The sequence below is a fragment of the Cryptomeria japonica genome, chromosome 5 (assembly GCF_030272615.1).
Source record: "Cryptomeria japonica chromosome 5, Sugi_1.0, whole genome shotgun sequence".
NCBI lineage: Eukaryota > Viridiplantae > Streptophyta > Pinopsida > Cupressales > Cupressaceae > Cryptomeria > Cryptomeria japonica.
The window spans coordinates 460,814,311-460,958,489 of record NC_081409.1 but is presented as its reverse complement, the minus strand read 5'-3'; the positions used below and the strand labels follow the sequence as shown (position 1 = coordinate 460,958,489).

Sequence of the window (144,179 nt, the reverse complement as noted above, 5' to 3'; positions counted from 1 at the left end):
TTACAGGTGCTTTGCTGTTGACTTTTAATGGGATCATCGGAAAGGATGGAAGGGATATCTTGATCTTTCTCAAGAAGTGGAATGTCAATGGGATTTGAAAGGACATTATGTTCATGAAATGGAAGGGGATCGTTTGGGATTGGATGGACTGGGATATCTTGATCTTGCCCGGGGAATGGAGTGTCAATAGGACTTTGGATAGGATGGACAAGAATAGGGGAATCATCATGAGTTTTTGGGAAGATGAGATCCTGGTCAACAATTGGATGGGATGATAAGGTTTCAGGATCTTGATCTTGATCTATTTTAACACGCGTTTCTTCATGCTCTAAATTATCCTCTTGACATGGGGTTGGACTTTGGATATGCATGGAGGATTCTGACAAGGAATCAATGTTTTGGCATGAAGGAAATGCACTTTGAACATTTGTGATGGATTCTGGCAAGGAATCAATGCTTGAACATGAGGAAGAGGGACTTCGAATGGGGTCCTCTAAAACAGGTAATGACAATAAAGTGCATGGTGGCATTGGGTCTTGTATTTTTGAAACATGACAAGGATGTGCATCATGAATTGGATTATCTTGGCAATCAATTATGGATAGCTCTTGGATAATTGCATCCTTGGGTGTATTGTTTGATGAGGACAATATGGAAGGTTCTTGTGAAACTTCTAAAGGTGTAGGGATAGATGCCACTGGAGAGTCAATTTTCTTGCAGGGGGATGAGGCATTGCTAGACATAAGTGTATTATCTTGATCTTCCTCAATAAACTCACTTGGTAATTTCCTTAAGAGCATTGCAATAAAGCCACCTTTCTTTCGAGGTTTTGACATAGTTGTAGCTGGAATTTGAACTTGTTTGGCAAGAATTTGGTCTTGATCTAATGTCATATTTTGATATTGGACTTGGTTCAATTGTTCTGACATGTTTGAAACTTGGGTTGGTGTGTGCTGCAACCTTTGTTTTTGAATGTTTGGTTGTTGTTGTTGATACTGAGTTGTCCATTGAGTTTGTTGTTGATACTTGATAGTTGGTTGGACATATTGTTGAAATTGGACCATTGGTTGTATTGGTTGCAAGTCTGATTGATAGTAAACACCTTCTTGTTCTTGTTGTGGAGGCACATAATTTTGAAATTGATGTTGTCTCTTTTCTTGAAATTGTTTCATCATCTCTATTTGGGAGAGGAGAGCTGGTATGTCTGATCGTTCAAGAAGAGATCTTACATCAATTGGCTCAATCTTTGGATTTCAACCTGGAAATTTTTGAAACATTTTGGACATTTGTGATCTATTCTTCTCAATGTTTTTCACTCTTTGTTCCAATATCTCATTTTCTTGAGCTAGTTTCTCCTCTAGTTTTTGTATTTGGAGACTTGTTTCATCATAAAAAGTTTGATCGATATTGCCTTGTTGTTGGGTTGGATATAATTGTGATTGCATTGTCAGTTGATATGTCAAACTTTGTTGCATAATTGGTGCTTGGAACCTTGTTTCAATAGACATGTCACTATGCAATGTTTTTGGGATTTTTGATTTTAAAAGGATGATGTATGATATGCAACTAAATGCAAACTAAATAGATGAAAATGCAATCTATGGCAAGAATGCAACCTATGTTTTTGTTGTTTTTGAAGATTTTGACAAACTTTTTGGAATGCAAATCTAAGAGAGGGACCCTTGGGAAATTGGAATGATGTCTAGACCTCAAAGGACAAAAGGACTAAGTGACAAAGGACAAGATGACAATGTCTCCCCTATATGCTTGGATACTAAGCTAGGTTTGACCAAATGACATTGATGACAAAAAGACAAAGGTTTGATAAGGTCTAGACTTCCTAACAATGACTTAGGGTTTATCAAAGATCTGGATCACTCAAGTATGACAAAACCTGGTTTTGACACTATATGCAAAGGGACAATTACTATGCAAATGACTCTAATATGATATGATAATGACCTAAGCTTAATGAAGAGACCTAGGGTATGCAAATGCAAATGTATGACAATGTCAACCTAAGTTTGAATTATGAAATGCAAAAGGACACATGCAAATGGATGCAAAGGAGTATGACCTATGTGAAACTTAACCTTGGTAATTGACAATGAATTTGCAAAATGCAAACCTAAGATGAACCTAAATCTAAGTGACATGCATGTTGAGACAAGATTTTGAACAATGTTTGACAACCATGTTTGAAGATGTGTTTTAAACTTTGTTGGATGAAATACTCTTGTGTTTAACCTTGTTTTTGAATCAATTTGCCTTGTTTTTGAAATGAGATGCAATTTAACTTTTGACAAGCAAAGAAGACAAGATATTTCAACTTAGACTCAAGACAATCATGCTCATTGACACATTTCTTATGGTAGGCAAGGACATTAGGTACTTGAGAGGTAGACTTGTTATGGGATTCAAGGAGAATACATAGATGCTTGACCCCACGGGCTCCCCTCCACGGCACTCACTTCTCAGGGCAGCCAAGCATCAGTCCCCATGGAAATCTCCCCATGGCGAACTTAGTATCTCTTCCAAGTATCTGAACTTGTCCTTCTCAAGCAACTAGAAGGGTTTTTGGCCTCTAAAAACAAGGTATGTAGTAAGGATTTCTGTTAAGCGTTACTCCTTGATGTCACGCAAGCGTGATTGAGACATTAAGCCCATCAAGATACCAAACAAATGTAGTCGCGCAAGCACGATTTAGACCAAGAGGCCCTACTTAGATGTTGATATGAGAAAGAGTTCAAGGGTCATCACTTCCCAAGTAACTGCAATTCCCACGTAACACTTCCTTCAAAGCTTTCGCTCATCGGGTATTTTTTTATAGTGAGTTAGAATGCCAAGGAATTCTAGCCGTACTCACTTTGGGTCGTTCCCTTCTCATGATTATCACTTGCTTACAAAAGCAAAGTGGTCGGGAAGGCAGGCCCTCTAAAGGAGACACACAATCAAAGACGAAAGCATGGTATCAAAGATCTGGATTTCTGATCACCCTAAGAAGGATGAGAGCATACTCTCCTACTCCAATGTCACACTCAACAATCAAAGCAAAAACATGCATTCATTCCATCCTATTTAGAAATCACTAGGTGCTTAAATATTAATTGCAAACACAAAGTTTAGTTGTAGTCCAAGGCAACCTGCAAAACCACCAAGTTAGAAGTTTGATATGTTTGGTCTTTGACTAGCGAACCTGCAAACAATTCATTAGTAGTTTGTGAAATAATTCTTTGTCAAGCGTTTTGCCACAAAGCTACCAATAATGTTAGAGAATCAAGAAAAATGAATCACCATCAAAATTAATCCATAAAAGTTGTGATTCTTTGTCCTCTTAGATTAATCTATGTGAAATTTATCAAATTTACCACCCTAGATTAATCTAGATAAAATTTGCATGAATGCATGATTAATTTGCCAAGCTAAATTAATCTAGATGAAGGTTGCATGATTTTGTTTTTTGAAAATTTTGACCATTTACAGCAGCATAATTAAAAATGTCATAACTTTCTCAATATTTATCCAAATCACAAATCGTAAGATGATCTGGAAAGGTAAAAACATGATCTAATATACCCAGAAATCGTTTATTTTAATTCTGCATGAATTTTTTTACGTGATCAATTGATTATAGCTATTTTTTTTTTAGAAGAAAAATCTGCAACTTCTCCACAAAAAAAATCTGCAACTTCACAAAACATTCAAAAAAAAATATTAGATCCAAGAATGTTCACGTCGGGTTCACCAATTAATGTAGCTTAGGAATCTGGAAATCATCAAAGCAAGTAAACATTAACCATGGCTCAATCACGAAAGCTCAAATGCAATGATCTATCCTAAACAACACTCAATAGAGACATGAAATAAAAACATTCAAAACTAGAAATTAAGCAAACCAAAGGTATGATTTGAATGCTCCTTCATGCGGCTCCATTGTTCTTCTTTCCTCTTCAAATGGTTTGGTTGTGGATCTCACCTACAAGTGCACACACATAATTGAAAGCAAGTAGACAAGATTATTGATCAAGAGTACTAGAAAATGTGATTGACTAGAAATTCGATAGTCTGATTACCAATTTTGAATCAAGGGCCTTTGATTGAAGAAATTCATCCAATTTATAGAGGAATTGGAGAGATGACAAGATTAGCATGATTCAATTCAAATGAAAATTGCAAATCAATTATGTCAATTATGACAAATTATGCACCTTCTATGCAAAATTTGTTGATTGATAATTTATGACAAATTATGACAACTTCTATGTCAAAATTGATTGATTGTCAATTATGACAAATTTATGACAAATTGACATGTCATTTCCATGAATTTAGGAGAGAAATAGGAGGAATTTGAAATTAGGAATTTAGAAAATTAGGAAATTAGAGAATTAAGAATTTAGGAATTAAGAAATTGATAGAAATTAGAAATTAGGTAAATTAATTAATAATTTGTCATTTATTAATTAATTCACAAAGAGGAATAATTAGCCAATTAAATGAACATTTAATTGCGATGAGAAGACTTAGGATAAATAAATAAATTATTTAACCTAGAGGGAAAATGGAGAGAAAATGACAAACAAGGTTAAATGAATAAATCATGAAACCCTAGAAGATAAATTAGAAATGCAAGGATGACAATTAGGTCTTGACAAAGGATAGTTGATATCGATTTGATCATGATTTTGAATTGATAAATGACCAGTGTTGATAAATGATTTGATTGAGATTGGTTGACAAAAATCAATGACAAATTGACCAAATTGACATGATTGAAAAGGACAAGGATCGATGACGAATCGATCGCAATATGACAAGATTGACAAGGACAAAGATCGACCAAAATCATGACTGAAGATTGTTGTCGACAAGACCAAATTCGAAAGTGAAACAGATGAAGAATGCAGAAGAAAGACTCGATGCTCGCAAATGATAAAGACCAAGTGCGTGACATAGGAGAAATGTTAATGCGACGCAAAAACCTAAAATGAGGCAATGCACAAATGTTAAAGTATGATCCCGCAAGCGTTGACCATTTTTAGGTGTCTACAATCATTAATAGAAAGAAATGAAGAGGGTGGATAGAAAGATATGAATAAAAGACATATTTGATTCCTATCATTATTCAGTTTTCATTGCTATTATAAACCTAATTTATATATCATCATAGTTGTTTAATGAATACTTGTTAATTTAATCATTCTCAAGCTCTTCCTTAAGAACATGTGTTGTTGGTTTTTTCTTAAATAATTATCAAATTTGTTCAAGAAAGCAAGCTTGTTTGTTGCATTCCATATTCTCTAGAGAAACCAATTTTTTGTCTTAGAAAAAATAAACAAAAACAATAAAATATTTCTTTTAGTCAATTTAATAGTATCTTTGATTAATGGCATTTTGATTTTGTGTGTGATTACACAATTATTCCTTGATAGGATGATTTTAGGGAGAAGACTAAAAATAGTTGCAGCTTCATTCAAATTATACTAACACTTCATATTTTGCACACAAAACATGGATTCCAAGCCTCTTCCTCTATCATCCAATGCCCAAGAATTTTAGGTTGGTAGCATTGTTTTTATTATTTTCTATCTTTCAATTCATTTCATAATATGGCTACTTTTTAATTTTGTTGTCTATACCATGCTTTAATTTTGTTTTTTATTAGATAAACACATAAAGAACTCATACCATGCTTTAATTTTTTTAATATCCATTTGAATGTGAATTTGTTTTCACAGCTCCTAGAGCCATTAACAAGTAAAGTCTAGAAGTTGGATGATTTTCAAGGCCACCATGCACTTCTGGTATTGTGTTTATCTCTATTGAGAATTATCTTTTCATCTTTTGTTTAATTAAAATGAGAGAGTGAATGGTTTGTGATGAGTCTAAATAATTTCAAGTTATGTTTATCTGTAACCACTATCCATTTGTCATACACTTGAAGAAAGAGATTGTCAAACTTACAAACGACTACATGCTTGTAAGTAATTTTGGCTTCAGAGCAAGGGCATTTTTTTACATGTGTTACACCATTATGATGGTGTTTTCTTATTCTTCAATGAAATCATTGGTCATGTGAGAGATGTGAAATGGTATAGAAGGGGCTCGATGTTGTGGCAATATCTTCTAATTGTACTGTCACTCACCCTCAAGTATGTTGGTATTTGCACTTTTCTTTTTGAGTCTAGATAAATCGACCAAACCATATTTTTTCAATTAGAGTTTGAAATCAGAAGAGGAAGGAAATTGAAAGAGATTAGTTGTTGGTGAATTAATCTGTGTATTGTTACATTTCAATGGAATTTGCCTGCGTATGACAAGATAGTACAGATTTTATGGTTGAAGATGCCAAGAAATTCAGCTTGTAGTTACCATATCTTTTTGATGAGGTGAGTACATGAAAATCCTTTGTACAATAAGATTACACAATTACTATGTTGATATTTTTTCTCTCATTGTCTCTCTCTCATCTTGATGATGGATCATGGAGTGTGATCTGAAATGTTGATGCAAATAAAATATGCATAATTGAATCCAGAAGCTTAGCATAATATTCATCATGAACTGTGGAAATTTAATATCTCTGGATATTTTATCTCCCATACTTAAGCTAAACATTATAACATTGTGCCCACATACACTAAGGTTACACATGAGGAATATTTCTCTCCATTTCTTTGATGCTTGAACTTCTTTCTTTGACTCCTTTTTAACTCTTCTTATCATTAAACTTATTGATATGCTCTCTCCTTTGGTTGTAGCATAGCCATTTCTTTGAAACATGCCTTCATTGAAGGATTTCATAGCCATGAAGTTGTCTTTGTGGCTGCAAATAAACCTCTACATTCATATTGGTATCCATCGTTTCTTTATTCTTGTCATGATGATGAATGCTATAAAACCCTTCATTACTGTTTTTGCTCAATAGTCCCAATAAATGTGGCTTGAGGCATCTAACCCTAACTATTTAAACCTTCTTGTAATCTCCAAACTTCTCCATAAACACAGTGACTCATGTTGTTTGTTAATGATATTGGTATTTTTCTACGAGATGATTGTCACAATCTCCTTTGATCTTTATATATGGAATATTGTGATTATTTGCTAATGGCAGTGCCTTTATGTTTTATTTTTAGTGTCCATGACTATGATGATCTGGTTTTATTTTACTATCATCGTTGTTACAGACTTGGGACTGGGGTTGTCATTACTATATCCTTTGTTAATGACATGATACCTATTTTGATTGTGTTTCATTTTTGTCACTTTCAATACATTGTCATTGTTCTTACAAACTTGCTCACAACAAACTTTGATGGAAGGGACTTCTGCTAGAAACATGGGGAATTTGGTAAAGACAGACCTTTTGTTTATATTTCAAACTCCTTAGCTCTTTCTTTGTGCCTACTTTTAACAATCATAAAAATGTTCTTGAACCTTAGATAGTTCTGGTACCTTTCTTGTGCAGCTGCTCTCATATAATATTAAGGCTCATATAAAATGTAAGATTGTTAGTGTCCTTGTTCAATTGCAACCCTTGACTAATATTTCCTCATGATCTTTTAGTTTCATACTCAAGGGTTTCTATTATTATTGTCTTGTATTACCTAGCTATTGATATGAACCCTTATAATAAAGACTCTTTTCATTGCCTTGTTTTTCTAGTTGTCATCATGCTTTCGAACCCCCACTATACTATTGTAATTAGCCTCTATTATGTGGCTTATTTGTTACTAGATCTAGGCTTATGACAATGATCTTTCCTATCATAACATGATTTTAGGATTGAAAAAGGAAAAACCCATACGATGCATCCAAAGGGATCTATTTTGTTGTGAATAAGAACAAGAGGATATGAATAAGCCTGGTTGTTGGAAGCCTACAATTCTTTGAAAGTGTATCCAAGGTTTAAATAGTGCATGAGAGAATTAGAGAGTTATTTTAGTAGTGTATGGCTTGTATGAGGTGTTTAAAGACCCATTCCCTTCTAAAATAGTGTCACGAGTTCTTGCCTTATTGGTTGTAATTTTTTGTCTTTTCCACTATTTTGTGGCATCTATCTTCTTGAGAATATTTTCAAACCATTAAGATAGTGGTCCTTTGGATAATCATTATGTCACTGAATCCTTACTGTCATGTGACTATGAATGTCATTTCATGCCTTTGAGGTTTTCTCATGCAAAGTTAGCTTAATGTGCCCTTTATGCTCATAATCAAATCATGACATCTTCAAAATCATAGACTGCCCTATATACTTAAAGGATTGTCATATGTATCCCTTCTTTCTTCTACAAATGTCTCAAATCTTGATTCTTTAACAACACTCTTGAATATATTATCTTATGTCTCGTGTTATATATTTTTTATTTATTGGTGAGAAAATTTATAATGAGCACCATTTTGCATCATGTGATCAACAGTTTCTATGGACCCAACAATAGATTAATTAAATCCTCCTAAACCTTCCATAGGTTATGTTTTTTGCTTTAATATTTTTCTTTTGCCTCATAAAATCCTTCATTTCACAAGAATGGTGTTGCAACATATCGTGCACATTAAATTAGTATCAAGATAATCTATCCACATTAAAAGAAGTATGAAGACATATTGTTCTTCTTGGATTTTCCATAATATCACAAAACTTTTTCTCGCTAGTGCATTTTCATATTCAATCTATGCTTGACTTCATTTTTTATGATGTACCATTAAAATATTTATAGTATTCACCACTATCAATTTATTTAATATATGTTTTATATATTTGTTTAAATGATGATCATTTTGAGGATCCATGCATATTCCTAATTATCATATATTGTGGCCATTGGAATATTATTAATCACCACTGTCAATTTAGTTTATATATGTATTATATATTTATTTTAAATGATGTAAGTTTCACATTCTCTCTTACATTTCTTGAGTGATCATTTTGGGGATCCATGCATATTTTGAACGATCATACCGGGAATTGATTTTTTCCTTGCATCTTGAAGTTATCATCACAAAATAAAACAACTACATCTTATACTCTGCATGATTCTTCAAGATCACTAGCCAAAATCCTAGTTAAAAGTGAAGATTCTAGTTAGCATTTGGAAAGATGGAAACTTAATTCTTTTTCTAGAAGCATTCATTGGATCACATTTTTTCTCCAATACCAAGCATATTCTTACACTTATTTTCTATCTTTCAGGCTACAGGAGAAACATGAATAATATGACATGCTTCTTGTTCAATTGAATCTTTTCTATCTTATAGGCTATAGGAGAAACATAAAGAATATGGGATGCTTCCTTTTCAGTTGAAAAACATTTATGGGCAATTGCATCTACAAGTGGTCATTCTAGATATGGCATGTTGAAAACACTATAGCTCCAACATGTTCAAAATTAAATATTTCCTTTTGGGTTTCTTCATAAAAATATGTATTTAAATCAAGGAGCTTTTGTGCTACACCATTAAAATTAGTGGACATGTATAGTGTGGGCCAGTTTAAGTACTTAACTATGAGGTTGTAGTGTTTGGGAAATTTGTGTCAATATTCAATAATGGTTATGTCGTATCCATGGTACATTTTTCTGATTGTGGAGAAACTCCCATGTCATTTTGTAAGATACAAAACATTGGAAATAATTACAATTAATATGGTATTTCTTGTCAAGTTAGTTTGTTATGCTACTTTGTTGAGTATTTTGTAAGAAATAAATATTGGGAATAATTAAATGTGACTAAATATATGACCAGTTTATGACAAAATAATGATTAAAGTGATTAAATATACTCTCAATGGATGGACATTAGTTAATACAAATGACTAAATATACTACCAATGGACAAAAATCAATGAATAAAAATGACTAAATATACTACTAATTGACGACAATTAAAGATTACAATGATTAAATAAATGACTACCATGACTAAATAAATGACCAATAATAATCAATGACTAAATTAATGACTAAATATACTACCAAAATGATCAAACAAAACAACCAATAAATAACTAAAAATGGTTTAGTCATAAATTTGGTCATGTTATAAATGATCAGCAATAAACTACTAATGGTCATGTGACCAAGATTAGTCATCTAAATGCAATTTCTAGTAGTTTTTTAAGTCATTTATTGTTGTTTTTATAATAGTGATGCGGTGATCATATTTTGGCCTAAATTAAGGGTTAGAGTATAGCGACCTACCCCTTAAAAGGTATTTGTGGATATTCGGCAGTGTGTGGAATGAATAGATCTCTTGCAATTGATGAATCTAGTAGTATACACGATTTTGTATGTTCCACATTTGTGGAATCGATTATTTTTGGTCTAGTGGCAATTCACATGTTACATTTCTTTCTAGCTGACTTCACAATGTATGTATTTGTTTTGAATGGTATAAAGATGTCTAAATTTCTTTGTAATAGGGTGTACAATGATGTGGTGATAAGAAAGATAAATAGTGCAAAAGTGGTGTGAATCATAAGCAAATTAGATATTCAAAGATTTATTAGAAGAGTCAGATGAGTGCTTAAACTATGAACTTCTATCATCTTTTGATAGGTGTTGTTTTCATTACAGTTCAAATTATATTTCATATTGTATCTAGACAATTATTTTGTACCTTGCCCTGAAGAAGTGCTCTTTAGTTCAACAAGTACCCTTTTGTATCATGCCTAAGGTTGTGTGCATTGGTTAGCAAGTCAGGAGTAGTAGGTTCTTCGTTTGGTAGCCATATTTATTGTAAACAATTTATATACATATTGTGAGTTTGATCCTCACCATGGTTTTTCCCAATCTAGGTTTTCCACGTAAAAATCCAGTGTTCTTGTGTGGATACATCTACTATTTTTTATATTTACTTTGTAGCATAATTAGTGTGAATGAATAATGTGTTTTGGTAGCTTTAATTGGTAATGTTTTAAGTTCATTTTGATTCACCCCCCTCTCAACATCTGGCAGTGTACAACAATTGGTATCAAAGCATTGGTTCCTAAAGAAACAACTTAACTGCTAAGGTAGATCTGAGAATTAAACACTTGTTGATATGGATACTAAGAATCATCATATAACTAGGAAATTGAAGTTGTTGATAGATATGGAAGGGGAATTGAGATCCGCCTTGAATCTCAATAAGAGAAGATTCATGTTCAAAAAGGTTGAAGACAAAATTGCCTATTTAGGAAAGCTCTTTGATGAAGGAACAAAAGTAATGGATGATCTTGATACAAAACTAAATAGCAAAATAGGGGAATGTTCTAGACTTAAAAAGGAAGTGAATAAACTAAGGAAGGAATTCAAGGAGGCAAATGAACAAATTGACAAAGGTTTAAAGCTAAAAGGAGGAAGTAAAATACTTGATGCTATGCTCAATGCTCAGAAGCAGAATAACAACAAGGATGGACTTGGCTATGAGAAAGGCAAAAATTCTAAAGGAAAATAGAAGGTTGAGGATACTAATTTTATTCTAGACTAGAAGAACATCTAAAAGATAAATAGGAAGAATGATAGAAGATTCTTTCAAGCTAGAACTAGGTATTCTTTTAATGGCAATTGCTTTTCATGCAATAGATTTGGACATAGAGCTAGTGAATATATAAGTCAAATTAGATATCAATCAATTAGCATAAGATGTTACTCTTGTAATAAGGTTGGGCATAGGGTTGTTGAATGTAGTAGGATAATAAGGAAAGGATACAGAAATTTGAATCATGAGCACTCCTTTAATGGAGTGTGTTATAGTTGCATGCGAATGGACACAAAGCTATTGAATGTAGGTCAAGCAGAAGGTTTGGAAATAACTAAATGAATAATGGAAAGTCTGAGAGAGGTCGAGTGTGCTATAAATATAACAAGATGGGTCACATTGCTAAACATTGCAAAATCAAAGCATAGAAGTCAAATGGTATGACAAAGAAAAGTGATATCAATCAGGAAAAAGAGAAAATGAAGATGATTTGGGTGAAGAAATCTAATGATAAGACTACAGAAATAAATGAAGATGGATTTTCTCCTATTGAAGGTGTTGAGCCCTCTTCCAAAAAATAATCAGACAACAAGGTCTAAGGGGGAGATTTGAAGAAATATCATACAAACCCCCATGTAGTTTGATGCTAAAGAATATTTTTCAGCATTTCAGTGCATGAAGAGGAATTTTTGGATATCTTGTTGAGTCTGTAGTTGGAACAGAGTATTTATCAATTTTTTAGATTTTGGTGCATTTAAGACTGATAGTATATTGAAAAGTGAATATATTAGTTTTTCAAGCTTAATTTTTATCTTACAATTTAATAATTTGAGAGCTCTCGTGCGAAGAAGTGATAGTGTGTATCCTATGATAGAAGACGAAAACCCCAATTACAAACATGATGTCAATTTTAATTATCATCGTTAATGATCTCAAGCCGCAACCAATGTTGAAGCCATATTTGTTTGTTGCAGATGTAAAGGATAAGGAAGGTGCATTTTCTAGTGTACCAATTCATTATTTATAAACAAAGGATGTTCGAACCTATATTCATGCAAACATTAGGTAAGTGAGTCATGGAAGCTTCAACGACCTCTAGGAGAAAATGTTCAAAAGTGATGGAACTACTCTCAAGAGTGAGTACAAGAATATCACTAAGTTAGGGTTAGGCATTTCAAGGGTTTTTCCCAATTTTTCTTATGATCCCGACTAGACAAGGGTTATTTTTGTTGGGATAATGGTGTCTCAAACTTGAATTTACATGAGCTTACTATTTATAGTAAGTTTTCATTTGAGCACAAAATGGTGCGAAATTCTCCCCAAAGCTTCAATTTGACCAAATAAGCATGCTGCAAATTTTTTATCGCAATATCATAGCTAGTTTTGAAAATATTAAAGTTTATGTTTTGGAAGGTGTGATGAAAGGTTTAAAATTAATTTTGAGGATTTTACACCCTCCAAAATGTCTTGAAAAGTGGGTGTAAGTGGCATAGCAGTTACGAGGTGATAGAGAACTTCACAAGCTTTCCCAGGCGCATCAAACAATTCGTCAATCGGACACCCTGGTTCACAAGTTATGGCCTCCGAAAGTTTGGACTCTTGAAACAGGAAATATAAAATGCATTAGACACATAAATGAGTTGTAAAAGAGAGGAACACATGTTGATGTGTCTTTTGACACATCACAAGGCATATAGATTGGAGATAAGGTTGGCTCTACTTTATTGGGTGGTGTTAGCCCATAGTTTTTGTTGATGCCTAAAATTGCTTTCAAGACAACAACCTTATGGGAAGTTCATTAAGCAGGGGACCTATTGCACCTTAATGAACGAACTTCAAGATTTTCAAAGCTGGCTCCTCATTATATGAAAGGGAAAATGGGGGAGAAAACTAAACTAAACTAAGCGATGCACCAGAATTCAAAACTCAACCTCAGAAGCACAATAAATTATACATCAAATGCATAATTCAAAGGCCAAACTATCCTTCATTACCATAACATTCATTATAGATTCACTTCTAGCATAGTATATTCTAAACACTACTGAAACTAAAATGAAAGAGTTTAAAATACAATTCATTCATATATTCGGAATCATAAAAGCTCAAACAGAGGCAATATATATGTCTTCTTTCCAATTGACATAAAGCATAAAGAGTTTTATGGAGAGGCTGAAATCTGGCACAGTCTAAAGTATCAAAACACAGAAATAAAATGCTAAAGTTTGAAAACATCAAAATTTTCTCTCCATTGTGAACCCTCTAAATGACCAACCAAACTTTAATTTAAAGCCCCCCTGAAAATGGATGCAGATCTCAAGGTAACTACCCTCCTTGCTCAATCATGTGACTACTATCACTTTTTATTTTTCCTTTTTATCCTGATGACATGTCATGATGGCTTTGTAACTACCTCAACCAGTGAATGGCTTCCCAACTAGTCTCTATCTTCATCCATTCTCTGCATCCTTTGGCAACTTTCTTCAAAATATATTTCATTGTCGTATGGCAACCAAACGTTGTATGCTACTTCCCATTATTTTGCTCCTTCAAAAGGTCTGTGAGCCCAACACGTGGCACTTAGGTGGATCTCTAGACTCTGCCTTTTATTTTCATGAAAGAACACCCGTGGGCATGACTTGTGGCAACCCCAATCGATAATGAGTGGACCCACTAAAAATGAAACTAGAATATCGATGAAAGACGTGGTAGCAAAATGGGGCCTGATGAATACAAGAAGAAAACGCCTCCTTAAAACCTTGCTCGAGTGATGCGTGGCAGTATAGGAGAAATGATACGAGCATAACAAAAGGGGCTCGATAAAACAAAAGGACCCATGGGAAACAAGGAACTTATGTACATTTTTGGTGACTCCTCAGGGCGATCTGCCTGCAGATTTAGAACTCCATAACTTTGGCTCCATAGATCAGCTCCTAAACCATAGAGAAATTCAAAGTTGAGAAAGATCTTTTTTCCCACTCCTCTGCCAATGGATGTACTTGAGCATGCAAAAATGTAAAGGCATGATCCAACTGAAACATTTTCCTAAAGGGAATATTTCCCCACAATCCAAATGCCTACTCTAGAGAGAAATTTAGTTGTGCTAAAGGATGAACAACATTTTCAATATATGCATCATTAGGTACATCTCCCAGTGTATGAAGATACACTTGATCTAATTGAACTTTCTCCAAGAGATACATCATTTATTCTTCTATTGTAATTGACTCATCTACAAAAAATAGAGCTGGCAAACCAATTTGCACAAAATACTCAAATTGTCTTTTAAGCTAGGAGGCAACAGTTGTTAATACACCCAAGAAGTCTCTAGTATGAGTGACCGCCCTATTACAATTTATGAATTCATAAGCTTTTTGAGCTGCAATCCTACGGTCTACCACACTTGTTGCAACAAGCATGTCATCAAATGCAGTGTACAATTTCTCAAGTAGTGATTCAAACTCAAGTACACTGGACGTAATGTCTTGCAGGGTTTGTTCAACCACAACTTCTACTTCTGAGCTCAAACGTTGTGCATCCACCACAAACTTCAAAGCCGGCCAGAGGGAAGTAACAATAGGTTTAATCTTCTCCCAATATGAGAAGTGTAATTGTTGGACAATGGGAATTAGATCGGCTCTGGAAGTAGGTGTCATGCTTGATGCTTAGAGCATGCTAATCTGAGTATCCTTTGATTATGCCTTAATGATTAGGCTCTCAATTCTTCCTTCAAGATTTAGCTTTTGTTGCTACAGCTCAGAAATTATCCTCTGAAGAGCTTTCTTTGCTGCTACCTTGGCCTCCTGCTCTTTTTCATATGCCATTTGGGCCTCATGAAGTTCTTTATCGAACTATGACTATTTATAGATCAAGTCTTACTACAACTAAAGTTGCACAACTGAGGAGGCAGAATGTTCTTGATGAACTCAAGAAAGTTTGACCATCCGATCACGTAGCTAGTCATCTAATATCTATTTGGCTTGTTTTTCTTCTACCAACCATACTTGATGCTTGTTCAGTTTGGCCTTGAACAATTTTCTCTTGAACACGACATTGTTAAGTTAATTTTGTACGCAAGTTACATTTACGAGATTAGCTTTCAACAAGGCATTTTCTTGATCTTTTCTTTGCAATTCTTTGGTTAAATTTTCTTTCTCTTTCTAATTATACCTGAGCTGAACTACTAGGCTATTGAGCTGCTCTTGTAATTTGGCTCTTTCATCTTGACTCTATTGAGATAAATCCAAAGTCTTCTCTTGCAACTCTTTTGTTAACCTAGTAATATCTTTAGATAACCAAGCAATTTCTAAGTCTTTTGCCTTTTCCTTTGTTCTTAGAAGCTATGTTCTTTAATTTTGCCTCTCTCTTCTCAAGACGACGAGAAGCCTTTAGGAAATTTGTCATCACTATCTTTTGTGCTTCTTCTACAAACTCCACCTTGTCTTGGGCACGAGCTTGGCTCAGATTAATGCCCACAATGTGAACTGCATAATTTTCAGGTTGCATCTAGCCTTCCAACTTGATCACATTGGGAATTTTTACAGCAAACATGATGGATTGATGGGTTTCATCATAGATTGTCTCAAAATGCGGCTCTATAGGTCTAACAACATCCTTATCTCTCCTCTTATGCATGCCTTTACTCAGGCCATTCTAGTCGCATCTACCTAATTCCTAAAATCAACCAGAGATAAAATATATTGTGTGACAATGGGATATCTGGGAAGCAAGGCAAAATGGATTGGTACAAACAAGGACCCTGATTGAGCTTGTCCCAACAAGTTCAACACTAATGGCGAAAAAAGGAGGGATACTTTGCATTTGTCCAACAAACGTGGCTAGTGGTGCGAGGATTTCCTGAGGCATTAAGAGTGTCAAGCTAGACTATATGGTCTGAACATGTACAACAAAGATATTTGCATCCGTAGAGGTGGGTGAGGAAATTGGGAGGACAAAAGAAGAGATTGTCCTAGGAGTTGTGAAAGATATACTTGTGGTTGGGGATGTTGTAGGGTTCTAGGTCGTGGCTATCATGGCAATAGGACCTTGAATAGGGGCAGTACAATGCATCGCAGGAGCATTTTCTACTTGGCAAATAGCAAGGGTTGGTATTGGGGATCTAACTAAAGACTGAAAAGAGAGGAGAGGGGGAGTGAAACATACCTGAGCTTCCACTATAGTCGGAGCCGGACTAGAGTCCATAGTTTTTTCTGAAATCACATCTTGTGGATCACTTGTCGGCTACCTCTTGTTTGGTGTCGGGTTACCAGTCCAGAAGTCACTTGAGAAGGTTGTGTATCTTGGGACTTCCTTTTTGGAGCTAGAGTACATGGTTTTTGGACCGCAGGAAACTCTCCCTCAAAGTCGGGGGTAACTCCATGTTCTACTACAAAAAAAATTCCTTTCACCTCCCGGAGCTCACAAGTTAGTTGTTCCTCTTCTTCCTCATCTCCTTCAGTATCACTATGTTCATAATTCCAGATGTCATCAAAAGTATCAACTAGAGGATTGGACTAGAATTCAGGAGTAAGATCCTTTGTCTCTTATCGAAAGGTCCAAAAATCTGCAATTTTATTTTCCCACCAACTATTCTACTCTAGCTTCTTTCTAAGGGTTGCATTAATCTTCTTTGTAGGGTTCATTAATCTTCTTTGTAGGGTTCATTAATCTCGTTATATCATAGAAATATAGTCACTCACGCCTTTCAAGGTGGGACATGGTGATATTGGTGGGATCTATATGAATGTCTAGGTAATCTACCAACGAACTGTGATGTTCTTCCTAATAGGGATGGGAAATAGGAGTGACCTTGGTCTTTTGATCTGATAGATAGTCATCTGGATCATAATGCCATTCATCTTGAATTAAGACTATAAAGTGGAAAATTGGAGAACCTTAGCCAAATTCACCACTTGGGAGAAAAGGTAGGAACTTAACTAAGGTTCAATTTTCACTTGAGGAGGACTTTACATTCAAAAGAGGGGGATGAATCTACTAGATCCAATCCTAACTAATACAATGATTGAATACTAAGTAGACTGGGATGGATTAAAATGCAATTGAACCTCTTTTGTAAGTTGATTGATTGAACTAAGATAAAGTACTAAAAATGAAAACAAAGTATGCAAAAACAATGAGCTACAGATTCAGGATTTAGCCATGCACCTGGATCTAAGAAGTTTGAGATGATTTAGAGCTGCTCTACAAAATCCAGCAAAAGTTGTAGGGGCTGTGTGTTTGGACAGGAGTGCCCTCCTATCGGTCCTCCGAACTTTCTGTGTGTCGAAAATAGTTTTTTCGTCTCTGCGAATAAAGCTTAATTCCAAAAGTATAGTTGCACACATGTTTCCTGCACACAAAAAGAAAGGGAAATGTGTTGGGAATAGGGGTTTGTCTTCATATCAAATCCCAATTTTGGAATTAACCAAGTGGTTGAAATAATGTAAATGAAATGACTGAAAGTAGAAATCCTCCTCGTTGAGGGGATGTTGAATTTAATGAAATTGAAATGCTTATACCTCCCTATGAAGTTTTGCTTGCCTCCACATGGAATTAGGGTTTCATGAAGTATAATGTTGATCTCCTCTTCAATGCTTGAAATCTTGTCTCTATTGTTACTCCAAAGCTTGAAGGAAGACTGAAAATGCTCAATTGCTCTTGAATTCTTGAATTCTTGATCTCTTGAATGATTGAATGCTTGATTGAATTTTCATCATCTATCAAATGAGAGGGGAAATCCCTCATATATACTTGTTAGTAGGTTTAATTGACTACTTCTCTGACTTGAGTTGACATAGGAGGGAATTCCTGCTTCAAATTTGAGTTAGGTCCGAAGGGAGAGGATCAAGGGAGGTCCCAAATAGGGGATCCCAAGGTGCCACGCCCTATTTTGGGGTAAGATCAAGGTGTGGGCATAGCACAAGGTTGATTTGCAGTGATTTTTTGATGTGCATGAGCATATTCAGGTCTTCGATTAGGCCGAGGGGTGCAAACACTAAGGTGAAGACCCAAATTTAGTCAAAAATTGCGAGGGGTGCAATTTTACGACATTACATTTAGACCCCACTTTAGTGGGAGTATGAACATATGCAAATACTATCAGTAAAGTATAAGGAATTCATATTGAAAGACTTTCACCACATCAAGAAGGCAAGATTCACCAAGCCCCAAGTGGACTTTAGGATCTTACGACTTCAATGACAAGGCAAAAGGGAAGACCATGAAAGAGAGAGAACCATGACTACAACTAGTAAGGTTCTCTTATTGTGAGTCATCAAAAGAATACCAAAAATTACAAAGCAAAGACAAAACTCACTAAATAACTTCAAGTATCAAAAGAGAAAATCATGAGCAGAGTGTATGCCCCCACGTTAAAGCGATTGCGTACACCTTATCGGGAGCAGTTTCTAGGATGCACCTAACGAAGACAAGCACCTTTTAGCCCCCAAGAGAGGACAAATCAAATGATAATGAACACAAACACAAAACACGAGGTGTTTTCACCTAACTTTGGAGTCAGTGTTCTTTTTATGATAACTCATGTATATCATGCATATATATGCATAGAATCGACCTCATCCCCCAAGAGAAGAAACCACCATGGAAGAAGGGAACACATGTGTCTTTTGAGTCAACATGGGAGAGACCAAAAGAGATCTCAATACTTTGCATCATCCTCAATTAGACAACACTAGGGATAACAAATAGAAGAATAAGAAGAACAAATAGAAGAATGTCACAAACAAGCAAGAGAGGGGAGAGAGAGAGAGAGAGAGAGCTAGTGAAGTTAATCAAGAACGTCTTCCTCCCCCCAATCTTGCTTATCATTATTTCAGGAAGGTGGACAACACGCAAGAGGAGCCACATCGAGCACAATAGATGGAGCTATCACAAGTTCCAAACAAGGACCATGCTCTAATGATAAGTCACTTTGTTCATTACTTGGAGCTAGGATTAATGCTTTTGAAAATTTTGTAGATAAGTCATTGTCAACGTCAACATATTTATATTCATCATAAAAAATATTAGGATTAGCATTTTCATTATTAAGAACAATTTCACCTATTTCTTCATCAAGATTAATAAGAATAGGAGCTCTAATACGAATAGAACTTGAACCATCATTTGTCTTAAGCATTTTGTGTCTTGGAGAATTAGGTTTAACATCTTGTTTAGTAGAAAATGGAAGCATGTCAATAGTTGGTTTTTTGGGAGAAAAAATGGTTTGGGAAGCAGCCTCATGAGCTCTAGCATGATGTCTTCGTCAACGTTCTCTCACACAACATTTTCGTCTAGTCTTGGTTGAAGGTTGATGAGGGTTAGTTTCATTAGGTATAGGCTTTGTCTCTTCTTTTAGTGAAGGATGAATGGGTTGAGGTGTTTTAGGTTGGACAATGGGAGAGGTCGGTCACTTCTCTCTATAAGATGGAGAAGGAACCACACCATATAAAGGAGGAATGGGAGGTGTAGGAAGGAGACCAGGTCCATCATGAGGAGGAGGAATAGGTCTAACCTTAGGAGGGATAGTTTGTTTTTAAGGAGGAATATTTTCTCTACCTTTGGGAAAAAGAGGAGACTCGTCCATAGGAGAAGGAATAGGCTCTTTGTTAGGAAGAGGGATATCTCTTTTCTTGGTTGAAAGGATACTCTTCTCTTTAGGAGAAGGAATAGATGCTTGTTTGGGAAGAAGATTATTTCTTTCCTTAGGAGGAAGAAAAATCTTATCCTCAAGAAGGGGTATGATCATCAAGAGGAGTGCTAAGTATCGTATTTCTAGGTTTACTCAAGGATAAAATCATTTCATTTTTCCAATTTTGATATGATCTAAAGAGAGCATCACTTCTAGGTTCTAGAGGCTTGAATTGTTTGAACCAAAAATAATCAAGACAAACATCTCCACGCCTCATTGCAAGTTGAAATAGGCTATGATTAATAGCTATGATTTTATCATTATGAGGAAATTTCAGACACTTGTGAATAGTAGAAGTGACCACCTTCATGCAAGAGAGCCAAGGATGTCCCAACTTCACACAAAATTGATCAGATGTAGGAATGGTAGAAAATTTAACATCTAAGCATTTAGTGCCAATGTTAATAGGAAGTGTTATTGAACCAATAGAAGGACAAGAGAAACCATAAAAAACATTAACTACCATATCACTATCATCATTTATCACTTTATGCAATTGCAAAGTATAAATAAATTCTTCAGTTATCACATTAACCATGCAAGCAAGATCAATAAGGACTCCTCTAGCGGGTATACCTTTGATTTTTGCACTTAAGTATAATGGGTCATTGGGTAACTTAATGGTCTAACAAGGATCAAATGTTATGCACAAATATTTAGGAGGATCTTGTTGATCTACAAGGTTCACCATGTAATTGGTTTCACTGGTCATGTCATTGGGAGAGAAAGCAATATGTTGAGTCTCAATTACATTAATGGAATGGGATGGTAAAAGATCAGTAAAAAATTGAAGGTTCTGATTAGGAGGAGCTATAGATTTGTTTCCTTTATCATTCACACCTGCCACAAATATAGTATTGTTATCAATCAATTCTTGAATCTTACTTCTCAATGAAAAATACTTTTCAATATCATGATTAGGCTAACGATGATATTGACAAAAAGATTTAGCATCAAAGTAAGGGGAAGTTATTTTAGAAGGATGAATTGGTTTGATTTGGGAAAGTTTCAACACATTCCTTTGTATTAATTGAGACATAATACTATGCAAAGATTCATTCAAAGGAGTAAACTCTTTTTCTCTTTTAAAGAATTTAGACAAAGGAGGCACACTTATAGCACCTACGAATTGACTATTGTTGTCATTAAATTTGTTGAATCCTTTGTTTGGTTTGAACTTTGCAAATGGTTTTTGAGCACTATCACCCTTATCACTCGGAGCCATGGAAGGAGATGATTGTTCCAACTGACTCACAATCAAATGATAATTGTGAAGTACTGCGCACAACTGCGAAAAGGAAGTAAACTCGGTTAAAAGAAGTTTATCCCTAATGTCTTTTTGTAAATTAGCAATGAAAATATTTTGAATATCTTGATCAGGCACAGGAAAAGAAATCTGAGAATAAAAATGCTTATATCTACCAATAAAATCAATCACTTTTTCTTTAACACCTTGTTTACAATGAATTAAATCAGTCAAAGTAACTTTAGGACTAATGTTATTTTGAAATTGTTGAATAAAAGCATTAGCCAGTTGTTAAAAAGAAGTAATAGAATAAGGAGGCAAAGAACAATACCATTGCAAAGCTCTATCCCTTAATGTTCTAGTAAACAATTTTTCTAACAACCTTTGATCATGAGCAAAGTCACTACACAAAGTTTGGAATGTTTTAACCTGAGTTAAAGGATCACCTTTTCCATTATAAAGTTCCAATTGTGGGACTTCTACATGTTAGGAGGGACGACTCTAACATTGTCATGAGATAATGGGCTTGCTACATCAAATGTGGGCACATTATACTTGGATTGATTCATAGAAGCTATTTATTGTTGCAAGGAAGATACAGTTTGGGAAAGGCTATTGATTGTAGCTTCGGTAGAAGGATTGAAATTAGACATTGTCGATTGCAAGGGAGGGGTAGCATTGTTGAATGAAGGAAGAGATAAGGAGGTGGAATACTATGATAAGTGGGTAATGGAGAAGATTGGGTAGCACATGGAAGACTCATGGGAGGAATGAAGGAATTGTGATTAAAGGAGTTTCCCCCTTGACTAACATTTATAGGTAGTGAATGTGATTGGGTAACAAGGGAAACACTCATGGTAGGAGGAATGAAAGAAGAGGTATTTCCCCCATGACTAACATTTGTAGGTATGACATCTTGGGTAGAAGTAGAAATGATGTTTGATGTGAAGGTAGGAACACTAGTCATGGAAGTTGTCAAAGGAATAGAATGATTAACTTGACTAGAAGGTTGTGTATAACCTAGGTTTTCAACACAACACTTCATAGGCATTATATTAAAATCAACAATATGAGCAATACCACACAAGATATCAACACCATATTTATCACTTTGAATCATTATTTTTAATCCTTCAATCAATGGGAGAGCTTCACTTTCAGGATATTATTGACTCATCCATTGTTAAAGATTGTCAAATTGATTGTCCATCTTCACCAATTGGTCAACAAATACTCTAGTTAGTGATTCCTCCTCATTGTGAGAATTATAAAGAGGATAAACAAGAATATCTAAAGGATGAGAAGAAGAAACAATATCCTCATTGAAAAAGCTAGCCAAATTAGGCTCCATTTCCTTGGTAATTAAACCTTGGGCAGCCTTAATTCTACAACTTCTCCTAATGGTGATACTATAGGTAGGACTAATAGTAGTAAAATTCATGCACTAAGGAAGAGAAATTGGAAAGAATAATACAATCTCCAAGGAATTTGAATTATTAAAATTAGGGCTTTGCTTAAATGACCTCTTAATTTTAAAATGTTGAAAGGAGGGAAGATCAAAATTAAAATTAGGGTTGTCCATATTTAACCTCTTAATTAATTTTTGAGATTTTGGAATGTTGAAATATTGAAGGAATTTAAGAAATTAGGGTATGTGTAGTGAAGCACTTAATTTTAAAATTTAAATTGACAATGGAAATGTTGAAATTCAGATTTGTTTTCGACCTTAGGGTGACCTAAAATCAATAAAATTTCACAAATCTCTGGAATTGTGCAGTAAAATTCAGTCAAAACAAGCTCCCAAAATTTGAGCAGAAAAAGTCGGGACTAAGTAGGTAGCGACTTGGTCTGAACACATGGTCTGACCAACATTTTTCCAAATTTTCAGGGAAGCAAGATTTTATGATTTTAATGTGAATTCCAGAAGGATATGCAAATTGGAGATGTCGAGATATGCAAAATTAAGCCTTCAAGGTCGAAATATGATACATTTAGAATGTTTGATAAAAGGATTAATTGAAAGGACAACAAAAAGGGCACACCTAAGGACCAACTTTTATGATGTCTAGAGGGACAAAAAGATATTTTAGATTTAATTGATCTAATTAAATTCTTAAAGAAAGATTTGAAAATAGACAAGATTAATTTAAGTTTAAAAATTAGGGTTTGTTGCATAAACCACTTAATTTTAAAAATTTAAATTTTAAATTTGCATGTTGAAAGGAGGGAAAACAAATCTTTGAAATTGAAGCAAAGACCAAATCTAAAAACTAATTCAAGATTTACACAATCCACAATGTGAATTTGAAAATTAAAAATTAGGGTTTTGTGATTTAAACACTTGATTTAAAAAATAAATAAATTTGGAAGTGTAAATGAAGACTTGAATTGAAAAATTGAAAATTTTTCAGATCTGAAACAATGAATCCAATTTAGACAAATGACAAGCTCAATTTTGAATCTAAAAATTATGGTTTTTGTGAATTTAACCTCTAAATTTTTTAAATTTGCAAAGAAATTAACTTGTAATTGAAATTTTGAATTTTAAATTGCATGCACTTAGATTTGAAAACAAAAATCAGAATTAAGGGTGTAAGATGATGGGTTCACCAAAATGTAAAGTGGAAAATTGGAGGACCTTAGCCAAATTCGCCAATTGGGAGAAAAGGTGGGAACTTAACCAAGGTTCAATTTTCACTTGAGGGGGACTTTACATTCAAAAGGGGAGGATGAATCTACTAGATCCAATCCTAACTAATGCAAGGATTGAATACTAAGTAGATTGGGATGGATTAAAATGCAACTGGCCCTCTTTTGTAAGTTGATTGATTGACTAAGACAAAAAAATGAAAATGAAGACAAAGTATGCAAAAATAGTGAGCTACAAATTCAGGATTCAACCATGCACCTGGATCTGATAAGTTTGAGATGATTTGGAGCTGCTCTGTGAAATCTGACAAAATTTGCAGAGACCGTGTGTCCGAACAGGGATGCCCTCCTATCGGTCCTCTGAACTTTTTGCGTGTCGAAAAGGGTTTTTCCATCTCTGCGAATAAAGCCTAATTCCAGAAGTACAACTGCACACAAAAAGAAAGGGAATTGTGTTGGGAATAGGGGTTTGTCTTCAGATGAAACCCCAGTTTTGGAATTAACCAAGTGGTTGAAATAATGTAAATGAAATGACTGAAAGTAGAAATCCTCCTGATTGAAGGGATGTTGAATTGAATGAAATTGAAATGCTTATACCTCCTTGTGAAGTTTTGCTTGTCTCCACATGGAATTAGGGTTTCATGAAGTAGAATGTTGATCCCCTCTTCAATGCTTGAAATATTGTCTCTATTGTTGTTCCAAAGCTTGAAGGAAGACTAAAAATGCTCAATTTCTCTTGAATGCTTGAATGCTTGATCTCTTGAATGCTTGAATGCTTGATCTCTTGAATACTCAGATGCTTAATTGAATTTTCATCATCCGTCAAATGAGAGGGGAAATCCCTCTTATATACTTGCCAGTAGGTTTAATTGACTTATTTTCTAACTTGATCTAACATAGGAGGGAATTCCCGCTTCAAATTTGAGTTAGGTCCAAAGGGAGAGGATCAAGGGAGGTCCCAAATAGGGGATCCCAGTGCGCCACGCCCTGGTCCTACCCTATTTTGGGGTAGGATCAAGGTGTGGGCATAGCACAAGGTTGATTTGCAATGATTTTTTGATGTGCATGAGCATATTCAGGTCTGGGCGCAAACACTAAGGCAAAGACCCAAATGTAGTCAAAAATTGTGAGGGGTGCAATTTTAGGACATTACAAAGACTAAACCCAAATGTACCAACTTAGCGGTCAAAATATATTTAGCATTATCATTCCGCCTTTGAGAGAAATAGTGCCTAAAGACTTAGGGACATCATACAAAATAGTTTGATGTTTACCTGACCCGTATGCCTTATCGGCAATCGAGAGTTCTCTAAATAATTCTATGGCAAGAACTCTAATAGTTGGATTGGTTGGAAGTTGAAAAGGTTGGTCATCAAAACGATGCACTCTTATTAATGAAAAGTCTGCTCCCCAAAACTAGTGATAAGGGGTTTTTGACTTGGACATCCATTCCACTTGCTTAGGGGAAAAATGGATATAGGGTTTTTGTGCATCAAATCTTTTAGAATGAGAGTAAAAAATGTTCACATAAGGTATAATAGTCATAAGTAGAGGATAAATGTGAGTCTAGGCTGACACTAGTTTTCTTCGCCTTTTCTCATCAACCACAGACAATTGCATATGCCGGCTAAATAAATTTGGGTTCTGATATAGGAACACATGGGCTAGAAAAGAGAGGTACCATAATTTGCTTGAGACTCATAATCCCTAAGTTGTCTAAGCATTCCCTTTTGTATGATTCCCGCAAAATTGAAACAGAAGGGAAAAAACTATTTTCTTAACTTAAATGCTAGGGCCATTTGAAATTCTTGCACAAACAGGTTCGTATCAAGACCAAACACAAAAGCTAACATAGAGAAAACATCTTGCACATCTTGATGGAAAGCTTTAATGTTCAAAGGAAAATTAGGCAACTCCTTTACTGATGTTTGCAACTCACTATTGCAAATCTTGAGATTGTCATTCCTTGAACCCCAATACTCCTCCATCTTCCTTTTCTTGAATCGCTCTACATCTGCACCTTGAGTTAGGATATAAAGTATCTTCTTTATGCTAGCAACATTGATGACAACTTGTAGGGTCTTTCCTTGAATCACTCCAGTATCTGCATGAAAATTCATAATACTAGCATGCAACAATTATGGACAGCAATGGATAAACGACACCATATTGTGGGAGATCACAAAACCATAATCGATACCCCAAAGTTGTCAAATATTTCTTCTTCACTTTGTCTTGCATTCTTGCACAGGCACCTTCGCGAAATGACTTTGGATTTTCTTGCAATTTTGGGTCATGAACAATATCAGACTCATCATTTATGAGGGTTGTGTTTTTTATGATCCACCTTTGAAGCTGACTTGGTATGTGGGTATGTTTGTTCCTGTGGTATTCTTGCATAGGCATAAGAAAAAGACTTGAATACATCTACAATAGTTGTGGGAGTGGAAGGTCCTTCTCCTCTGGCTGAAGCTCCTTCTAATGCCATAATACTCTCTTTGTAAATTGTTTGAAAAAAATTCTTCACTTTGCTCCTGCAACAATTAAACCTTGCTTGCAATGCTATGCCAGCTTCAAACACTTAACTTATTTTCCAACAAATCTTCTTTTACCCCAGGGGTAACCCTAAATTAACCACATGGTAAAGCATCATCTCCAAAGCATGCTGATATTTAGGATTTTCATACAAAATTAATTCATGGCTGATACAAGAATACCACCTCACCGTAGTACTTGATTACTTTCTGTTCTCGGAAGGCTAATTTTTAGAAGTGAGAGCCGCAAGTGGAGAGTACGACATTCATCACAAACCTTTCATTTATTTTTGGATAGTTGAGATTGATTAAAATCATTTATTACCCAATTTATCAAAGATTTAAAACTTTATGGCAGGATACGTGGCTCATGCTCATACAACTTATGTTTTCCAAGGATGTCGTCACTAGCTCATGATATTTTCGCCACCTTGGCTTCACGCGCGGCCCCTCAACCTAAGTTGGATTTTTGAGGATTTTGTTTTGACATGATCCTTGTACCATTTCCATTTGGAATTTTAGGCTTGGCCTATAAATCAATTATGCATTTTAACCGAAAAAATAACCAAGGCTAGCTTTCAGGTAAAGTACTTAGTCAATTATCATCTTTTGCTAGCTTTATTCCTCTATAGGAAAAACACTGCTAGATATGCCCATTAGGTTGGTTAGCTCTAGGCCACAGTTGGCCTTTTTAAGAGAGATTACAGACAATAGGATAATACACGTGACCAAATTGAAACATGCCTTAGGAATAGAAGCCATTAAGTGGGTCTTGGGTGATGACTTTATCACTAGGGATGACAAGTATAAGGTAAATATTGAGACTGATTCCCAATTTGTGGCCTCTTTATTAGACCTGGGGGAACGGAAAGGTAAGATAATCTTGCTAATTAGGGAAGTATTCCCAAAGCATTTTCTTGGTGGCTTAGAGGAGATTATTCATTCATCGGTTATAGGTCTTGGACTTCCTACAACCATGGATTTGAGGATCTACAACCACCTTGGAGAGGTGGTTTCTTAGCTCCCATTTCTTGGAGGTTTATGCACGACCAACATAGAACAACATCGAGAGAAATCTACTTGTGCCTGCCATTTTTTGATGCGGTACATGGGTGTAGAGCCTAACTTTGGTTTAGACTGGTATATGGATTTTCAAAATCTCATCGCCCCACATGTTCTTGCTACCACTCGTGTTGAATTTCCACCGCTCATTCCAATTCCTCCTATTGTTGTTGTGTCTTCCTCCAACAAAGAAGATGAAGAAGAAATAGATTATGTTGTTTTTCTTTACTCTTATACCATAATACTTATGCTCGCATGCCTAAGAGCCATTTTGGATTGTAATATGTAAATATTACCATACTGATAAATACAAATACTCTTTTGTCTTGCATTTTGTTTTGTTGCATAAAAAATGGGGCTTAATTTTACTGCTAATTCAAACCTAAGCACCATAACTATACATAAATCTACACTTTACACGTTATTTACAAGATTAATCAACTCATTTCTCTAATAAAATGGTTTGAGATTAATCCCATTCACTAGGATTCCTAATGGTTCACCTCCAATGTTTTCAATTCGAATGCATTTGATTGCTTACATAGATTAATGATGTATGGGCCCTCCCACAAAGAGTCAATTTTTTTATGATGTCCTAGCTTGGCAGCACATTCATTGTACTTTAGCACCAGATCCACATATTTAAAACCTGGGTCAGAATATTTCTTGTCAAACCATCTTTCAAGCACTTGTTGCCTAACCTCAATTGCTTCTGGGGTAGTTTCCCTATGTTCTTGTAGTTCAAGTAATTTTTCCAATCAAACTTCCATTGCTCCACTCTCTTCAACCTCCATAGCTTTAAGCAACAACATCACTGGAATTTCTATAGAAATGGGAAGCACAGATTGCTTCCTGTAAACTAACTCATAGGGAGAAGTTTTTAGGATTTACTTGGGAGTGATCTGGTTGGCCCAAAGTGCATTTGTCAGATGCTTATGCCACTCTTTCTTATGCTCAGAGCCTATCCTTTTGATTGACCTTGTCAATTTTTTGTTTGTTGATTTCATAAGACCATTTCCCTGAGGGCAATATTTGGATGACATCTTAAGGAATATCCTGTTATTCAGTGCAAATTGACAAATTTTAGAGCCTAAAAAGGCTCGAGCATTATCAGAGATAAGGGTTTTTTGGGGAGATGAACCTTGCAAATAGTTCCTTTAAGAATCTTAGGATTTCTTCTTCGGTAGCATGTTTTAAGGGGACCTCCTCTGATCATCTAGTGAAATAATCTATTGTCATTAATATCCACTTATGCCCAACATTGGATGAGGGGTTAATCGCGCCTATGAAATCTAATCCCCATTGTCCAAAAAGGCCCGTCCACCACGATAAGGCTAAGAGAGATAGTAGATTTTTTTCTTTTGCCCACAAAATATTGACACTCCTTACAAGTTCTAACCAGCGAGTGAGCCTGGTTAAACATGTCAAGACAAAAATAACCAGCAAACATAATTTTTGTAACTGTGGTCTTTGCAAAAAAATGTCCACCCATCGGGCCTTGGTGGAACTTGCAAAGAATCTTTTCATATTGCTCCCATCTTCAACACCTTAAGAGGACTCCATTGAAGTTTTTCTTAAAAAACACACCTTCCACCAGCACATAGCTGACATTTTGTAGTCTGTAGAATCCCTTTTTGTAAAGGGGAAGATTTGGTAGGTACCTGCCAATTTGCATGAACATAATCCTATCCTAGACCCAACAATTTCCTGATTATACTTCATTAATCAGAACGTGTTCAGACTGCTCCTCCTCTTCTCCAGATGTGAGTTCTTGAGCCATATATTCACACAGTCCTCTTCCTCAAATTAACTTAGTGGGCTTGACTTCAATATCATATTCTAAAATTTTGGTAATCCAGTTAGCTCTTTTCTCTGTTATCTTACCCTCCATGATATATTCGTGCACATTGGGGTGTGCGACATACTATAGTTTTGTTATAAGCGATCAAATGCTTGAATTTATTTAGCCCTTTGACAATGGAAAAGGCTTGTCTCTCCATGAAATTATACTTAACTTCGTAACTCTTTAGTGTTTGAGAATGAAAAGATATTGGATGTTTGCCTTTTCCTTCATCGTATTTTTGAGCTAAGAGCATGGCTATGCTGAACTCACTACTGTAAATATACATAATGAAAATTTTAGAGAGATCCGGGTTGATTAATACCAGGGTGGAGGATATGGCTTCCTTTACTTTCTTGAAGGCCTGTCTTGCTTGATCATTCCATTTAAAAGGTTGATCTTTCTTTAGCATGAGGGTAATTGGTTTGATCATCTCAACAAATTCAAGGATAAATATACTGACAAAGTTTATCTTTCTTAGGAAATATTGAACACCTTTCTTGTTTATGGGCAAGGGTAATCCTCTAATGGCTTCTACACGGTCAGGATCAATTGAAACTCCTTCCTTGGACACTACATGCCCTAGTAGTTTTCCTTGCAGAACTCTAAATATACACTTCTTGGGATTTAGGGAGACACCAAACTCCAAACATTTCTGGAAGACCAACTCTAGATGGTCAAAATGATCCTCTTTATTTTTAGAGAATACAGTTAAATCATCTAAATAAATAAGAATAATCTTATTTATTAGTTCTCAGAAGGCTATGTCCATGGCTCTTTGAAAGGTAGCTCCTACATTGAACAATCTAAAAGGTATTTTAGCATACACAAATTTTCCCCACTTAGTGGTGAACGTGGTTTTGTGTTGATCTTCTTCTTTAACAAGCACTTGATTATACCCAGAGAAACCATCAAGCATTGAGAATATATCAGACCCAACTACTGTTTGCATGATCTTCTCCATGGATGGGAATAGATAGTGGTCCTTTAAGGATGTTCTATTCAGGTCCCTAAAATCTACACAAAGGTAGATATCTTCATTCTTCTTGTGAATCGGAACCAAGTTAGAGACCCGGGTACTATGTTTAATTAGGTACACTATTTGAGAGTCGACTATCTTCCTCAATTCTTGAGCCATAAGGGATTCAATTTTGGGATTAACCGGCCTCTGCTTTTGTCTAACGGGTTTAGTTCTTTTTGTTAGCTCAATTGTATGCTAGATTACAGAGGGGTTATATCCCTCGAGATCATCATGTGACCATGCAATGACTCCTCTATATTTATCACAAAAATGTGTTAGTCTGTCTTTGTCGCGTTGGGGAACATTCTTCCCCATTTTTAGTTTCTTACCTTCAGCTACTTGCAGCTCGATATAATATCCCTTGTTTGCCATAAACTTTCTTTTGTCATTTCGGGCATCATTGCAGTCGAACAAGTTCTCTAAAGTGATCAACCCCCTTGGGAGTTTATTAGTCCTGAGTTGAATAATCTGATCTTCATATGCCTCAAACACTTTGGGCTGCAATTGTTCAACAAATTCACATAATTGTTGGATAAACATGGCTATCTGCTCGTCATTTTTGAACACTTGCCAATTTTGGTCATTGACTGAAATCACTAGTCTAATTATCAATTGAACAAAATATTTATTTTCTAGCAACTCAAAAGATGGATCAAATTGGGACCCTACTGTAGCCATCTGGTTAGCAATCACATTTTGTCACCTAAGAATTAACATAGTATTAAAAGCTTAAAAGTTTTCTATGAGATCACATACTCTATGTCGGTATGAGCACATTCATACATGTTTTATTGTAGATAGACCTTAGAATTTTTTTACTACAAGCTCAAAATCTCTGAGGACTCAGTTATTTAACACCTATTTGTTCGGTGAGGCTCAACTTGTGCACCAATCCTTCATACTCTACTTCATTATTGGAGCAGGGAAACTGAAAAATGGAAAGATCTCAGGGTTTTCTCTTCAAACGGAGAGGTTAGAAAAATGTCGATTCTGGATCCTACTTCACATCTCGCTCCATCAAAATATAGGGTCCAAAGCTTAGAATCCAAGACCTCTTCTTCTTTCTTTTCATCCTGCAAATATTTGGAGATGTTAGGGATAACTTGATCCTCGTCAAAGATCACATATGTTCCAATGCCAGTGGCATGATAATTGCCAAAAGGATTTGAGTCAATGAACTCATTCAGGACAACTTCTTATTTAGGTGTCTGGTCACCAGTTACTTCTTCATCTTCCAACAATTCAACACAACCATTTCATCTCTAGTAATGGAAGTGTGGGTCACCTCAAATTTCATCCAGGCCTCATCAACTACGTGCTTAGAATGTAATGGCTCAGACACAATCTTTAACTTGGCTCCATGCTTAGTTCTCAATATGAGATGCGACCAGTCTAGAGAAAAATATCTGCCTATCTTGGTCGTGAAATCCCTTGACAAGCAGAGACAAAAGACTGGAGGAATATCAATTATCACAACTTCCTTGGGAATTGTAATGCTAGGGCAGGCATACAAGGTCAGCGAAATTTTCCTAATTATGCCTATAGCTTGTAATTTATTCCCATCTAGCTGCATAACACCTCTATCTAAAGGTTTATATTCTAGTTTCAAAACTTCTGCTATTTGTTTTGGCATCACTATGGTGCTAGCCCAAAAATCAATCATAGAATTGTGGAGCAATTTATCTCCAACATTCAGAATTAACAAGAAAGGAGTTAGCTTTGGCTTATCTACTTTTCCATTCGTAGATGCCTCTCCTTGGTTTGTGAGCATCACAACTGAACGTGTTTGATTCCCGGAATCAGACCTTTTGTCTTTTGTTGATGCTGACCTAGTCACAAGTTTTGCCACTCTTCTCTGTTTCACCCAACACTTCTCGCAAGAAAGATTTATGTTCCAAAATAGTGAGGATATCCCATAAGGATACACTCATGGGAGCCTTTTTCAGTTGCTACATGACATTAAGGGTCATGGGAATAAACACCTTTTGCTCCTTAGGTTTGTAAGGTGTGATTTCCTTAGGTCTCTGATAAGGAGAAATTGTGGTAGGTTGTTCTTGAACTTTGTCTGGAGCTACCTTAGGTTATTGCACCACCGGCTCGCCTGGAAATCTGTGTTTCGAGCAAAGGTTATAGTCAGATTGCACCAAAGGAGCATTTGAATTGGAAGTGGTAGCATCATTAATAAACACTACTTCCTCACCTTCCATCCATGAGAAAAGCATGTGGTCTAGGGCAATTTTAGACTCTTGTTGTAAAGACATGTCTTGCATTTATGCAATGAGCAGACCATTATCCATCCCCGGGGACACATAGACCCCAACATTAAGATTAATTCCTTGGCTTTGTTGCTCTGCCACTCCTTGTTGCAAATTTTTCAGGGAGGAATTCCTCAGCATGCGACCTTCATGATAGGGGAAGCACCGAGAATTAGTATCATCTGCCAAGTTATATTGTCCTACGACCAACTCCTTGCTTTGACTTGGCAGTATAGCTTGTAAAGGAGTCGAAACTAGAAAAAAATAGTTATTTGGTTGTAATTGATTAGCTTTTAGTACCTCCATTTACTGATTTTATTGATATGGAGGCCTCCCAACTTGATAATTTTGGAACAGGGGCATTGCGGGAGTTGTTTGTTGTCTAGAATCAAGATTTTTGTGTTGCACAAGAGGCAAGTGTATCCCAAATTTAAGGGAACATTTACATGAGGGAGGTGTGTCTCATTGCAACATTTGTTGTTCTTTCTCTTTAAATAGGTATCTAGGCTTTCCAAGCAATGGAGAGTCTATAATTTTCACATCTAAGCTGAAAATTATTATAGTCCTGTAAGACGAGTAAACAAGTTGTTCAATAATCTACACATTGTACAAATGAGCATTCAAATATTAAAAGACAAATTGGCAGAAGATATACAATAGCCTACCTTGAGTCCCAAATTTTTCTACAAGCATAACCGGTCAACAGTAATATAGAACCTTCATTCTATAGTTCACTTTAATAGTGCATTCACAAATTAATAGTGCTTTTTTGTGAATGCACTATTAAAGTGAACTATAGAATGAAGGGCATCATTAATATTTAAAATTTATAGAATGAACTATTAACCATCATATAACATTTTATTATTTGCATTTTATTTTATAATTTGATTGAAAATTAATTAATCAATTTTCACTGCCATAATATGCTGAGGATTTCAAAGCTTTGGAATCGATTTCAAGATGCATATTTTTTTAACAGTAACTGTTTTGTAGGAAGAAGTATTCAAAGTACATATCTGAACTAGATCACATTGACATGATATCAACATTATTTAAAACTCATAATGAAAAATTTAAGATCATTCCCTATTTTACAAGTTCCTATCAATTTATAATACAATTACTAACTATTAATCCACGTGTTTCTATCACGTCACATATACAATTAGAGAAATTAAAAAAGAGCATAGATGCAAAAATTTCTAGTTTGTGTGCAATGTGTTGTGGGTTTTCAATATTCCTTGATTGGGTGCACAAGGGTTTTAAGACAAAACGCCTATTTCATTTGGACCTTAGACTTGCGATCGGCTTGCTTGAAGGTTCCTCATCATGTTAGTAGTGGATTTTTTCAAAGTTGGAAAAAAAAAAGTTCGACGCAACATGGCACAATTTCTTGCTGCATATTTTTTAAAATAAATTTATCTTAGACTATATGAATAAGAATGGGTCTGCATTGTCTTCGAACATGTAGTGTCGTAGTTAAAATACTTCGTTGGTGAAGTGGCCACCAAGGTTCAAACCCCTGTTGGGCCATTGTGCTCGCAGGCCTTGTGTCTTCGCTAGGCCGTTGTGCTCGCGGGTTTGAAAAAGTGAAGTGTGGGGATGAGGTCTCCCGGTTGTGGCCTCACCTGTTCATAGCTCTGGGTCAAAAACGTTTCACGTGGAGATGGAGGGCGTGTCATGCCAGCGTCGCCGATCATGTTAAAAAGTTTACTAGGCATTAAAAAAAAAAGAAAAAAAGAATGGGTCTGCATTATTAAACAAATGAATAAAATAGTAGGCTCAACAAATATGTTTGACTAACAATTAAAGTAACCTCTCAAGAAAGAAACATGTATACAATATGATGGGATGCAAAATGTAAAGAGGCCATTACTGCTTTCTCAACTCAAAGCTTTTAAAACTTTGAAATTTTCTATCAACCTTGATGTTTGGCTTCCTGGATACTTATTACTTTCACAAGAACAGGCACATCCTTTGTTCTACAAAAGTGGTAATGAGTCTCATAGTTGCCTAAACTGCTAGGAAGACTCTAAGTTATTGCATTAGCTCTACTCTAATTTGGTTTTGTTATGCATATGCATATTATAGATAGGTTCAAAGTGGATATAATGTGTCTATTTTGGCCAAGTTATCAGAATGAATTTATACACACATGCACATGCATTTTTCTTTTTTCTTTTTTCTTTTTTAAATATCTCGCAAACATTAAAAAACAAACATAAATGATGACCTTAGAAATTCAAACTTCTATCAATTGTGTGCAATCACAACATTGATTCAAGTATAAATACAAATGCATGTTTCTTATTTTTAAATGTCTCGCAAACCATAAAAAAATGTCTTAATGATGACCTTAGAAATTCAAATTTCTATCACAACATTGATTTAAGTATAAACATAAAAGAGCATCAATGCAAACATAGGACCATAATCCTTGTCAAACCCCAGAAAAGAATAAAGCTCAGCAAAGACATTTGATTTACAAAGAAATACCCTTTTTAGAAAGCAAAATTTATACAATGATGGAACACAAAATGAGAAGACACCATTATTGCTTTCGCAACATCAAATCTTCAAAAGTCTTAATTTATTAATATTTCTCATCAAATCTTGTAAATACTATGTCCTATAGAAGAAGTAATAAGTCCCTTAGTTACTTTGATTTGCTAGAAAGATGATGCCAAGGTATTGTGGATCTACCCTGACCAATTTTTGCTACTGATATGTATGCTAAAGATTGACTGAAAGTGGATGTGTTTTGTCTCTATTTTTGGACAAGTAATTAGAAAGAATGTTTGTATATCTATATATTTATAGATATATACACGTGTGCCTTGTTGTGTTACCCTGTCTCAGAAACATTGCAAAGGTATAATTGATGACCCCAATTTCTTTTTAAAGAATTAATAGAAAAACAAAATAAAGAATAAAAATTAATCTAATCCTAAAAAGAACCACCTCAACTACATCTCATCTCTTTCAGTTGTGTACTAGTGAAATAATCAAACATGTATACTCTATAGGTTTTGTATTTAAAAAAATTCCCCAAATTATCAGGATTAAATCATCTTTTGTAGACAAAAACAAAATACTGAGCAAAACCCTCAACAAATTGTAGGCATAGTTAAAGTATCTTTGTGTACATGATCTATTTACAGAGACGCAACCTTCTCAATTAACAAGTGAAACACTCAAACTTGTATACTCTTGTAATGTTGAAAAAGGGGTGAATGAATGATGGGGATCTAAAGGAAATATTTTCTTCCATCCAAGGAGAGATGAAAGTTTCACTTCGTATTTCCCTTCAAACACTTTTCATGCATTACAATAGAAGAGGGGGGAAAATGCACTATATTCAACCTCCAGAGAAAGAGATTGAATTCTGAGTGATGGTAAGTGAATCCCCTCTTCTGAGATTAAGATTTGAATTGATTGAATTGTGTACTTATGACCAAGTGAAAAAGTGACAAAGATATGATTATAACTCAAGATAGAAGCATAGGATGAAGCTGTGCACCTGGATTTGGAAATAATATGTTGAGACGAAGCCGCCTTGCAAATTTGGGAAAAAGTTGCCCAAACCATGGCGGGAGTGTACACGATCCTCTGAAAAATCCACGAAACAAAAAGGGTTTTTCCGCCTTTGCAAATGGAGTCTGAATCCGAAAGTAGAGGTGCGCACCTAAAACCTACACACATAAAAGAGAGGGAAAGGTGTTGGGATTGGGGGTTTTCCTTTAGGTCAAACCCCAATTTTGGAATTAACCAAATGATGAAAGAAAGTACTTGCAAGTAAATGTAAATGAAAGACTGAAATGTAAATCACCTCAAGGGAGGTTGTGATAGAAATATTGATAGAATTCCTTGTATGAAGTTGAATGTTGGAATGAATCTCCTCTTCAATGGTTGAATCCTTGACTTGAATGCAACACCTAGCCTTGAAAGAAGACTCGAGAATGCTCAATCCTGGAAAAGAATGCTTTAATTCTCTTAGATGCTTGAATGCGTGATCTCATGTATCTATGTTATGCCAAAATGAAAGGGGAAATGCAACTTATATACTTGTCAATTAGGGTTAATTGACTGGTTTTTCATCGCAGGCCGACACTGGGGGAGTTTTCCCGCTCAATGCACAACCACCAAAGTATAATTTGAAGGGTCCTTCCCCAAAATAGGGTAGGGGCACCACGCCCCTGTCCTGCCCTTTTTTTTTAGGACAAGATGATGCAGTTTAGGTAGTGCAAAGGGCAAGCAAGATGCAGTTTCCAGGTCCCGAGCAAGTCTTCGATCTCTGATTTGGCTTAGGGGTTAGAATCGTGTGTGTGAGGACCCTAATGTGGTCGACAATTGCAAGGTTCATAATTGAATGACACTACTTTGAGCCCCCACTTTAGCGGGAGTATAAGCGTACACCAATATTGTCGGTAAAGTACAAGGAAACAAGATTGGAAGACTTCTACCACGTCAAGGAGGGAAGATGCACCAAGCCCCCAGTGGACTAAGGATCTTACGAAATCGATTGACAAAGTAAAAGGGAAGATCAAGAATGGAAAAACCATGACTGCAAGTAACAAGGTTCCCCTCACTATGAGTCACGAAAAAGATACCAAAATTATGAAGCAAAGCCAAGTTCACTAAATAATTCTAAGTATCTAAAAGGAAAATATGAGCGGAGTGTATGCCCCCACATTAAAATGAACGCGCGCGCCTTATTGGGAGCGATTTCTTTAAGGTAGGATACACCCAAGAGAGAGAGGGAGCATGTTATCACAAGTATTTAGCACCCAAGTGAGAAATAAACCCAAGGATAATGAACACAAAACACAAAGCACAAGGTAGTTTTGCTTTCCTCAGGGTCAATATGTTGTATGATAACTCATGTATATCATATATGTATATGCATATAATAATCATCATTCCCCAAATAAAGGACACTACCTTAGAAGAAAGGGAAGAGAGGATGGCTTTCGAGTCAACATGAAAGAGACCAAAAGAGATCTCAATGCTTTGCATCATCCTCAAGTAGACATTGAGGGAAAAATAGAAGAAAAGGGATACACATAGAAGAATGGTCACAAAATAGAAAGAAAGGAGAGAGAGAAAATCTAAAATGCTAATATTGCTAATCTAGCATGACATTCGCCTCTTGATCTTGCTGATCACTATTTTGGAAAGGTGAGCAACATGCCAGAGGAGCGACATCGAGCATAGTAGATGGAGATATCACAAGATCCAAAAAAGGACTACGCTCATGTGGTAAGTCACTTTGTTCGATTCTAGGAGCTAGGATTAGGGTTTGTGAAAATTCAATTGATAAATGTGTGTCCACATCAACATATTCATAATCATCAATATCAGAAGCATTAGGAGTTGTATTGCCATCATGAATAACATTTTCACTCATTTCTTCATCAAAACTTAGAGAAAGAGGAGCAAAAACATGAATAGGAGTAAAACCATCACATGTTTTATGCAACTTATGATTTGGAGATGTAGGTTGAACATCTTTCTTAGGAGAAAAAGGAATCATGTCAACTGTTGGAGTCTTGGGAGATTGAATATTTTGAGGGACAACTTCACGTGCTCGAACACGACGTCTTTGTCGGCGTTCTCTCGCACAACAATTCCGTCGAGTCTTAGCGGAAGGCTGAGAAGGAGGAGGAATATTTAAAAAAGTAGGAATGTTTCTCTCCTTGATAGTTGAAGGTTGAGGTTGAGGTATTTTAGGTTGAACAAGAGGAGAAGCAAACCTCTTCTCTCTATAAGAGGAAGGAGGTGGAACTGCGCCATATAAAGGAGGAATGTTAAGTGTAGGAAGAAGACCGAGTCCATCATGAGGAGGAGGTACATGTCTAACCTTAGGAGGAATAGTGTTGTTATTCTTAGGAGAAGGCATAGTCACATCCATAGGAATAGATTGAAGATCTTCCTTAGGAGGGAGATTAGTTCTATCCGTGAGGGCAAGAATTTCATCTTCAAGTATGATAGGAATGCCAAGTGTTGGGGATCTAGGTTGACTTAAGGATAGGATCGTATCTTTCTTCCATTTTTGATAAGATTGAAAAAGAGCATTGCTCCTTGATGGAAGAGATTGAAATTGCTTAGGCCAAAAGAAATCAATAGGAACACTAGGGCTTCTTTCAGATGGACGAAATAAGCTATGGTTCATAGTTATGATTTCTCCATTGTGAGGAAATTTCAAACACTTTTGGATTAGAGAAGCAATAGCCTTCATGGAAGATAGCCAAGGATAGCCCAACTTCACACGGAATTGCTCGGAAGAGGGTATGATAACAAAGTCAACATCCATAGATTTAGTATGAACTTTAACATGAAGGGTGATATAGCCAATGGTAGGACAAGAGAATCCATCAAATAACTTCACAACTACATTTGAGGCATCATATATTGGTTTATGCAATCGTAAAGTGAAAAGATACTCCTCAGTGATGATGTTAACCACATAAGAGGGATCAACAAGAGCGCCACGACAAGGAATATCCTTAACCTTTGCAACTACATATAAAGGGCCATCGGTGCTTTAATGGTCTCACTAGGGTCAAATGTAATACAAGAATCCTTAGGCGTATCTTATTTTTCTATCATATTTACCAAATTCAGAGCCATAGAAGTGAATTCCTCAGAGGAAAAAGAAGTATACTCTATCTCAATCACGTTAGAGGTATGAGAAGGCAAATGATCAGTAAAATTTTTAAGATTTTGATTAGGAGAAGCTACTGATTTATTTCCCTTATCATTCACACCTGCCACAAATATAGTAATGTTATCAATCAAATCATGAATCTTACTTTTCAATGCGAAATATTTCTTAGTATCATGACCAGGTTGACAATGAAATTGACAAAAGGAATTGTTATCAAAATAAGGGGATGTAGGTTTAGAAGCATCAACTTGTTTTATAGGAGGAAGTTTGATAACATTTCTTTGCAACAACTGAGACATAATACTATGTAAAGATTCATTCAAAGGAGTTAATTGTCTTTCTCTTTTGAAAAAAATAGAAATAGAAGGCACACCTATTGTAGCATTCACATTGTTGTTGTTTATTGTATCATTGAAATTGATGAAGCTTTTTGTTGCTTTGGACTTCTCAAACGGTTGTTGAACACTCTCCCCTTTATCACTCGGAGCTATAGGAGTAGATTGCTCCATTTGACTCACAACCAGTTGATAATTGTGGAGTGTTGTGCACAACTGTGGAAAGGAAGTAAACTCAAACAAAAGAAGCTTTTCCCTGATATCTTTTTGCAAATTAGAAATGAAAATTCATTGAATATCTTTATTAGGTACATGAAAAGAAATTTGAGCACACAAATGCTTATATATACCAATAAAATCAATCACTTTTTCTTTAACACCTTGTTGACAATGCATTAAATTAGTCAAAGTGATTTTAGAACCAATGTTATTTTGAAATTGTTGGATGAAAGCATTTGCTAGTTGTTGAACAGAAGTGATGGAATAAGAAGGCAAAGAACAATGCCATTGTAAAGTCTTATCTCTTAATGTTCTTGTAAACAGTTTTGCAAGCAATCTGTGATCATAAGCAAAATCAGTACACAATGTTTGAAATGTTTTGACATGTGTAAGAGGATCACCTTTTCCATTATAGAGTTCCAATTGAGGGACCTCAACATGCTTAGGTGGCACGACTTTAATAATATCAAGAGAAAGTGGGTTCGCAACATCAAAGGTGGGCACACTAAACTTGAATTGACTCATATAAGCAATTTGTTGTTGTAAGGAAGACACAGTTTGAGAAAGATTATTGATTGTTTCTTCGGTAGAAGAATTGATGTTAGACATGGTTGATTGAGAAGGTGGTGTGATGTTATTGAAGGAAGGCATGGATTGAGAATTATGATAAGTAGGCATAGGTGATGATTGAGTAGGAAATGGGACACTCAAAGGAGGAACAAAATTGTTGAATGAATTGCCCCCATGTGTCACATTGATTGGTTGAGGGATAAGAGGAATACTTATGGAATACATAGGTAAAGATGGAGGATTAGATGAAGAAGAGGGATTGCCCACATGACCAATTCTTGTAGGAATGACATTTTTAGTTCATGTAGCCATGATGTTTGAAGTGAAAGTAGGAACACTAGCCATTGAAATGGTCAAAGGAATAGAATAATCGATTTGATTTGAAAGTTGTGAATAACCTAAGTTCTCAGCACAACTCGTGATAGGCATGACATTAGAATCATCAATATGAGCAATGCCACACAATATATCAATTCCATTCTTATCACTTTGAATCATGTGTTTAAGGCCTTCAATTAATGGAAGAGCTTTACTATTAGGGTTTTCTTGGGACATCCATTGTTGAAAGTTATCAAATTGATTGTCCAATTTTGAAAGTTGATCTATGGAAACTCTAGTCAAAGCTTCTTCGTGTTCATCATGGGATTCATCAATTGGATAGATAGGGACATGATTAGGATGGGAAGAATTAACATTATCCTTATTAAAGAAGTCATCCAAATTATGCTCCATGTCCTCGGTAATTAAACCTTGAGAAGCCTTAATTCTAATGCTTTGTCTAACGGGGATAGTGTAGGTAGGACTAATAGTGGTGAAACTCATGCACTAGAGGGAAAATTGAAATTTTGAATTTTGAACGAAGCTTACAAAATTGAGTAATGCAAAATTTAAGAAAAGAATGATTAAACAATTTGAACCTTGTTGGAAGAAGAAAATGACACAATTTCCAAAATAATAAATCAAAGGAAATTGGAATTTTAAAATTAGGGCCAAGGGGATACCACTTAATTTTAAAATAAGAATTTTTAAAATCAGGGCAGATTAGAATTAACCTCTTAATTTTAAAAAATTTTCTTGAAATTTGAAATGTTGAAATTTGAAGGTATTGTCGATGTCAGAGGGATAAAAAATCGACAAAATCAGCCAATATTCTGGATTTAGGTTATTAAATGTAATCATAACAGTCTCTCGAAATTTCGAGAAAAAAACTAAGGACCGTGGTGGAAATGCACATGGTCCGACCAATTTCTTTTAAAATTTCGAGGGATGAATATTACGATGACTTTAAATCTAACCCCCAAAAATTGGCGAATTTAACGATTTCGAGATAGGCAAAATTAAGGTTCAAATGTGGAAATAGGACCCAAATAGGTTTTGAAGAAAAAAGGGAATTGGACTGCAAATTTGAAAAGGGTCACACCTAAAGGGGAGGGACACCTTGGAGAATGTTTTAGAAATATGAATTTGAAAGATATTGACTAAAATTTGCACAAAATCCAATGAAAATTGAAAATTAGGGTTTTATGACCTAGCCACTAAATTTTTGAAATTTTGAAATTTGAAAAAGGAGGGAAATTGAAAATTTGAATTGTAGGACAGAAGATAAGTCTGAAAACAATCACAAATCTAAAAATTAAATGGAAATTTAATTTTTGCACAATTTCAAGATGATTTTTAAAAATTAGGGTTTTGACAATTAACCTCTTAATTTTTGTGAATTTGATTTGCAAATTGAACAAGGCAATGAAGAATTTAAATTTTACAAAGAAAGCAATTTTCAGATCTAAGACAATAACAAGCAATTTTTGCAAAACACAAGTTCAATTTCAATTTTAAAAACTAGGGTTTTGAATGAATTAACCACTAAGTTTGTAGAAAAATTAAACTTGTAAATGAAAAATATGCAATGATTTTCAGAATAAAGCATGTAAGACGTCGGGTTCACCAAAATGTAATGTTGAAAAATGGGTGAATGAATGATGGAGACCTAGAGGAAAGCTTTTATTCCCTCCAAGGAGAGATGAAAGTTTCACTTCAGATTTCCCTTCAAACATTTTTCACGCATTACATTAGAAGAGGGGGGAAAATGCACTAGATTCAACCTCGAGAGAAAGAGATTGAATTTTGAGTGATGGTAAGTGAATCCCCTCTTCTGAGATTGAGATTTGAATTGATTGAATTGTATACTTATGACCAAGTGAAAAAGTGACAAAGATTTGATTATAATTCAAGATAGAAGCGTAGGATGGAGCTGTGCACCTGGATCTGGCAATAATATGTCGAGACAAAGCTGCCTGGCGAATTTGGGAAAAAGTTGCCTGGATCGTGGCAGGAGTGTACACGGTCCTTTGAAAAATCTGCAAAATGAAAAGGGTTTTTCCGCCTCTACAAATGGAGTTTGAATCCAAAAGTACAGCTGCACACCTGCAACCTACACAGAGAAAAGAGAGGGAAAGGTGTTGTGATTGGGGGTTTGCCTTTAGGTCAAACCCCAGTTTTGGAATTAACCAAATGATGAAAGAAAGTACTTGCAAGTAAATGTAAATATTTATAGATGCATATTTACCATTTATGAGAATATATATTATTTTGTTTAATTTTTTTAATTTAAATAAACAAATAAAAAGTTTAATATATAAGTATATATAAAGGAAGGTGTTAAGATTTTTTTAATTTTATAAATCAATTTAAAGTTAAATTTGTATATATTTATAAAATATTTTTTTATTTTATATTATTACAATAAATAAAAAATAAAAAAATAACATTTTTTTTTTCGATCGGTAAAAGGTCGAAGCTAGAGAAATTTTATTAATTAAAAAAGATAATTACACCTCCATTCAGTGTGGGCATTGGTAGGAAAGAATGAAGGGAAGAAAACCTCTGGTCTAGCCCAGATCCATTAATGGATTAGAAAACTAATGCTATAGAAAGCTAATAATAAAGAACATGATACATGAATCCCTGGATAATTCACATCCAGGTTAATCTATATGAAAGAATACTTAAAGATTGTCCAAAATTTCCTATGTGCTGCGATTCGACCCTTCCCTGATAATGATGTCCTCGATCATGATCCAAACATAGCTCTAACCTGAGTTCTTAAAAAAATAACAAATTTATTGTTATACAATATTTTTGATGTTTTAATTTGAGTTTTACAATTATATTAAAATTATAAAGATATTCAAATAATAAGCTAAAAAACGTTCCAATAAATTACATTTCCTAACATTAGGATCTTCAATGTTATTTTACTCTGCTAATAAATATCTTTACGAAATCTATATAAAAGGAAGATAAATATCTTTAAAAAACAAATTATAAATTAATTTGAATTAATTCTATTTATATTTTAAAATCTATTAATATAGAATTGATTTAAATTAATATATAATTTCGTATATAAAAAAATAAAATTAATAATTATAAAGGGGACTAATCCCCCCACAATTCCTGACACCCCTATGAATCCTTCCAGCTCTAAGGCTGGCAGCTACTCCTTAACCCCCTCTCAGCAATGATGAAATTTATTTCTTGGAATGTGCAAGGGTTGGAGTCACCCGACATAAAGTTTATCGTAAAAAGACTCCTTGACTTACATAAGGATACATATTTTCTACTATTACAAGAACTAAAAGCTATTGAATTTACCCTTGAAACTACACTCAACTTTGTCTGGAAGGATGCCATTAAAATCTTCTCTAATCACCCTAGAGGCAAGGGAGGTGTTGGACTCCTTATCAACCCCAAATGGTCCAAACTCACTACTGATAAGGGCGTCTCCCCTTGCAATAGGGTTGTCTGGACCTCCATCAATCTGAAGGGCACTCACTTTGGGATCTGCTCTGTGTATGTTGCTAATGATTATAAAGATAGGACTATCCTATGGGATTGGCTTAGATCCCTCCCAGACATCCCCTGGATAATTGCGAGGGATTTCAATATGGTTGAAAATAGTTTTGACAAAACTGGTGGCCTACCCTTTACATGGAATAATTCGGAAAGGGAGCACTAGAACGGGCTGAAACTGCATAAACCTCTGTTTGATCCATTGGAGGATCTTGGACATTCCCCCCTCGACCTCTGGCATACCTGGTGCAACTATCAAAAGGGAGAGAGTAGGATCTACTCCAGACTGGACTGATTCTATGCTAATAAAGAGAGTTTCTCCTTCTAGCCTGATGCCCAAGGTAGGCCTGTTTATGTTTGCCCTACGACCCTGTCCGACCATCACCCTGTTATGGCTCTTATTAATATTATAAATACTATGAGTACCCAGGTCAACAAACCCTGTAATTTTATGCTTAACACCTCCCTCCTCAAGGATCAAGATGTCCTGATTGCCCTGCATCTCATAAGACTCCTTAACTGTTGAAATAATCTCCTCTCCTCTCATATTGATAGATGTAACCTTAATGTGAACTCCTGGAAAAAAACCCCACAGACTATAGGGCAAAAAAAGGCAAAAGACTTCAGATTTGCTGAAAAATCGCTTACTAGCCAGCTCCTTTCCTTAGAACTTGATGCCCAAAACAACTCTAGTTGCGTTCATAGGGCTACTAGTGTCGCGGTTGCTAGAGAAGCTCTTAGAAAACACTAGCAAGTTAAGATACGTGGGGCTATGGTGAGGGCTCACACCCACTGGCTGTGATTTGGAGACAAGGGCTCCAAATTCTTCTTTAACCTTCTCAAGCACAAACAAGCCAAGGAAAAGATTGATAGGCTGATTATCGACAATAAATAAATTATTGACCTTCCCAATATCTAAGATGCTTTTGAACTATTCTACAAAAACCTGTTCACCTCTGAAGACAATGCCAAGGCTAAGGACATTAGGGACAAGTGCAAAACCATGATCCCCACTAGGATATCCCCTGAGGACTTCATCCTCCTCAACAAAAGGGTATCTGTTGAGGAAATCACTGCTGCTATCAACTCCCTGAAACCTGACAAAGCACCGAGCCCGGATGGCCTCCCCATTGAATTCTACAAGGCCAATCTAGAATGGATTGCCATTGACCTACATGATGTTTATTCTGAAGCTTTTGACAATGGTACCCTTGGTGCTAACATTAATAAGGGGACCACCAAACTGATACCCAAGGATGGGGATAGGGCCTTAATCAAGAACTGGAGGCCTATCACCCTCCTCAATGTCTCCTATAAAATTTTGGCCAAAGTTATATCCCTTCGACTTGAAAAGCTCCTCCCGAAGTTCATCTGCCCCACCCAAACAGGCTTTATCAAGGGTAGATATATCCTCGAAAACCTCATTACGAGCTGGGAAGCCATGGATTGGGCTAGAGCCTCTAACCAAGACACTGCTATGTTCCTACTGGACTTTGAAAAAGCATATGACCAGGTGGAATGGGACTTTGTCATCATGATGCTACAAGCCTTTGGGTTTCCGATTAACTTCTGCAAATATGTTAAGGTCCTTCTCTAGGATGCCTCGGCTCAAATTGAGATCAATGGATCCTTATCCCAGAACTTTCAACTTAGTAGATCTATCAGGCAAGGTTGCCCACTTGCTCCCGCTCTATTTGTCATTGTATCTGATGCTCTTTACTATCTTCTCAAGGACAACTCTCTATCCCCTTGTGTCAAAGGAATTAAGCTCCCTAACGACTCCAGCCTCCTCAACATTCAGTTTGTGGATGATATTGCCCTTTTCCTTGAACTTTCACCTCAAAATATAGATAACCTTGTCCAAAAGCTTAAAAACTTTGGTATCATGTCTGGAGCTAAAATCTCCCTTGCCAAATCCACGCTCCTTGGCTGGAAAGAAAAACCCCTAGACTGGCTTATTCCCTACGGGTTTCAATGGGGGGTCCCAACAAAATCGTTCGGTACCTCGACATCCCTTTCTCTATTTCTCCCTCTCTTAAAGATATGTGGCAATGGATAAAGAATAAGATCGACAAAAAGCTGCATAGGTGGGATAATAAATTCCTCTCACTTGCTGGAAGAATCCAAGCATGTCAGAAAATCCTCTCCTCTTATAGTGTCTACTACTCCTCCCCCTGGATGTTCAATAACTACCAAATCCTTGATATCCAGAAAGCCATAAGGCAATACCTTTGGTCTGATGGCAAAGGTGGGAGAAAAATGCATGCAGTTAAGTGGAAATGGTGTCACATGACTAAAATAAGGGGTGGCCTTGGGCTAAAGGATCTCAAGATCCAAGGTATTGCCCTTGCTGCGAAATGGATATTCCATGCCTTAGATGGCATGAAGCTCTGGAAAGTCCTGATTAGAAACAATATTGAGAGAGGCATCCCTAAGAATGCTAAGTCTTGGAAAGCCCTTCCCTTGGCTGACCTAGTGACAGGTCATTTTCCTATTTCCGTGCAAGGCTCATATGTTTTTAAATCCATTTGGAGGGCCTGGGAGCACATTAGACATCTTATTGACAACCCTAGTGTTAGCAGCTATAGCACCATCCATGGGGAAAGGTCGATTTGGTGGAATCTCTTCCATGCTAGTAAACCCTTAGCCCTCACTCAAGGCTGCTCGACCAAACTCTAGGCCAAATCTGGCATCAGGGTCTTTGAGGACTTATTTGAGAATGGTGTCCTAATCAGCTGGGAAGAGCTCAACGTTACCTACAATCTCTCTCCCACCCAGAAAAGAACCTATCATATGATAAAGAATGCATGCGCTGCTCTTGCCTTGCCCTCTTGTACTAATTTGGACTCCCACCGATTCCTGACCCTCAAATGGAAAGATGGCTCCCTCCTCCCCAATACTAAATGCAATGCCATTTATGACCTGATCTCCAATGGTGACTCCATTATTAATCATGTTAACATGCTATGGTACTTGGATCTGCCTGACAACTCTTGGTATAAATGCTTTACTCGACTATGGAAAAGCCCGATTCCCCCTAAAATATAATGCTTTAAATGGCAGCTTATTATTGACAGACTCCCAATAAGGAGAGACCCCCTCAGTACTGATATGTGTTCCATTTGCAGATTACCTAAGACCGGCAGACACATTCTTTTTGACTGCTCCTTCGCTAGGGAGGTTTGACTAATGTTTGGTTTTTGCATTCCTAATCATGTGGATACCCTTAACATTATTTCTGGTTTATCTTATCTTCTTATATCCTTTGGTTCATTTGGAAGATGCAAAATGAGGACAAGTTTAATGGCAATTGCAGGTGTCTTACTGGTTCTCTTCGTAGACTCACCTTTTTTAAAATTGCCTCACAGGTCTCCTTCGTGATGAATGTCGAAAGGCATAAGCTCCTCCGGTTCCTGCAAGATGGGCACACAACTATGTTCGTACATGAGATGAAGGATGGCTACGAGTGGAGGAGGCTCGTGAAAAACCAGTCTCCCTTTGAAGAGGCTCTAAAGAAGTTGATTAAAGAGATCAACAGCAACAGGATGCCCAAGGCTGATCACATTACCATGCTGTCCCAGATCTAGGACCGAAAGAAGGTGATTTGGATGGAAGGGACCCAAGGGTGGACCACTTGGATCGATCCTTTCGATCACATCTTGCAGTAGTGCCTAGACTTCCTTTTTTTGCACGGTTCCTTTTTTTTGACATCGGACTACTCTCTAGTAATGTAACACAGATCCTTGGTGGTTTTGGTGGTTGAGGCGCAGCCTCCCCTGTCTACAACTGATTGTATTTTGTTTACTCTCGATCTTTAATATATAAAAAAATTTAATAATTATATAGATAAAATAACAAAAAATATATATTAAAGAAAAAAATTAGAAAAAAAAAATAAAAATAAAAATAAAATATTCTTTTAAAATTGAAAATATATATTTTTTAAATACAAAGGAGGCATTTTTTGTTGAGATTGTTTTATAAACCGATCATTAGTGTTAATGTTAGGATATGGATTAGGATTAGGGTTAGACTTACAATTAGTGGCAGTGTTGGAGTAGAAAATAGTATTAGAGTTAAAGTTAAGGTTATAGTTAAAATTAAAATTAGTGTTAGTTTAAGTGCTGGGTTAGGATTAAGATTAGAATTCAATTAAGATTAAGATTTAATTAGGATTAAGGCAACAATTAAATAAGGGTTACAATGAGAGTTCAATTAAGGTAATAGTTAGAATTAGAGCTAGAGTTAAATTAGGTTTATTGTTCAATTAGATTAGGTTTATGGTTAATAATTTTTTATTATATTAATTATATATTATTATATATTTATATTTTAATTTTAACAAAAATATCCTAATGAGTTTAAATTAAACTATAATTATTAATATAGAAATGACTTTTTCAAATAGACATTTTTAATGTATGCTTAAGTTTAAGTTTTTTCAATTTTTTGACGGTGATTTGAACAAGTGAAACTATTCTATTAAAAAAAAAAAGAATATTAAAATACATTTAAATTTTACCTATTTTCTATATAATATTTAAATATATTTAAATTTCACCTTTAATTTCCTATTGACTTATCCATAGTAATATTAAATCAACCCAAAATACTAAATTAAGATATGTGCGGACAAATATGAATCCAAAATTAGTTTGAAAAAAAATGCACTTTTCTTACCTTACAAAAATATTCGGAACTGCTGCGGGTTCCTTTACCTCGATTATTGGGAAATTTTATCTTGGGCTGAGTAAGAGAGTTGGGAGAAAGGGAATCTAAAGTTTTCTACGGTCAAAAGGGCAGAGGAGGAAGGCGGTACGGACTTCATTTCAGTTGCAGTGCAGAGAGACAGATGAAGATTGGGTATTATCAAATTTGCTGTTGAAGCTGTGTCTCCTAATTTAGCCTAGAGATGGCTTTAGAATTATGTCAATCGACCAACATTTTCTTTCATTGAGTCCACCCTGATAGAGGTACAGGCAGTGGCTCTTAAAGCATTTTTTTGCGGCTTCATCTTTTGCTTCCCTTTCTTTGCCACCGGCATTACATCCATTTTGATGTTGTTACGTCTGTGTGAATCAGGGATTCGATGTGGGTGTCTGTTGGCTGTCAAGTGTATGGTGAGCTGAGGGTAAGACATTTGTATGTTCAACTTTACTTTTCTCAGCCCTTATTTCCAGTTTATGTGCTTTTCTGGAGCCTTCATTTAAATTCCATAATGGACACTTTTATGAAAAATTTAGGAAGTAGTTATGGTATCCAAATTTAGCAGGGGGATGTCTGTTTCAAGAACACATTGAATGATAGACATGTTATGTTGTAACATCGGATTTGTTTCCTCATAAATGTTTTTTTCGGACATCTCGGAAGCATAAGTTTCACTTCAAAACGTCAAAGCATACCTATTTTACGGCATTATCTCTCAATTTTCACTTGTAAACAACTCTTAGAGTTTAACTTTAGTCTCCCTCCACACCTTATTGATGAAACAGATTTCATATTTTACAAATGCAATATGTTTTTATCCTTCGCCATTCTTAGGGAAGGGGAATTCGTTATGTATACCTCTCCTGCTATACTATATATGTAAATAAATTGCATGAACAAAAACACATTTCTTTCTTCCGGCTGTTGATTTGATTTCGGATTGCATCATCCAGAGAATAATGTTTCAAAGAGAAGGACTTAAAGTCTGAATGCGTCATTATTGAGACTTCATAATTGCACAGGCACCCATTTGAACATGTTCCCCATGTTCCCCATGTTCTAGATCGTAGGATATATATTTGATCAGCTGTAAGTGGTCCGGACTTATGTAGTCAACAAATCATGTTCATTTTACAGACCATTTATCTATTTTGCATATTTGGTTGTCTCGTTTCCTCAACATATTCAAATGTTTCCTCAACATATGCAAATCTCTTTATCTTTTATGCCATTTTCAGTATTGACAGGTCATATTAATTTATGGTGCACTTGCTCTCATTTATTCGATATCCATTCAAAGCTATGCCAGCTTCCCAAATCTTAAGATGTACATCTCCTAACTATGCTCTTGATTCTTATAGGGGGAAAAATCTTGGGCCACAATAGAGACAGATGAGAGTGGCTACATGATTTTTTTGACAATAGTGAGTTGGCTGCCTGGAGCAACAAGTAGTCTGGTTTTTGTTCATTTGATTTCTCCAAGGCATTTATAAGTCAGAATAGAACTGTTTTTCGTTGAAATCAATAATTGGCATTATACCAGCTTTTTCTCATTTCCTTTTCAGAGAGAAGATAATATATTATATGTGAACTTTAGGGAGTGAACTAGTTTGGTGATGATGTAGACAACACCGAGAATTGTTACGGGGAAAATTCTTTTAAACATTTAACTTTAATATAAACTTTATCAGAAAATTAAAATCTTTCCAGTAAAAATGTGAATAGATACCATAAACTGAAGAAGAAAGCTGTGAGAGAAAAAGTACAGAACCCCTTTTCCAATCTGCTTTAAACCTTGAGCTACGATACCGGGTTCTTCTGTTTTGGCCCGAACTCCTGTCCTAATGCGGTTCAAGTCCCGCTATGGTCTGGGTTCGCACTTGGGTTCGTCCCGGGTGTGGCCTGAGCACCCGCGTTCCCTGGTGGGCACCCAGGCTGCACCGGGGCCGAACCCAGGCCGCACCCGAAATAGTGTTTTTGTCTACTGTCGTGCTTGCTGGTTCAGTGAGCTGGCCTCAAATCAAAATATTCTCCTTGCCTGAGGGATTACTTTGCATACTTGAGAGCTGGGGTAGAATGAGCCATACAGTCCAAGATATCTCTTTAGTAAATTTTCTTATGGCAGAAGATATTAAAGGTCAAGGAAATGATATGACATTCCCAACATTTGGCATCCTTACCTGCTATGTCAGGACTTGGAAGATGAGATAGGTTCAAGACATGTGGATTTATTAGAAAAATAATGTTTTAATTAGAGATCAGATACTAGAGTTGATGATCCACAAAGCATTGGTATGGAGAAGTTCTGAATCCCCGAATTCTGTAGTTTGAGAGGAAGATAAAAAAGCCCTAATCAATCTATCAAATGAAATAGTAATTTGTGGTTCGACAAGACCAGCTAAGTTGGCATTTACAAAACCGCAAATAATATTGAATCTCGTATCAGTCATTCATTGTCAATTCTTTTTGTAAATAAATTATTGAAACCTTTCTGTTCTAATTTTTATTCAAATAATATCAATCATATTTGTGTAAAGATTCTTTGTTTTTGTTAGTTTTGATTAATTAAAAACAGGTTTTTGAAAGGAACCCGGAACCTTGTAACATAGTAGGAGAAAGATAAAGCATAAAAGAGGCATGAAACAACAGTGCTTGATCACCCACACATAGAACAGTTCCCAGTCAAAACAAAAAGGGAGCACAAGACAAAGGAATCAGCACTAGACAGCCAAAGGAAAGCACAAAAACAGCACCGAGACAGCACAAAGACAGCTAAATGTTTCTCATGAGTTCTTCAGCATGAACCACCATCTGCTTCATATTGATCGCAGAACTTTTTCATTTCTTCCAGCTCTTTTTCCTTGATATCAACCTGTTTCCGAGTGTTGGGCCTTTTTCCTTTTTTCGTGACCCTTCTTCTCAGTCTGATCCTTATCATTCTCCTTGCCTTTAATCTGTTCAAATTTGTTAATCAGGATGTTAACATGGTCAACAGTGGTCTTAAGGATCTGGAAGTTTTGCTCAGCAATCCTCTTCACAGTAAGCTCCATCCTATCCACTCTATTGACCAGATTGTTCAGGTTAGTTTCTAGACCCTTATCATCTCTGATCCCTTCCAGCTCCTTCACCTTCTTTTCCGTTTCCAGAATTTTACTAACCATAGCCTCAATTGCTTCAGCCTTGTTAATAGCAACCATTAATTCTTTAACATTTTCAGAGAGAGGCTTCTCACCCATAGTAGCCTTTTTGATCATATTGAGGTCAGTCTTCAAGTCACTAATCTCTTTTGCCATTTTGCTAATGACCTCACAAAAACCCTTGATGTTGTCATTACTAATGGCACCATGACAGACGTTTTGATTGCCCATGTTGTTCTCCTGACCCTCATTCTGCATTCTCTGTGTGTTCAGGTTCTCCCCATGATCACCATCCAACATTTCATCTTCCTCCTTACCCTTATTATTGTCGGTTTTTTCAACCTCAGAATCCTCATCAGAAGAAATAATAATCTTTCTTTTCACCTTGTTTATCCCCTTATTGGTCTTCTTGGTCCTTTGGGTTTGCTTACCCATACCCTTTCTCTTCTTGCTTTTTATGAATTTTTTATCAAAAGACTCATCCTCAGAGTTCGAAAGGTCAGAATCCACAACAGTCCCCTTGCTCTTTCCCTTGGTCTTCCCCTTGTTGCTAATATCCTCAGACTCACTCTCAGTTTCAGAATAGAGATTGAACCCACTATTCTCACTTTCAGTATCATCATCCCTAATTTGTTTGCCTTTACTAATGGGTTTCTCAATAGTTTTCCCCTTCAACATCTTATAAACTAAAACCATTAAACCCTGGTGGAGGGCATGGTCTCTTTGAGAGTCTTTCTGCACTTCACGAATAGTATGATCCATAGAGCAAGTAAGATAGTAAGGCAGACTAACCTTGTCACCATGGCGAAAGTGATTGAGCAGCACAAAGTGATTCCCATAAGCCCTTGTGAATCTCCCATCCAGAGTAATGTAGCTGATGGTGGCAAATAGCACAAACCTCCTCAGCCTGCAAATACGCTTAGGGGAATGGTAGGGATTATCTGCCTTCACCAATTTCCTTTTTTCTCCATCAGTGACAGGAAACCTATCCGCAGCCTTGTCAGACACACTTTGGTCTCTGTAAAATTTAATACCTTCTTTAACCATACCCGTAGCTTCAGCAATGACATCCTCGTCCACCTTCATCATCTGGTTGCCAACAAGAACCTTACCATTCTTCCAGTTTTGTATGAAATGCTTAGTGATAGTAGGGTCTTTGCCGCAGAGCCTTTCCATAAAAACATTCAAACCTCCCTCTTGAAGAATCTCCCAGATTTCATTGTTTTTCTTCCAGTCCGAGCAAGAAGCCGGTTCAAACCTCTTTTTATTACCTCCCATATTACCCTTAATTTCCCAATTCTTCCTTATCGCAGCTCTGTTATTTTCTCTGTGATCTTTGTGAAGAAACCTAACAATTTTGTTGTTGTTATGAAGAGCCACCCAGAATCCGTGCCAAGTAATATGATATGACTAATAATAAAACAAGCCTCGCCGCTGTAGTGATCAATCATAGAAACTTTGTTTTTGTTAGTTAAAGCTGCACTGAGTATAGGAAATTGGAAATGTAGGAAAGAGGGTGGTATTTCTATCAGAACGAGGGTATATATTCAGTATAAGGGGAATTAGGAAAAAACAACAAAGGAACTGGAAGGAAACTGCCAAGGCAATGGTTGATTCTTGAGTAGGAAAGAAGAATTAAAAAGAATTCTGAGATTGGGTAAACACGTGGAAATTCTTGAATATGATATTATGATATTCTGAATATGTATTGGCAATTATGGATGTACGTATGGGAAAGTTACATTGTATGGATTGTAATAATCATAATGGGAGTGGCAGTTTATATTATATAATTTAGATGTTTTCACACGCACACGCATGCACGGGTGCGCGCACATGCGCACAACACACACACACATGTACGGACGTACCCATACCCATACCCAAGGAATTTTTTAATTTTTTAATTAGAATATTTCAACATTCATCAAATACTTATCATACTCATATTATCACACATACACACACACATGTACGGATGTACCCATACGGATACCCATACCCAAGGTTTTTTTTTTTGAATTAGAATATTTCAACCTTCATCAAATACTTATTACAGTCATATTACTGAACTGGCAAGAGGAGACCCTAAGCTAGAACTTCATACTAAAATCACAAATGGAACTGTGGAGGCATTTAGTTGCAAGAATCACTTACAATATTAACATCCTTGAGACTTACAAACATCTATTGCTCAAATGGTGACTGAATTTGCAGGATTTGAAACACTTGAACAAAATGTCTGACTTTTTGGGAAAATGTAATGGCATATATGGGCGCTTTGCTGATTGCCTTTTTGTTTTAAGAATCAAGGAGGAATTGGTGGTCAATCAATGAGGTGTGCAACATGAGCTTAGGTCTCGCAAAATCCATTAAATGACAGCTTGGAGCTTGCCTGGAAACCTTCTACATCATAAACATAACGTTCAGTTTAATGGTGGCATGTTATCTCTCATCCTCTATCACTTAAAGTAAATTTGACTCCATACCCTTAAGATGGACAACTGTTTCTAGGTGGGGTTGGTCATTATTGGTGACCTTCGTCATGCGTAGAGGTAGGTGGGAATTAATAGTGCAAAATGTGGGAGTTTGGGGGTCGAGGATACCTCAACCAATATTGTTGTCGAGGTGTCAGTGATTGAGAGGAAGCTATACTTCATGCTTAAAGGAAATAGCTTAGGGTATCTTTGCATCTCCAACTCCAAACGGTTATGTCAAAGAAGTTATTGGGAGTCGGGGATCAAAGACACCAAAATATCCATTTCATATGGCATGCAAATAAGGATGAGTCAAAACCAATGATCTTGATGAGATATGGAGTGAAAAGTGTTAGGGATCAAGGTTCAAGAATAATTCACACCTCTTACCACATTAGAAGTATTCCTGCATCTTCGACTCCAAAAATGTGTATAGAAGAAAATGTTAGAAGTTGCGGATTGGGGATACCAAGGAAAAGTATGATGGCCAAAACTTTGATTCTGAAGGGTAACCTAGTGTAAAGGATTTGGGAGTTGAGTTTTGGATGATAGGCATGCTGGAAATAGGATGTTTGAAACACTGAAATGGGCAATAAAGCGGAGGTTGGAGGAAAGGGATGCCAAGAAGGAAGACTTTGTAATCTTCATAGGAAACATGAATGAAGGCAGGGAATGGATGAAAGGTATGCTTGGATGGAGAAGTCCAATATATCAATAGGGACAAAAGAAAAAGGTGGAGTTAGGAGGAAAGGCATACTAGGAAGGGAAACTCACAGATGTCAACACATAGCACATTCCCTAGGAATTTGAACACAAAACTTCCACACTTGAATTTTTGGGACCTTTGCAACTTCTAACATGTGAGACATGGGGGATGGGGAAGACAAACACTATGGCAATTGTTTATAAAATGGGACCCAATTGAAGATCTCTAAGATTGGTTATCTATGATGGATGAATTGAGGCCTAAGCACAAAGGGAGAAAGGATTCAAGCAAATTGGACAGAGTCAAATTGGGCATCGACAGTAAGGTTGATTATTTACTATCCTTTTGAAGCTTTTCTCCATGACAATTTGGAGTGGAGACTTACATATACATTTTTTATTGTTGGAGTTAAAAGCAAACTCAGTCAGTGCTAAAACCAAGCCCCACTGTCTTGGATTATCATCGACCAAACTATGCAGAAAGTTGCACAGAATCCTTTTTTTTTACCTTATTTCCCCATCTGTTTGGAATTAGAGGATGAGCTGCATTGTATCTTTCAAGTTTCTTGCACATTCTTGTCCAAAAGTGACTAAGAAACTCTGTATCATTTTTGACTTGTGTTTGTTGTAGGTCTACCATGCAAGTATACTTATTTTCAATTTTGAAACCAATAAGTAATCTTACTTGTATCATTAGTATTCTTACGTATGAAGTAGCCCAGACTATTGATCCACAACTAAAATGGCATCATTATCTGTTTGAGTGTGAGCAATTCTGAGGCAAAATTCATCAAAATGTCAATCCAAGGACTTCCTGGTGCTGGTATGGGTTTATGAGCAATTTAACTAACTTTTGCATGTAGAAAAAATCTGGAACAGGTGTTGTGGTGAGAATACTTTGGTTTATGTTTTCACATCTTTCATCTCTCTGGTATTCACATCAGTTGGAGGTGCTTTGTGGGTTCCCTTGTCTTCTGTTTGTCACCAAAATACATGCTTCAGGCATTTACTTTTGTACACAGGCTTCAGTAAAAAGCTATAATTGGATAACCAAATGGATTTCCTAGCAGGTAAAGTCCAGCTTATAAGATCTGTTATACAATCTGTGCCAATGCATGTCCTATCTCTCCTCAACATCCCACAAAGTGTCCAAGATGAAATAGAATTGTCAAGGGACAGATACAAATTCCAAATATCCTCTAGTCACATGGGAATGAATATGTAAGGGCAAAACCAAAGAAGGGCTGAATATCAAAAATATAAAGGCTTTCATCAGAGCCTTGGCTATGAAACTAACCCGAGAATTAATGAAATTCCACAGACTAATTGTGCCCAAGCCATCAAACTCAAACATCTACAAGACTCTACACTCTTATTCAGACAAGCTTGAAAACTCACTTATCAAATGTGGCCAAGCATATCAAACAAGGGATGGAATGGATCACTCCTCAGACCACTGGAAAAATTAGAAATGGAAAACATATAAACATGTGGTAAGAAAGCTGGAGTGGCTTCCTTCCAATCTCTTGCCCCAAACTACAACCTCTTCTACAAGAACTCCAGAAACAGGGCTACATCAAAGTTGCAGAGTACATAACTGTTGATGATAGAAAGTCATGAAATTAAAGCCTTCTTTAGCAACAATCAAAGCAATTGCAGACACACTGCTCTCAACTCCAACCATACCCGCTGGAAAAAATACAAGTATCCAATTACAATGATACCCTAACATGGAAATCCACAGTAGATGGAGAACGCACTGCAGTATCTACCTATGAAGCTATAACTAGGGCTACACAGAAGCTGAAGAAGAAATGGAAACAACAACAGCTATCCTAACCTCAACCAAAACAAAACCTTTGGCTTGTCCAACATGGGAAGATCCTAACCATGGATCAGTTGTAGTTTCAAGGATGGGGTGGGGGGGGGTGCAAAATAGATGCCCTAATTGGAAAGAATGAGGAAAGCTTCTAACGACTCTTCATAGATTGCAACTTGAGAAAGGGACTATGGATTGCAATTGCTCACAAAATCCTCGTTGAACCACCATACCATAACATCACCAACAGGTTAGACTTGCAAACAAACTCAGTATAATTAGAAAGTGAAACATTGGCCATACTCTGAAAAATAAAACAAATTGTGGCAGGACACATTTTATTGTATAATTTGGAGAGAGAAGCAGCAGAATCTCTGAGCAAACAAATCACCAAGAAGATCAAGTTTATAGGAACAATATCATATTATCAACTAATACAGGATGGCTTGTATCCTAATTCTACCAAAGAGCATGTGGGATCCCCCCATAGGGTTGATACAAATTAAACTTTGATGGAGCTTCCATATCTAATCCAGGTAAACAGGTCTAAGGGGATTCTTGTGGAATCACCATGCGGAGCATTTCTTGAGTTACTGACAATCACTAAGACATTGAATCAACAACATGGCTGAATTGGTAGTGCTTTACAAGGGAGTCATCATGGGCCAAGATTCCCAAATTATCTTCCAGAAACTAAAAAAGTTCCCATATCATATGAGCTCTTGTGACTCTCTGAGAAATCCAAATAAAGCACCAATGAAGACAACGTAATCAAGTTGCTAACAAATTTGGCAAAAAAGGCTATTGCACAAATTGCTAATTCATTGGCAAGTTCACTCACTGTTGAGCTTGGTCTGGAATTTAATATCTAAAGAAATTTCCTTCCTGGAATCACACTTCTCTTAACTTACCGTAAAATTGATCAATGTGGTTTTTTCTTATTTTTGCAGCATTTTTTAATTTTTTCTCCCTAATTTTAACACTTACCCAATTTTTTCCCTAAACCTAACCTTAGATTGATCTTTTCCTGATTAAAATTGAATAAATCTTTGCTTCGGTTAGGCGTCTTACCCAATTTTTTCCCTAAACCTAACCTTAGATTGATCTTTTCCTGATTAAAATTGAAAAAATCTTTGTTTCAATTAGGCGTTTTTTCCCCGAGGAAGATTTTTGCTGCTATGGAATGGACTTCATGATTGTCTTACTTAAATTAAAAAAATTCACCCCAAGGAAAAAACATCCAAAATATTCCGATGACTCTCATTGCCTTTCTTATCAACATTACATTTACTAACTTGACAACCCTATTATCAGTTTCTAACACTACAAACTCTGTTTCCTCATCTCCCTCCCACCACCAACTCTACATACTTTTCCTAATATTAAAAGTTTCAAGTAAATCCCACCTGTATCCCCCTTGTCTAATCCCCATATGCTTACTTAAAATCCTCATTACGTACGCATTAAAACCCCCTTCCCTTTGCAGCACTTAACATGTACTCCTTCAATGTGTTCCCCTTAATTCCATGTCCATTCTGTTGCCTATCTCAAGCCCCTAATTGGCATTTATAAAGTGATCGCTTAGAGACCTCAAGTTTCATTTTGCTGATAGCAAACAAATGCCCCTCTTAATCATGACAAGAAAACAATGATACCACAAGTATCGCTGAAAGCCAAGTTTGTGCAAATCAGTGCCTCCACAGCCAATGAAGATCTTCAAAATTCCAAATTCATTCTGTGTTCCTATGAAATATCAAGTATTAAATGACAAAAATACAAAAGCAATAGCTTCTTTATTTCAAAATGCAAGTTTTAGCTGTATCATTTAGATTACAACATCAGATTGATTTTATGTTTATCTTTCTGGAAAACGATAAACTGCCTAGGAGAAAATCAACATTGTTGTCTCCTACACACTTATTCATCTTGGACCAGGGGCCACAATAAATTTTCTTTTTCTCAAAAGATAACTGTAATGTCCCCTTTTCTCCAAGTTGGATTTATTTAAGGGAATAAATTAATTAATTAAATGTTAAATAGTTTTGAGTTCTATGGGATAATTTAAATTTACTTAATTAGCAGTTGGACGTACTTTATTTTGTAAAGTGACTTTATAATAATGTCAATGACAAATTATTGTCATGTCCCCTCTCTAGCACCGTTGTAGCTCAGTAAACAACTTGCTAAGTGTAAGTTTTCCTCCAACACTTAGTCGATTTTAGTGAATAAAGAGGAGGTTGTTTTCAATAAGGTGGCGGGGTCCACGTTCACTTAAGTGACTCTTGATTTTCAGTCATGAGGATGGGGCCATTGCAATTCATTATCCAAACATTTTCTTTAGATTTCTTTTCCTTTATGGAGGGGGCGCTAAATACATAATTGATGAATACTTTTAAGGGAAAAGTATTATCACTGGAATTAATTAAGAAAGCCGCCTGATTTATAGGAATTAGGGTGGGCGTGGATTTTAGGTTTGATTGTCTTCTTAAGGTTGGAGAAGAGTTAAGGCGGGGATATTATTGATGATTCTGATTTTTATTATTTCTCTTTGCCTGCCCTGGGACGAAAACCCCATGATAACTAGCTTGGACGGCCACCCAAGGTCTGCATGTTAGTGTAACTTCGTGGGATCAGCATCCAACATCCGTTGAGGATTGCAGTAGTTTAATCAGCAATGAAGTTCAGGATTTAGGAAGTCCACAACTCATTCCAGACTTCTAGAAGTCACTGAGTTCTCAAAGTTTCGTGAAGATTTCAGGGATACAAACAGCTATCCGCGGACACTAAGTTTTGTGAGTGCTTTGGAGAATATGTAATAAGATAGAACATGTCTTCAGACAGTAAATTTCTTAATGGTTCTGTTTATTTTATTTCCAGTTTATTTCCAGAAATTTGAAAACCAATAAAAATGTATTTGCTGCATCCTGCGTAGAGTTTTTGTTTGTTTTTGCTTGTCAAAGGATATTTCAGTGGTATCAGAGCTGGTGATCTTGCCAGCCTGTTGGTGTTTTAGTATTGCATGTCAGTTTTGGTGACTACCCAGATCCTACATGTCAGTTTGGCTACTACCCAGATAGTTGCATGTTGGTTTTGAGTGTTGCATGTCACTTCTAATCAGTTGCATGTCAAAATTTATGGCTGCATGTTGTTTCTAATCAGCTACATGTCAGAATCTATGGTTGCATGTTACCAATAATCTGTTGCATGTTAATTTGATTTGGTTCTATGCACTCCAGAGGAATCGGAACTCACAAATACAATACAAGGAGTAGGTCTGGGCAGTGAGAAGAAGCGGAAATTGACCCATTTGAATCAGAAATGGGTGACAGAAGGGAAGCAAGCCCACTTAGAGATTTAAATAATTAGTTGGACAATTTTTTGACAATGTTTGCTCACCAACAGCAATAGACAATGCAACAGTTTCAAGATAGCAATGATTGCAGCCATGGGACAACTGAGAACTGGTCGTTCTCGATCAAGGAGGTCTAGTAGTCATCATAGCCGTGATAGTAGACATCACAACCATGATAGTAGACATCACAGCCGTGAAAGTGGTCCTCATAACCGTGAAGGTAGTCGACATAGCCATGGCGAGACAGGACCCAAAAACCAAGACAGAACAACTTCCAATGTCGTAAGGACAGCAGACACAAGGTCTGATTGACCATTGCGTCCCAATTTCTTACCTCGACAAAACGGAATGGAGCCCATCCTGGAAGAAGAAGTAGACACTCAAATCACAGATGATATCTTGATGGCACGAAATGAATATATGCAGTTGCCAGCTGATGTAAGGCAGCTAATGAACTTAAATCAGTTCATGAACCAGCGTAGGGACAAGGCTAGGAATCGTTTGGAAAGACTAGACAGGAGGCCTAGAGGACCAATGAGGCAAACCATCCAGCCATTGGAATACAAAGATGCCCTGAATAAGATAAATATACCAACCTTCGATGGAACTAGAGAATTATCAGCAAGATCATGGGTTCACAAGTTGGATACCTTCTTGACACTCAAACCTATGGAAGAGGAAAAAGCAGTCCAGGTTGCTACCATGCACTTGGAAGGGGTAGCATATGACTGGTGGCATCACAGACTTATTTCCCAGGACCATGCCTTGATTCAATCATATGAAGAATTTGTTAATAGGCTGATCACCCGTTTTGACAGGAAGGATATAGAGGTATATTATAGGGAGTTAGCCCAGTTGAAGCAAACTGAACAGCTTGAAACATATATCAATGAATTCCAGAAGATTGCAGTAATGGTTCCAGATATGCCTCAGAAGAGGGTCACAATGCTCTTTGTGGAAGGTCTCAGTGACAAACTAAAAGGTCTAGTGAAATCTCATAGATCTAGTTCACTTGATGATGCTATTGTTTTGGCATTGGATTTGGAGATTACAGCTCCATGTCAGCCTCCAAAGAAAGAGTTCAGCTCTTGGAAAAATGATAGAAAGGGCCCAAGTCAGCAGAAAAATACAAGTTTAATCAGCCCAGAAGCATACCTTCAAAGGTTGACCTAGAGTCACGAAATGAACTACGGGGGGAGAAACTATGTTTCTCATGTAAAGAGCCTTGGGAACCAGGACACTGCTGCCTTGGAAAAGGTAAACTTCATTTGATTGAAGTGCATTCAGAGGAGGAAAGTCAGAATGAAGTAGAGGGTAGTTATGAGGTAAATAACACACAAGGAGATCAGCCGGAACAGATTGAGTTGGAAGACACTACTGTTAGAGAAAACCCACACATAGCTACTCTTTCAGGCATTCCGAGAGGTAGACCTTTCCGACTGAAAGGAGTCCTTAAGGGGCAGCGAATGCTATGTTTAGTGGACAACGGTGCCACTCATAACTTTATTGATGAGGGCTTAGTTAGTAGACGAGGACTACAAGCAGAAGAATTTCCGGGATTTAATGTGATTGTGGCAGATGGTTTTCCCTTGAGTTGTACCCGTGTCATACCACAGCTGAAAATTCAGATGGGAGACTATACCTTAACAGGAGACTTCTATGTTCTTGGTCTCAGTAATGTGGATGTTATTTTGGGTCTATAGTGGCTTGAATCATTAGAGAGGTATGTTCAAGACTCCAAACAGATGCAGTTAAAGTTTATGGTTGAAGGTAAGAAAACCATACTGAAGGCTAGGGCAGATGGAGGACCAAGAGTGGTCTCAGCAAAGCGATTGGAAGCCCTCTTCCGCCATGATGACATTGAGTGGGCAGCTCACTACTTTGTTTCTAACAATGCTGCCACAAATAAGGAACCCTCTTACCATGTTGATATACAATCTATGTTAGATAAACATGGTGTGGTGTCTGGAGATATTCCTCAGGACGTCCTCCTGATAGGGGATTTGAGCATGTGATTGAGTTGGAAGAAGGTTCAAAACTAGTTATAACCACTCCTTACAGGCATCCTCGTCACTTGAAAGAAGAGATCGAAAAGACAATTAAGGAGTTGTTGAAGATGGGACACATACGCCCAAGTTCTAGCCCTTTTGCATCTTCAGTAGTGCTGGTCAAGAAAAAAGATGGCACATTATGTATGTGTATTGATTATAGGGCACTGAACAAAAGAACTATTAAGAATAGATATCCTATACCCAGGATATATGAACTTTTGGATGAGCTGCATGGTTCAATTTTCTTTTCCAAAATTGACCTACGGTCAGGTTATCATCAGATAAGTGTGAGGGAAGAAGACATTCAGAAAACAACATTCTATTGTCATTTTGCGCACTTTGAATTCCTTGTCATGCCCTTTGGTCTCACAAATGCACCAGCAACTTTTCAATCTTGTATGAATCATGTTTTCCGTGAGCAGTTGAGGAAGTTCGTATTAGTATTTTTTGATGATATACTAATATATAGTAAAACTTGGGAAGAACATTTGTAGCATTTAGATACTATTCTAAGTTTCATGGAACAACAGTCATTGTTCGCTTAAACTTCCAAGTGTGAGTTTGGAATGTCAGAGATTCTTTATTTAGGACATGTGATTGGTGTTGGGGTAAAAGTTCATTAGGAGAAGATACAAGCAATCGTAGGTTGGCCACCTCCTAAGAACATTTCTGATTTGAGAGGCTTCTTGGGCTTATGTTGCTACTATAAAAGATTTGTACGAGGCTTTTCCTAGTTAGCTTCTCCCTTGACTGATCTTACAAAGAAATGGGCTTTTCAGTGGTCTACAAAGGCTCAAGTTATCTTTGAGAAGCTCAAGGACATCATGAGCACATGTCCTGTACTAGCACTCCCGGACTTCACGAAGCCTTTCATTGGGAATGTGATGCTTCAGGACAGGGAATTGGAGCGGTGCTGATGCAAGAAAGACATCCTATTGTGTTTGAGAGCAGAAAGCTCAAAGATCCAGAGAAATTGTACTCCACCTATGACAAAGAGATGTTGGCTATCATGCATGCATTGGCCAAGTTTCGACAGTATTTGGTGGGTGCAAAATTCACTGTTAGGACTGATCATAATAGTCTGAAGTATTTTTTAGAGCAAAAGGATCTCAATGAACGTCAACAGAAGTGGGTAAGTAAGATTCAAGCATATGATTTTGAGGTGGAATATATCAAAGGAAAGAAAAATGTGGTTGCTGATGCACTTTCTAGAAGACCCACTCTATGTTCACTTTAAGAAATTTCTGCTGATTGGAAATCGCAGCTGCTGTCCGAATACACGAAAGACTCCTTTGCTTGTGATATAGTGGATGGAAAGGTACATGATGATAGGTATGTCGTTGTGGGGGAAGTAATATATTACAAAAACAAGATCTACCTTGTACCGGGGTCTAGACTAAAGCAGAGAGTTATGAAAGCGTTACATGACTCACTTCTGGCTGGACATTAGGGGTTTTTCAAAACTTATAGGCAGGTAAGAGAGAGATTCTCTTGGAAGGGACTTAAAGATGATGTGCTACAGCATGTCCGTGAATGTTTGACATGCCAGCAGAATAAGGCAGAGCACATTTTTTCGGCAGGTCTTTTACAACCATTACCCATTCCAGAACAAAAGTGGGAGGGGATATCTATGGATTTCATCACAGGACTTCCACGAGTACAGGGAAAGGATTGCATTTATGTAGTGGTAGATCGAATGACAAAATATTCCCATTTCTTCGCCATTGCTACAGATTACTCAGCTTCTCAGGTTGCTGATTTATTTTTTCGGGAAGTATTCAGAATGCATGGTTTCCCTAAAACCATTGTCAGCGATAGGGATAGCAGATTTATCAGCATATTCTGGCAGGAGTTATTCCGCTTGGCAGGGACAAAATTGACACCCAGTACCAGTTATCACCCTCAAACGGATGGGTAGACCGAAATTGTAAACAAATGGGTTGAAGGCTATCTTAGAAACTACATTTCAGGACAACAACGTGCTTGGGTCAAATGGTTGCATTTAGGTGAGTATTGTTACAATACTACCGACCACATGACTATTGGGATGTCTCTGTTTAAACTGTTGTATGGGTATGTAGCTTTGTCATTTATAGATTTGGTTTTTGATGATAGCAAAGTACCCCGAGCAAAAGAAACCATACAAGGTTACCAAGATATTCTCAAAGCATTGAAGGACAATATCTCACAGGCTCAAAACCAACAGAAAATGTATGCAGATAGACATAGAGTCGAGAGAACCTTTCATAGGAGACTTGGTTTTCCTACTCTTGTAGCCCTATAGGCAGTCTTCTTTGAAAAGCAGTGGAGCGGAAAGTTGAAACCACGTTTTTATGGGCCATACAAGGTACTGAGGAAAATTGGAGAAGTTGCATATGAACTTGAACTACCAGCAGGCAGTAGGATCTATAATATTTTCCATGTGTCTTGCTTAAAGAAAGCATTGGGGCAGCAGATAGTTACCTCTCCTGAATTGCCACCATTGGACAAAGAGGGGAAGTTGATTCTTGAACCCGAGGGTATTGCAAATTGGAAGGAAAAGAAGTTAAGGAACAAGACTGTTCGTGAATATCTAATTAAGTGGAAAGGGTTACCATTGGATGATGCTTCTTGGGAAGGTGAGGAGATACTACAGCATCCAAACCTACGATTGCTTGTGGATCAGCAATCTTGGGAAGGGAGGACTGTCATGTCCCCTCTCTAGCGCCGTTGTAGCTCAGTAAACAACTCGCTAAGTGTAAGTTTTCCTCCAACACTTAGTCGATTTTAGTGAATAAATCCCCCAACAATCAATTTTAGTGAATGAAGAGGAGGTTGTTTTCAATAAGGTGGCGGGGTCCACGTTCACTTAAGTGACTCCCGATTTTCAGTCATGAGGATGGGGCCATTGCAATTCATTATCCAAACATTTTCTTTAGATTCCTTATCCTTTATGGAGGGGGGAACTAAATACATAATTGATGAATACTTTTAAGGGAAAAGTATTATCATTGGAATTAATTAAGAAAGCTGCCTTATTTATAGGAATTGGGGTGGGCGTGGATTTTAGGTTTGATTGTCTTCTTAAGGCCGGAGAAGAGTTAAGGCGGGGATATTATTGATGATTTTGATTTTTATTATTTCTCTTTGCCTGCCTTGGGACGAAAACCCCATGATAACCAACTTGCATGGCCACCCAAGGTCTTCATGTTAGTGTAACTGCGTGGGATCAGCATCCAACATCCGTTGAGGATCGCAGTAGTTTAATCAGCAATGAAGTTCAGGATTTAGGAAGTCCACAACTCATTCCAAACTTCTAGAAGTCACTGAGTTCTCGAAGTTTCATGAAGATTTCAGGGATACAAACAACTATCCGCGGACACTAAGTTTTGTGAGTGCTTTGGAGAATATGTAATAAGGTAGAACATGTCTTCAGATAGTAAATTTCTTAATGGTTCTGTTTATTTCATTTCCAGTTTATTTCTAGAAATTTGAAAATCAATAAAAATGTATTTGCTGCATCTAGCGTAGAGTTTTTGTTTGTTTTTGCTTGTCAAAGGATATTTCAGTATTGCATGTTAGTTTTGGCGACTACCCAGATCTTGCATGTCAGTTTGGCTACTACCCAGATAGTTGCATGTTGGTTCTGAGTGTTGCATGTTGCTTCTAATCAGTTGCATGTCAATTTATGGCTGCATGTTGCTTCTAATCAGCTACATGTCAGAATCTATGGTTGCATGTTACCAATAATTTGTTGCATGTTAGTTTGATTTGGTTCTATGCACTCTAGGGAGTCAAGATCGCATAGATATAACACAAGGAGTAGGTCAGAGCAACAACAAAAAGCTGAAATTAACCTAGCTGAAGCAGAGATGGGTGAAAGAAGAAATGAAAGCCCACCAAGGGACTTGAATAATCAATTGAATAACTTTCTGACAGCTCTTGCACAACAGCAACAACAAATGATGCAATAGTTCTAGGATTGTATGATCACAACTATGGGACAAATGAGAATGGATCGTTCCGGATCAAGCAGATCTACTAGTGTACATAGTAGAGTCAATGCTGGACATGAAAATCAAGACAGGGCAACTTCTAATGCTGTCAGGATAGCAGTCACACAGTCTATCAGACCTCTTTGCCCTACTTTTCTACCTAGACAAACTGAAGAAGAGGCACATAAGACTTGTGGCAGCTATGGTAATGATGCTGAAAGGGAGGAAGTTAATTCTGATTTGGTTATGCATAATAACAGTGGTACATTAATTTTGCATGAATCATTACTTGAGCATGCATCTACATATGTTGAGGATATTAACATGGAGGTGGAAACAATGGATCCCATTGAAGAATGTATGGTGAAAAACATAACTGATTCAGATTTGAGGAAGCATTTAATCAATCAAGGAGAATTGAAAGAGTCTACTTATGTTTTGACATCAAACCATCATGATTCTTTGACTAGGCATAAAGTTGTCCAAGAGATTAAAGAAGCCACAGGTTCACTTCAGCCATATGAGGTTTTAGGCAAAGAGGAATTACATATTGTTCACAGGGCTGTCTCGAGGTTTGCGAAACCAGCAATAACTGATTAGCTATGTGGGGCAATTCAGAATTTTCAGTATGTAGTGAACCAACATTTGTTGATGACCATCAACTCATGAAAGGAGAGGTGATTAAGATATATGAAGACATCACACAAATGCATGAAGAAAGGACATATTCCCTGATTCGGAACAGTCCCTTACCTATGCAGAATCATGAGTTGGCAGCCCTTACACATGAAGATGACGGTATTGTTGAGTCTTCCAGTGTTGGCACTCAAGTTGAAGGTGTCAAACATGAAGTATATATTGTGGATTCAAGCCACAAAGGCTCTAATTTTGTACATCATACCATGGAAGATGTTAAAAGGACACTAGATATGTGTGATGGGTGGTTACAAAGAGCTGAGAAGGCAAAGGAAGCTAATTTGATAGCCCAACAAGGCATGTTTCTCCTGCAACAGATTCGAGATACACACCACTCCATAGTTGTTGATGAATGAGAGCCTTCTAATACTAATTTTTTTGTTGATGTTGACAATATTATTGGTGGACATAATGATTCTATGGATGTTACTGTTAATGGACCAGCCACTCATGAATTGACTTTGGGTGTTGGTGATGGCATCTACATTGCAAATGTGATGTTGGCACCTAATTCTTGTGACGGTACAGCTGCTTATTGGTTGGCATTTGAGCCAAATGACATGGGTTGTTTAGTGACAAATGACTGTCCTACATGGCTGCTCACTACATTTTCAGAATTGTTTGGGTCTACATCAGCTATGGGTATGCATTGGAGTGTGTGGGAACAAGATTACTTGATGGGAAATCCTCATGAGCTGAGTCTTCCGCTTTTGCCTTGGTATGATGACACCATTGCCATCCTATTTGTTGCTGGTCTGAGATATAACAATGGTATTGATCGGTTGGATGTATTGTTTCACATGGATTCCATTGCATTGCTTCACAGTTTGTGGTGTATTGGCATTGATATCAGAGTAGCACAACGTTTTGGTGGAGCAGTGTTCCTGAGATTGATATGGGATTCAGGCATTTGGTTTCAGCATGCAAGTGCAGATTGCTTGAGGGCAAGCAATCTCCGGGAAGGGAGGACTGTAATGTCCCCTTTTCTCCAGGTTGGATTTATTTAAGGGAATAAATTAATTAATTAAATGTTAAATAGTTTTGAGTCCTATGGGATTATTAAATTTACTTAATTAGCAGTTGGACGTACTTTATTTTGTAAAGTGACTTTATAATAATGTCAATGACAAATTATAAAGTAAAGTCACTTTTGAGGGGAAAAGTAATTTAAAAGAGAAATAAAATAAAGTATTACTTTCGAAAAAGAAAAGTATTATAAAAGGAGGAAAAAGTGCAATGAGGATTCATTCTTGAGTTGTTATTTTCAAAAACAACTTTTCCTTGAGAGCTTGAGAGCTTTAGCTTGCAGGTTCAGTAAACCCTAGGATGGAAACCCTAGAGAATTGGCTATTTGGACGGAAACCCAGATTAGATCACTTGGTGAATTCATCTCAGGAATCACAGTTGCACATCATTGATCAGATTTCATGGAGTTTTGATGATCTATCTATCATATTTTCAAGGGGTTTGTTGATTTATGCATGGAGGCATTCTAGAGTATGTCTTACCTACATTTTCTGATTTGTAACAGCAGTATGTGTTTGTAAACAGCCATACATTTCTATATCAAAAGAATTTCATTGGCTTATTTAGATTCTCCGAATTTCATTGATTGATTTCCTTGAAAATCTATATTGTTCATCTTGCATGTTCAATCTGCATGTTTGCATGTCGCAATATTACATTATGATGAAACAAAACATGAGTAAAAATAAAAACCCAAATCAGATTTGAAGCATTGTCCGAGACTAGGATATTACAATAACCCACAAATTACATCCATGTGTATTATTTTCTCATAGTAATCATCTATCCACATCAACATCTGGAAGTCTCCCTTGGGCATACTTTGGTGTTCCATTTCCACCAAGTGATCTTAATGCATCCTACATGCCAGCACTAAGCTGCATTTTTAAACCTATAATGTTGTTGTGTTGCAAGCCCTCATCCATTTTCTAAAAACGCACGTGCACCCAAATCCCCTTCATCTATTAAATAACATCTCTTGTGAAGAAGCATGATGCTTAAAATATTCCTAGCTCAATTCATTTTGCGTTTGCAGCTTTGCAATGTTGAGGATTGCAAACCTACCCTGATGCAGAATTCCAGATGAACCGCTACCCAATATACTTTTAATGCAAGTCGGAGTGGGCTTGCATGTGGTTCTTCCACTCTACTTGCATCATCTAATGTCAATAATGATGCATGTTGGTCTACATGATGACCTATATGACACTACTTACTAATTATCTTATTTTATTATTTTACCAATGAACAAAGAATTTGAAATATCTATGATGACATTCAAGTTCTGACAAATTGTATTGAATTAGTATATTGTATTTCAAGTTTGTAATATTTATGGTAGTTTTGCTTAGCATGTGCATGATGATTTTGATTTTTTTTGTACGGAAGTACCCAGCCTACCAAATTAATTTTGTTGTACCCTCATATACCTATTAGAATAATTAATTCTTTTAGTCAGTTACCTTCTTTTGTGGTTCTATTAATGGTCATTTGGTTAGTCATTAGTCAACTATTGCTTCTTTTATAAGATGCATAGTTAGCTTTTTATTATTTAGCTTTATTTAGTATTTTAAGCTTTTTAGCTTTTTAGTTTTCACTTAAACGACTAGTTCTTAATTTAGAACGTCGTCTTGTAAACTCTTTATATACGTTGTATATCGTTGAATAGATACCTTGATTATTTTGAGCAATCAATTTTTCATGGTATCAGAGCGGGTCGATGGGATTCTTTAAAGTTTGGCGAATTTTTTAATTAAAATTCGTGGCCTTCTTTTTGGAATATTTTCTAGATTTTTTAAATTTTTTTTGTGAAAAAAAATGATTCCGCTTTTTTCGAAGGCTTTAGTTCGTGGTCAAGAAGAAATTTTTTGGTAGGCCGAGGGTTTCTAGTTTTTTTTTGTAGGGTTTCAAGTTGACTGTGCGCGATTTTCTTCTGCAAAAATTATTTACGACGCGGATTTTTGCAGTTCGCGGATCTTAACCCTCGTTTTTTCACAAAACGGGTTGAGATATTTTGTCGCGGTTTTCACTACCGCGACCTGTGTTTATTCTGACGATGCGATTATTTTTCACCACGTTTTTTGTGGTGCCTGCAGATTTGAGAGTTTTATTTTGCGATTTTCAATAAATCGCCCTTTTTTTCCTGCTTCCAAGGTTTCTGTTCGGCAGCGAGAAGTTTTTCTAGTGATTTTAGCCTGCGTTTTTTTCAACAGGGATTTTCTTCCACGATTTTCGTGCGACGCGGTGGCATTTTCTTTGCAACCCACGTTTTTGGCAGCGATTTTGGGATTTTCTTCGCGATTTTGGATTTTTCTTGCAATTTTTGATCTGGGTCTTCTTGATTTTTGACCTGTGTAATCCTTTCTAAGGTTTCCCGAATTTTGCCATTTCTGTTCTGAACACCTGCGATTATTTTGATTGCTCAAAATAATCGGGGTTACATCAGTCATCCGGAATCAGCTATTCTTGGTTATCACCACTTTGCAAATCCATGGAGGGTCTTCGTAGCAGCAGAGTGTTCTTTGTATTGCATTTATGATCAAAAGACTTGCAGTGTCTTCTGTCGGGTACTTAGTTGATACAATGACCATTAAGGGAGGGTATTAGAATAATTAATTTTTTTAGTCAGTTACCTTCTTTTGCGGTTCTATTAATGGTCATTTGGTTAGTCATTAGTCAACTATTGTTTCTTTTATAAGATGTATAGTTAGTTTTTTTAAGCTTTATTTAGTATTTTAAGCTTTTTTAGCTTTTTAGTTTTCACTTAAACGACTAGTTCTTGATTTAGAACGTCGTCTTGTAAACTCTTTATATACAGTTGTATATCGTTGAATAGCTACCCCGATTATTTTGAGCAATCAATTTTCAATACCATACCCATGTACTTGTACCTGATTCCCATTCGGCAACTTAGCAATAAAGCAATAGCTAAATAATAATTCACCCGATTAATCTAAATTCAAATAATCCAATGATCAAATTTCATCATAAAATAAAATACAAGTACTGTCTAAGGTAGGCATTACAACACTGCATTGAGAAGTGAAATTGTGAGAAGAATTTGTTACCAACAGGCATATCTGCCTCTGCAAAGTTGGGTTGAGATTAGCTTCGTCATAAACCATTTAAAGTTTTTGCTATCTGTTCTGATTACAGATTCTTCAGGAAGCTAGTTTAAAGTATTCCATTTTTCTACTGCTTTGATGGTTGCAAGAATCTCTTTATCAGCAGGTCAGCAGTTTAACTCATGGTTTTTAAAGTGCCCTGAGCTGTTCTTCGAAAGTTATTCAAACCCATCAATGGTTATAGTAAAATTTGTAATGTCCCGTTTTAGGATAACTAAGAAGTATGAGACAACTACTTAAATTCCTTAGCATTAGAATATCTGATTTTGCAATAAACTTGTGTAATTGATAATATGAATATAAATATATATTTAACGATAATAATCAATGCCACTTGCCAACTCAGATTTGTACAATTTAGAGTATGCTTTAAGTGAATTGATGTAATTGCACCAAGTGTAATGATCACTTAGTATCTCTGCTATGTCAAATAGGGCAATATAAATATGCAAATGAGATATAATATGATATTGCTATTTGCTGTCCCTAATATAAACACTTAAATCATGCAATGTCTGATTTGTATGATTGCCTGAAGCGATATAGCTGCTGTGTCTGATTTGGATATAATAACTTGCAACAGTGATGAGATATGCTGTTTCAGATCTGGCAATAATATTTTGCACTTTGTTGGGGCTGTTTCTGATATACGATTGCTTGGAATATGCACCCGTTTATGGGCCTTCGGTCTTGCTCACTTTGAGCCCTTCCAACTGGAACAGAAAACAATATGTAAACCAATTCGATGCCTGATTGATTGTGTCTGATTGCCATAACATAGCTTGCAATTTGAGTGGATCGGATCCCTTCATAATCGATGAGACACAGCTCTCCATAGTTGAACTTCTTCATAACTATTGGTTTACTTGATCAAGGAACCATAATCGCTGTCATCAATAGATCTTGTAATACTAAACCAAAAATTGTCTCTATTTGAAAGAGTTGTTTTTTCCTAGAATCAGCTGAAAGGCCTATTTCATGTCTTTCCTCTAGCTCTGCAAATGACTGCCAATGTTGGCAATGTCTACTAAAATATTTAGAGAACACCAAAAAATCATCAATGTATTGGCAATAAAGGCATAAAAAGGAGAGAAACGTTTGTCATTCCACTATAGAAATTGGGATGGTGCATTCTGGAGCTAAATGGCATGATAAGGCATTCAAATAGCCCTTAAGTGTTTCTCATCAATCCTTAATTTCTTCAATCCCGGCGTGGAAAAATGTGTGATGCTGCACAGATGCTCTGAATCACTCAGAGAGAGAATTCGATTTCAATCGGTAATGCTGCAGTCCCAAGTTCAGATCTGGATATAGTTAAATATGTTTTATATTCGTTGCCTTATTTTACTGTGTTATGGTGGCATCCAAATTTACTATCAATTTATTAAAAAAATTCCCATCACCAATCTTTGAATCAGCTTTTCTTTATCCAGCATTGGGCATTTAATATCAATTGTTATCGAATCTGAAGGAATGTAATCTATGACCATGCAAAATTTACCACGTGTCATCTCAGAATGATTCCAAAGTTCAAACAAGGAAACATGAACATAAATATTGTGAGGATGCATACCAAATTAGTCCCTTTTGACAAAGCTCGTGGATTTTCAATAAAACTTCTGAATTGTCCTTTTTACACAACACAATCTTCTTACCAAGTATCGGTCAGCTGTACATAGTTAAGAATTTCTGCCTAAAGTTCAAACAAGGAAACATGAACATAAATATTGTGAGGATGCATACCAAATTAGTCCCTTTTGACAAAGCTCGTGGATCTTCAATAAAACTTCTATATTGTCCTTTTTACACAACACAATCTTCTTACCAAGTATCGGTCAGCTGTACATAGTTAAGAATTTCTGCCTCATGGAAGCCTATTTTTTTAAATTGGAAGGAGTTTTTTACACAGTGTGTTAAGTTTTTTTAATAGCAGCTACTTGGAATTCCAAATCAACAGATATGGAAAATTGTTACCTGTGTAAAATATCTTACTCTTGTATGTGCCGTGCTTTCTTTAACTTTATTTCTGAGGCAGTAGTACACAGAGGTGTAAGAGCGATCTTGCATCACCAAAAAAAGAAAAGTTTGTTTAATTTTCAGTTTGGTTTTGCAAATACCGGTGAAGTTTATTTTCCTTTAAAAGTCCTAAAGAAAGGTCTAGAACATCCAAAGTTTCGAAAATGGCTAAAAATGGTAAAGTCTATTTTTAGAAAGTTTGCATTTGTGCAAACTTTATCCAAACCTCTAAAATTGCTAAATGAACATTGTGGGTGAGTTTCATGACGAGGTTAGATTTGGATGTAAAGTACTAAAAATCCTGAAAAAACATTCAAATTGAGTTTTTGAGGCTTCAAATGATTGAATGAGGCTGAAATTTGGAGAAACGGAATGAATTAAGTTTCAGGGGTGTAGAGCACTTCGAGCACCACAGTTTAAAACAAAAGGGCTTAATCAAGTGTTCAGATCAAAATTTATGACTTGCAGAAGTTGAGCTATTTTTGGTGATGGGAGTTACACTTTCCAAAACATGTAAGGAGGTGCCTAAGGGCATTTATTGCATATTTTTGGCAATTCCAGGGCAAGGGAAAGATAGTGGACAGTGGTAGGTTGTCAGCAAGAAGGGAGGCAAAAAGACAGTATCAAATTTGAAGCTCTAGAAGAGGTAGAAGGCTCTAGAAGGGAGAGGATTGAAGTTGTATGGTGTTGCAGTTTTTTGAGGATTTAATTCTCTGTTTTTAAGTTGTGTGTAATAAGAGATTATTCGAATCAATAAAATTCATATATATTGGGATGTGTTAAATATTTGTTGTAAGTCAGTTCTGTGAGCTAACCTTCATTAATTTCATGCTTAATAATATATTTGAGGGAAGGATCAACCTATTGAAGTTTCAGTTTTTCCTTGATTATGGGTCTTTGTAGCTGTGGAACAGTGGCAACCTGGCCTTTAACATTATACACTTAACACTCTTTAGATACTGTATAGGGTCCGCTTGAATCCATGAAAGAATGTCCTAGACTAATGCCATATCCTACTATATTGATACCATATTAGAGAAGACAATTTGGTTCTTAATAGAGATGGAAACATTAGTGATAAAAAAATGCGAATCTCTACAGTCATTACTAGTCAGCACTGTTTATGGAGAATACTGATGAACCCAATCGTCAAAGACATGACTGCAAGGAAAATTCAAACTAGCTCCTGTGTCAATGAATGCATCATATTTTTAAGATTCAATGTTTTTATCAATAGTTACTTAAACAGGAATGTAAACTGCTGCCGTTGCTTGCATTGGCCTATTTGTTTGGTGTTATTCAGACATGGATGCATGGGGAGTATTCAGTAGTGGTCTAATCAGCCCTGCTAGTTGTTGTATCTATCATTTTAGTGTATACTGTCAATGTGTTGGGATCTCTGGATTGGCCACATTTAGTTTTTAATGGTTTTTTCTATTCTGAATCAGACTATGTAATGTCCCCACTTTGAAATACAATTTAATGATAATTGATAATAATAAAATAAAATTAAAATATAAAAGAATACAATTAAATATAATTAAATTTTATTAAGTTAATAAATGGTCAAAGACATGAAATGAAAAGTTGTAACTCCCTCAAACATAAGATATAAAAGGGAGAAGAGAACCTCATTTGAGGGGATAATTTGGGGAATGAGAAGTGCAGATCTGATATTAATAAGAAGTGCAGATCTGAATGTGAAAGGTTGTGTTCATTTCAAAAGGCAGAAATAATGAAGAGTTGCACTCTTCTAAAGGGTGCTAATGGCGGAAAGGGTGTGTCTCTTGCCAAAGGGGCATACATGATGAAGAGGTGTGATCTCTCCCTCACATTGGAGGATATAAAGAGGAGAAAGTCTCATTTGAGGAGGACATCCAAGGGAGATCAATTTGAAGAATAATTTATTATTCTCAAAGGGCAGCAATGAAGAGTGATGACTCATTTCTTGTGAAGAGGTGTGACTTCCCACAAATGAAGATATAAAGAAGAGATTAATTCAATTGAGAAGGGGCAATGGGAGGAACCATCCATAAGATCAAAGAAAACAAGAAAGTATGGATCAATATCTAATATCAGCATTAATAAGGGTGAAAATTAGCAGACTTTGATATTTACAAGGGCAAGATTCAGGACAATCCCAAAAGGGGACATTACAGGCTATCCACTATTAGATGCATCTGAGACACATTAGATGCTTCTTCATCATATGATGCCACTAGGACTTTTTTCCATTCATACTACAGCATTGGAGATCATCTTCTTCATAGTCTTCGACATCACCTTCATTATAGTCAGCTTCAGCATCATCGCTGTATATTAACATGAAGAGGCTTTGTAGCCAACAAAATTCTGGTTCAATAGGTGGGTCTGCATTATTGAACTTAGGGCCTTCGTCAAACTCTTGTACTTCTGCTTCTTCAAGTTTTTCCGGAACAAATAGTTCTTCTGAGTTTGAAAGACATATCTGCAACTGAGCTTCTGATTAATCAATTTGTAATAACCCACTTAATCTAATCCAAAAATCTCAACTGTTTTACTTTTTTTTAAAAATTATATATAATTATTGTTTTCTTATTCTTGCTTATTCTTAATTGTGTTTGATTCAATCGCATACTCTGGGCATCTATCCAATGGATTAGGCATTCATCCATCCGGGATGAGCATCTAACCATACGGGTTAGGCATCTGTCCATACGGGACAAGAGATTCCATCTATCCAATTCGGGATAGGCATCTTCCCAAATGGGGTAGGCATCTATTCAAAGAATAGGAAATGCTCTCGCTAGAGACTTTAGACTCATCGAGACCATCCGGTTCCTGAGTCACTCTCTAAAGACTACACTCCCCTACTAGAAGTGCACCGAGGTCGCCGTCCTTAGGAGTAAACGAAACAACATATAAGCTTGAGTTCCGCCTCGGAATTTGGCCTAAAGCCTCGAGAAGTCAAGCGAATCCATACGGGATTCCTTCCGAGTATGCGTTGAAATATTTTTAACCTTTCAATTAGTATTTATACCATTTGATTAAAAGACCAAGGAGCTTCGAGAACCAACTACTCACCTATAAGCAAATTCTAATCCCCATCCCCGAATGCCTGAGTACAAGGGACAACTCCGTCCCTAGACTGCCTACATACCTGTTTCGACAAGGGATCAAGGCGTAAAGTATGTAGTTATGGTTTCTAACTATGGTTTAATATAAATTGTTTGGTGGGTATGCAACCCTTTCTAGGGTCAATGTCACAGACAATTTCTCTGCGGTTGCTACCCACGATGGTAGCTCGATAGCAAAAAGGTTCAAGGTGGCCTCATGCTTGTGGCCTAAAACAATTAGGTCCTATTTCCTATTAAATACGACACCCTTAACCCATTATCATCCACCAAAATCCATCAAGATAAATAAATTCCAAACATCACACGCAACCAAACCCTAATGGGGTTTTCTAAGGTTTAACTGAGCGAGTCTAAATTCATTTAAAAATTAATTTTTTTAGATTATCGATCCAAGGGGGATTACCCGCCCCTTGGATTTTAACTTCCAAATGACCCTTATTTCTCCCCGTCGGTTTACAGGGTTGATGCCACAAACACCGTTGTTGCAGCTTTATTAGGCGTTAAGTGCAGTAGTTCAACACGACGGCATTACGCGTAAGCGTGACCCAGAGGCACCATAGATACCGAACCCTTCTAGGTTTTTGTTTCCTTCACCTCTTGTTTAGTTATCTATCTAAGTAATTATGATGCTTACGCAACACTTTGCTTAATTAACTATGAAATGAAACCATTATATTACTGAAATTTTAAATAAACATTATCCTAATGCAAATTGAAAACGAGATCATTATTTGCAATGACTTGAGAATAAACTAATTCTATGAAAATGAGGAACCACTTGAAAATACCAACCCAATTACTACTAGAAGACTAATATTTGAATTGAGAAGAACTAACACAACGATTATATAATATGCATGAAAATAATTGAATAGATAACTTGCATAAAATCATGTAGCTTGCATAACATTAAATGATAATAATGAAACGTTAATAATGAAGATCAACAAATATCCATTTCCTTAAATGAGGATAATATTGAATCCTTTGCTTGATATAACAATCAGTGTGGGAGACTATGAATCTAACATGATTACTTGGAAAGAAGGTCTTTTAAGGCATTAGACAATTTAATTAATAGATTAGTTATAATCAACGATTATAATAATATAAATTAGTAATTTAAATAGCTCAATAAATCTTAAATTATTTAAGTAATTCCCAATTATAAAATCAGTTATATATTAATCTACAATTACAAATTTTCTTTAAAAAAATAATAATTGAGAAGTACAATCTTTACTAACCTAGAATTTAAACTAGAAAGTATCAACAAATTCCATTTTGAAAATTAATCTAAATATAAATTTACTAAACTAAAAATTTAGGTTATAAGATTTTAATTATCAATAATTCCAAATTACAAATTAATGTAAATATATTTTACCTATAAATTTACTAAACTAAAAATTTAGGTTATAAGGTTTTAATCATCAATAATTCCAAATTACAAAATGTAAATATAATTTTACCTAGTCAAAGAATTTTATAAGAGAATTATTAATTAATAAAGTTTGCATTGAATAAATAATAAATAAAATAAAATCGAATTGCAAATTATTTTATTAATAGCGGGAAAGAGGTTAGTTAAGGGGGAGGGAGTGGGGAAGTGGGCCCGCGGGTCCACCCCCTTCTCCCATCCCATGTTTTCCTACGGAGGAGTGGGGTGAGTGGGGGGGTTCAATTACCGCCCCTCCCCACTTCCTCATATAATAACCTTTTCTTTTAAAAAAAACACGGAAACAACTTTAAAAAAAAAAAGCATTCCTTTCTTTTTGCAATATTAAAAATATTGATTATATATATATATATATATATTTCTTTATATATATAAAAAAATTCTAGTGTTTAATAGATCATCTAATTTAAATACACAGACGGTAAAATTTTTCTGAGAACCAAATAAGCACAGGAAGATAAGTTATCCTTTGGGGGAATAATTTACACAGAGAAAGATAAAATTTATCACAAATGCATTCTAGGATTTGAATAGATTTATGTTCTCAAAGAAATGAGAGATGATATTATTCAGAGAGAAAGAATAAATCGTAAACAAAATAGGATTTATTCACCAATGAACAACATATGTTCCCAGGGAGATAAAATTATTCTTAGAGAATATTGAATAGAAAAACAATAAAATTAATTCACAGAGAAAGAGAGTAAAATTTATTTATAGGGGAGGAAAAATTATATTCACAGATGTATACACAGATGAACAATTTTATGCTCACAGAGATTAAATTATGCAGGGAAATAAGTAAAATAAGATCTATACATAGATGAATAAATTTACATTCATAGAGAGAAATTATTCATGGGGAAATAATCAATAAGTAAAATTTATACACAAGTAATCAAACATATGCTTACAAAATAAGTTTATTCATAGGGAAGTAATTAAAAAGGAAAAACAAGATTTATACACGGATGGTCAACATATATTCACAGAAAGATAAGTTTATCCACAGAAAAATAATTTAATATGGAAAATAAGATTTTTACACAGTTCCTTTATCTAGATTTTAAAATTCAAGAAAGCAAAAGCAAAGATCTGATTTTTCTTTATTTTTCTCTTAAAAAAAAAAACAGATTAAATAAAAAAGAAATCTTCGTATGCATTCTTTGAAAAGAACTTTTACCAATGCGTTTCTCTAATGAAAATAGATTTTCTTTTGATTAATCTTTCTAAACAATTAAGATGAGCAAATTTTTAAATAAATGAAGATTCGAGAGAGAGATAAATGCTATATAATGAAAATACAAATTTTACACATGTAAATGAGAGAGTGCAAGAGAGGAAAACCCGGATTGTCGAAGCTTGATGTTGAATCCTTTCCAATCTTCTAGCTATCCTTCCTTGCAACTTGGTGAGAGTCCTTCAAGAGCAGCTTAACAATTCTACAAATGAAAAGTGACTACAAAGAAGATCCTACCAGTATTAACAAGAAACTTGAGAAAATTTACTTCCCACAAAAACAATCTACCCCCTTTTCGAAAGCTTGCATACCTTATATAGAAAAGATGCTTCAATTCCATTATCAAGAGTATTAATTGAAAAATGGAGGTTGCTTTCCAAGATTGGGTTCATGCAAAATTGATTGATGAGATAGTGGAGGAGTTACATGCAAGAATATGGAATTTGAAAATTCCCTCTAGAAGCTTCCAATTTCTCCTACGTCATGTGCTCAATTGAAATTTAAGTAATTAAATAATTTTTCATTTAAAATGTGTGTGTGTGTCCACTATTTAATCCTTTTTATTAAAATAACTTTCAACCATATTCAATAAATCATTTCTAACTAACAAAAATCACAAAATGATATGAATAGTAATAATAACAATAATAGTAGCAAGTTTTTATCAGAATAGAGAAAGAGGGTTATGACACAATTGATTCAATTCCCACCATTCTACATGTTTTGCAATGTTGAAACAAGCTTTGATCTATTTAGGATCCTGTAGTGGGCATAATGTACTTGCTGCGTGCAGACATAGCAGCATATATTTTTGAGATCTTTTTGTGGGCATTGTTGAGTTCTTCTAGTAAAATATTTAAATGGTTTGAATTTTTGAGGTCAAGCAGATCTATACCTGAAAGTTGGCTTTCTTTGAAAAGATTGCTTTTGAGTGCATCCAAATCTATCAGCATTGGATATTTCATTAGTAGTAGATGCTGGTTTGTGAGGAAGTGTCAATTGAGCTTTGCATTCTTACATAATCTTCTGATTTTATTCCTGGCTGCTTCTAATTAGATCAACAAAATGTAATGTGGAAATGACAAGGCTTTGCGAATTTAGTTTTTGTAAGAGTAGGTTCCCAATGCTTTTTGACATAGCACTGAGATACTGAACCTTAACATATTCATTATGCTCAAGATTTGGAGAATACACAAAATATCATAACATTTCATGTTGGCTAATACCATCTAGTCTTTCCTTTTCTTTCTCTTTTGGTTGGGGACGAACTCAGCCACAGTTTCATTTAGCATTTCTTGAAGGCCACTAGCTCTTAAGCAGTTTTCAGTTTCATCAGAAGCATCTTCTCACTAATGCAGTATCATGCCAGAAGTGCTGCACATAGCAATATTGACAGCATTATCTGCAATCCAGCTATTCATCTGTTGCAGTGTGTAGAAGTGATTGGCCCAGATGATGATATTGACGTGATTTGGATCATCATCAAATATTTAATAAGAGAGAACCATTGCTATTTACAGGAAGAATATTCTGTGCAGTGGGAACTATTCATATATGTAGCAGATGCCTTCTTATATCCCAACACATATTAGTCCATTTGTCTTAAGTATAGAAATTCATCGACCAATTTCTACTAGTAATATAAGGGTAGATACTTTGCTGCCAAACACTTCAAGGGTTCAACCCCTTAGAATACAACCCAATCTTCTTATTGCTTTATAGTGATTTTATCCCAGAACAGCAAATTTCAATATTCTGGGGTCATTCTTTTCAATATCAAAGTATTTTTAGGTTTATTCTCCCTAAAATTCAGAAATCTGTGCCTTCACCTTAGTTCCCTGTTTAAAAACTGATTCTACTTAACCTGTACATGGGGTCTACTGACCAATTTGGCTCTCAAACTTTCTTGCTCTGTTTCAAAATATCTCATTTTAATCCGACTTTAAGAACTTCTAGTCTTCTGGCAACTCTTCCCTAGAATATTGCTTCCATACCCAACATTCGTCCTGCCTCTCCTACACTTGACTTGAACTTGCCTCTAAACCATCTTAGTTCCTCAGATACCAAACTGAAAAGAGAAATTAAAAGCAAATGAAGGATGGAGTTTGCTTTACTTTGCACATGGTTGTTCAAAAACTCAAGAATTTTTCACTAAAGATGTGAAAGATACTATGAACTAGAGCAGAGAACTGCTAGAGAAAAACTGAAGAATCCATTTTCCATCACAATCTAACTCTGCAGCAATCTGAAGATCTAATCAATCATGCATCAATTGTTATGTCCCCTACTAAGAGGCTGTCTTTTTTCCAATAAATTAACACATGTTACTATACATTATTGTGGTTTCTTTTCACATCTCTAAACCTAATGCATGAATTATTATTAGCAATACATTTGACATTTATTATATTCAGTCCTATCTTAATTCTCTTTCCTAATCCTAATGAGGGATGGGGATTTACTGTCATAGGGCGCTGACACCAACTACAAAGAGGCTCCCTCAAGGCCCAGGACTACGTCCCTACCCATCTTGGGCTCACCATCACTTGTGATGGGTTTACTCGCCTTTCCCTACACACACCAACCTATCCCCTCATAGGACTTAGTAGATGAATTAAAACTAGGCCAATAATATAATAATCTTTCATGTATTATGAATGCATATGAAATTACGACTGTCATACATATTGCAGTCTATATTAATATTACTACTAAATTCTGCATAAGAACATTATCAGGCTTCATATATTTAACACACATATTAAGCACATCTCCATGCATACTGCCAAGAACAAGGATGTTACTGCTTGTAACTTAATAACAGTTCTGATCTGATCTGATCTGATCAGATCGATGGTGTTATCACTGGAGGCTTTTGATTCCTTTCCTTTATATCTCTCAATGTGAGGGAGAGGTCACACCTCTTCATCATGTATACCCTTTGGCAAGAGATACACCTTTTCACCATTAGCACCCTTTGAAAGAGTGCAAGTCTTCATTATTTCTGCCCTTTGAAAGGGACACAACCTTTCACAATCACATCTGCACTTCCTATTTAAATCAGATCTGCACCTCTGATTCCCAAATTGATTCCCAAATTAATCCCCTTCAGTTCTCTTCTCCCTTTTATTTCTCATGTTTGAGGGAGTCACAACTTTTCATTTTATGTTTTTTGACCATTCATTAACTTAATTAAATTTTAATTATATTCTTTATATTTTAATTTAATTTTTAATATTTTAATTCTATTATTATTATTTATTATTAAATTGTATTTCAAAGAGGGGACATTACAGTCCGTCCCACCCAAGATTGTTTGTCCTCAAGCAATGATAATAGAGTGTTCAAAATGACTTCCAATATGAAATGGCTTTGAAAACACACATGGAATAAACGTGCTGGAAACATATTAGGCATGAACCAAACATGGAGCATACACATGGATATATGCAAACATGTAGCATACACACAAATACATGTATTGTTAGATTCCTTCTCTTGACTAGAATAATTCATTGATTCATCTTTACCCTATAGGATTGGCATGATCAAAGCTCTGATACCAATTGTAATGTCCCCTACTAAGAGGCTGTCTTTTTCCCAATAAATTAGCACATGTTACTATACATTATTGTGGTTTCAATTTACATTTCTAAACCTAATACATGAATTATTATTAGCAATACATTTGACATTTATTATATTCAGTCCTATCTTAATTCTCTTTCCTAATCCTAATGAGGGATGGGGATTTACTGTCATAGGGCGCTGACACCATTATCACATTGCAGTCTATATTAATATTACTACTAAATTCTGCATAAGAACATTATCAGGCTTCATATATTAAGTGTACATATTAAGCACATCCCCATGCATACCACCAAGAACAAGGATGTTATGGCTTGTAACTTAATTACAGTTCTGATCTGATCTGATTGATGGTGTTATCACTGGAGGCTTTTGATTCCTTTCCTTTATATCTCTCAATGTGAGGGAGAGGTCACACCTCTTCATCATGTATGCCCTTTGGGAAGAGACACACACTTTCACCATTAGCACCCTTTGAAAGAGTGCAAGTCTTCATTATTTCTGCCCTTTGAAAGGGACACAACCTTTCACAATCACATCTGCACTTCCTATTTAAATCAGATCTGCACCTCGTATTCCCAAATTATCTCCCTTCAAATGTGGTTCTCTTCTCCCTTTTATATCTCATGTTTGAGGGAGTCACAACTTTTCATTTTTTGTCTTTTGACCATTCATTAACTTAATTAAATTTTAACTATATTTAATTATATTCTTTTATATTTTTATTTTATTATTATTATTTATTATTAAATTCTATTTCAAAGTGGGGACATTACATCAATTTCAAAGATCTAATTAATGCTGCATCAATCTCACCACAATAATGCAAAGCCACAATACATAGTTTTTACCTATAAATAGTCAGCTAAATAAGACTGCAAGCAAACAAAGATATTGCTTCTGTTACTCTAAAGCTAAGGAAGCATGCAAACATAGTAATCTCTGAGAAATGAATTCTATTACATATCTTACCGAAGGAGTATTCCATCTCTATCATGCTGTTCTACTTTTTAAAATCTTGCAATCCTTTAACATTCCACCTGAAGAGATCTGTTTCCTCTTCCCACTAATCATGCACCCCACATGATGAATACAAAAGAAAAGTTGTTTTCATATCTGAGAAAATTACTAAAATTATTGCATTTTAAAGAGTTCCTTAAAATTTCTCTACTGTAAAATAAAGCAATAAAGCTAAAACAACTTTCGAATGATTTCTATCCTGTCTTGTTAAATGTCCCTCAAAATCTCATTCAGTGGGCATGCTAAATATCCTAAAAATACTCCATAGTTAGACTGTCTTTGCACCAGTTGGAAATCTGAATCTGTTTATGGGATTTGCATTTTTCTCATACTCTTTTGCTACACAATCAACTGTTTCTTTGCTCCCTCCTGAATTTTCTTGTTATTTTGTTTTCCTTTGTCTGTCACAGGAAATGAGAACTTATAAAATATGCATAATAGATTATGTATAAAATTTCCAAAATGATTTTTTTTGGTTTTGTTATCTTGTTCATAACTACATATAAAGGTAAAGGTTGTTTTTGTGCCCCCCCTTGTTTAACCCCACAAGGGGATTCTCTCCATTTACCTTATATATTGTTCTAAGTTTGTACCCTTGGCTAAAGTTTATCTGACAAATTAAGTGTACAAATCACAAAATATCCAGTTAATATGATTCCTAGTTGGTCAATCGAATTCCGAACCTTAATAGCTATATCAGATTGGTTCAGTAAACAGTTTCAAGAAATAACAATCCTTGGACGGGACTAAAACCAATCATATATTAGCATAGTTGTTCAACAAGAAACATAATTGGCAGAAATTAAACTTTTTCAGCATGGGCACACATGGTCTAATGAAAGGAAAGGAACATACTTTGCTGCAGAAAAAATAGACTCGTGGATGAATGGCAAATTTTAGATATCTGCACACATACATGACCTGACAATGTCTGTTCACTGGTGAATTCAACTAGACATCATTAAGATCCTTGTAAAAGGACAAAAGCTTTATTTAAATTTGAATGTTATGGCAGTAGAATCCAACTTTGGAATATAATCAGACAGTACAAAAATTCTTCATTTTTTTCCATAATGTGTGACTGACAGAAAAACTGGTTGACTTTCGGAAACAAGATGTTTTCCACAGGCAGAAATCTGGAGCATATATGGTGTTAGTCAGCTTCTTGTTCCCATGACCAAATTTATGTTAAATACGGTTTCTGGGTTTCTTGGGTGTTATGTGTTCTTTTGGTTTTTTTGGGTTCCACTCATATTCAAACCAGATTGCCATTGTTGCCTCATGACTAGAAATTTGAATAAGTTTTGAATGAACCTTGGCCATTTGCTTTTGACTTTTGATCTAGAATCACAAGGTTTAGGTTTTTTGCTTAAGTTTGATTAGGTGATTGAAGGTCTATTTACCTTTGATTGGGTTATCATGTTTAGCAACAATAATTGGACTGATTCAACTCCTAACAAGTGATCAAAGGAGTTACTTCAATGGTTCTTCATCCCATTAATTGAGCAATTGTGGATGGGGTTTGTCTAGTAAAACCTTTAAGTTCGAAGGGTGGATTGTTAATGAGTGAATAGGTAATTGGTTAGTTGGATGTTTGCTGAATTGGTTCAACTAGCCGCAATGGTAAGTTCAAACAAGGTGAACAAAAAGATGGGGACTCAAGTGCTGAGTTAACAAATCATCACCATTTATCTTCATGATTGAATGGTTAAGGATATTCTAAGTTAGGTAGATGGGGTCCATGTGCCATGTGCTTCCTCCCTTTGATTGTTAGATCACCGATGTGGAAAATGAAGCTCAACTTCAGAGTGAACAAATTGACAATTGTCAATTTGATCTAGTTGGATGGCTAAGATTATCATGTATCCTTTGGGGCTTGCAATCAAAATTCATGTCTTTGATTGGGCATTTTTCATTGAAGAGAAGACAAAAACGGCAGAAAGGAGGATATGGGATGCCATCCTAAAATGCAGAATTCTGAGTATAAACAGCAGATCATAAATATGTTATCAGCAGATTTGGAAAGAGGAGTATATGTAACCATCGAATGAAATCAGATTAAATGTTAGTAACTAAATATACAGTAGTTCAACTATACTTATAGGTTTTGGGGTATGAGTTCTTTAAGCACAGCATGATGAATGTTATCCACTCATTGATGATTAATAATATGCTGTTGGTTATAACTGTTTATAATATACATGACTGTCTATATTATATATCTGACTGTTTATGACTGCTTATAATAGGCTGTATGTTTATGACTGCTTATAATAGGCTTTATGTTTATGACTGTATGTATATCACAACGAAAATTAATTAATATTTTGCTGTTGTTTATGTAGAATGTGTGCATAATACTGGAACTCTTCATGTGTTCTGAATGTAACCAGCCATGGTAGAGAAGTTGGGGAATTACAAGTAGGGGAAGGTCATCTTCTAGGTAAGCCACCTCATGGTATAAGACTGGGGAGTCCTGTGGGGCCAAAGGGGTACATAGTGTACCGCCTTTGTGTAATGTCCCCTCCTCAGTGACAGGCTACAGGGAGTCAAATTCTGGCCTGCAGCATTCCCCAGGCTAGGATTAATAAAATAAATAAGGGAATAAATGATTAATTTAATTTGTAGCCCAAAAAGTTAATGATTGGAGATTAAATATTATAACTCATCGTTATAACCTAAGTGGGGGCCATTTCAAGTTGCAGCTTTATTATCCCTAGGCGCATTACAATTGGTGGACAATTAACTCACTATGAAGCCAATATTTCAATCTTAATGCCTAAGTCTCTTCATTAAAGAGAATTCCCTCAAGGTCGATGCTTTTTATTAGATGAAGAATTATATATAGAGGGATATCGTGGATTTGGGATTCATTATTTCCCATGCTATTGTTATATTTTGCTCTGATACCATTTGTAATGTCCCCTACCTGATCTATTTCAATATATTAAAAGTAATTGATATTCTTCAATTAGTTATTAACAAGTGCTTATTTATTTTCCTCATTAGATGATTAATTTAATAATTTCATTATTCATAGTTCATAACATAGATATCAGACCTTACTACTACTTCAGTTTTAAGGGAGAAGGGTCTATGTATGTACCAAAGCACTTAGAGACTGAATACAATAGGTTCCCTCAAAGTTTACAGATCCAAGCCCTTACCTATCTTGGGCTTATACCCTCAAGGCTCGTGGGTCCTTGATCCCCACCCTATCTTGGGACTTGTTGTGACCTTTTTCACACATCGCCCCATTGCAAATGGGGACCCTCCCTTTTTTCCTGCTTTCTAGGGTTTTTGTTAGTGATTGTGGCCTTCCGCTTCATTTCTGCTCGGTTCAGTCAAGTTTTGAACGGTTTGATTCCCAGAGATTGAAAGTCAGTTTGTGCAAAGCCAAGTGATAACGGAGTCCAAACATCATCAAAGTGCCTAGAAAGGCCAAAGGACGAAGAATGCAATTGATTTGAACGAATTTTAATAACTTTCTATTTTTAGAAAGTTTGCTTTTTTGCTTTTTCTTATTTTTTAGGAAGTTTCGTTTTTGGCATTTTTAGCCCAATCCCCGGTATGGCTATTTTTAGAAAATTTTCCCTATTTTTTAGGGATGCCTGCTTTTTGCTTTTTCGGAGTGGGGACCTAGGGTTTGCACTGGTACCATTGACTTGCTTCGATCGTGATTGAAAATTTTCAAGTTTTGACACTAAAAGCCAACTTCCTACATTTTAGGAACCCTGGATGAATTCGATGGACAAATGGAGTGAAGCCAAAGAAGTCTGCCCTATGGATGAAGAAGGTGCCTAAGTCTTTCAAAGTCCGCCTTGTAAGATGGTTCCTAAGTTGAAAAAAGTCCGCCCTTCCTTGCCTTGAAGCATGTGTCTCAAACTCCGCCCTACTTGGTGATCTCTTCAAACTCTGCCCATGAAAGAGGTCTAAGGAGGCAAGAAAGTCTGCCTTAGGGTGGGAAGATAGCAAGTGGCATGAAGCTCACAAAGTCTGCCATCATGGAAGATAGAAAGTCCGCCTTGAAGGAGTTAAGGTGTGAAGAAACTAGCAAGGTCCGCTTTGGAGGACTTGCAAGATGATTTCAAAGTGAAGAAAGTCCGCCCAAGATGATGATTGGAGATGCTCAAAAGTCCGCCTAGCCAAGGTATGATGGTACCATGCTTCCAAACTCCGCCCATGAAGGGAAATGAATAAAGTCCGTCCTACTTTGCACCCAAGTTGGAGAAAGTCCGCCTTTGTGATGGTCATAAACTCCGCCCAAGCAAGTGTTATAAGTCTCAAAGTCCGCCTTAGAAGACATGCGAAGTGAAGAAAGTCTGCCCTACTTGGACATGCAAGATGATTTTAAAGTGAAGAAAAGTCCACCCATGATGCCAAGCCTCTCAAAAGTCCGCCTTGGTAGTGCTTGCAAACAAGAAAAAGTCCACCCAATGAGATGATGGTGAGTGGTGTGCAAGCCTCTCAAAAGTCCGCCTAAGGTGATGAAGGAAGATGCCTATCTCTCCAAACTCCGCCTAGAAGATGGTTTCAAAGCAACACTTAAACTCCGCCCTTGGTGATACTTCAAAAGTCCGCCTTGAAAAGTATGATGTATAAAGTCCGCCCTATGCTACATGGCTCTTATCCTTCATATTGATAAAAATCTGACTTTGCCTTGCAACACAATGAGAAACAAATTTCATGAAGTTCGCCCAAGTCAAAGGTGAAGCCAAAAATACTTGCCAAGTATTGAGGAAAGGAGAATATTCCTTGGTGATGTCATCCAAATATTCAATTAGAAAGTTTTAAAAAGAGATATTTGAAGATGAAGTTTGAATATGAGCTGGAAAATCAAAATAGAAACTTGAGTTTGTGAGAGATTCGAACCATGAATCTAAATTAGAAAGAGGATATTTGTAGATTGAGACAATTTTGGACTGAGTTCCAAATTAGAAACTTTTTGGAAGATGCCAATCTACAGGTCTAGTTCGAATATGAAGTGGAAAATCAAATTAAAAAGTTGTAAAATGAAGAATTCGAACTTAAGGAAGATGACATTGCAACTCAAAATCAAATTGGAAACTTTCTCAAGGTTGAAATCGAATTAGAAACATGAATTGGAAAAGATCTGCGTGTTTCTAATTGCAAATTCAAACTTCATTACAAATACCTTCTTCACTTCTTCATTCTCACACATAAGGTTCGAACTTTCTGAGCAAGTTAAGAGTAATATTGAGAGTTATTTTGCAGGTTGAGAGTTATTTCGAAGAAGATTTTGCAGATTGCAGGTGTTGTAGGGTGATCTCTTGCAGATTGAGCAAACTTTTGAAGGAGTTTTAATTTTTCAATCTCATTCTTATCAAGTATCTGCAGATTTTGGGGTCCAATCAACTAGTAGAAGGCAGAACTTTCAAGTTTTCCGAGTTTTGTTCCTTCTATATTCTCATTTCAGTCAAAGGTGAAGTTGATTGGTGGGCAGACTTATCAATTTTCTCAATTTTTCTGAGTGTATTGGAGGTGTCTTTATTGGGTTTATCCGAAATTTTGATAAGATGATCATTTTGGATTGAACGTTCTTTCTTTCAAGCATGACTTTCTAAGTGTTCGCAACTTGTTTCAAAGCTAAAAGTGTTGAGAAATCGGAAGATCAAAGAAATCTGCCATCTAACCCTCAAAACTTTGCATTAAAAGATAGATTTCTAACTTAATTTCCTTTGGTTTTGCAGGTCGCAGATGGTAGTAGAAGTGGTATCATCATGGAGATCGCAGTTGGAGGATTGAGGACAAGTTCACGGGCAAGGTTCATCCGAGCGTGAAGATAGCCAAAATTTGGCTAAGTATGGGAAATATTTCACAAAGAAAACTCCAATTTCCTCAATTATGATGAAGGCATGGAGAAATTCTTCCCCAAATTTCAGGGTATCAAGAAGGAGGGCATGATCACGACGAATGTCTGAACAACTTGATCCTATCATTTCATATTTGCAAGGGGTTATCTAGAGCTTTCACCCTCCTCTTGCGCAACATAAATTGGGGCCACGAAGAAGCAAGGATAGAGTCGTCAACAAGAAATTATTCTAAGAAATTCAACAATTTTTCTTCCAAGCTTCATGGGCCTGCCAATCATTCCTCCTGAACCAGGCAGAGAACCTCGTCCAGTACTTCAGCCAGACTTGGATTTCAGTGATGAACAAGAACACGTTATCACAAAATTGTACAGCTTGGCGTGGGAAGTGAAAATAAATTATCCTGACTGGTGTCGAATGTGCTTTATCCTTGAAGAGGAGGAAGCGATTGATGATTGCATTGAAGCATAGATTCAAGGAAGAGAGCAACATCCATTGCCGCCCCAAGGAGTTGATCCAGCTCTCGTACCTATTCCAGTGCTGCCTTAGCAAGATCAGGAGTGACTCACGCTACGGTGGCGCCTCATCATCTTCTGACCAATCAGGTTGCTCCAAGTCAACATGCCCAGATTCAATGAACTTGACTTATCTGAAAAGGAAACTAGACGCATACTTTAGTGAGGATGGCAACTGTGCCACTTGTCATGTTCTCATTCATTCAAACTGATAGAGTTCTGGGAAACCCTAATTAGGGTTTATAACCTTCAATCTAGGCCCTTGATCACTGTTTGATCTCGGCTGTTCATTATTTTCTGAAAAACTATATAAGGCTACCTCCTCTCATTTGGAGAGGGTGTGAGGTTTTTGATATATTGTTGCGTGAAGGTCATTTTTTCAAATAATATATTGCATGTGCGCTTTCTCTTAAGGTTTTGTAATCTCTGTTGTTTGAGTGATTAGCATGGTTTCAATTTCCTCAACACATTAGTTAAAGTTAATTTAGATTTGCTTTCATGTTGCTAGAATTGAATGAAGGATTTGATAAGTATTAATTAACGGTGTATCTCTGCTCATACTTTTGGTGAATGGATGATTTCCATTTCACTGTGCAAAGTTAGTCTGAGCCTATCCCCTATGTATGCCAACATTTTGATCATAAGCACAACCCGTTGAAGATTGCACCTGCTTTGTGTAGTTGTCCTCAGTGTGGCCAAGCAAAGTGCGGTTCCCCGAGAACACCCGGCTAATACCGTCTCCAGAATTCGTAGGTTTAGATCAGCTTTCTTAACCCTATTCCCTTTTTCCCTTTTTGAAAGTCTAAATCTCGAAAATCCAAAAAGAGAGCCTAAAAATTGCTAAATCCATCTAAGTCCAGAAGCTTGAAAGACATTTGTAAACGTAAGTCCCCCTTGAGATTTTCAGCAAACACTACCCAAGTAGCTATCCCACTAAAGCCGCTTGTTCGCACATATAGACCTTGGAATCAGCAGTGATTTTTCAAGAGAGGATAGAATACCTCTGGGTATCTTACTCTAATGTTTGGTAGATGATAAAACATACGCCAACAAGACTTAACCTATTGCTTGGATTTAGACTGCCCCTCTTTGGAACATACAGTAATAACATGATTTAGACTATAAGTATGTTGCCTGCAACTTAATAACAGTTCTGATCTCATCTGATCCATGGTGATGTCACTAGATGCTCTTGATTCCTTCCCTTTATATCTCTCAATGTGAGGGAGAGGTCACACCTCTTCATCATGCATGTCCTTTGGCAAGGGACACGCCCTTTCACCATTAGCACCCTTTGAAAGAGTGCAACTCTTCAATCTTTCTGCCCTTTGAAAGGGACACAACCTTCCACAATCAGATCTGCACTTCTTATTTAAATCAGATCTGCACTTCTTATTTAAATCAGATCTGCACTTCTCATTTTCCAAATTCCCCTCCCCCCCCCCTCAAATGAGGTTCTCTTCTCCCTTTTATATCTCATGTTTGAGGGAGTCACAATCACAACTTATCATTTCATGCCTTTTGACTATTCATTAACTTTAATCAAATTTTAATTTAATTTTTATATTTATTCTTTTGTATTTTAATTTTATTATTATTTATTATTAAATTATATTTCAAAGTAGGGACATTACACAAAGGGAAAAGCTCTATTGTTGATTAGGCAATCAAAGCACTTGGATTTCATTCGATTGAGATTTTGTCAATATGTTTGATTGTGCAGCGCCCTCCCATCCTTGAAAATGTGCTAACCATTTGATTGTCCTATAGTGGTTGATATTGACCATTGGTTTGTGATTGGGGTGGGCCTCTAATGCAAGTTAGGCACAAAAATACTAAGTCCAATGGAATGATCAAATGGCCATTTAGACCTTCAATTAAGTGATTGCATTAGTGAGGTGGGACCATTTTCTCTAACCTTGATGCATCATTGACCATTGGTTTGAAGCTAGGTGTCATTCCAACCTTCAATGCAACCAATTACAATTGACATTAATGTTGGAGCTGAGTTTGATCAAGCAATAGTTCACCTTTTTGAAAACAAATGGACATATGCCACTCGAGTGTGTCATAATTTAATGCTTCCAATAATGTGCTTTATTGTTGAACATCAAATAAGACTTACAAACTAATATAACCTAAGTTTTAATATTTAGTCAAACAATTCTTTATGGTCCTTGTGTGACCAATTTGAACATGTTTGAGAGTTGGAGGAGTTTAAAGAATATGCGTGGTGCATCCAATTGCCACTATTGTTTGACTAGAATATATTTTGCACTTGATCTTAATTCCAATTGATTGATCAAAAATCCTAGATGTATTTAGGGTGATTATAATTTGGTTTATTTGAATTTATTAATATTTCGGTTGTTATTCGAATGTATTGTTAAAGACATTCTTTGCATCTCATAGCTTGTGAATTTAAAATCTTAGGAATGCAATTGAGATTGGAAATTAGTAGGGTTTTCATGTTTGTAAGTATTTGATTAAGGAACAAATAGGGTTTAAAGGGACCCAAAACCCTTTAACAAAGATCTATTACAATACGCTGCTTAAAGATATAACCATTTTAAAAACCAGCAAAAAACCAAAAACCACAAAGACGTCAGCAGAAAGGAAAACCTAGTTCAAGTTTTTAAGGGCCTCTGCGGCCTCAGCTTCCAGTTGTGTCATGTTGAGGGCTATCTTCTCCAATTCTTGTATATCTTGATTAGGAGATTTCTTCTTCAGATTGGCTCTAGTCCTCTTGGAGGGTCCGGAAGTATCATCCTGTTTCTTCTCTATGGATTCCACATCAAGTATAGTCCCTTCTTGATGGAGGCTTTCCAGTTTTCTAACCATTGTGTTTATTCTTTCAGCTGAATTCTTCACAACTTTGTGACTGTAAGTTACCAAGGAGATGAGGTTATCATTAACTTCCTGGAACTTGCTTTCCAGTTGTTTCAATCTACCATCATATTCTTTCTTAATTTCTCTTCCAAATTTGAAATTCTGTTGTCACAATCTTTCTTGAGGTCATTCACTATGCTCACCGTCCTCTGCATAGATTCAACAATTGATTTCCTCTGCTCAACACTCCACTGTTCTGCACCTTGGTTGTCCTATTTATTGGTCACAACTTGAAGTTTTACATTAATATCCTTAATTTCATTGAAAACCCACTTAAACAATCTGAAATTATCCACAATAGAATCACGGGCAATGGCCAAGACATCATCAGGGTTTTCTCTATCTATGCTTAGATAAGGGGAGTTAACATTGAGATCATTAGGAAAGGGGGATCTATCATTCCTGTTTAAGGCAGGCTCCAACTTATCCGAAATAGTGTTATGGGAAGGCGAAGACCCAAAATTGGATATGGAAATAGGGGATGCTCTGCTCCTCTTAGCCCTTTGGCCTTGTTTCAGGATGGTTTCCGACTCAGAGTTGGTATCCTCCATCTCAGTGTTCCACTCACCCTCATCAGAAGAGAGGCTAACAAACTCTTCATCCTTAGTCTCATATGATGGGTCGAGAACTTTGGTAGACGAAGAGGGAAGAGTTTTGATATGCTTATGAATCAAAAACAACAAAACCCGCTTTTTCTTGTTCTTCCTATGATCTTTGATGCTGGCAATGATTGAGACAAGCAAAAAGAAAGGAAAGGAGTCTGCACCTTATGCCTAAAGTGATTCAATAAAATGAAATGGTGCCCAAAAGCCCTAGTATATCTGCCATCTAGGGTTATATACTTCATAAGAACAAAAAGCACAGAACGCCAAATAGTTTTAATTTTAACCGTATCATAGCTGCTCTTGTCTACTTTTGCCAATCCCTTCCTTTCCTTGTCATCTTTGGGAATTTTTTTGACCGCCGCATCAAACATTTTCCTATCTCTGTAAAACTTTGCTTCGTCCATGGACATACTAGTGACCTCTACAATCAATTTTTCGTCAATATATATGTTTCTGCCACCCATTTGAATGTTTCTATCCTTCAAACCCTTAGCAATTTTTTTAGTAACTGTAGCATCAACTCCATGCAACCTCTCAATGAAAGGGGTAAGGCCTCCGTGTTCCAAAATTCACCATATGGTTTTGTTCTTTTTGACCTCGTCACAGTTCAAAGGTTCAACCCTTCTCCTCTCGCCTCCCATGGTTGTAGCTATGGTGGAAATATGCAGAGATAAAAAACCTAGAGGAAACTAAAAACCACCTAGAAAGCATGCAAGGCTCTGGAGGAAAGCGATAAATGTTTAATAATGGCTCGAACCATCATATAAAAAATGACATCATCAATCATTAAAAAGGGTTGGCTTGTCTATCTTGGGATAAGTCATGTGACAACAAGGCCTTGACATTAGCCAAAATGCGATCACCAAGGCTCCAAACCTTTTCATCATTGTTCCTAACACCCACGTTGGCAAAATGATCAGCAAGCCCATTCGCTTCACGGTAAGCATGGGAAATATTAACTTTTTGAAATGACCTTATTATTTCCATAGATTTCTCAATCCAAATTTTAATAGTCCATGCGGGTTTTTGTTGGCCTTTTAAGCATTGAATTATATTAATAGAATCACCTTCAAGACAAACTGAATTGTTGGCCTTTTAAGCATTGAATTATATTACTAACTTTTTGAATTATGTTTGTAAGTTAAATTGAGCATAAAATTCGTAAATTCTTAGTGGTTTTAGGTTGTGCCCTCAATTTAGCTTAGGAGGTGTTATAAACCTTGCAATTCCCAAAACCCTTGTTCTATTAAACATAGCACCCAAAAAAGACCTACCAACCAAATAAGAGGAGCTAGAGTTTTCGTTTATATCAACAAAGAAGGGTAAAAGGTTGGTCGAGGAGAACATCTGGAGTTTTTTCCAAGACATTTGAGGAGAAGAAAGGAATCCACTATCATCAATGATTGGTAGGAACCTTATCCTTTCACAAGCATTCTAGAAGTAGGTCAAAACCGCTAGTTAGCAATATTTGGATGTATGGCTTTAGTAAAATTATGGTTTTGAATTGCTTTAGAAATCCACATGTTATCACTTGGTTTGTAGACAAGAATAATTTAGCAAAAGGGTGGTTAAAAATTATGAAGATAAGATTGTCCTAGTTTTAGGTTCTCAATCAATTAGAAGAGCTTTCAACCTACGAATTGAAAATTTAAAGCCATTGGATGAAAGGGCGACGAGTCTTAAATACAAGGCCATTAGGACAATTTATAGAAATGTGGAGCTTTGAAAAAACATGTTCTTTAAGGACAAAAGACTCCATGGGTAGGATGGTAGTTTAAATTGAGCCCTTCAATGCAAATATAATTAATGAATACTTTCAAGTTACTTTGTTAGCTTCATGTCAAGTGGTTAGTATTAGCAATGATAGGGTAATATTTCAACCCACAATAGTATTTCAATGTGACTTCTCGAATGCCTACAACCTTGTCCTTATGATTATGGTGCTCATATTTAAATGAAATTGGCAAGGAGCTCACTAAATATAAGGCTTCAAACATTCCAAGGTCATTCAAGCATTATTCTTTGCTTTGTTTTATATACTTGTTCACTCATGAGAGGTCTTGGCCTAGGAATATAAAGGTGCAAAAGTATGTCATCAAGCTATCAAGCACTAATGTTGCTTCTTAAGAGTTACGAGATCAGGTGAAGGAGATGGTAAAATTAGTGAGGCAATTACAAAATGATAAGTCATGTTTGCAAGAGAAAAACAAGATATATAGGCATATCAAAGAGATTGAGGGTGTATATGTGCATCTCTAAGTTTCTAATTCAAGACCTTACGTAAGTGAACAAGTACATAACACAAAGCAACAAATAATGCCTAGATGATTTTGGAATGTTTGAGGCCCTATACTTGGTGAGCTCCTTGTTAGATTTATCTAATGCATAACCACCATAATCATAAGGGATAAAGATGTAGGCATTCATTAAGTTGCATAACAGTATTGTTGTAGAATAATAAGTCATCTTTGTAGAAGAAAACCAAAATATTACAGATAGAAAAAGAATCCCTAAGAGAGCACCTCAAGTATAGAATGGTGAATCTCATGAAACCATGGATTGGTGACATATTTGTGCATCTTTAACTTCCTAGGCTAGTACCTCTCATGAGTGAAAATGTACATAAAAACAAAGCAACAAATGATTCCTAAATGACCTTGGAACTTTTGAGGCCTTGTACTTAGTGAGCTCCTTGGTAGTTTCATTTGACACATAGGCACTAAAATAGTTAAGGATTGGGTTGTAGGCATGCAACAAATCACATAGAAAAACTTGCATGGGTTGATCTACTACCCTTTCATTGTCAATACCAACACTTGTCACAAGATAGATGGAGGAACTTGGAAGTATTCATTAAACATGTCTTCATTGAAAGACTCAATTAATTGTCAACCATTCTCCTTTGCTCATAGGGTCTTCTATCCTTATAAAGTATAAGTTTCTAAAGCTCCATATTTTTGTAAATTACCTTGTTGGCATTGTATTTAAGCCTCATCATCCTTTTGTCCAATGGATTTAATTTTTTAGTGTGTAGGCCAAAGGTTTTTCTAATATGCTGAAGGACCTAAATTGAGGATAACCTTAGTTTCATTGCTCTTAACCATTCTCTCCATTGAATTATCCTTATTTGTAATCTAGGTGATAATATCTAGATTCTCAAAGCAATTTGGAACCACAATTTAACTAAGGTCATACATCTAGATGCTACTAATTGATGGTTTTGCCCTACTTCTAGAATGTTTAAGGAAGAATATGAGCTCAGTAGTCATTGATTACGATGGATCCCTTTCATTTCCTTAAATGAATTGAAAAAAATCCAAGGGTTTTTCTCCTCCATTACAATTTTGACCTTGTTTGGTACAATCAAAATCTTAGGATCTTCTTGTTTCACTAGAAGTTCTCTCTTTGGTCCCATGTTTAATAGAACGAGGGTTTTGGGAATTGTAAGATTTGTAAGACCTAATATGAATTGAGAGAATGACTTAAAATTGCTAAGGAATTTTTAAGTTTATATTCAATTCAATTATTAATCACATGAACACTATTAATCCCCAATTCTAATTGTAATCCTAGGGTTTTGAATTCACATACTATGGGATGTAAATAATGTCTTTCTCTAAATACATACAATAACTAAAGGAATGATGAATTCAATTTATAAATATCTTAAGTACAACTAAGATTTGAGCTCAACCACTTGGAGCTAGGACTATAGACAAGGCCCAAGATTTGCCTCAATAATATTTTCAACCACATGTTAGTGACAATTGGATGCATTGTGCATGCTCTTTAAACTCCTTTTTGACTCTTAAATGTGTTTGTATTGGTTGCATATGAATCATAGAGAATTGTTTGACTGAATGCTACAAATTAGGTAATGGTTTCTCGAGGAATTTATAAGTCTTATTTGATTTTCAGTAGTAAAGCACATTAATGGTGGAAGCATAAAAATTATCATGGGCTTTACCTCAATAATATTTTCAATCACATCTTAGTGACAATTGGATGCATTGTGCATGCTCTTTAAACTCCTTTTTGACCCTTAAATGTGTTCGTATTGGGTGCATTTGAATCAGAGAATTGTTGGACTGAATGCTACAAATTAGGTAATGGTTTCTCGAGGAATTTATAAGTCTTATTTGATTTTCAGTAGTAAAGCACGTTAATGGTGGAAGCTTAAAATTATCATAGGCTCATGTGGTATGTATCTATTGGTTTTTAAATATGTAAATGATTGTTGGGTTGGTTCAGATGTTAATTTCAATGTGTAATTGGTTGCATCAACAATCATTATGGCATTTGGTTTCAAATCAAAGGCTGGTGATGTATCAAGGTTGGAGAAAATGATCCTTGAAAGTTCCAACTGGTTGTTTGATCGTTCCATTGAACTTGGCAACTTTTGTTGCCTAATTTGCATCAACAAAGCCTCAATCACAATCAACCACTGCTGAAAAATCAAATGGTTTTTGACTTTTTGGGGATGGGAATTGCACACTTAGACATATCGATGAATGCTTGATCAAAGGAAATTTAAGTGCTTTGATTGCTTAATTAATGCTACCGTTGTTCCCTTTGACCTTTCAATGGTGAAAGCTCAATAGAAGACTTGGATGCACTTGCGAGTTGCATAGAGACAAGTGTGATGATGTAGGCCATCCAACTAGATCAAATTATTGTTTGTTATTTGTTAACATTTTAATTTGGCGCTTCCTTTTTCATTTTGGTGATCAATTGATCAAAGGGATAAAGCTAGTGGCACATGGGCCTTGTTGGTTTGACTAATCATATATCTTGAAGTGTTTGATCAAGAAGATCAATGGTGATGATCCGTTGACTCATCACATGTCCCCATCTTTTTGTTGCTTTCTTTTTTTTCTTTTCACTCTTCTAGACTTTAACATCGCCACCAATTGAACTTGTTTGGCAAAAAATCAGCTATTTGGGTAGCTGGTCACTTATTAACAATCAGGGTGTTGGACTTAAAAAATAGTACTAGACAAATCCTATCTACGATTTACCCATCAAAGAGGTGAAGAACCATTTAAGCAACTCCCTTGATTGTTTTTTTAGAGTTGAAGCAGCCCAATTATTGTTGCTAAATGTAATAACTTGATTTTCTATTAAAGAGAAACAGACTTTTGATTGCCTGGTCAGAATTAAGTGAAAACACTAAATATTGCAAGTCCACATCAGTAATCAAAGGCAAAAAACAAGGTTCACATAGTACTCATACAAAATTTTGATCACAAAACCCTAAAACCGAAATAACATAGAAAACACCCCAAGAAACCAAGTATTCATAAATGTGGTAATGGGAACAGAAAAGGTACTAGCAAATAACAGGAGTTTGACATAATTTTCTTTTTCCCAACACTGCTGTAAAGACATCAATACCATTAGTTGTTGCAAAGTGCATAAATGTAGAGTGACGGATAATTTTAGAAATACAACATTGTTTTAACAATGTTTGAAGGACCTTTTGAAAGAGCCGTAAAATGACAACTCATAAGGAATGATGCCTTGACATTGCTTTTCAACCATTTAGGTTTTCCTTTAGGATAACTCCTAATGATATAATTTCTAATCAAAATTTTCCAAGTTTCCATACCTTCCAAGAGATCTCAAAACCCATTTTACAGCCAATAAAATACCTTGCAAATACAAGTTTTCAGCTCCATGCCTTCAGGCTTCAACATCTAAAGCTTGCTGCAACATTTTTCCCATCCATCAAAATGTCTTTTATCAGGTTCTTTGCCATCAGACCACAACACATTCCAAATCAATTAATTCAATTTATTCATGTGGGGAGAACAAACCGACCTTGAAGAGGTGAAGTTAATTGAGAAGGAAGATAGAAGCATTACATCAACATGAATCCTAGATTTACAGAAAGATCTAAACACAAACCTCCTATGCCAAGCTTCAATACCCCAAATGTTTCAATTGATTATCTTCATAGCATATGGAAGAAAAATAAAATAATTTGTAACTTTATTTATTTTAGATTTATTTTGTTTTATATTATTTACTTTATAGTTAGTGTATTAAGTTATTTAATTTTTTTCACTTTAACAGCTGGTTTTTTTGATGTGATTTAGTTTTTATTTATTTTTAATGTCGTCTCTTTAATAGATTTTGTTAACATGCTCATGCTATTATACTCCAACCCTTTCCACTACTGTAGTTACACCTCCCGGCAAAATAACTTTAAAAAAAAGTTAAATAACTCAAAAATTTAAGATTTGAGTTATTTTACCTCCTAGTAAAATAATTCTTTAAGAAAGTTGAATAATTCAAGACTTTTTAGATTGATGTATTTAAGATATCTATATAAGTTAATGATAAATTGTAATTTTTTAATTATTTTTTATAATTAATATTTTAAATATTATTATGCCGACATTCCCTGGCTGTCCCAAATTTTGGTACAGTTCCTCCCTCCTGTTTGGAAACTCTGTGGAAGACTGGTAATTGGTGTCATTTTGGGACCTATAATTGTTATGCTTTATTTGACTGCTTTTGAATTCATTGTAAAGTCTAAATGTACCCTCATTGACTATACATCAACTGATCAGCTAGTATGTAAAAGTTAGCTTATGAATTCTGCCAGCTGGAGTTTTCTTTATAATTGATATAACAATGCTGGAACAGATTTTTCAAAGCGTTTTCAAATAAGATAACATGCTTATTGGTAGAAGATTTTGGAGCTTTGTTCATTTAATTAAATTAATTTGCCAGATTTTCTTACAGAAGGATCAGCTTTGGATGGTCATGAAAAATGCAAGCACAAGTTGGTTACATTATCTTATCCATAATCCTATGCTCATCTTTTGTGGGCTATTTTTAACATTTTGCGCAATGTGAGAAACATCATGTAGATGATAATAGAACTCAATTATGCAATGATTACTGTCATTATTTGAATTTAACGTTTCCTAACTGCCCCCCAGAGGTTCCAGTCTTAAGGTTTGTTGTGATTCTTACTCTTTAATAGCTTGCTCGAACACGCTTCCTTTCAAAACTAGATGGAAGTTGTATTGTTCTTTGTCTCACAGGGGAAGAAATTGATAAGGAAACATGGGAATTTTGATTGCAGAAACTAATTTTTGTTTAAGAGTGAGTAGTGAGCTTAGAACACTGTTGTTTCTTGCAGCAGCTTACTACCAACAACCTATATGTGCAAAACCTTAATTGCTGGTGACAGAACAATTTTCTAGAGCTCAGTTATGGAGGGAAATGCTGATCATACTGCTGTTGCAAGTGGGCCATCTGTTAAAAAGAAACGGGGACGACCAAGAAAGTCTGAGACTGTTCTGCTTCCAGGAGAAATTACAGCACTTGGAGTTATGCCATCTTCTGAAAGCAAACCCAAGAAAGCCAGACTTTCAGACACTAACAGCTCACATTTTGGTTGTGGAAATGGTTCATTGGTAGGACAACCTGTCCATGGTGTACTTGATGGCTCATTTGATGCAGGCTATCTCATTAGTGTGAGAGTTGGAGATACTGATGCAGTTCTGCGAGGAGTGGTATTTGGACCAGGTCTATCAATCCCTCCATCAAAACTAACAGATGTTGCTCCAAAAATAAAAAGTGCGAAGAAAGAATTAAATACACCCCTCTCTCCATTATACTCACCTCCAGCAGCAACACCAATGGCCTTATCAGAAGTCTATGAACCTTTACGTGGAACGGATTACACCCCTACAGAATCTGAAGCTGCACCTGAGAATGGGTTACAACACCAACAAAATCATATGAGCTCAAAAATTCAAGTTCAACAGGTGCATGGAGCTATTTTGGAACCAATTTATGTTTCAGCGAATAACCAAGTTGAATCTTCAGGAGAAGGTGTTCCATGACAATATTTGGTATACAGCAGAGGCAAAAGCATTGCATAATTCTTGCTTGCATTTATTATGGACTGCAAGCATGGCTAAAGATGAAGTCTTACATACAATATCTTTCACTTGCATCGCAAGTTGCTCCACATTTAAATGATTTTCTGGTTCTGTATATCTTGCCAATTCAACTATTGTTCCTGCATCGATTTGCAGACTTCTTTTTAGAACGTTAAATGTGATTCTCTAAGTTCAAAGGACTAATAATTAATTGCAGAAGCAAAGGTCTGTGGTGATTGTATTCTGTTTCAACTCCTTTGTCTGCTTATGTGATATTAGCATTAAAAGTTTTAGAGCTTGCAAGTGGCTAGGTTATTTTTTGACCAGGGAACAAATCTTATATAAAAATGAATCTTTTATTTTCCCCATACAGCTTCTAATCCAATACCAATTGCTGGCTGGTTGTTGAAAATATCAGAAACATACGGAAATGAAAGAAGTTAGATTAACAGATAACGGGAAGATTGTGATATCCTCTTACCTGTCAAGAATATGTAATTTTAAGAAACTATTATTCAACAATTAACTAATACAAAATAATTTCGAGCTTCTAATCCATTCTTTTTATTTTAAATAAAGTAATGTGGAAAAGTATGTTGCTTTGAGTCTGACAATAAGATAGTTTCTGTGGTTGGGAGAGTCGTGGATTTTCAAGCCATATATAACATTTTAACAGCAATATCTAGAAAAGCATGGGACAACTGTATTATTTTAGTACAAGCAGCTATCGATACAATTGCTTTCTCTAAGCTTGTTAGAGTCATTTGGATTTTATTAATCGTGAGTAATCTCATGTTCATTAAAGCTGCTTCCAGGTTTCTTCATGGGATCTACATGTGCACTCTTGCATCTCTGACTTGTACCTTTCTTGTACTTCAGTAGCCGTTTCAAATTTGATCCGCACCCTTCTTCACCAACACCGAGTTTTAGTTAACATATCACCTTTCGCTTAACATCGAGTCTAAAAGCTGCCAACTTTTTTTTAATCGTCAAAAGGAGATTTAATATAATTATGTATAGTCATAAGTAGATTCTCTAATTTGTCGTTGCAACTTTTATTTATTTATTTTTGAATAAAATAGGGTTGTATAAGGACCCTACAACGTCAACTTACAAAGGGCCAAATTTGTAGAAAATAGAAGATATGAAAGCAGTTTGCTCATTTATAAAAACACCAATTTTACGACTATATAATAATTTTTTATGAGCAAGTATCTCAAATTCGATTACATCATCCACCCATAAAATTAAGACAAAAGTAGAGCACGCAACACTTATCAATGAATATGCTTATCAAAATGTGAAGTTTCTGACATGAAAATTACCATCCACCACAGCTCTGAGCAGAAAACACAAACAATTTTTTTATGCGGGCAGTACATAAGAAGAAATAATTTTTTTTTTTATTAGTTGCGCCAGTGGTATCCCTGCGACCCAGCCCAGCGCCCAACCTCCTTACCTTAGACTTACTTATTGCCAAGTTGGGGTTCAGGAAGAGGTGAGCTAAGGCGAGACTAATCCACTGGAGATATACCAAGCCGCCTGCAAGCCAGGTGTATTGGGTGAGTACAAAAGAAATATTTTATTATGGTTAGAGGTTCACCATCAAATTTAACAATTTCCAATGGCAGCTTCTACTCTGGTCAATTTCAGTTAAGCAACTGCACATTCTAGTTCACCATCACTAGGTCCAGATCGCTCTCGTCTAGGTTATTATTCACTGCAAACACAGCTTTTGATAGAAATCACCCTATATAGATGTTAGACAAATCCTTTATAACACGTTTCATTTAGAATCATTTTGTACTTGTACACCATCTTACCCCCGATCCAGGGTTGTTTATTTGATTTTGACTCAAGGAAAATGCCCGAGAATAAGCAGTGCGAAACATTCATGATATTTTCCCTTTGGACATGGAGATATCGGACATATATTTGAAGTTCATTGGTGGTCTCCAAACAATTTAAACCTTTCCTTCAGAGATTTAAGCTCAGATAATAGGCCCCACTTAATTCACATCTCAACAAACTAACGCCACACTAGCTGCCAAAATCCTCTCCTTGTTAATAAATGCCTCTAACTGGCTGGTATGTACATTGACTGCACCAGTAGATGTTGCACACACTTTTCTAGTGGTGCAAACAAATCTTAGTAGTACGGACATGTGGTCATCCATTGGTTCACCAATTCTCATCTCTTGCATTGTAGGGGTTTTAGACACCTATAAATGGAACCACTAAGGTCTAGATAGAGCACATGAACCCACTAAGTGGTGCTCTCTTAGTCATTGAAGAGGTGGAGACCCTCACGGGCAACACCTATATGCCTTACAAGCCAAATATGAATTTTACATTTGATGCCATTCGATTTGACTATCAAGTTGAAGAGTCGTGGAAGTATAAATGTTAAGTTTCGTAAAAGTTCTTTAGCTTTTAGGCCTTTGTAACATTATATATGCATATTAGAAGATAGATAACATAGTCATAGCATATACATAACTAACCAAGGATAGACATTCATGCATCTCCCTTGAGAGAATGCTATTTCAATGTGCAAAGTAATAAATTTTATTCTTCATGGTCTAGCTTCTTTTCTAATCATTTCTCTTTTTAATATTCATTATCTTTTCCTTTTTTTTCAAATATTGTTCTTGCACATATAACACATGAAGATCCCCACATTTTAGAGTGAGACTTGGATATATCCTTGGGCCTACATCATAGGTACCCAATCATTATTTATAATTATCTCTTATTAGTATTATCATTCAAATACGTGCTTCCCAACATAGAATGAATCAAACCTAAATATATCAATTCATTAATTGAGAAAAAGCCTCTTACCACAGGCATTAGTGTTAACTCTATTGAAATAGTGCTAGATTTGATTGTTATATATGATACCACTCAAATCAACCATTAGAAGTTGACGCATCCTATGAAAACATAACCATTTCAACTTCCAACTGGTTTTGTAGCCTTAAAGGTTTTACATGTAATGCAATTACTTAGTGCAAGGAAAGAATATAAGAAAACACAAATGTGCATGCTTGATTAGGATAAGCCACTTTGAGGGGAGCACCCTCCAAAAGTCTTAGAATAAGGAAAACACTTGCAATATGATGCACAACTACTCACTACCTCCTATTTCTAGGCATTGTACAATATCAAACTTGTAATCTTAATGAAGCTGATGTAACTTACAATAAATATATTTAGGGACTAATAAATGAGTAGAATAAGGATTATGTGAGCCATAGTTGGGTATCACATATCCTAATACATTTCAATGGAACAAGGATGTGACACGTGTTATCCTAAATACATATCAATTGTGGATATTTGTGAACAAAAGCTTTATCTTTCTATGTAGCATCTTTGACATGCAAGTTCTTCCACTTGATGAGGTGCTATGTTTAGCCTAAGCCTCAACTTTTGTGTCTAGATAATTTCTTTAGGTACAAGAGGATTATTCCCTTCTTAAGTAACATTTTGTTGAAATCCGTTGTCCAATAACCTTCTTTAAATAAGAGGTGTGAAAAATTGGATGTATTTCTATTGTTGTAGGTAAATCTAACTTGTATTCCACGTTGCCAATCTTGTACAAAATTTTATACCATTACTTTTGGTGAGATCTTTTCATCCTCATTTTGTTGCTTTAAGGACATTTCCTTAAATACTTCCAACCTAAAAAAATAAAAATTTTATATTAAAAATTGCTTTCGCTCTAATGTTGGTGAATTGATTGCTTAATTCTAATTCATTCAATGGTCAAGATTTATTTAAAATCATAAAGTACTTGCTTTTGATGTAGAACATTATCTTCCATTGCATGAACTTTTGTTGTTGATGATAAAGGCTCTAGAGAAAATAAAATTTTCTTAGAACCTATTGAACAATTAGTGGACCCTTTGCTTGCAATCCCCTTAATTCATTTTTTTACCTTCAAAACGAAAGCTTATGAAGAGCTCTTGGAAATTCATCTTGATGGTGCCCAAAGTCATGAACCATTGGAGTCCCAACTCTATATTTGCACCCCTCATAGGAATAGCAAACATAGGACTCATCAAAAGTTAGTACCTCATGGTAAGTTTGGTACCATGATATTTTATGAAACAACAAAACCCCAACCAACAATCATGATTTGAAATTCTAGTTTTGGAAGAAAAAAGGTAGTTCAAAGTTGTTGACTTTTTAATAATGAAGTTTTGTATATCACTTGAATTAATTAATATTGTCACTCTATTTTTAAAAACCCCCACTAGTTTGATTGTTTGGAGGGAGCTAATACTTGAAATGTATAATACGATACTACATATTTGAGCTCTTTTGACAATTCTTTTAATGCCACTTCTATCTCTATATCTTCATCTTCTATCACTCCTTCAATATGAAAATCTTCTTTGCACACTTGTGTCCCTTATTATATTCATTGTCATTGTTAAAATAAACCCTTTTGCCTTTTTTCTTCAATTTGTTGAGGTGTCGACTTGGTAGGCCGAGGGAAGGTTAGTGGTGGGGTTTTAGGATCTCTAATGCTAGTAAATGTTTGTATCTTAGTGGTCAAAATATTTTTCTCTTACCCTAATTGGAGCTTGCAGGATAATTAGTTGGGTGTTGATTTTGAGTTAGATTCAAATCAAATCATGATCAAGAATCCTCATTTCCCTTAGAAGGCACAATGGCTTCTTGAGTCTTGTAATATGAATTCACCATTATGGATTCTAAAAAATCATTGAGAGAAGATGGTTGAAGATTTCAAATTGCATCCCTTCAATATATTCTTTCCTAACTACCCCTTACAACTCCTTTGTAGCTAATCCCACTAGATATAACTTGGAAGCTAAGCCCAGTAGATTTGACTGAAAAACTATTACCAAAAAAATTATTTCTTAACCTTTTGATGGTTGTCACATTCAAAGTAGCTTTAAAACCTAGGGACACCAACTCTTCTATTCTTAAAGCCTCTACATCTAGAGACTTCCCTAGTGCTATCAAATCCCTACCCCTATTGAGTTCAATACTTACCTTGGAAGATGATATGTTTTGTAGCCTTGTAAGTGAATTTAGTAAAACCCCAAGTTTACAATAACTCCTTCAAAACTACAATTTTCCTCAAATCTATTTTGTAGCTTTTAAATATCCCTAGTAACTTGAATTTTTAAAAAATGTAATTATGAAAGAGATGCATTTGACGACACTGTCTCTTAAACAAAAATTACCCCTTTGCTTACCATCAAGGTGCTAAGAACATGATTTGGTGCAAGTTGCAATGAAATTACTTAGCACAAGAGAAGAATATAAGAGAAAAGAGATGTAACTACTTGATTAAAATAAACTACATTATGGGGGCAACTTGTAAAAGTCTTACAATAAGAACTTAACTTGAAATATGATGCTCAACAACCACTGACTACCTCCTTTATAGGAATTGTTGGGCAATATTGATTTGCTAAACCCAATGAAGACAATCTAGTTTATAATAAATATATGTAGTGACTAATAAATAATTATAATAAGGATTAGGTGAGCCATCATTGGTTACCACATTATTTCAATAAATTCAAATTTATGAGCCATATGGACTAATACTAGGTGGGGCACGTGTATGGAAGCACAAAATATGGACATAGATGCTTCATGTGTCATACACATGCATTCTAATTGGACACCCATATGTGCAACCATGTGTAAGGCCATGAGATGTGTGAGGGTAGTGCTACATGATGACATGTGAGGACAATGTTGCACATGGATTTGTGGTTACTATGCTGCATATGTTGAGTTTGAATATGATGTAATAAAGAGGATGTGAAAAAGATCACAAACCAATTTTGGCATGAGAAACCTTCACTTGTGCTTTGGAGGAGAAATTTTATCACCTCAAACACTTTGAAGATGAAAACATGAAGTTCTAGTGATTGTGCCAATGAAAAACACGTCTTTGGAATAGTACATTCATTACCACTTCTCTATGTGTTTTCATGATAATATTTTTTGAGAAAAACAAAATATTCAAATAAATTAGTGAATTTTCTCCCATTAATGCCAAAGTGGAGTTTTTAACCTCATACACCTTGGGACAAACATTTTGCAATGCACCCAAGATTGAGGCCAAGACAAAGCTTAAGAAAATTTTCTTCATGCACAAGAATAAGGTTGCATAAGAAACTTATACATCTCCTCTATCGTCACTAGGCTAGGATAAGAGTAAGGGATCACAAAAAGGTGATATATGGTGTATCATTACCACCACACTAGCTGCCATAATGACATTGAACATGAGAAATAGTCCCTATTTGTGCAAGCCACATCACACTTTGACTCCATTAAGGATATTGATCTAGAAATACAAAGCCTCAACACTAGTTTCATGACTGTAGATGATTTGAAAGAATACACGTGTCTCTTCCACACGAAGTGTTGAGTTAACAAACAACTTACCTTGTGATCATTAATAATGCCAATAAAAAGAACATCATGTCATCATTGATAGGCCTCTCTATAATGACACGTTGGAGTCCTTACTCAAATGTTTGTATAGTAAGGGTATTCTTGTAACTAGATAATGCACTTTCAAGTATGCAATTAAGCCTATATAGGTTACAATCAATGTTGCACCTCTAGAAGTCTATGATATACTGATTAGAAAACCATAATGTATGATTGGGATGCTAATTACCATTCCAAACCACAACGATGGATGGTGCACATCGATAGATAATATTTGAATATTCACAAATCTAAATCACATCTTAAACTAGTTTTGGTATTTGCTAAACAATATTGCAAGATGTCCCACAAAAATTCATGCTTCTCTTGGTCAACCCAAAGGCATCTATGTAGGCAAGTTTGCAAGTGCTAGTAGTAAGATCCTACATGCTCACTTTGTTGTAGTTTTACATGCTTGATAAGGTATTATAGTGGCACAAAGAAGTTTTTTTAGATCTTAAAGGTCATCCATCATGTGCTAGTACAACATTGAATCAATTTTGTTCCTAGATGTCCTCTCCCAACTAGCTCATTGTATTATAGGTCTACTTGAGAGAATGGAAAGGTTTGATGTCATACCCAAGAGCTACTCGATCAAGGAAATGTCTAACCTAGCTCTTTTCCATGCAGTACTTTGATAGTTCTTATGCCTAAGATGAATGCCACCTTCTGTCCACATGTTAACTATCACACATCAAACAAGATCATGATAGAAAACTTATACCCTCTACTATTCATTAACAACTTGTTTCACCAACTTCAAGGTACACAATACTTCATCAAGATTGAATTCAAATCAAGCCATCATCATATACTAATTTAATATGAAGATATTTGTAAAATCTTTTAAAAATTAAGAAGCATTGTATGAGTGTTCCCTTCAACATAACCAATGCGCCAATAAAATTCACGTGCTTGATAAATGACATCTTATGACCCTTCAATAACTCATTTTTTCATTGTGTACTTGTATGATATCCTCATTTATAATAAGACTAGAAAGAACACTTGGAACAAGTCTCACATGTCCTCGATATATTATGTCAAAACAAGTTCCAAGCCAACCATAGTAAATGCACTTGTAGGACCACATAGATGCAAACTTGGGATACATAATTAGCCAATTTGGTGTACTTGTAAACCTTGACAAGATCAAAGTAATTTGAGTTTGGTGAACATTGTAGAGTTTTCACTAACTTGTGTATCCTTTTTAGATTCTCTTACTTATATAGAAAGCTTGTAGTTAGCTTCTCACATATCACCTTGTCATTCAATAAGAGCATGGATGCCAAGACACCATTCTCATGGACACTTGTACAATAACATAACTTTGAGGAGCTCAAGCAATGCCTTCATGAAATGCTTGTTCTTGCAATGCCAAACATTGTATATCCATTTGAAATCTAGATTGATGCACTTGACTAAGAACTTGTCATTATACTTGCACAACATGGAATCTAGTCATGGATCACTCAAATAATTTTAGCAACATGATTGAACAATACTCCAATGATGAAAAACAAGTTATGCCACCATGCAAGATATTAAGCAATGATATCACTTAAGAGACCATCATCCATTTTTATCATAAGCTTCTTTAGTTCTTACATACACAAAAATCTAGAAAATGTGCACCCTATAAAGTGAATGACATATCTACAACAATTTCATCTAGATATCAACTATAAGAAAGGAAAGACAATAAGATAGTTGACTGCCTTAGTCAATAACCTATTCACATGCTCTTCATAATGCTACAAATGCATGGCTTGACTTCTTTGATTGGGACTCACCCTATAGTAAATGTGGAATTCACATAGGCCTATACTAATCTCTCACAAGACAAAGATGTTGAAAAGTTATACATGTATGACAAGCTTCTCTATAAACTTGAACATATTTACATTCTAGACAACATGCCATGTTAGAGACTCGTCTAGGAATCACATTACATAAATATTGTTGGAGACTTCAATGTTACCCCCAAAATAGTAGTTCTTTAACAACACTTCTAGCAACCTCACATGTATGTAGGCATTGCGTGCTACATCAAGTAACATGAAGCTTAGTTTCTACACCCTCTTTTGGATTTTCCACAACTTTAGGAATCATTAGTATGGATTTATTCACTACACTACCTATTACAAAGCATTAGAGTGAATTGATGTTTATTATTGTAGATAGATTCTTCAAGATAGGCACTGCGATTAGATACAAAAAAATCCTTACTAATCTCTTCTTCACCTATTTCAAGTTCCACTTTGTCTTACCAACATCCACAGTCTTTGACTGCTACACATGGCTTGTAAGATATTTTTGGCATATATTGTGGACTATGCTAGATAATTAGATTTGTCTACAACCTTTCATTCATAGATAGACAAACAAATAGAGATGGTCAAATGCACTCTCGTGCACCTAATACACATCGATAATATTGCACATACACACACTTGATATAACAGTGAATATTAGATATGAACAATAAGTGAGATTGAACATCAAGTCTCAAGGTCTACGATGTCTCACCCAAAAAATTTCAAACTCTTCCTCCTCTTCTCGCGTCTCCTCTGCTATTGCATTGGCTGTACAGTGCGATGCTCAGATGACGCCTGGTGTGGATCCTCATGTCCAGGGGGGAGTCTGATGCCTCTCGGCCCTTGGATGCTCCTACTAGGGTTTTGGGTGCAATGGGCTCCTCCCCGGTGTCCTCCCATCCCAGTGCTGTTGGTGTGTCGCCTGGTGTGACTTAGAAGTCACGACCTAGACTGTTTGGTGGGTTCGTTCCGGTTACTAAGGCCATCTCTGTCAATTTGAAAGATGATACGACAAAGGAAATTGTTTATAATGCTTTTATCCTCTCTTTACATGGTGTGATCTGCCGCTTTAGGGGGTTTTGGCCTTCTCTTCGTCAACTGCACACTTGGATATGTGAACACTGGGAGCCTCTTATCACGGGTAAAGTTCATATTTTCCCCATGGCTAAGGGTTTTTTCATTGCAAAGTTTGATAATGCCTAGGATAAGGACAAAATTTTATGTGATCACTTTTTTAGCCGGGAAGATAAATTTTTGTTGATGATTAAGCCTTGGCACACTAAAATGTTTAATAAGATTCCGACTTGGGTTTGAGTTCCTAATCTCCCACTTCATTTATGGAATGATTCTCTTTTAGAGGAAGTGGGAGATGCCCTTGGTGATTTTCTGATGGTGGATGTTGAATCCTTTGATATTTTCCACTCCAAATTTGCCCGCATACTTGTTGACCTGGATATCTCAAATGGGCTGCCTGCTGAAATTTTACTTAATTCTTCAAAGGGTTCTTGGGTCCAATCTTTGGACTATGAAGGGATTCCCTTTCGCTGCAAAAGATGTTTTAAAATTGGGCATGCTGTTGAGCATTGTGGGTTTGAGAAAATGGAAACTAAGGCTACATGGTGGAAAGGCACATCGATACAACATTATATAGTGTCAAAGTTACCCGATCAACCTAGGAGTTTTTCTGAGGTGGTTGCTTTGGAACCATAGGATCCTGAGGCATCCCCTCCAATTGTCTCTCTTGGTGGGGCTGCTAAAATTGTGCATGTGTCTCTTGATGTCTCCCGTGTGAAGGAGACTCAAGAGGCTTCTTCTAGTGATAATGATTTGGCTGGTACTCCCATTTTTACCAAATCTGCTAACTTGCCTGCTGATGCTAGGGTTTTGCCGTCTGTTGGTTCTGGTGAGGCTGTGTCTGTCGAATTGCAGTAGTCTGGTGATGCTGTGTCTGTCAGATTGCAGTAGTTTGGTGATGCTGGGGTTTTGCCTTTGCTATTCGTTGGTTCTGGTAAGGCTGAGACAGCGGCTGCTGGCTCTCTCTTAGGATTTTGGTGTGCTGGATTCGCATGTTAGGTAACACGAGTGGAAGAGGGATGGATTTCTGTTAAAGGAAAAAAAGCTAAGTCCTTTAAGCCTTCTTTCGATATGACTCTCTGATCCCATAAGAGCAATTCTAAATGTAAACCTTGATGGTTCTTGGGTAGGGGATGGTGTTTGGTTGGCTGCAGGTTGCTCTTTCTGCAGCTTTGTTGTTTTTGGTGATGGGTGTCCTTTTTACCCATGGTTGTCTGGTGCTTTCCTATTCCTTTTATTCGGACAAATTGCTGGTTGAGGTTTCCAGATCCTATCTTTTTTTGGTTGTAAAGGGTTTCGGGTCCCTTCAAAACTCGTTTTTTCCCTAATAAAAAATAGTTCGTCTTCTAGATCCATTGTGCCTACAACAAAGCTCACAATTTAACAAAGCATAATCCTTCTAGACATGCCTTGTGTTCCAACTCACATCTCCTGACAAATCCTACAACTCTCCATCCACATTGGAGACATGCACACATGAACAAGAAGTCAACAAGGCACAAAAGTTTTTCCAACACATCTAGGATCTACACTAATAGGTTCAACAAAATTGTACACAACAACAATAAAAATGCAAATGGTGCCATGACACCTCACATTTAAGGTATGCGATAAATTCTAGTTGTGAGTTCATTATCAACCTTCCACAATAATTTGGTCTATACTTGTTATCCAATATGGAACTTCCTAAACCATACTTTCCCCTCTACTGGAGCTCATAACTACCCAACATTCTATAGAATTAAACTTGACATATTGACAACTATTTATAGTGCTACAAATCTTCTAAGGTTGCTAGAGATTTTGAAGATGAAAATCCCAACCCACATATGTTCCCTAGGTTTTGTACCTTTGACACCATACTTTATCCCTCTAGATGCAATAAAATGTGGAACCTGATAGCATCCTACTATCCAAGGATTTTTTTTGTCAAAATGTGGTTGATTGCTTGTTTGGTTTGGCCTTTATAGGTATTTCCTTTCAATCTCATTATTTCCCCTCTTGATTCCTATCTTCACAAATTGGTACATGACTATATGGAAGGAGGATAGCCTATGACACCTCTTAAAGTACATGTTTAGACCAATCAAGACCTACCATCACTAGAAAGGGCTATTAGTATCAAATTTCTCATATAGTGGGGCGATCAACCGTATTTATGTATGCCGATATTTCTTGCAACCCTATCCACCTATAATGAATGAGAAGAATGAAATAAATTTTATAATTTTGTTCCATGCACGTGACTCTAATCCTAGTGGATAAAATTTCTATGATTTCCATGCTTTGAGCAAGATGCCCTTATGAGTCACTCACACCCTCCCTTTGAGTCAATCCATGCTATCACAAATATATATCTCAAGTTCTCTCTCTTTTTTTTTTTCTTTGAGCCTCATATCTTTGTTTTGGTATGTGGGGCTCTCATTTTCAAATACCAAATCTTTCAAGTGATTTTCATGACTCAACATTTGAACCATGAGTAGCCTGGTTTGTATGATGCCTTCCTTTTGGGTCTTGGTGCCTCGGTGCTAGTTGTGACCTTGTTCACTATTTTGGATGAGTATTTATTCTCTTTGAAAATCTTTTAGTGTTGCATCCAATGATTTCAAAATTTTCTTTGTTTGCAAGCCTCCTATTTATGCGGGCCTTATCATTCTCCTTTAATGAGTTTGACAACCTCTCACATCGTTTTGACAACTTAGCAAGAACAAATTCTTGCATGTACATTCAGTATTGCATCAAATAACACCAATAGTTCTCTTTGGAATTACTATCATCGTAATGGGCATCACGAAATGTTGTCTCTTCTATTTTTGAAGTTTTTTATACCATCACCATGATAACATCCTTGAAGATTGACCATCCATTAATCTATGGTATCATCTAACAATACAAGTCTTCTCATATCATCTCTCCTCTATTGCATCAAACTCCATTATACCTCCTCCTTTCTTCAAGATCTTTTGAATCTATTACCACATTATGATTTCTCTAATTGTTCCAGCCATTGATGTCAAAATAAATCTTACATTTTGGAGCTTCTTAGGCTATCCATTACAAAATGAATACAAGCCTCCTTGAATATCTCCACTCAAAAGCTACCTCTTCTCCTTATGATGTCAATATTGTTTTTCATCCCACCAAGCTTGTTTAACCCCTAGTCAAATGATATCAATTCACTGTGGTTGTTTTCACCTTATGTTTGACATGCCCCTCCACTACTATACTAACCATTGATTAAGATGAATAATATCTATTCTCTCTTTAAGTCCATGATCACCTTACACTAAAATACAAAAGGTGGTGTATGCATTTAGTGGAGTCCATCATGGATATGACTAGTTATGGTTGATTATCAAACCACCCTATGCGTCCTCTTAGTAGCCAATTTGGTATCATCTAAACATCATCTAGTAAATGTTGTGGCCCTTTTGACATTTGTCCCTTTTGCTTTATTATTTATTATTTGTAAATTTTCCTAGGCTCCCTTTTTTGCAATTGCACAACAAGCTCCCACCATTGTATAAATATAAATTCAATCCTCATGTAAAATATCTTTTGATTTTTTAATGTAGAAACTCCTTTTGATTTCTATTATAGAAATACGATAGAACACAATATTATGAGGGGTCACACCCTTAAAACATTTATGTATTGTTTTAAATATAAGGTTATAAAATCTTATATATAATATATTTTATTAAGTATATCCCATTTGAAATAATTATAGTTTAATAATTGTTTTGGATTAAGGAAAAAATAGGTTTTGAAGGGAATCGAAACCCTTTACAAAAGAAGATCCATTTAGACTTAACAAGAGATTAAGCCCAAACCAATGACAACAATAAAACAACCCCATAGAAGACAAATATAAAGTAATACCGACGGGGCAGAGACAAAGTGAGACAAGGAAAGAGACAGGACCAAGTCCACAAAATGGGTTTTACCAACACACTCCCATAACCTGAGAGAAAAGCTACCAAAAAACCAACAAGCAATAGAAGATAAGAGAGAAGACAAGAGAAACTCCATCTAGAAACCCACCAAAAAGAAAAATGAGGATTTGAATTTAGTTCCACCCTTGTGGGAATGAAGAGTCAAGTCAAAAGAAGGCCCAAATATCTTAGATTTTTTTTCCTTTAACAGTAATCCAGTCCTCTTCAACCTTAGTAGGAGCCTCCTACCAATCAAGATAATGCATCATAGAGAGGGCCCCAACATGAGTAGGTAGGCCAATGCCTCCCACTAAATCAGAGACAATAGGGGAATAAGAAGCAACAATGCCAAAAGTATTCCCCAACGCCATCGAAGAAACAATAGGAAGGGAAGAAGGAAGAAAACCAACCTCAACAACCAGACCAACAGGAGACAAATATGCCTAAGAGGGGGCCTCACACTGAGGCACAATCGAAGCCACCCCACCAATAGAAATTGGAGACGATTGAGAAGAGGTCATAGAGTAGAGAGGGTCCTGCGCAACCACCCAGGAGAAACTCCGAGTGGAGCTAGATTTCTTAACAACCATATAGTGATGGGTAGAAGCATCTTTCCACCATGAAGCCAAAGACTTATTTTTTTGAGTTCCACACTAAGAAACCACATGTGCCATTTTAAAACATCATCTACATTTGAAGGGAATACCTTCATAATCCAAGGATTGAATCCAAGAGCCTTTGGAAGATTTGATTGAAATCTCCGTAGGAAACCCCTTAGACACATCCATATCAACCAAAATGCGGGCATAAGTGGAGTGAATAATATCCGATGATGCATTATCCACCATCAGAAAAACCCCAAGAGTGTTCTTAACTTCAACAAGAAGAGTCAACCCAAAGGTGAAGAGAGAGAGAGGGTAACCAAACCTAGATCAGAATAATATTGAAAGAATCAGAAGAAGGGTTGAAATCCTCTAGTAGCCCAATTTGGAGGAATTGATTATGTGTTGCATTGATGTTTTGCCATTGTTGACAACACTGGTTGTTTTGGTTGTTTACCGGTTTCCAGTTGGTTTCGATAGAGTGGTGGTTTATGATATTGATCCGGTACGATATTGTAAAGTGGAAAATTGGATCCTAGTGACTCCCCACCTAGGAGAGAGAAAGGAAGCCACTAGGATTATTTTCACTTGGAGATAATTTACATTCAAAAGAGGGGCTTGAATCCACTAGATCCAAATCCGAGGAAAACAAGGATGTGAATTCCAAGTGGATTGCAAGGGTTGAAGTGTGATTTACCCTCTTTTGTAAATGAGAAAGTTGACTTGTTGACTATACGGAAAAGAGAGGGGAAATGAGTGAAATGAGGGGCTACCAGTTCAGGATCGCACTGTAACTTTGGATATGAGCTAACTAGACTGATACGGATCTGCCCTGTAAATTTGGAGAAAAGTCGTCGGGACCATGGCAAGAGTGTACATGGTCCTCCACAAAATCCGCAAAATGAAAAGGGTTCTCCTGTCTCTACAAATGAAGCCCAAACCTGCAATTACAAATGCACACCTACAACCTACACACAGAAAAGAGAGGAAAAGGGGTTGTGGATAGGGGTTTGCCTCAGTCAAACCCCGGTTGAGGAATCAACCTTGAAAGAAAGTAATTGCAAATGCTTGAATGTAAACAATGGAAATGTATACATTGTAGATCTGTAACTTGTTGATGATGATTGCTTTGCTTCTTGAATGTAATCACAAGTGTTGCATGAAATGGCATGTAACATGACAAAACCCTAACACATACACATGCTTGCAAATGAATGTTGTAATGTTTCTCCAATGGATGAATGAAGAAGACTTGAATGCTTGAATGCTTGATGATGTATATCTTTGCTTATGCTTGCTTATCATCCCTTCGCTTGAAATTTGCCTCCCATTTCTCCTTATTCAAATGAGAAAACCAACTCTCTTGTATACATGCCTCTTGAAGATGAATTCATCTCATAAAAGGTTGACATCAGGGAGATTTAGGATCCCAAAGTATAGATGGGGACGGGGGGACCTATCTTGGGGCCACCTTAAGAGGGTGGGGCAAAGGTGACATGCCCCTATCCTGCCCTATCTTGGGGCCCAGACAGGGTCCTGAGGCTACCTCAGGGCTCAAACAGGAAGGGGTGAAGGGGTGAAAATGCATAAATAGGTCTTGGTTAGAAAAGAGGGTGTCATCACCAAGGTGAGGACGTTGGATGTGGTTAAAATTGCAGGAGGCACAATTTTATGACACTGCATTTAGCCCCCACTTTAACAGGAGTATGGCTTATGCTGCTACTACCGGTAAAGTAGAAGAAAGAGAGAGATGAAGATGAGAGATGTAGAGCAAGATCACAAGGAGCATAAGATGTCACCAATCTTGAGGAACCAAGCCTCCAATCTTAGGATCTTAACTCACTCAAACATATGCAAGAGCACACAAAATAAAAAGGAACAAGAGGCACAAAATACACACAACAGACACAAGACATAAGACGACAAACCAACTAGCCGAAGAGACCTCGATACTCAAATATCTCAACAACTAATCATGACACAAAGACCAATGGCACCACATAAACACACACGATCACATAAATGAGAAAAGATGACATCATTAATGAACCATCAATAGAAAAACTATGGGTTCATGAGAGGAAGAAGAGAGAGGACATGAATGCACACTTTGGTGATCCATGATAAGAAAGGCGAAGAAGAAATAAACCATGGACGTCTCACCCCTAAAACTAGGTGATCCATGGAAAGAAGGACATGGAAAATCTCACACCTAGAGCCTGTCTAGGTGATCCATGTAAGGGAAGAGAGTGGGAACACCATTAGTTCCACCCAACCTCAAGTGTGTGTGTGTGCAAGTGAGGTTGGAAGCGCCTCATAGGAGTCTATGCCTGAGTAAGCTACAACCTGTATAAAATGTATAGTACGTGTCAAGAAAGGCGTGATATCTCGCTCCAAGAGTCTACACTATGGTTCTGAGAATAATCACCATGCAAAAAGTGGCGTCATCTCGCTCTAAGAGGCTATGCTCTGGTTCTGAGAATGACCCACTGCACAAGAGAAAAGTGATGACATCTTGGTCTAAGAGGCTTCCCTCTGGTTCCAAGAATTTCCCACTGTATAATGCATGAGAGAAGTATAGTACAAAGGAGCAGTGTGGGTGCCCCCCCTTAAGATGTCAACATAGGCTAATGTTGATATCTTAAGGAAATAAGAACAAGGATACCTACCTTCATCACAAAGAAGATATCCGTTATGCAACAATGTCATAAATCCAAGCAAGAGAGGGAATACTCTTCAAGGAAGGATAATATAGTTGAAAAGAGATATTTTGCTGTAAGTGTAAAGGTGATCCTTGGAGGACAAGAGATCTTTGTTCAAAAGATATCTACCCCTAAGAGGAGTTGTCTTAGACAAATATAACATCTTCTAGAATGAAGCACATAAGAGAATAGGAATGCAATCCTTCCTCCTATTGCTAGGTGAAAGGGATTCTTGATGAAGGATGACTCACGTTTAGCCCCAAGAGGGATGAGTGAATTTATCATAGATGTACATTATCAAGTGGAAAAAGAGCTTGTAATCAAGGACTTACACCTCTTCTATAAGAGAGAATCCTTGAGCAAACAACCAAAAATTTTGCACAAGGAATGACATCAAGTAATAAAACTCACACCATCCACACAATAGGGAACAATGGATTCTTAGAGAAAGAGAGAGGGAGAGAGATCATTCCCCCCCAAGTGTAGGACAATGAGAAGTATTACCCAACTTCTAGAGAGATATTACTCATAAAAGACGCACCGTTTCAAGCAAGGAATACATCCTAACCACGGAACAAACATGAACTCACATGAAGGATAACTCCATTGAAGAAAGGACATCAAGTTATGAATAACACAATAGAAGATGTAATTTTAAAAGAGAGAAAAATAAGAAGAAGGTTCACAAAAGACCTCTAAGAAGAGATTTTTCATAATAGACGTACCATTTCAAGCAAGGAGAAGATCCCACTCATGCAACATACATGCGCTCACATGAAGGAATACTCCATGCTAGAAAGGACATCAAGTTTATGAATAATGCAATAGAAGAGAGAATTTGCAAAGAGAGAGAAAGAAGAAGAAGGTTCACAAAGGCTCTCTAAGGAGAGATTGTTCATAATAGACGTACCATTTCAAGTAAGGAGAAGATCCCACTCATGGAACATACATGCACTCACATGAAGGAGAACTCCATGCAAGAAAGGACATCAAGTTTATGAATAATGTACTCCATGAAGAAAACTGTGAAACCCTAGAAAGAGGAAAAGAAATATTATTGCCCCCCAAGCATAGAGGCAAAAATAAATAGACTATTATGTTTCTCACTAAGTATGATTGCACCTGAAATTGTACCACTATGAATGACAAGGAGCTCCCAATAGGTAGGATAACTATGTCACATAGTGAGGTGCAACATAATAGGAACTTGAATGTTATTTTAAATGATCATGATGAATATGCCATTCATTGTTAGATGTTATTTTTAAAATGCCCAAATCAATGTAATGTTGTATTTGTGTTTTCAAAGCTTGACACTCATTAGTAGAATGGCCATGGGTTTGACGATATTTACAAAAAGAAGAAATCTTAGAATGTTGTTTATGTTTTCTTCTTCATTTAGGATGAAGAGGAGATATGAATTTGGAATTTAGAAGATTGGTCAACACATATTCTTGTTGTAACTCAAAATTAGAATGAGAAGATGTGGGTTTACAAGACAATGGAGAAGAAGATGTTGACCAAGGAAAGTGTAATTTCTCATGACTTGCTCGCTCACATTCAAAAATTTGGCCATTGTATCCATGTGTGTGTTCAAAATAGGGTTCACTCTTAGGGGGAATGGGATTGAAGTTTAAAGAGGCCCAATCAATTTCAATATTTGTGTGAGGAGAAAAATGTGGAATATGAAATTTAGGCATCTTAGACTTTCTAGAAAAGGTAGGAGTGAAATCTAAGGAACCCCAATCATCCTCTAAGAGTTCTTCTTTAGGAACTTCTTGGGTAGGAGATGATGTACTTGAGTGAATTGAAGAGAGGATTGTAGGAACTAAGAAAGCATATGATGCTTCACTGATGTTCTCATCAACTACCTCATTAGTATATGTGTAAGGCACAACATGATAATCGGGAATTTTTTTTGGTTTTGTAGGGACATGAATGGAATTGATTTGATTTTTTTTAGGCTCTTGATTTTTGGGAGAGAGAGCATTACAATGAGAAATAATAACATCCTCTTGCTCTAAGGTATCTTTATGTTCAAGACACTCATTAGAAAAAGGACCATCATATGTAATTAATGCTTCATCTTTAGAGGGAAATTCATGAAAATAAGGTATGGTATCACTAGGATAAGTAGTTATAATATCATCCTCTTGTACCAAATAATCCTTATGAGGGAGATACTTTTTAAGAGAAGAAGGAACAAAAATTTCCAAAGATTCATCTTTAGGAGGGAGATCTTTGAAAGAAGTGTCCATATCCCCTTTTTGCACCAATGTACCCTCATTAATGAGATCAATTTTGGGAGAAGGTAAATCATAGCTATGAATGAAAGGGAGAACTAAATTATCATCATATGCATGAAGGGGAACATCATGAATATCTTTAATGTAACTCGAAATTGAATTAGCAAAATAAGATAAGAACTCCATATTCATTGATGGTCAAACAATAATAATGTTCACCCCATACATGCATAGGAAATTTAATAGAGGGAAAATGGAATTTGAACTGCAAATTTGAATTTGAATTTGTGTTCAACTTTAGAGGGTGTTAAAATTGATAAAGTACGCCAATTTTCTGGATTTAAGCAGAAAAACACAGTCAATTCTGTCTCGTAAAATTTCGGGAAAAAAGTCAAGGATCGTGGTGAAAGTGCACACGGTCTGACCAATTTTTTTTGAATTTTTAGGGAGGATAGGTATTATGATATTATTTCAGAATCCAAAAAAGCAACTGATTTGGAGATGCCTAGATCGGTCAAATTCGCAATCAAAGGTCGAAAATAGAAAGATCTTAAAAATTAGGGTTTTATGATTTAACCACTGAATTTTTAGAATAAAGAGACAGATTTTAATTTTAATTTTGAAATAGAAATTAGATCTGAAACAAGCAATTAAAATGTTGCACTTCACAAGCTTAATTTCCTCAAAATGAAAAATTAGGGTTTTTATGCAATTAACCTCTAAAATTTGCAAATTGATCAAACTTGAAAATGAAAATTTGAAATTCAAATTGCAATTAATCAGATCTAAGAATGAGAAATCATAATTAATGTATAAGATGTTGGGTTCACCAAAATGTAAAGTGGAAAATTGGATCCTAGTGACTCCCCACCTACGAGAGAGAAAGGAAGCCAATAGGATGATTTTCACTTGGAGATACTTTACATTCAAAAGAGGGGCTTGAATCCACTAGATCCAAATATGAGAGACAAGGATGTGAATTCCAAGTGGATTGCAAGGGTTGAAGTGTGATTTAACCTCTTTTGTAAATGAGAAAGTTGACTTGTTGACTATGTTGAAAAGAGAGGGGAAATGAGGGGCTACAAGTTCGGGATCGTGCTGTAACTTTTGCTAAGCTAACTAGACTGATACGAATCTGCCCTGTACATTTGGAGAAAATTCATCAGGACCATGGCGGGAGTGTATATGATCCTCCACAAAATCCGCGAAATGAAAAAGAGTTCTTTCGTCTTTGTAAATGAAGCCCAAACCTGCAATTACAGTTGCGCACCTGCAACCTACATGCATAAAAGAGAGGAAAAGGAGTTGTGGTTATGGGTTCGCCTCATTCAAACCCTGGTTGACGAATTGACCTTGAAAGAAAGTAATTAAAAATACTTGAATGTAAACAATGGAAATGTGTACCTTGTAGATCTGCAACTTGTTGATGATGATTGCTTTGCTTCTTGAATGTAATCACACGTGTTGCATGAAATGGCATGTAACATGAAAAAAACCTAGCACATACACATGCTTGCAAATTAATGTTGTAATGTTTCTCCAATGGATAAATGAAGAAGACTTGAATGCTTGATGATGTATATCTCCACCTATGCTTTCTTATCACCCCTTCGATTGAAATTCGCCTCCCATTTCTCCTTATGCAAATGAGAAAACCAACTCCCTTTTATAGATGCCTCTTGAAGATTAATTCATCTCATAAAAGGCCGACATCGGGGAGATTTAGGATCCCGAAGTGCAGATGGGTCAGGGGACGTATCTTGGGGCGACCTTAAGAGGGTGGGATAGGGGCACCACGCCCCTGTCCTATCCTATCTTGGGGCCCACACAGGGTCCTGAGGCTACCTCAGGGATCAAACAAGAAGGGGTCAAGGGTGAAAATGCATAAATAGGTCTTGGTGAGAAAGAAGGGTGTCATCGCCAAGGTGAGGACCTCAAATATGGTTAAAATTGCAGGAGGCGCAATTTTATGACACTATAGATCCGATATGCTTTGTTTTGTGGAATTGGTTTGGATATGTCATTCATGCTATTCAAATGTGTATCATGATTAGTTGGTTAGGGATTTGATGACTCAAGAGCTATCATTTGTTCTAGTAAGCCTTTTGGTCACCGGTAAGGGTTTTAACTGACAGAGATTTGTTGAAGATCTTTTGATGCATGTGATAAGTGGTGTTGGTGCGGCTTCTAGATGGGTTTCAGGATGCTCTTGCTTATCTTGTTCATGTTCTAGTTCATTGGTGCTGTTGGATTTGGTTTATGGCGACCTATTTTGGGTCCGGTGTTATCTAGGTTATGGACCGGTTTCTGTAACGTGTTGGAGGATGTTCCTAATGCATTACCAGTGAGATTTAAGGATTGGATTATATTGTTTTCGGCCTAAGCCGACTTGGTTGATCATTGCATTACAGGTTTATGTTATGAACTTATTGTATTATATTTTTGGTGGCCAAACTAATTGTTTAGGTCCCAGGTTGGTATAAATATGATGTAAGCTCTTTGTAGATCAGAGGAAAAGGTTATGGGATGATCTGTGTGCGAATAATGTTGTAAACATATGTAGAAGGTTTGGTTGATCATAGGTGATCGAATTGGGTTTATAAGAGAGGTTTAAGGCCCCCGGTACTGAGCTTAACCAGAACTGTACTTAGGCATAGGATATGCTATACTTGCAGTTCACTTTTCTTTCTAGATTGTAGTTTGATGTTTTTGTAGTCAGCGAGGCTCCTTTTTTGTGATGAGCAGTGCACTCTAGGCTGTTCTCCTTCCTGCATGTGTAGACCTCTCATATTGTAGTCACATACTGCAAAAGTATTATCTGACTGTGGGTAGGCTTCCCACCGTGGTTTTTCCCTTTACCCGGTTTTCAACGTTCAAATCTTGGTGTCTTGTGTTATAGATGGATGGTAACCATTATGTGATTTATGCTTATGTTTAATTATTATATTTGTTATTTTGATATTGAGTTTATGTGTTCCGATAATAAGATTTTGAATTCTTAAATTTCTGTTATCTGAGGACAACTTATTCACCCCCCCCTCTCAGTTGCTCTCTAGTTATTTGAGTTGTCTAACAATTGGTATCAGAGCTTGGTCCTCTCTGCAGAAGCTTAAATGCTTGAGGAAGATCCTATGGCATCTAGCAGTTCAAGTTCATCAAATATATTTGCAGCTGTTTTCCGGAGAGAAATTCATAGGCTTGATGGAACAAATTACAGGGTATGGAAGATTCAGATGGAGACTTGTTATGCCTTGCATACCTAGCCCCATTAATTTCCTTGTCTTGAAAATATGGGTCCCCTCTCTTTTGTTTTAGTTTTATGTTTTTTTGCCTTTTGCACCTCAGAACCTCGGAGTCCTGAGATGCTCTTTTCTTGGTTTTTGAAGTTCACCCCGGAACCCTAGAGCCCCACAGTTCTGAGGTTGGCTTTTGTTTTTGTGTTTTACCTCGGAACCCCAGAACCTTGAAGTTTCGAGGTCTTTCCTTTTTCTTTTTGTGGAAGCCTTGGAATCCCAAAGTCTCAAAATTCTGAGTTCTTCGTGTTCTATTAATTGTGTTCTATTTTTACCTTGGAACTCCGAAACCCCAGAGTCCCAAGGTGTCTTGCTTTGTTTTCGCCTTGGTACCCCGGAACCTCGGAGTCCTGAGTTGAGTTCTTTGGTGTGCTTTCAATTTTCATGTTTTCCATGTCTGAAGTCCGAAACCCCAGACTCCCGAGGTCGTGTTTAAGGCGACCGTATGGACAAAGTATGGGGGGGGGTATAAATAGGACAAATGAACTTTTTTGAGCTCATTTGTGAGTTCAAGTTTAGTATTGCATGATTTAATTGGTAAATTTGTAGTGGTGTACTTAGATGACATTCTAATTTTCAGTAAAACTCAAGAAGAGCATTTGAAGCATCTTGAAATTGTTTTGAACAAATTATATGATGAACAACTAACAATCAATTTGGAAAAGTATGATTTTATGAAACAAGAATTGGTTTATCTTGGCTTTGTGATCTTAGGTCGAGATTTGAAAATGGATAAAACCAAGGTGGAAGCCATCACAAATTGGCCTACACCCAAATCAACAAGTGATGTCCGAAGTTTTCATGGTCTGGCATAGTTCTACAGGAAGTTCATCAGAGGGTTTAGTGAAATTTCTACACCAATGCTTGATACTATAAAAGGTGGAGCTAAGGTAAAGTTTCAGTGGACAGATGCAACAAATAAGGGGTTTGAAATTTTGAAAACCAAGGTTGCTTCTCAACCAGTGCTTATACTTCCTAGTTTTGACAAGTTATTTACTATTGAATGTGATGCTAGTAATATTGCAGTAGGTGCAATGTTGAGTCAGGATAATAGACCTGTAGCTTTCTTTAGTGAAAAATTGAATGATGCTAAGAAGAAGTACTCTTCCTCTGATTTGGAACTCTATGCTTTAGTTCAATCACTTAGAAAGTGTAGACATTATTTGATTCCAAAGGAGTTTGTTGTTTATACAGATAATCAGGCTTTGAGTTTCTTGAATTCACAAGATAAGTTAAATCATAGGCATGTTAAATGGGTTGAGTTATTACAATATTACACTTTTACTCTCAAGCACAAGAAATGACAATGCAATATTGTAGCAGATGCTTTGAGTAGAAGGCTTCTAACAGTGCAGGAAGTACAGGTTCAAAGTATTGGCATAGAATGCTTCAAAGAAATGTATCTTGATGATGAAGATTTTGTAGCCATCTACAAGGTTTACCAAGCATTTGATAATTCTTTTCATAGTGAATATGCTGATTATACTTTGCAAAATGGTTTGTTGTTTAAAGGTGGGTAGCTACGTGTTCCAAAAAGCTCAATGAGGGAGAATCTGATTCAAGAAAAGCACGATGGGTGTTTGAGTGGACATTTTGGTCTCAACAAAACATTGGAGTTGGTGCAACATTTTTATTATTGGCCTACAATGCAGCGAGATGTCATAAGGTATGTGGAGGAATGTATGGTTTGTCCGAAAGAAAAAGGTAATACTTCTAATGCTGGTCTTTATCAGCCTCTTCCAATTCCTACAAGGCCTTGGGAATGTGTTAGCATGGATTTTGTAGTAGGCTTACCTAAGACTCAAGCTAGTTTTGATAGCACTTTTGTGATTATGGATAGATTTAGTAAAATGGCACACTTCATTCCTTGCAAGAATACACATGATGCTAGTCATATAGCCTATTTGTTTTTCAAGGAAGTGATTAGAATCCATGGATTACCTTCTAGCATTGTTTCTGATAGAGATGTTAAGTTTCTTGGCCATTTTTGGAAGACATTGTGGAAAAGATTGGGTACTAATCTTTCTTTTGGCTCATCTTATCACCCACAGACCAATGGCCAAATTGAGGTGGTCAATAGGACTCTTGGAAACCTCTTAAGGTGTTTGACAATTGAATATGGCCAAAGTTGGGATCAACTCATCCATCAGGCAGAATTTTCATACAATGATAGTGTTAATAGGTCCACTGGTAAGAGTCCCTTTGAGATTGTTTATGGTATGCACCCAAGGGGTGTCATGGAGTTAAGGGATCTTGGTAACATGCAGCCAAAGAGTGGTACAGTAGATGACATGGCTCAATCAATGAAGGAAGTTCATGAGCAAGTGAGAAAGACTCTTCAAGATACCTCACAAAAGGTGAAAGCTAGAGTGGATGCATCAAAGAGGGATGTTCAATTTTCTGTTGGGGACTTTGTGATGGTACATTTGAACAAGTCTAGATTGAAAAAGGGAGTTCCCAACAAGCTCCAAATGAGGCGGATGGGTCCTTGCAAGATATTGGCTAAGTATGGTTCTAATGCATATAAAATTGATTTGCCTACTGATCTTTCTTTGTCTCCTATTTTTTAATGTTTAAGATTTGGTGGCATTCAAACGTCCGCTTCCTAAGGAGGATGATAGATTTTCAGATGTTCACAAGTCACTTTCAGAGCTTCCTTTGCCTCCATCCATTCCTCAAGCTGAACAAGTGTTGGACTCAAGAGTTTACAAGAGGACTCGCCATCAAGTGTACATGGAGCATCTAATCAAGTGGAAAGATAAACCACTTTCAGAAGCCACTTGGGTACATGAGTCTGAGTTCTCTAAGTATGGAATTCCTTCTTCTTTTCTTCCTCAAGGAGTAACATGACTTCTTTGTCTTTGGGGGAGTATGGTGCAGGAGCACCTAGTCATGCTTCACTCTCCTTTTTAGTATTTTCATGCTTAAGTATTTGTGAGTCTTGTAATAGGTTTTGAATGTTGTTATAGGTTGTGTTTAGTCATTTCATAAGTGTTTGATCTCATTTTGTGCTTGAGAGATCAAGTTTTGCTTCTTAAAGTTTGAGTTGTCAGTGTTGTGCTCCTAGGCCAAATAAGGCTAAAAAGTGGAAAATCGCCTTATAGGCTTAGCCATGCTTTGGAAAACATTGAAACATGTTTAGAAAGTTTTTTTAATCATTCCTAGGTGATTTTGGAAGGTTGGTTGAGTTAGGTTGCTCAAATTGCCACTTGGAGCAACAAAAGTTGTCATTTTGCTTGTAAAAGTTGTCATTTTGGACACTTTTTTTGTAAAAAGAAGATAAAAATGCCTTATGTCCTTACAAGAATTGATAACCACCTAAAAATTATATTTATAAGCCTCCCTCTTCTTGGTATAGGGTTGGATTTTTTACTTTCTATCATAATTAATCAAAAGGGCAGCAATTTTTTGACTTTTCTCATGTTTTGAGCTTCATTTTGTACAACAGTCCATACTGGGCTTAAAATTTCCATACTGTACCTTTTGGATAGTGATTTTGGTGTATATTCAATGCAATTTATGTAATTTCTTCGTAGGTTGTGCATTTGGAAGTTGGTTTTGTAAAATTGTTTCATTTTTGCTCTTTGACTGCCCTGTCAAGGGTTTTGGCCTCCAAAATGCATCAACTTGTCTAATTTCAGGTTTGGGCTCCCATGGATGGACTTAGAAAAGTTTTATTGCTCATGTATAGTGTAAATAATTTATTTTTTGTCTAGGGTTGTGCAAAAGAAGTGCTTTTGAGTTCATGCTAGGCAAGTTGGAGATGAATTTGGCTAGCAATGTGAACAAAGACTCAAACAAGTTTGTGCTCAAAGGTCAATTGAGTGAAAAAACTAAAGGAAGAGGTCTGCACTAGTTTCCTTGGAGTTTTAGATGTATTTGGAGCTCCAAACAATGTTTATTTCACCTTGCAAAGGTGTTGAGTTATAGCTGGCAGCAAGTACCCAGTTTTGGGATTTTAATGACTTCTTGGATCCAAACTTGCTTTATGAACATGTTCATGCCTTGGAATCTTGTGACAGGTGTTGATAAAGTGTTTTGAGGTTATTACATACCTTGGTGAAGGTTTCTAAGAATTGCCAACCCTTCAAAGTGCAGGAAAAATAGTGAAATTGCACTGATAGTGCATAAAACAATCACTTTATTGTTTGTATGGCAAATGTTTGTTATAATGTAAAGCATGGAAGTGTTGGAGGATTGTTATAAATGATGTGGCAGAAGTTCTACAAGAATTTAGAAGCTTTGTTGGTGATTTAGAAGAGACATCCTTTGTTACATGAGAAAAACCCTCTCAAAACCCTACTTTCTTGCCTAAAAATGTGGACAGTCATTATACCATCTTCTCAGGAGCTAAAACCATGAAAATACTTGAGTTTAGACCTTGTTGAAACCTCCCAAGTCAGGTTCCATGATTTTTTTGGCCATCGTTGCACCATACAAGCAAAAATCACTCTAATTAGGCCTCCACGGGCTAGTAGCCTTTTTAGCCTGTTTTGACAAAAAGGTGAACCCGATTACTTCAAGGGCGCTAGAACCTTCAAAACTTTTGAAAGACAATTGAACACACACAAATGGGCCTAATTCAATAAATTTTGATAGTAAAGACATCATTTTGGGGTGTGGACCTATGGTGGAGGATTTGAGTAACATTGAGGAAGCAAGCTAGAACAAAGTTGTATAACACACAATAGGTTGGTTGCTTGAGGAGAGGTGTGGGTGTTGAAGTTTGATGTTGCCAAACACTAATTGAAAACAAAAGAAAAATATTATCCTTGGGTCCACTTGACAAATTAAACCAATTTAGACTTATTGAGTAACTTCTCACTCAATCTCCCTATCATTCTAGCCTCCCAGCTGTGATCTCCCAACTTTGCGCCTCTGTGTTGCCAAGTTCTTTGTGGGTTTTCTTCTGCCAGGTTGGTGGGTTTTCTCACTCTTTATATTTTTTTGTTTAGATTTTCTATTTTTTTAGCATAGATTTTTCTTTTTGGTTTTCCTCATTTTGCGTGTTTTTTCCCGCCTGCCCTAGGTTTTTAAACCTCGAAACTCCAGAGTTTCAAACTCTGTAGTTCTCTTCACCTCAGAACCCTAGAGTCTCGAGGTTGATCTTTGTTTGGGTCACGCCTTCATCCCAAAACTTCAGATCCTCTAGGTTCCGAACCACCCTCTACGATGAATTACCTCCCAACCTCGGAACCCCGAAACCCTGGAGTTCCAAATTTTCTTGATCCTTTACAGCCATACTGTTTCCAACTTGGAACCCTAGAGTTCTGGATCATGTTTTGGGCTGTCATTTAAAATACCCCGGGACTTCGGAACCCCGAAGCCCCGAATGAGCCATGTTAACTAGTCAACCTCGGAACCCTGGAACCCCATAGTTTCGGCCTCTAATGTTTTCCGAACTCCAATGTTTTGTCTACCTCGTAACCCTGGAGTTCTGAGCCATATTATTTTAGCCTATTCTGACCTCAGAACCTTGGACCCCTGGAGTTCCGAAGTCAGTTGTTCTAGAAGGAGTTACTCACCTCGAAACTCCAGAACTCTGGAGTCCCGAAGTGGGTGATATTATTGATATTTTTTTAATGTGATAGGATAATTTATGGTTCTTTCTTGTAGATCAGAGCAATCAGATGGAATCAACCTCCAACAAGAAAGAAAAGGAATTGGATAGACTCCCCACAACCATGAAATACCACTATCAAGGGCAGGTTTATGGTTCCAAGCTGGATGATCAGATTAAATGGGTGACAGATACTGAATTCAGACACATTGAAATAGAAGACATCAGGACACAACTGGATAGGCCGAGGTTGGAGGCCCCTTTAAGGAGAATTAAGGATCAGGGCTAGTAGAGGCTACCATTTTTGCATAATCTATCCAAGCCCCCAAATTCATCATGACGATTGCATAATTCTATAACGCAGAGACTAGGAAGTGCCCAGATGATCGAGGCAAAATTATAGTAGATTTGTCAGTAGATATGTTAGGGTTTGTATTTGACATTCTTTCAAGGGAGGAAGAGATGTTGTTGACAACCGAGGAGAAAGCTGGAGAGGTGTGGAATAACGATACCGCCTCTTGTAAAAGACACATGAATGAAAATTGGCTTGAAGAGGAGAGAAAGATAGGATTGAAGGCCAATGACATTCTAAGGGTTGATTTCAAGGAGCTACAACAAGACCTAATCATTATGCTGAGCAAGGCCTTCGACAAGACAAATTGCCAACATTTCCATCCTTGGATGTTCCAATTCATGACAACTATTTTGATCAGGAAATGATACTTTGATTGGGATCAAATATTGTCGGAAAACATACATAAGCAATTAGTTGATGTGCATAGAACAAATAAATTAATCTTCACCTCATATGTTATTTGGGTAGCTGCCCGTGTAGGCAAATTTCCAGGGTTGCAAACAAAAGGCTAGCTCGGAGATGAAGATGGACAAAAGAATGTGTGGGAGTATTATAGTCAACTCCTACTGAGCAATGCAAAGACACATTTAAAGAGAATAAATGATGCCTTCCTCTTCCCCGTTATAATAAAACTCATAGGTGATATAGGGTACAGAATAAGGCTAGAGGCCATGACAAGAATCAGGGAATGGACATGTTGGTTCATTCAGAGCCAACGTTCCACATACATCAGGGTTAGTGAATTCATGGGGAACCCCATGCTACTCCCCAGATACTGTATTGACAGAATCATACTCTTAGAGTATGTTAGGCAGATGCTTGGGCTATAATCTTTGTTATCTTCAAAACACAAGATAGGTGTTGATTTTTCTATTTCGATTGGTTATTTTTCTTGTTCAAAATTTCAAGTAGCAAAGTCGGTAGAGAAAGAGTTGCAAGATCTACATCTAAGGGAGTTTAATTATGCTCGGGAATGTTATGACCCATATGGTAAACTAAAGCAAATAATGCCAAAAGTATATGATGGGAATAAGCCAAGGTTGGAGGATTTTTGGACTAACCTCCAAGACAGTTTTGAAGTCAGAGAGAAAAATTATTCTAGACCCTCAGTTCCACAGATATGAAATTTTGAAATAGAAACTAATCTCCCTAAAGAATTGAGGGATGATGGTGAATTACTAGACCCAACATATAAAGAGCAGGAAATTGGTAAGAAGCCTCTTTCTCCAATAAGATGGTCTAGACAGGAGGAGGTAGACATAGATTCAGTAACCCAAAATGTTATAGAGAGGACTAGACAGTGGTTGAATTTGAGGATTAGACCAAGCACCTCAAAAGGGAGGCGAAAGGAATCAACCTCCGGTGTTCCTTAGTCAAGGGATCATAAAGAGTATGCCCACAGGACAAGGTCTAGCTCCAGAAAGAATAGGTCCATGGACCCAGAGGAAGGTGCCCAACTTGAACAAAGCACTGAGGAACTCCTGAAGCAAGTCAAGGAGCAGATGAGAAAGGCTGAAACTTTGAAGAAGGCTACCAATTTCAGAGTAAGAGAAGGGTTTGGAGCTGTGCCACTAGCAGAAGTGCATCCTGTCAGAGCAGTGATTGGGTAAACGCCAGGAGAAGGCACTTAGGAGGAAGATTAGCAAGGAAAAGCTGATGAAAGTACACAACCTCCTCCTGATACCATGGTAAAATATCCACCTACTTCCATAGTACAACCCCCAATTTCGACAACATCAACCACTACCATTCCCAGGACAACACCTATGTTTGCCCCAGCTCATACTTTTTCTACGACATCAGCAAAATTGCCTCCCTTAATGCAAACATTTATTCTTACTACTGAAAAGGTCAACATTCAAAACATTGAGTCAGATTCTGACGAGGAGGATGAGCAACTTGTGGTACAGTTGGTACAAAGAAGGACTGAAAAGAAGAAAGAAAAGAAGTTTACTAGGCTCAAGAAATAGGCATCGGTTGACGCCATGGACATGGATAAACATGGTTTACTAGCTGAGCATCCACTTGGGGGGGAAAAGGAATAAAATGAGCCTGAGGATTCACAAGATGAGAGATTGGTCTTAACTCTGAAGGAACAAGAGGATTTGTTGAAAGAGATAGCTGCCGGAGGAGAAATAAAAGGAACAAACATAGGGTATAAAGAGTTCGAGGAAAAAATAAGTGACAGGTTAGGCGAGCTGCATAATCAGCAGCAGTGAAATATTGATATCACTCTTCGAACCAACCAAGCTCAACCAGGTACTTCAACCCAAGATGTTTAGATCCCCGAACAGGAAGAAGAGCAAAAAGATGAAGCAAAAGAGTAGTGAAAGGTACAGTTGGTGACTGTAGACATCATACCACATAGAGGTGAGAAGGATGATGACACGCTGTAGTGGTTTTAAGCTTCACCTTTGAGAAGAAAAAGAAAGTGGTAATGCCTAAGGTGACATTACAACAAACAATCACTGAAGAACCGAGCAAAACGAAGAAAGCCAAGACCATACATCATTTATCAAGAACTGGTTCTGGTGAGGTGGTTGCCGATGTTGTGGTTCCAACACAAGATGAAGGCTAGAGCTCCACCAAATACCAAGTTTCATAGGTAAAATCGGGTAAACAAACCAAATGGAGAGAATTGGATACATTGGATCTTGCAACCAATGTAGTGAGAAGCAGGATAGAAAAGGAACACACTTCTCACTTCGAGGTGAAGGCACAATTGGAGCAGTACAAGCCATTGCTGGTAGAGATGAGCAATCCCCTAGATGTACAAATGGACAATAACCTACCTTCAACCTCATCACTTCTAGAAGCAGATGTGAAAGCACTTATGGAGGTAAGGAAGGTGGCAGCCACTACGAAAGCATGGGTGCAGACAAATACCTCCAAGATTAGATTATTTTTGCAAAATACTATGAAGGTATATAAGAAAGCTACACAGGTTGCGGCAACTTTAGCTTCATGTTCTCAGCAATGGGAGTAGGAGCTTAACATTTTTAGTAAGCAGTGTAAAGTTTTGAATATGGTTTTGAACCCTAGAGTGGATATCATATTAGGTGAGGACCTGTTAGGAGGGAAAAGCATTAAAAATTTGCAATCGTATATATAAATTTTAGAGTTGAAGATTGAGATGCTTCAACAATATGGGAAAGATATAACATATGCTCGTTCTCCTCTCCTGGGTGTCGTAAATAAGTATGAAAGGTTTGTCGGCCAGCTGTTGGGTATTTTTAGGCTTGGTCTCAGTAGTGCAGGATACATGGAGGAAGGCAATGTACTTCGTCAATGGGATGTATATGCAACGCAATATCTTACAGCTCCTGTTGAGTTTAACATTGAGTTAATGGACAAATATACATACTTAATAACTCAATGTCAACAAGCTGCATAAATAATAGGAAAATTAGAAGATGGGAGTAAGAATGCAGAGGAGATTTTGACGAAGTACAAGTTCAGAATTAAGCATGTTGTAGATCCTCCCGCGGAAGTGGTTGCATGCATCATTAGCAATTAAAAGAGCTATAAAAATATGTAAAGAATAAAAAGGCAGTTTCTAATGATAGCATCATATTTTTTGGAATTTTGCATGACACTAGAGCTGGGACTTCAACTATTGCTTCAGCATATACATGGATTATGGAACGAGTTTCACATGATTATGAAAAGTTGGCTCATGCAACTCTATTTTCATAATGATCCTCTAGTCCTAGTTTCGTAATAGTTAACTGGATTTCAAGGCAGAGACTTGCATGTCAACTGCGACTCCTTGCTTTTTTTAGGGCTTAATTTAGATAGGGTTATTTCCTAGAAAGTAGGAAAAGAAACTCTATAAATTGGAGTTTTTGATTCATTTGTAAGGGTCCACAAATTGATGATTTGAGGCCCACTTAGAGATTTTAGATTATTTTATGCAGATTGTTATGAATTAGAATTTTTTTGTGATATATTTTTGAAATTAAAACAAGAAGCAGCTTATAGATTGCCTAATCTATACGTATGTGCTATTAATTTGTTCTTTGTAGTCTGGTAATGTCTATTGTTTGAAATCAACAACTTGTTCTGGTTTTATGTTTTATTGCTTGATGAATCATATTGCACACGTAAGTGGTGTATGCAAATTACTGTGATAGGACGATATTATGGTGATATTATTGCCATGAATTTGTGAGGTTGTTGACTTTGTAGGTTTATTGGAGGTCCGTTATTGAATGTTGATTTGACTAATACTGATGATTTTGGATTGCAGGGTACTAATTGAGTAGTTCATTAAGTTGTGATTGCATTAGTTTCATTGTTATTTTCTTGTTTCCTTGATCTATCTTTTACAGTTTATTTCAAAAGAGTTTTAAATCATAAAATACAAAAAAAAGTGAAGTTATTGGGTTTCATTTAACCAACATGCCCCTTAACAAGTACAACCACATCAACCATTGAGTTACCCATCACCGTCGAGACCCGACTATGGAGACCTTGGAGTAGTTAGTTTTTCGAAAATTATTGCTTTTTAGGAGAGGTGGTGAGTGGTCACATAAACTACTTGACAGTTGGTGAGCGTGTCAAAACATCCGTCAACAAGACTCACTTGTGATGTCTTGGAAAAGAGATTCGGGAGATCACTAAGAATGGTGTTACATCATTTAAGTCAACATCTAGAAATCCTCCTTTGGCAGGTCTGGATAAAGAGCTTGAGAATGTTTGTAGAGCTAGAGAAGCCCTTTTGTGTTCACTTTCTGATCAGCAAATAATGGGACTAATTGACAAATCAACTGCAAAAACTATATGGGAAAAAATGGAGACTCTTAATGAAGGTGACCCTACTATTAAAATTTCTAAACGTGATGGTTACTGGGCGAGGTATGAAAAATTGAAGATGGAAGAAGATGAAAGGATTATTGTTTTTATGAAGAGAGTTAATGAGATTGTTTTAGGAATTCAATGTTGTGGTGGATCTCTGAGCGAAGATGAAATAGTTTCTAAAGTAATGAGAGCTTTTCCACTGACTTATAAGATGAAGGCTATTGCAATTAATAAGTTGAGAACTATGGCAAACACCTTTGTTAATAGGGATACCTTGGTTGGAAAGTTATCTACTTTTGAACTTGAGGAATTTGGACCTTCTGGTGCTGTGAAATCTGAACTTGCTTTTCATGCATCTACATCATCTACCAACAAGAGTGATTGGAAAGATCTATATGCGAAGGAACTAGAGGATATGGAGAAAGAAGATGAAGAGTTTGAGAAACTTGAAGCCTTATTTGCCAGAAGAGTACCTAAAGGACCGACATGAAGTAAGTATGAAGGAAAATCACCTTTTAAATGCTTTGCATGTAATAAGATAGGTAATTTTGCATCTAGATGTCCTGAAAGGAATCCAAGATTTGAAGAAAGAGCTAGAAGATCTTTTAGGCCTAACCATGATTATCAGAACAAGCATAAGTATAGGAAAAACAAAGACAAATCATGCTACTATGTGGATGAGGAAGGTGTGACTGATTCTGATGAAGAACCGACACTAGATTCATCTAGTGGATCTGACAATGGAAAGGAATGGGTATTTTTGGCTATCAAGAAAGATGACCCGATACCTGAAGAGAAGGCCCTTGATGCAAAAATTGAAGACAAGGATGAATGGGTAATTGACAGTGGATGTTCACATCATATGACTAGAGATAAAAGAAAGTTCTTATCTATGCAAGAATTTTATGGTGGTCTGGTTAGATTTGGAGATGAAAAAACATGCATGATCAAGGGAAAATGAACAATATCATTGGATGGTAAGCATAACACTGATAATGTTTATTATATTGAAGGTTTAAAGAATAATATTTTGAGTGTAGGAAAGTTGGTGGATAAGGGATTTCAGTTACAGTTCAAGAATGGAAAATGCAAGATTATCAACAGATTTGGATTAGAAATTGCAACCGGTACACAAACTAAAGGTAATATCTTTCATTTGAACTCCAGTGAGAAGACATGTTTGATTGAAAAAATTGATGAGAGTTTGCTATGGCATAAAAGGTCGTGTCATGTGAATTTTGATTGCATTGTGAAGATCAGTTCTTGTAAGGTAGTTAGAGATATACCTAATATTGTAAAGCCCTATAATCTGCTATGTAAGGAATGTCAAATTGGAAAGCAAGTTTGAACAACTTTTAAGAGTATACAAGACAAATCTAATGATGTTATTGATCTTATTCATACTAATTTGTGTGGTCCTGCTAGAATCGAAAGTTTTTAGGGTGAGATATTTCATACTAATCATTGATGATTATTCTAGAATGATGTGGGTTACTTTTCTAAGGAAAAGTCTGAAGCATTTGCAAAGTTTAAAATTTTTAAAGCTAAAGTTGAGACAAAGACAAGATTGAAGATTAAATGTTTAAGGTCAAATCAGGGTGGAGAATTCACATCCGGTGAATTTAACAACTATTGTGAGAAGAATGGGATAAGGAGACAGTTGTCTGCACCCCAGACACCTCAGCAGAATGGAGTTGTGGAAAGGAAGAACAAAACTATCTTGAATGTAGCTAGAACTATGATGATGGAAGCTAATCTACCTCATATCTACTGGAGAGAAGCTGTAAGCATGACGATATACACATTCAACAGAGTTCATATCAAAGGAGATACTGGTAAGACACCTTATGAGTTATGGTTTGTTCATACAACAACAGTTAAGTATTTCATAATCTTTGGTAGTAAATGCTATATCAAAAGAGATGATTCCATTGGAAAGTTTGATCCTACATGTGATGAAGAAATATCTGTTGGTTATTCTAATGAAAGCAAAGCATATAGATGTTATAACAAAAGATTGCAGAGAATTGTGGAGAGCACAAATGTCAAAGTGGATGAGTAGAACAGAAGTCAAATCAGAACCTATGAGAGAGAATCGGTAGTAGAAATTGATAAACTTATAAAACATTGAGAGTGGGGGATGAATCAGTGATAGAAAAAAAAATAACACTTTAATTGCAGACCGGTAAAAACATTTAACCAATTTACTAATGACTTTGAATGTAATCCAAAGTGTTATAAAAGCATTCACCATAAGTAAAACATTCACCATAACACAAATATTTATACATGGAAAACCCAACTGGTAAAAACTACGGTGAGATGGAACTCACAAGTTAACTATCTACCGAATAGGTAACTGATCAGTTAAGGTCTACAAAATGCTCTGTTAGGAGCAGATCTTGTTAAAGATCCCAAAGCCCTGTTAGGAGCTATACCTAGTTAAAGGTAACCTCAGTGGAGGATTTAGATCCAAGTTAATGAATCACCTTGTTAGAGGATTTCTACAATGAAGTTTGTTAGAGCTTACCCGGTTAAGGAATTTAACTGCTGTAGTGGTTATAAAAAAATAGGTGGTATGACCTAATAATAGTACATTTTGCTTGTTTAGATCTTGTTTTGCTCACACATTACTGCATCACCGACATACTCTGCAACTCCTTCAACAAATCGCATCAACTCCAACTCATAAAACAACTCGTATCTTCTATATCAAATAACTCATCACAATGTCTTTCTATAAACATTAGATCTCATGTCATCTCTTGAACATTGACACAATTTCCTAGGTTCAGTGAATCTAGACAATATTCCTTAACAAGACAAAAATCTCTGCCATAGTGTCGGTTGGTGGTAACACATTACAACCGGTGATAACTTATCACACAAACTGGGAAACCAGTTGGAACACCGATACCGATTGAGTGTTGACCACATCAAACTCACAAACCAATTGTCTCCATGCGCCTCCTTGTCTCTCTCTACTGCATCTCGAAACTGGTAATAGTGGAACAGATCAAAACTGATTGTCTTAACTACATAGACCGATTGTCTACATATACCGGTTTAGACATCTTCATACCGGTTGAAATTACTCTATACAAATGATACTGGTTTATCTTAACTATGACAATCAAAATATATGTGTGCCATCAATGACAACACACAAAGTCATCAGATACAAAAATCATCATCCTGACAACATTCTCCCCCTTTGGCATTGATGGCAACACTTAGGAAAATTTTGACAACTAAGCGTGCTTACAAAAATGTACAGACTCCCCCTTAATAGTACATATAGAATTTTGAATCTTAAACTAATTCTACTCCCCCTTTGACAACAATGCCAAATAGGAAAGTAAATTACATACATTACATCAAAATTTGTCATAAAAAACCACACACACACACACACACACACACATATATAAGAGTTTTGAAGTCGTTACATTGCAATTCTCAAGAAAATATCACTAAAATGAATCTTCAACTATTCAAGGTCATTATCACATGTTTCTAACAGTGTCTTAGTGATCTCAACATGTGTCAAAATCTATGAAGCAAATTCTTCCATAGCATCAATAGTGCTCATCTTCGAGGTAACCAGAATTGCTTCAAAATCCTTGTATGCCCTTTGTAAGATTCAACTTTCAGAATTAACTAATTCTTCAGCTCCTTCAAGGATCTGATCCACTTCACTTGTTCAAAATCATAAACTTTTAATAGGTGTTGTAAGGCATCAACAAATTTACCAAAATTCGAAGCGGAATCATGTACTGGTAGGTATGCATCACTTATCCTCTCAAGTTCCGTTTCTGTATCTTCTTTCTTTTTCTTTAAATGAAAACAAAATAATGAAACTTTAGTTATAGTGGCCAAAATCTTACCACCAGTTTCTATACCAATTTTTAACAGATCTCAGTTTACTATTAAAGCAATTTTGCCTTTATCAATTTCTGAAATCAGTTGCTCTCCCCTTTTCTTCCCGTAATCTTTTTCTGCTAGGGCATGAGCTACCTCTTCAAGTGATTTTAGTTGTTCATTGACATGAACAACTAACTGTCCAAGCTTAGCAATAGGAGTGGATAGATTACCTATATCAATCTTCGGTAGGAGACTTGACAAAATGTCAACAAGAGTTTGAATGGTCTTTGCTTCTTGTTTTTGCTCTTTCAACCTCTTCTTCTGTGCTCTGGATTGCATAACAGTAGCAATCTCCATTAACTCAGAGGCACTCAAATTGTCCATATCAATAGGACCTTTAATGCTAATGGAGTTTTCATCATCATCAGCTGTTGTTTTCTCCTTCTTCTCTATTTTCTTCTCTTCATCCTGTTTCTATTCTACCTTCTTCTTCGGTTCCTCTTTTCTTGTCTCTGTCTATTCCTTTTATGCAGGTGGAATGACCGGTGACAGTTGACTCTCAACATTGTGTTCTTTTTTCGGTGGTGGTTGGATACCACACTTTGTTCAGTAGCTGGCGCTTCCTCTACTTTCTGTTCCTTAACTATACCTGGTTCCTATTCTTTATCTTTAATCGGTTCAATATAGATACCATTTGTATCAACAGTAACCTTAACATCTTCAGTTTCATCCACAAAGAGTATGACAGGTGGTGAAACAGTGTCATCTTAATGCTTGACAGGGTAGACTACATCTGGTGGAATAATTTCTTCAGTGTCCAGCTCTAGTGGAGCTCCAGTATCAGTCTGATTAGGCTTATTGTGATAGTTCTTCAACTAATCATTCATTCTCTGAATATCTTTAGTTTCCCGATGAGTATCATCTTCAACTTGTTGAATTTTCCTTGCCAATAGTTTCATTCTCCTTGATCTTGTATGAAACCGTCCTTTATGATTTGCAAGCAATTCTAATATTTCTTTATGAGACAATTCAGAAAAATATTGAACAAAAGTTCTATCAATCATCTCTTGTTCCTGATCAATAATCAACTTCCATTTATTTTCAAGAATTAAATTTATAGAATCATAGATTTCCTTATGAATCTCATGTGGTAACTAGTTATATTGACATAGGTAATTGATTACCTCTTGTACCACTTCTTGTTTCTGAACTTCATCAAAAGAATCAAAATATTTTTTTACATTACTAAATTGCATTCTCTTTAATGTTTTTAGAGTCCTCTCAAATTTGACTCATTGACTTGAAAGATGAAATTTCAATAGGCATATTTGGTTTAGGGATTTCCCCTATTGATTTAGATTGCTTATCGATTGCCTTTAGCTTCTTCTTCTCTTCCTTAGAATCAGTATCCGTGGATTCTTCTTGTAAGATGAGATGTCTGCCTCTCTTTCTAGTGGCAGTTGGCTTCTTTCTATACACCTTACGTTTCAGTTCCTTCTTGATTTGAACCCTCTTTGTTAGTCTAGTACCAGTTGACACAAAAGCTGCTTGGTCATCTTTCTTCTTTTTCCGTTTCACACTACAAGGTTGTGCCGGTGCAATCCTTTCTTGATAAGTACCCAGTATTTTATTCTTTGTATCCTTAGGAGATGCCAAAAATTTGTTGGCATAACCGATCAACAAGTCATAACAGACTTCATAGCCCATTTGCTCCATTTCTTCTTCTCTCGATTCAACAACCTCCATAAGGCAAAAATCGGTGGTTACAGTGAAACATATGTCTTTTTCAAAGTGTTTCACCAGCTCCTTCAAGGATCTGATCCACTTCACTTGTTCAAAATCATAAACTTCTATTAGGTGTTGTAAGGCATCAACAAATTTACAGTGAAACATATGTCTTTTTCAAAGTGTTTCACCACTTCATCTAATAACCTTAGTCTCATTCTCATCTTCTTCTGGAATTCATTGAAATACCTATTCATAGCAACTAGAAATTTATTCTTTACAACCTTTATGCTATTCTTAATCTGGGCTGAGAGATGTGTATGAGTAGATCATTGTAATCACCAATACCTGGAATAAAATTTTGGAAATAGAAAAACAATCTGATCAAAAGTTGTCCAAACTTAAACTTTTGATTGTTGTCCTTCTTGACCAATCCTAGATTGAACATTAGCTGACTTCACATAGCCTCACATAGATCATAATCAACATTTTCCTTAATCATCCGGAAGGTGGCATGAACCATAGCCGATGACACACTGTTCATCTGGCTAGAATGGAATATTCGGTAACCGATAATCATTGCAACATATCTAACTGCTTCATCTTGAATGTTGCTAATAGACATGGCACGACCATCACAAGTGTTCTTTGTCAGTTTAATGATAGCATTCTGCGATATTTTCCTCAATTTAGGAACTTTGTCGGTTTGGCAGAATCCAGTCACAACATGAATAACATCCTTTGTAATAGTGTGTGACCTATCTAAGTACACATTCCCTCCGTGGACACGACTGAGGATAATCCTGACATGTTCTTCCTCAAAATCCTCCAGAAAATAGACTTCATTGTGAAAACCCTTTTCATAAACCCTAATGTGCTCGGGTTTGATCTTCCCATTCTTGTCGCATAAAGGTTTCACCTGGGAATAGATTGCCAAAGATCCTAAATCTTCTATCTTATAATCTATGTAATTGGACAAATCACCCTTAATAAAAAATCCTTGGGGTACCTATGATAATGCATTGTACAACTCTGTCTTGTTTGACTCCATTGACTCAGTAGCTTCAACGGTGATAAAAAGACTCTTTGACGGTCTAGAAGATGATGATGCCATTTCAAATAATTTTGTTTTGAGAGAGAAGATCGACCAAATACCTTGTTTCCCTTGTGCTACTAGGGTTTTTGGTTGCTCTCTCTCTTGCACACCCGATTCAGCTTTCTTAGCTTCAAATCCGATCCAACTTTGCACTCCATAGCACAAATCCATTCACAATCTGCTAAGAATGCTTTGTTTGGCTCTGCAAGTGCTCACAAAATTCTCTTCGAACGCCAATAGGGTAAAAATGACTTAGTGAAATTGCTTTTTATTAACTTACCCACTGCATTTATTACACTACCGATAGGGTGACAAACCCTAATAACCACTTAACAAACTCGCCTTTACCAGTAGGTATACTAACGGGTTGATAATCCTTTAGAAAACCGATAGATAACAATATAAAAAAATTCTCGTATCCCAATTCAAAATGTAGAATTTACTTACTATACATTCTTCAAGGGGTCCAGAAATAGATTTATTGATATGCTCCCCCTAGGCTTATTGAAAAGCTTAGTTTACCGGTGAAGGATTCTCCACACTAGGTGAAGTATTCAAATCTTTTGATGGCTTGTCCTCACTTTTCTTCTTCCAAAGTCTATTCATGTCCGCTCTGGTTTCTTCAACATCTACCTTCTGCTCTCAATTCAGATCTACATTGTGACTTATCGATTGGTTTTTCTTAGTTCTGTAAAACTTGGCAATGTGTCCTGATTTGTGACAATGATAACAACCCATCCCAGATGCTCTTCATTGTTATATCATTTTGTGGGAGATTGTTGGTTGTCTTCCATTGGGGGAGACTTGTATGGCATTTCTTGGCACTTGGATGTTTTTCACATCTAGTGTTGCCATCAATATGAAAGGGAGAGATTGTTGGCAATTTGGAGGAATTGATTATGTGTTGCATTGATGTTTTGTCATTGATGGCAACACCGGTTGTTTTGGTTGTTTATCAATTTTCGGTTGGTTCCCATAGAGTGGTTGGTTTATGATATTGATCCGGTATGATCCGATATGCTTTGGTTTGTGGAATTAGTTTGGATCTGTCATTCATGCTATTCAGATGTATATCACGATCAGTTGGTTTAGGATTTGATGACTTAGTAGCTATCAATTGTTCTAGTAAGCCTTTTGGTCACCAATAAGGGTTTTACTGGCAGAGCTTTGTTGAAGATATTTTGATGCACATGATAAGTGGTGGTGGTGCGGCTTCTAGACGGGTTTTAGGATGTTGTTGGTTATCTTGTTCATGTTCCAGTTCATCAGTGGTGTTGGAGTTGGTTTATGGTGACCTATTTTGGGTCCGGTGTTATCTAGGTTATGGACCAGTTTCTGTAACATGTTGGAGTATGTTCCTGATGCATTACCGATGGGATTTAAGGATTGGTTTACATTGTTTTCGGCCTAAGATGACTTGGTTGATCATTGGATTGTGGGTTTATGTTATGAACTTATTGTATTATATTTTTGGTGGCCGACCTAATTGTTTAGGTCCTGGGTTGGTATAAACATTATGTAAGATCTCTTTTTAGATCATAGGAAAAGGTTATGGGATGATCTGTGTACGAATAATGTTGTAATCATATGCAGAAGGTTTGGTCGATCATAGGTGATCAAATTGGGTTTGTAAGAGAGGTTTAAGGCCTCCGGTATTTCTATTAACCGGAACTGTACTCAGGCATAGGAGATGCTATACTTGTAGTTGAACACTCTTCTTTCTAGATTGTAGTCCAATGTTTTTGTAGTCAGTGAGGCTCCTTTTTGTGATGAGAAGTGCGCTCTAGGCTATTGGCCTTCCTGCATGTGCAGGCCCCTCATATTTTAATCACATACTTACTGCAGAAGTATTATCTGACTGTGGGTAGGCTTCCCACCCTGGTTTTTCCCTTTATTGGGTTTTCCACGTACAAATATTGGTGTCATGTGTTATGGATGGATGGTAATTGTTCTATGTTTAATTGCTATATTTGTTATTCTAGTATTGAGTTTATGTGTTCCGATAATAAGGTTTTGAATGCTTAAAGTTCTATAATCCGGTGACAACTGATTCACCCCCCCCCTCCTCTCAGTTGTCCTCTGGTTATTTGAGCTGTCTAACAAGTTCACCCCATGACCTAACCATAAGCATAAATCTGTCCTTCCAACAAAAGAGGTGATCACATAAAATTTTATTTCTATCCTCAATATCTTAAAATTTAGCAATGAAAAAACGTTTTGCCATAGGGTAAATGTGCACAGTACCCACCAGAAGAGGTTCCCAATGTTGCGGGTTCCAGTCATGTAGCTCCAGGAGACTGGGTCAAACGCCTTTGCATTGACAAATCAGAGCATGCTTGGAGAAAATAGAAGATTTGTGATCAATCTCCAACTCAATCTCCTTATCCAGCATAATGGAAATGGGATTTGAAACCAGAAAAGGCCTAAGCTCAAAAGACTGCATCTTCTTAACAACATTAGCATCCCCTGAAGCATTCACAATGACCACATTAGGACGCTTTCCCCCAGCCGACGAACCCGAAGAAGCCTCAACATCCCCATCCACCTTAGTAGAAGTAGAGGTTCGAGCATGAAGAGTCACATTCCCCTTGGCCGTCAAAGAGGGCAAAGAGCGAGAATCATCAACAGGCACCACAGACACAAAGGCGGCCGCACCATAAATGACAGGCACAACTGAGGAAACCCTAGGCGCAATGATAGACAGCAACGAAAACCCTAGTCTAATAACTGTTAGATTATTAAGTATTTATGATTGAGGGCTATTAAATAGGCATGACTAATGCCCTTAAGTTATTTTGTCACTCTTTTTCCTATATTTAAGGAGGTTTCTTTCCCATTTCAGAGAATGTGAATTTGGAGATTAATAGTGAATTATATCACTATGGATAGAAGGTATTATTGGCCATGTCAAAGTAAGGAGAAGTGTCCGTTGGTTCAATTTGTTTTTTAATAGACTATATT

At 36.4% G+C, this 144,179-nt stretch overlaps 1 protein-coding gene across 6 annotated transcripts; it reads left to right on the top strand.

The window, feature by feature from the left end:
* Positions 1-49,030: 49,030 nt before the first annotated feature.
* Positions 49,031-101,909, top strand: LOC131060946 (protein METABOLIC NETWORK MODULATOR 1). 6 transcript variants are annotated; one of them, XM_057994453.2, is made up of 4 exons: positions 49,070-49,378; positions 49,488-49,536; positions 50,474-50,536; positions 100,913-101,909. In XM_057994453.2, exon 4 carries the CDS (start codon positions 100,983-100,985, stop codon positions 101,616-101,618), a length of 636 nt encoding a protein of 211 aa, XP_057850436.1. In that variant the 5' UTR covers positions 49,070-49,378; positions 49,488-49,536; positions 50,474-50,536; positions 100,913-100,982; the 3' UTR covers positions 101,619-101,909. The 6 variants fall into 6 exon arrangements, with proteins under 6 accessions (XP_057850393.1, XP_057850436.1, XP_057850428.1 ...); XM_057994445.2 differs by having other exon boundaries at positions 100,910-101,909; XM_057994410.2 differs by lacking the exon at positions 50,474-50,536 and having other exon boundaries at positions 49,031-49,378; positions 100,910-101,909.
* Positions 101,910-144,179: the final 42,270 nt, after the last annotated feature.

Coding starts and splice junctions, on each gene's coding strand:
- LOC131060946 (XM_057994410.2), top strand. CDS start 100,983: ATGGAGGGAAATGCTGATCATACTGCTGTTGCAAGTGGGCCATCTGTT.